Source organism: Adiantum capillus-veneris, chromosome 11 (genome assembly GCF_014529385.1).
Source record: "Adiantum capillus-veneris isolate H3 chromosome 11, ASM1452938v2, whole genome shotgun sequence".
NCBI classification, from domain to species: Eukaryota; Viridiplantae; Streptophyta; class Polypodiopsida; order Polypodiales; family Pteridaceae; genus Adiantum; species Adiantum capillus-veneris.
In genome coordinates, this window is record NC_140941.1 from 119,292,502 (window position 1) to 119,436,680 (window position 144,179).

At 43.9% G+C, this 144,179-nt stretch overlaps 1 protein-coding gene across 4 annotated transcripts; it reads right to left on the reverse strand.

Moving 5' to 3' along the window:
* Positions 1 to 2,112: 2,112 nt before the first annotated feature.
* Positions 2,113 to 106,320, reverse strand: LOC147447913 (uncharacterized). 4 transcript variants are annotated; one of them, XM_086523816.1, is made up of 18 exons: positions 106,183 to 106,320; positions 59,058 to 59,199; positions 58,844 to 58,961; positions 58,535 to 58,636; positions 58,338 to 58,459; positions 58,185 to 58,259; positions 57,879 to 58,070; positions 57,734 to 57,803; positions 57,481 to 57,656; positions 5,604 to 5,768; positions 5,428 to 5,499; positions 4,608 to 5,331; positions 4,438 to 4,517; positions 4,119 to 4,361; positions 3,207 to 4,037; positions 2,916 to 3,017; positions 2,558 to 2,725; positions 2,113 to 2,474 (listed from the first exon to the last, which is right to left on the reverse strand). In XM_086523816.1, the coding sequence occupies exons 2-18, from the start codon at positions 59,181 to 59,183 to the stop codon at positions 2,418 to 2,420; spliced, it is 3,423 nt and encodes a 1,140-aa protein (XP_086379942.1). In that variant the 5' UTR covers positions 59,184 to 59,199; positions 106,183 to 106,320; the 3' UTR covers positions 2,113 to 2,417. The 4 variants fall into 4 exon arrangements, with proteins under 4 accessions (XP_086379942.1, XP_086379939.1, XP_086379940.1 ...); XM_086523813.1 differs by having other exon boundaries at positions 106,074 to 106,189; XM_086523814.1 differs by having other exon boundaries at positions 57,481 to 57,644; positions 106,074 to 106,188.
* Between the last annotated feature and the right edge of the window lie 37,859 nt (positions 106,321 to 144,179).

A 144,179-nucleotide genomic window follows, 5' to 3' on the forward strand; every position in this document is an offset into this window, starting at 1 on the left:
TTGTTCAATTAGACTTCTCAAGGCTTAGTTAAGCACTTTTTTCTAACATTGATGCACACACACACACACAGTTTAAGTACCTACTCCCTGTGTTTGAGAAAAATCATTTTTCCACACATACAAAATTCATTTCCTTGATTTTGTCAAGAGGAAATTTTCGAAAATTATGCTTTTTTTTTTTTGGAGTTTCACACTTTTCTCTTTATTTTGGGCCGGAATTTCTCCTTTCCCCTTTATCCTCAGCCAGCTATGTTCCCTGCAGCCCCAACGACCTAGGTGAATAGTGCGTAGAGAGAGAGAGAGAGAGAGAGAGAGAGAGAGAGAGAGAGAGAGAGATATGAAAGAGGAATTCAGGCGGCCACGTGGTTGAAAATGGTTGTTGCAGTGTCAATCTTGCCCGAGTGAGGTGATACCAATAGAACCGGCGAGTGTGCTCTGAGTCGGCCCGACCAAACAACGAGCGCGACACACACACGCACAAAGTGAGCACAATTGAACGCGACGTGACACGTCGTCTTGCTCTGCAATGTTAATTGAAGAGAATACATAAGCGCATGAGTGATTTAACATTGGAGAGAGAGAGAGAGAGAGAGAGAGAGAGAGAGAGAGACTCTAACAATGAGAGAAATCGGAGAGCTAGACAGATATGCTCCGACAACATCTGATCTAGAGAGAGAGAGAGAGAGAGGACCACCCATGAAAACTGGATACAAGACTGTGTGTGTGTGTGTGCGCGCGCGCACATGTGTGACAACACCCATCCAAAGAGAGAGCCGCTCCAAAGAGAGAGCCGCTCAAAGTTCTGGCATGTGTGGCCTAAAACCCATAGGATTTCTAGTCATCACAAAGAGCACCCTATGGGCCACAGGGTGCTCTTTGTGATGGTTAGAAACCCTATGGACCTAAAGATACATTGTGCTCTTTGTGATGGCTAGAAATCCTATAGCCCTAAGGCCATAGAGTTCTCTTTGTGATGGCTAGTAACGCTATAGCCCTAAAGCCACAGGGAGATTTTTGTATAAATTAGAAACCCTATGGCCCTAAGTTTACGTGGTACTCTTTTTTGCTAGCTACAAACCCAATGAGACTACGGCCACATGGTTGTCTTTTTATTTTCTAGAAGACCTATGGCACTAAGGCCACATTGTTCTCTTTTTGTTAGCTACAAACCCTTTGACCTTAATGCCACAGGGTGTCCTAAGGCGATAGGGTTCTCTTTGTGGTGGTTAAAAACCCTATGGCCATAGGGTGCTCTTTGATGGCTAATAACCCTATGACCCTAAGTCCATGGGACAATCTTTGTGTAAGCTAGAAACCCTATGGCCCTAAAGGCCATAGGGTCATCATTTTGTTAGCTAGAAACCCTATGGCCCTAAGGCCACAGGGAGCTCTTTGAGTAAGAAACCCTATGGCCCCAAGACCACATGGTGCGCTTTGTGTAAGAAACCATATGGCCCTAAGGCCACGTAGTGCTCTTTTTGTTAGCTAAAAAGAATATCGCTCTAAAACCACAAAGTGCTCTCTGTAAGGTAGAAACCTTACAGCTCTAAGCCCACAGGGTTCTCTTTGTGATGGCTAAAGAGCCCACAGGGTTCTCTTTGTGATGGCTAGAGACCCTAGCCATCCCAAAGAGCATAGTGTGGACTTAGAGCCATAGGATTTCTAGCCATCACAAAGAGCCCATTATGACCCTAAGGTCATAGGGTGCTCCTTGTGATGGCTAAAAACCCTGTGGCCCTAATGACACAATGTGCTCTTTGTGATTACAAGAACACAGGGTGCTCTTTGTGATGGCTAGTAACATTATGGCCCTAAAACCACACGGAATTTTTTGTGTAAGCTAAAAACTCTATGGCCCTAATTCCACATGGTGCTCTTGGTGTAAGCTAGAAACCATATCGCCCTAAGGCCACAGGGTGCTCTTTTGTTAGCTACAAACACTTTGGCCTTAAGGATACCTTCCATTGTAGTAATGTATCAGTTATCTACAGAGCAACCGCTCAATGTCAAATCAGTAGTTGCTGCCACTCAAAAATTTTAAATAAACAAAAAAAACTCTTGCTCAGAATCTCTCCACAGACGAAGAGAAAATACCACGTAAACAACCACACATCCAAGAAGTATGCTTTAATATAAGGAGTCCCCCTCATACATACTGAAAACAAAAGAATGTTGACTACGTTGTATAAGCTATGTGCAAGTATTGGGACTACGCATTGCCAAGACCGGCTGATGTTACAAAAAATTATGGAGTTCAAATGTGAAGTCGATATCAAAAAATATACAAACATAACTCCCAAGCAATTCAGCATCGTCTTAAAATTGACGAGAATGTCCTTTGATACTTTCTCCGATAGCTTGCTGATGTCTGTGTAAAAACCTTCAATGTAAAAAACTACTGGTAAATGTGAAAGAAATCAAGCATCCTCCTCCTTACAAGACGTCAGATCACTCAGTAACAAAGCCATGTAATCCTGCAATAGCACAGAGAATATCAGACATTCAACATTAAGTAAGACATCAAGAAACACCAGACCATCCAACATTTTATGCTTACATCAGCAAGATCTTCATCTTCGCAGAGAACCTGTGCTAATAGGGATGCATCCACCTCTTGATTGTTAACAGGTGTCATCAGCATGCTTGCCGTCTCTGCTAAGACTCTAAGGATCTCACCGGGTGAGCTGCCCTGCTCAAGCTTTTCAAGAGCCTTCTCCACATCAATCTGATCCAAACGACCAGGACAATTTCAGCATCCAGCATCTAGCATATCTTTGAATGTGATGCCCACCATTATCATTGTTTCTGGCCAGGCCAAAACAATAGATTTACAACTAGGAAAGAAAACAGAGGATCATAATATGAACTTGCCGTCCGGCTTCTGCACTGCTATGCTAAAAGTAAGGGCATCATACCTTCTGACGCTTTGCGACAGGTGCACTTTCTGGTGCCTCAGAAGAGGTTGGTTCTGGCTGCCCGAGTCCCAAATGGGCTGCTTCTCTTTGCAAAATTTGTTCCTGAAAAGAATATGAAGTACTGAGTGCCTCTTGTACCCTAACCCCCATTTTCTTTTAACTATGTAAAGAAAACTTTCTTTAGAAAATCAGCTCTAAGTAAGAACTTAAGAACAAAATACTCAGAAAAACTGTCTCAAAAAACCCATAGTACGCTAAAGTTAATACAGCAGCTACTGATCTACAGTGTACCTGTTGGGCGGAAGGGTCCCTAGCTTCTGCATTCCTCGAAGCCAAATTGGTTGGCATTCTTGAAGCCTGTTCTGGCCTCCCAGTAAAAGCTCCACCAAATGCTTGAGCAACAACAGGCATCATCTGTTGGAATATGGCAGAAAGGTTGGGCCCATTTGGTACATTTGAACCATTGGACCACATGTCTGGTAAATTTATTGATCCTTGTCTCACACCACTCTCCCCTCCATTTCTTGCAATGCTGCCTTCTGTAGCAGTGGTGCTACCCGCTCTATTTATCGCTTGACTAACTACAGGCATCATGTCTTGTAAAAGTCTTGAGAAGTCGATCCCACCTTGAGGATTTGCACCCTGAACACTTTCACCTTGTGCTGTCAAGTCTTCATGATCAAATGTTCCCTCTCCCACCTGTTCCACCACTTGCTGCACAACATTTCTCATAAAAGGATTTTGCATGACTTGACCCATAAGGTTGCCCAGTGCCCCTGCAGGGAGGCCCATACCTTGGTCCTGATCTCTCGCACTTATCGAAGCTGCAGTCCCGCCAGGATTGGCTGCAAACTGAGCCACCAAACTTCCAAGGTCAAAATTGCCTCCACTAACTCTTCGTGAAGGGGCATTATTGACCGGCTGAAAAGGTGGTGATGTTTGACTTGGAGCATTCCTATTGGAATCTGGAAATAATGAAGGGCCTTGTGCAATGCGCTCAGCTTCAGCCCTGGATACAGGGCCCCCTTGCTCATGGGCGGGAGTAGCATGGTTCTGCACACCCTGCTCCGACAAGCCTGCAACCTGTGAAATTTGCTGCTGTCGAGCTGGTCGTTTGGGAGTCTGCAAGGAAAATTTTTTTTTATAAAATAGATAAATCAATGTACCTTGATAATGGCTATCAGCACACCAACATTAACTTACACGAGATGGCAGAGGTCGCAAGCCTCCCAGGCCAAGGCCAGCAGGTATGCTTGTTTTATTCGTATCCTTGGGTTTTTTTTCCATATCTGCATTTTCATGACTTGAACCGGCTCTTGTATTCTCCGTGTTGTTTTCATCACTGCCTAAACGACTGTTATTCATGTCTACCTCTGCTTGGCCCTGCATCTCTCTCACAACCTCTGCAATTGCCCTTCTTGGTTCCTCACGAACATCGCTCGACACCTATCGATGTCATTATGGGCAGAGCATATCAAAACATTTGTCCACAAAACCAGAAAACTAATAAGAGTATGTTAACCTGCTGAGAATCTGCAGGCTGATTGTCATTTACATCCCTTGTTATGTTGGAAGTCCCGTCTGTCAAGTTTGTCTGGGATGCTGTAGATTAAACATTAGGTTTTGAAATTTTGACTGAAAAGAGGCAAAGAAAAATCCTCACATACTTTGAAAAAGGAACCAATCACTGACCTGTTGTATCATTTGGTGGTGGCTGTTGCTGCGGAGTTGATAAAGAGGCTGCTTGAGTTGTATTTAGCAGGGTACGAAGGGCTTCCTCGTTTGTCACCAACCTTGACCCACCTTGCCCATCAGGAACCCAAGCTTGCACCTGCAATTGTGCACGTATTGTTGGTGCAGCTGGATTAGGAGCTTGCTGTGCTACACTAAAAGGTGGTGGCACTATAGATGAGCCTGGAGGAGTTCCTGTTGGCAAGTTACTTCCTTGCTGTGAATTTAGCTGTTGAAACCTCGCAAGAAGAGGATGGAGGATGTTGGGATGAACTCCAGTGTTATCAAGCATAGGCCTGCCGTGTAGATTTGCTGGCACAGCTGCAACTACAGTTCTCATTGGCACAACCCTTATCCCAGGCTGCTCATTCAAGGCAGATGGACCGCTGACGTGCACTGGCACTGCTATGGCATGTACTGAAGGGGTGATATTGCTAGGTCCAGTGGTGGTGGCTGCTCCAGTGCCTGAACCAACTGGAGGCGTGGCACCAGGCACCTGAGTTGCAACATTGCCTGGTGCAAGACCCTGAACTGGTGCTGGAAATCCAGGGATTGCACCTGCATCATTTGCATGAATGTGAATGCTCACATTGCGAGGAATCTCAGAGAGTCCCATCATTCCAGTATTATGATGTGGCCCAGCATGGGGGGCACCAAATCCAGCACCTGGCTGGAATGGAAGTGGCTGAAAAGGTGGATTAGCATGAATCAATTTTTGTACAAAGGAAAAGAAGCCTTCAAATTCAAAGTGTATAAAAACAAGGTAAGATTGTTCTAATACCTGCACCATCATAGGATTAGGTCCTGCTGGAGAGATGAACACTGCTGGACCAGCATTAACAGCCGACTCCACCTGCAAGCAAGATTATTTTTCCAATGTTCCACAGTTAAAAACTACTGGTAATTCGCCATCCATAAGCTTCGCATTTTACAATATACACAGGGACCAATACATACAGGGGACATTCCCACTCTTAATGTTAATGTTGCTCGACCGAGCTCTAGGAGTAAAGCTCCCAAGTGTTGCAGGAGGACCCCATCTCGCAATGCTGCAGATTGAAGCTCCCCACGACCACCAGCATCAACTAAACTTGGTTCATTCTCTAATTGAGAAGACAACCTCTGTCAAAACATAGTTAATAACAGAAAGTTAAGGGCATCTCTAAGTTTGATGAAAAAATCAAAAATTTACACCAGCTAACAAAAGAATAAATTAGTGAAGAGTGTAAGGGATCTAAAAATGTTAAAGTTTATAGCATCTCAAGTGAATAGCCCAATGTGATCCCAGTATTTATTTTGGCTTTAGGTCTTTATTTTACTTATTTATCGAATCTTGGGTAGGGCAATTTGCTAACACACACACCCCCCCCCCAGCCCCCATTGTAAGATTTACTAATTCATTGCCAAGGTTGGTTGGTTCAGAAGTCTCTCCCTTAAAACGCTCCCAGCGGCAGTGCTTGGCGGCAACATCCAAGGTGTACTCTCCCCCTGCTCCTCGCTGCATTTTGAAACGCTGTTTCCAGCAATCCTTGACAGCGACGACCCCCTCGACATCAACACCAACGACACACACACACACACACACACACACACCCTCTTGATGACCTAGCGTTTTAAAACGCTATGAGCAGAGAGTGGTGGGCGGTTTAGAGCAGTGATTGGTGGGCATCGACATAATCTTGGTGGATCAGAAGGAAGGAATTTTGGAGCCAATTTTTTAAAGACTCTGCTAAATTTTGTGGTACGGCTTAAGAATCGTACGGCCCTTTTGAAGTGCGATAAGGAAGATGAGTTTTCTCCAAAGCTTGTACTTGCAACACGGTCCCCCCCTTGCACGAGCGCGAGTAACAAACTGAACGTTTGTCACAGGCTTGGACACCCCAAGCGAGAAATTAATAGTGACACACGAACAGAAACTGCAAAATCACTGAACTTAACTAGAGAGAGAGAGAGAGAGAGAGAGAGAGAGAGAGAGAGAGTGAAGGAGACTCGACACAGCACGGCGGAGTTCCAAGCATAGCGCACTGGCCCCAAAGACTGGACCCCTTCCCCTCTTCCGGTGTTTCTTTATTATTATGCTCACAAAGTCCGACTCCCAAGGGTCCAACGCTCTTCGAGACGCTTGAGTCCAGATGCTCTCTGAGAAGTGACCCTCTGGGCACTTATAAACTTACAAGGGATGCCGAAAATCAGAGCCCCAAAAGCACTGCACCCAAAAGCCCTTGCAAAACTGCCAAAAAGCAGCCAGCATAAAATTATTGAAACCTGCACAGCCTACTACATCAGCATTGTCAATGTAAATTACGGAATTTCGTACAACCAGCCACGTCAGCATGTCAATGCAATTTACAAAAATTTGCTTTCGTTTTCGAGCTCTAACATCTTAGGGTTTTAGGCCCCTCGGCCAATGCTTTAAGTTGGCAGGCTAGGTGTTTAAAATTCTAACACCTTTGGCTACACTTTCTAATTTCTGTTCCTCGGGTTTCAGTTTCTCTTGTCCACAAATTCATTTCTCTTCCAATTGGGCATGCCACATCATCACTTTGTGACATTCCCCCGTCTTCAAAGAATTGTAATCGCCCTCAATTACACTTGCAAACCAGCCAAAAAATAGAAATTTTCTTCAGTAGACATTGACTCTATGTACCCATGCACGAGACTCCAACAATCTAATACTTCTACAAAGACATTAGTTATTGATCAATCGACATTTCTGTCAAGGGTCTCATATACAAATCATGATCATTGTAACCATTTAGCAAGCACATCCAGACCGCGCTCATCTTTTCACGGATGTCCTCTATGTGCCCATGTACGAGACTCCAACAATCTCGTACTTCTACAAGGACATTAGTTACTTATCAATCGACATTTTTGTCGAGGGTCTCAGATACAAATCATGATCATTGTAACCATTTAGCAATCACAAGGATGTCTTGATCTACTAAATCTTGTTACTATCAGATTTTCTTTTCGCATTTCAATCAAGCAAACCATGCCCATGACCATCCTCACAAGACAATACATCCACATAGCATGCAGTTCACAAAATCACACACTTAGTTCACACTAGACACCGTGTTTCAATCATTCAATCTAGCCATCTCATTCCATCCAGAACTCCTGATGCACCTAGATCATTGTGCGATCATCTCATCCATTCAATATCCAATCACCTCATCCCAATAGACATCTTGATGAACTAGAATCTCATTGTGGGAGTTAACAACTGTCAACAGTACCATGCTTGTCTCTCAAGAAAGAAACGAAATCCTTCATTTCTTCTTCAAAAGGTCAAACATCTTCTTGCCTAGTCTATCAATTTCACCACGTCAAAACTCCCTAGTGGAAGCAAGGGCACTACTAGCTTGAAGAAGCTCTTCTTGCCTGAGTGATTCCCTTAGCTCAAGGAGCTTTGTGGGAGGAGGATCAAAATTGGAGAGGGATGCCTCTAGTTGGAGGATCTCCCCACTTATCATCATCCTTCTCTTAGCTCTTAATTCCCTAGCTAGTCTCTTATAATGGGTGAAGGTTTTCTGTATTTGATTCACAACACTTTCCCAAGCTTTAGCAGGAGAGACATACTGAACAAATCAATCTTTTAGAATATTTTGTACTTATTTCTTATGAATTTTAATTCAAAGAGGGACTGATCCAAATGAGGCCATCCAACCTTGTTGTCATTTTCAGACCTCAGTAGACGCAACAAGGCTGGTTTATGATCTGAGAGTAGGACAGAAGTGTCTACCTTACATTCTTGTAGCTCTATAGCAGTCTCCTTGTTGCTTATTGCTCCAAGTAAAACCAGTATCCTTTAAGACATCAAGAAGTGCACACTTTGGAGATTATTCCATTGGTTGCTTTTTGAACCTAACACAACCTGACCTTTTAAGAGATACCTATCATTAAGACTTTCAAACATAGTTGAGTCTCCAAACATCATCAACTCATGAGGAAACTGTGCTATTTTTGTCCAGCATTGAGTTCCTACAAAAATGGAATTAGGAGCATACAAACTTACCAAAGTGTAGTTCAGAGAATCCCCAAAAGATACAACAATCCAGTACCCTTTATCAGACTTCTCTACATGAGTGGCTAGGTTGATAGCAAAGCTCAATCAAGTTAGTCCAAGACCCGAAGGTCACTAGAGTGTCCTAGCATCATGCTGATAACATTCAAATGTAGAAATCACATAGAGAGAACTGATCACAGCACATAGAATTCCCGCTTTGACCAAGCGATTGGCATGGACCACCGTCCTAGGGAGAGTGGTCTGAGGCACACCAAACCAACGCATTGGCCCGATGCGTCTATCCCCTCGGCACAAAAACCCTAACTCTAAAACCCGTCACACTCCAGTTCTCTCCGAGACTCTACGTCCAGCCTGCCCCGCGGGTGTACACGGAAGATGATCTTGATGATGTGATAGAACAACGAGTCAACCAAATATTGAGGACCACGAAGCATTCAAAGAGACGCAGTCGAGGAGCAGACTACCCTAGTTACTTGGGTCGTCAGTCTTCTTTTGCAAATGCATGAAAGCCAAAGAAGCGCGTACGTTTTGAGGGTGTTTCCACTTCATCCTCTCACAGTTCAGATAGCTCCTTTGACTCGAGTGATGAGGACCAAAAGAGCAGGAAACTAAGAAAGACGCAAAGACACAGTAAGAACAAGAAGAAGGCCAAAAAGAGTAGATCCCACCAAAGATCTCGGAAATTTTTTGACATTTCTGAGGAGCATTTATCCTCTTCTGAGAGTTTGGACTCTTACGACCAGATGTTTTATTCTAAGAGGAAGCACTTCTATCGAGCTAAAAAATACAATTTGACATAGCTGTTCAGAGCACTCCAAGATCAAGAGGGCAACATCCTATTTGAAAGGAAATGCACGGACATGGTGGCCGACTCTTCTATTACAAAAAGAAGAACCGACAAAGTGGCTAAAGTTCAAGCGACTTTTTATTTCCTCTTGGCTCACTCCGGAGTACAAACGTGATGTGATTACCGCTTGGAATCATCTTTGGATGACCAAGGGAGATACTTTGGATATCTATTGCGAGAGATTTTGGGATACTTTTCTACTACCTCTTCTTTTAATAAGATCACCTTTAAGAAGCAAATCGAGAGATTTTCTTGTGGACTTTCCAAAAAGATATGACATTCTTGCTTACTACAGAAGTTCGAGTCCATGTAACAACTAATGGGACATGCTAAGCAATGGTTTGCTATGCATTCAGGTAATCTGACTTATCCAACTAATCAACTTTTAACACCAAGGACCGGACAAAATTCGACAAATGATAACAGAAGAAAAGGGAAGTTTTAGAAAAAGAAAGATACGCGTCCCCGCCTGACAGAAGAACAGAGTACCTCAAATTACGGAAGTACTTTGACCCTAGGAAACAAGGACATATATCCGCACGATGCCCCAAAAAGGCACCCGGAGGAAAATCAGAAGATAGGCCAGAGAGTTCCACATTTACCAAAGAACGTGGAAAAAAAGGAAACACAAAAGTAGGAATGGGACCAGTTTGTTTGGGGACCAATCAAGATAGGATGGATGCAAGCACTGAACTTTATTGTGCATGGGAAAAGTACGAGATCAACAAGCCCTCATCTTCTTTGACCCAGGAGCAAAAGCAAACATTATTTCACCCGAATTGGCGGCTCGACTTGGAATAACACCAGAGCAAATGAGACCACAAGCAGAGACTGTTCTAGCGGCACACGGACGGGATGTTGCCAATATACATGTATAACAAACTTGGACACTCCAAGTCAGGATTCTACCGCGACACAGTAGAATTCACTTCAACTGCACAATTCACACTTGATTCGACATGGCCTGACGTAGTTCCATGCCTAGAGATATTGGCCCCATAGATTGGCGCCCCTTTCAGTTTTTCTTTTTGTATTAATCTATGTACAAAGTACAAGAGAGTGGGTAGGTGTTCACTCTCAGACTCTGCGTCCAGATGCTTTGAGAAGTGAGGCCCTGCCCACTTATTTATTGGTTACAAGGGATGCCCAAAAGCAGAGCCCCAAAACCTGTCAACCTTTAGAAGGTTCTTAAAAAAAGCAACTGGCCCAAAAGCTATTCAACGCAAATCCAGGAATTATGTACACTATCAACGTAAAAAGCAGAAATCCGTACGGCAGGCCACGTCAGCACTGTCAGCGCAAAACACGGTAGAAAAGCTGGCATTGCCACGTCAGCCTGTTTCCGCATTTTGTAGGCTTGTACATTGCTGTGAGTGTGTCCGTGCATGCCACGTCACCAATTTGTGACATACCCCCCTCTTGAAAGCATTGTAATCGCCCTAGATTATGCCTGCAAAACAAACATAGGCCATAAATTGTCTTACCAGACACTGACTGTTAGTACCGACACACTAGGAACAACACATCTAGCACATTTACCAATCGACAATCACATCACAGGACATCATTTGACATCATAGAACATCACATGACAAATTTAAGGAGTATCTGCTAGGTCCTCCTCTATCCACTTCGCATCCAATGCGGGATAGCTCTTAAATTTAACCGAGAACCACCTTATCACTTTACCTTTTATCTTTCTATCTTTCTGTGCCAGTATCTGTTCTGGAACGAGTATCTCCTAGCTTTCCTCCACTTCAGGTTGCTCATCTGGCTCCCCATCATCGAGCACATCGCCTTTAAAAGGCTTCAAGAGACTCACATGAAAAGCATTGTGAATTCTCCAAGTATCGGGCAGCTTCAGTCTAAAGGAGACATCATTTATCTTTTCTTTTACCTGGAAAGGTCCATAGTATCTCATGCTAAGATTTGGAAAAAGCCGTTCCTTTCCCTTTTTCTTTCTCAGGCGAGCCTTCTCGAAACGTAAGAGCACCCAATCGTTCTCCTTTAATTTCAAATCGCGACGGTGTGGATCTACTGCCTTCTTGTGTCTTTCCTGAGATTTCTGCAAAGCCTCCCGGACCTTGGCAAAAGCAGTGTCCAAGTCCCTCACGTAATGGTCGCCTTGAAAATCTTATCTTTCGTGCTTAGGAAGGGTGGAACCTTCGGAGCACCTTCAATAATCTCAAATGGCACCTTCCCCGTCGAAGAGTGAATCGTGTTATTGTAGGCTAATTCCACCAAAGGTAAAAACCTTCCCCATTGATTCTTCTAATCTGAAATGTAAGACTTCAATAAATCCAATACGACTGAATTTGAAATCTCAGATTGCCAATCTGTCTATGGGTGGAGAGATGACGAGAACTGCAACCGTGTGCCAATGTTCTCCCAAATAGCCTTACAAAACAAGCTCGTGAATCAGGGATCTCTGTCAAAGACAATTGTCTCAAGCATGCCATGTAATCTGAATTTCTGGGCAATGAACAATCTCGCTAAGTGATCCGGCTTGACTATTTTCTTCATTGGAATGAAATGAGCTTGCTTGGTAAATCTGTCAATAACAGTCAAGATACCATCGTGCCAACTGTCTTCGAGAGATCAAAAATGAAACCAATAGCAATACTTTCCCAGGGGCGGGTGGGAATGGGTAAAGGCTGTAACAATCCCTGTGCTTTATGCCTATCAAACTTGATCTTCTGGCATACCAAGCAACTGCGTACAAAATCGTCCGCGTCCTTCTTGAGTCTCGGCCAAAACAAGTATTGCTCCACACCTTTCAGGGTGGTATCAATGCCGCGGTGACAAGTAAATGGTCGACAGTGCCATTTAGTTAGAACCTTTTCCCTCAACGTCTGTGTAACGCACATCGTTTTCTTCGTCAAGTAGCCATCCGAATAGAATATCCCGCCACTACCTCCCCATTCTGTGATCGACCGAATACATCTGCAAAATCTGGATCTGCGGCATACTGATCGACCATATCGTGGAAGCTTCTATGATGTATCGCCGAAATAGCGAAGACCAAAGGCTTGCGAGACAAAGCATCTGCCACCAAGTTCTTCTGTCCCTGCACATGGACAATCTGGAAGTGAAACTGTGACAAGATGTTAGCCCACCATATCTGCGTTTCCGATAGCTGCTTCTGTGACAAGAAGTAGCGTAAACTCTGATGATCAGTGAAGGCCGTGAAATCGGCTCCGAGTAGGTAATGTCGCCATTGAGGAAGAGCATGGATAACCGCAAAAAGCTCTTTCTCATATATCTATGTTGTCAATTCTGACCTTGAAAACAATCGGCTCTTATAGGCAATGACATGGCCTTCTTGCATTGAGACCGCACCAAAACTACAACCACAAGCATCACAATATACTTCGAATGACTTCTGCAAATTTGGCAAAGTCAAAACTGGTCCCGTAGTCAATTTCTCTTTCGAAGTCTGAAAGGCAGTCACCTCTATGAGTCCCACGAGAAAGAGACTCCTTTCTGTGTCAAGATATGCAAAGGAAAGGTAACCTCTGCAATCTTTCTAATGAACTGCCGGTAGTAAGAACATAAGCCCAAGAAGCTTCTAACTTCATGGGCATTCTTCAAATCGGGCCAATCACGTATATTCTCAATCTTGGCCGGGTCCATCTGCACTCCTGCTCTACTGAGACGATGTGTCCTAAAAAGTGTATCTCTGATAAGAAAAATTCACTTTTCTTTGCATTGATCACCAACTTGTGATCTCTCAATGCCTGAAAGACCTGTAGCAGATGTTTTCTTTCTACTTCATCCTTGGAGAAGACAATAATGTCATCAAAGAAAGTGCCAACAAAAGATCTGTACTCTCTGAAAATCCTATCCATCATTCGGTTAAAGGTCACTCGAGCATTGGTAAGGCCAAAAGGCATCACCAAAAATTCAAATAAACCGAAGGTCATCCGTAAAGCTGTCTTGTAGACATCTCTCGGCGCGATTCGAATCTGATGATATGAGCTCTTCAAATCGATCCTGCTGAAACAAGAGGATCCCTGTAGTCAGTCAAGAATATCATCAATCCTCGTTCTTGATGGTGATTTTGTTGAGAGCTCTATAATCAGTGCACATTCTGCAAGATCCGTCTTTCTTCAAAACCAACAACATCGGAGATCTGTAAGGTGAAGTACTCGGCTGGATAAGACCCTTTTCCAAGAGGTCTTTCACTTGGTACATAATCTCTTCATTCTGGGCTCGATTCACACGATAAGATGGCCGGTTCGTTGGTGTGCTTCCAAGTATCAGATCAATGGTATGATCCTATAGACGAGCTGGTGGCAACTCGCCTGGCAGGCTCTCAGAAAAGCAATCAGCATGAATGTGAAGAAAATCCTTGCGTTCTTTATCAAGTTCAAACATATTTGTCCTTTGTTCATCATTCAACTCTTTCAAAAAGATCTAGTAAACAAACAAACTAGATTTCATTAATTTCGAAACGGCCAAAGCCGATACAAGAGACAGACTCGCCCTTCATTTCACATCAAGTACAATGTTTCGGCCCTTTTCAGTAGTAAATGTCGCTTTCTTCGCCCGATAATCGACCATGGCGTTGTTCTTATGATACCAAGGGACTCCCAGTAGGACATCACAACCTTCCAAGGTCATTATATAGAAGTCCTCTTGCCCCAAATACCCCTGACAATGCAACAGAAGTTTGCCAATGACAAGTGTAATGGCCACGTCCCTGTTGGGTGCCACTAGAACTACCTCTGCTTGTGGTCCCATCCGATCAGGTGTAATCTCGAGCCACGCAACCAATTCAGGTGAAATGAAGTTGGCCTTGGCTCCTCCATCAAAGAGAATCAAGGCTTCTTGATCTTTCACTTTGCCCCAAGCTCGACAAAGTTCTGTACTTTCATCAATCGTACTTGGGTCAATACCCATGCAATCTGGAACCCGTCCTGCTTTCATCTTGCCTTTTCGTCCAAGTTCCTCAGCTGCTTTCGAACTCACTGGCCTGTCTTCATTCTATTCTGGCTGTGCATTTTTAGGGTACTTCGTGGAGACATGCCCATGTTCCCCGCATCCAAAACACTTCCCCTCTTTGATGTAGTTGGCCCTCTCTCGAAGAGTGAGCCAAGGTCGTGAATCCTTATCTTTCTTCTCTTGGAGGCTCTTTTTCTTTCTACTTTCATTATTAGAAGTCTGTTCGGTTTTTTGAGTCAAGATCTCATCTGTGGGGTAAGTCAGATTGCCTAAATGTATGGCAAAACCCCATTTCGCATGACCCATTAATTCTCGAATAGAATCTGACTTTTGTTCTAAACAGTGATCTCGAATCTTTGTAGGAAGTCCGCAGCAAAACCGCTCAATTTGTTCTTTCAACGAGATCTTCTTAAATGAAGAAGCTGGTAGAAAAGAGCTCCAAAATCTCTCGCAATACGCGTCCAAAGAAATCTCTTGGTCATCCGAAGATGATTCCAAGCAGTTCGTATATCTCGTTCATACTCCCGAGTCAGCCAAGAAGAAATAAAAAGCCTTTTGAATTTCAACCATTCAACTGGAGCTTCCTTATTCAATAGAAGGGTGGACCACCATGTTCAAGCATTTCCCTTAGAGAAAGAGGTAGCCCTCCGAGAGTGCTCTGAGTAATGCCCTCCAGACAAATCTATGTCAAACTGTTGTACGAAGGCCAAAGCCCTCGAAGCATCTCGGAATCCAGAAAAAGTGTCAAACCTAATTGACTGTCCACCTTCTTTAAATTCTCTACCTTTCTTGCTTTTATCTTCAGGAAGTCATATTGGTTGGCTTTATAGAAATACTTCTTCTTTGCGTAAAATCTGTGATCGTCGGAGTCCGGACTATCTGAGGACAAGTCCTCTGTAGAACTATCAAAAATTGGGTGAAACATAGACTTCTTTGCCTTTTTCTTGCCCTTTCCGAAGCTTTGCTTTTTGCTTCGCTTTTCCCCTTTTCTGTCTTCTTCACTCGAGTCAGAAGAGCTAGAAGAACTGTCAGAAGAAGAAGAAGAAGAAGAAGAAGAACTCGGTAGTCCTTCAAATCGTACACGCTTCTTCTGCTTTCTTGCCGAGGCAAAAGTAGATGGACGACCCAAATAACCTGAGAAGTCGGTTCCTTTCTTCTGCTTTTTGTCGTACTTTTGGGCTTTGTTGTTCGCATCAAAAAGCTGACTATTCCGTGCATCAACCACCTCTTCCAATTCTTGTTTTGTAAACATCCTCGGGGCAGGAGGTTTCTTGAGTGCGGGTTTGATGGGTGACTCTGTGGTCTTTTGCCACTGCGTGTACACTTCTTCGAGGGATGTTTTGAGAAAAAAAATTTGCAAATTTCGGATCCTTCGTGTCACGGGGACGTGGCAGCTGTTAACTATGTCACGAGGACGTGGCAACTGCTAACTTTAGTTGTTGGTTTCTTTCCAATGGGTTTTGTTCTATTTTTGAGACCCTCTTTTTGAGGTAGCAAACGGTCGGACATTGTATGGCCAATGTGAACGGTAGTTTCACCCGCAGACGGGAAGTGGCCGGCACTAGAATCCGTATAGTAAGAGGATGTGTCTAGGCTCAGAGCAAGATCATATAGGTCCCCCCAATCACACTTAGCAAGTTGGTGGATACTAGGAAGTGAACTCAGTAAAGGCACAGTCAAGGGACTACCAACAGAAAGTATCCGACAGTTGGGCCACATTACACTTTTGGATGCGGTCCCAATGAGGATAGATGGTCAGATGACCAATGGGAGCCCAACGGAATCATTTCCTAAAATTTAGGGAACTGCTATTTTGGGCCGTGAAATGTGTTCGCGTCATTGCCTCCGGTATGACTAAGGAAACATTTTACAACTCTGCCGTGAAGTCAACTGAGCAACCAGTCGGGAGATTTTTAAGCGGCAAACCCGAACCGGGAAAATACTTGTAAATGCGCCAAGTGGCACATTTCTTTGCACTTGCCTAATGCAAAGAAGAGGTAGCGCAGAATTTATAGCTGGGAGGCTCATTTTGAGTTTTCCTGCCACTAGTTAAGAGCTATGGAGTGCTTCCTTTTCCTCTATGTACAGTGTGGTGCCAGAAGTGATGCCCTGCACGCTACACACTGCTCTCTCTCTCTCTCCCTTGCGTGCAATTATGTGATGCCCCACAAGAGGGCTTTTCATTTGACTAATGTACAGTTGTGTGGGTTCATACGCGATTGCCGAGGCAAGAGCCTCTTGCACAGGTACTGGGTTAGCTAGTGGCTAATCCCCCGCAGGTACAGGTGAATTCGAAGAGGTTTCACATGAGAAATCTCGTCCAATTCAAAGCGCAAGTAGCCCTACAAGTGCGGGAGCTCGAGAACTTCCTACAGATGAGACCGGCACGCGAAACGGAGCCCAAAACAGGGAATTACAGCCTGCTGTGTATTTTTGCAGGTTTAGGGTTTCGACCCTAAACGGTCTCTAATACCCCCAAGAGATTCGGGGATGCGAGGGGACCGCTGTAGAGGTGATCTGGCGCATTTTCGGGGCAGAAAACAGAGAATTCAGCATGCTGCAGATTCTCACCAGGTTTTGCAAAGTGTCTGTATGCGTCGGGAAAGTCATCTATTGCGTGGGGATACTGACTGTGAAGCGTCCTAGTACATTTATGCTATCGACTCGGGCCAGAACAGATGTTTCTCAGCCTGGATTATGCGGGGCAGCTCGTAGGAGACCACAGGTTTTATTCCCTCTGTTAAAGAATAAAGAAATACCGAAAGGGGCGCCAATTTTGGGGCCTACAGGTTGTCGGCGTCTGCTCGGGGCATTCTAGCTTCCGGGCCGTGTGTGTATTCAAGTGTTAATTCCCGTCGCAAGTTCTTTTTGCAAAGTGCTCTGTGTGTGTGTCTAAAGTAAAGAATTTCGGGTGAAAGCCAAAGCCTACCGCCCCACGGGTTCCATTGCCGGGATATCAATCACTTCTTCCTCAAAGAGTGAGCCTCGGTTGTTTCGGGTAAAGACACAGAGTACAGGAACCCGGGATTACACTATGGCCGACAAAGGGAAGGGCATTATGGAAGAGGGTTCCTCTTCAAAGGACAGACAAGAAATCCCTATGGTTTTCGAGATTGGCGAGAGCTCACGGCCACGTCAGTTTGTACCTCTTGTCAATGTGAATGTCCCTCCAGTAGTACAAGGCTTTATAATTGGGCAACTTGAGGACTCAATTAGTTGCCGCGGTGAATGTCTTTTCGCAACTAGTGTTGAATCTAAGGATTATGGAGTTCTTGCAAGCGCCACCAGTGCAACAGCAAAATAGGCAACCTACACCGCGTACGGAGCTTGTTGAGGCTCAAGCTCAAGTACTTAATAAATGCGACTCAAAATGAAAGGGAACACTCGCATGTTGCGGAGTCGGGGGCTCCAAAACAGGTTCGTCCCGTGCTTAAATAGGTGGCTGTTCCACAAGTTATGCCAGTTCAGCCCGCCACCTTTCAGAGCCAACATGCTGTCTTGAATGGACAGGGAACTGGATACCAGGCTATGCACCCAGTTTTTCCACCACCCACGGTACATCCTAGGTATTTCAGGGGTGGATCAGTGTTCCAAAGTATGGATGGTTATGCGCCTGGAAGTCAACCGTACATGCCAGGAACAGTGTTTGGGGGTATGCAAAGGATAATGCCAAACCCCATGCATGGTAGTATCGGCATGCAGTAGGGTTTCAGTGCAACCAGGGCCAGTTTGGGGTGCCACAAGGCATTTTGGCATGGCTGGTTTTTCTGGACAGCAGCCAGATATCGCACCTCTGACGCAAAATGTGAATGGCCAAGATGTGCCAATCATTCCTACTACAGTGCCCATGTTGCAGACCATTCCTTATGACAACTTGGGGGCACTGGAGAAGCCAAAATCTTACAAAGAAGGTGGTGAAGCTGTGAAGTTTAGCACTTTCAGCGGCTTCGAGGATAAGACAAAGGCTCTCACTTTCCTCCAGCAATTTGATACAGCTTATGCAAGAGGGAATTTTACAAAGGCCTCGAAAGTCAAGAAACCTACCACTTTCTTAAAGGAAATGCGCTTACATGCTGGACGACATTGTTAATGCAAGGACAGGCATCCACCACTTGGGATTACTTCAAGCAAATGTTTGCGTCTGCTTGGCTGTCAAATAAATTTGAAGCCGACGTCATGACAGATTGGCACCAACTTACTTCAGCTTCGTGCAAGAGCTTGCTGGAGTACAATAGGAGGTTTTGTAAAGCGTTACTCTCAATGACCTCCTACAGATTTGTGCCATTGACTGGACAGATAGAGAAGTACTGTTGTGGGCTGCCTAAAGGGCTTCGCGATTACTGTACCAAGAACAGAGTGGCTACCCTCACTCAGCTTATGGAAGTTGCGAACACTGGTCTTGCCTTGTTGAAAGGAGAGGATAGTGGGTTTCCGAGCAACGACAAAGGAGGGCAGCAAAAGAAAAATTCAACGAAGAAGCCCTTTGTGAAAATGGCTCCTCATGCGTCACAGGGGTCGGAAAAGGCCACCAAAGACAAGGATTCAGCTAGGACTTCTAAAGCGCAGGCAAAGAAACAGAAAAAGAAGCCTTTTGTGCGCAAGTCGCTCGAAGAAAAGAAGGTCCTAATGGCTGAAAACAAATGCTTTATATGCGAGCAGCCTGGTCACTTTGCTACCAATTGTCCACAAAGGAAAAGACCAACTGACTCAGATGATAAAGAAGACTAGAAAGGCAAGAAGCCGAAACCCACGGCGGGTTTGGTGCCAGACATGACAAGCCCAGTACAGATGCTAGTGAGTTATGTAGGACATCGGGTAACGTTAGGGATCAGACGGCACTCATCTTCTTTGATCCACGTGCCAAAACCAACTTTATCTCACCAGAGTTAGCTATGAAGCTGGGCATCAGAGCTGAAGAGATGGGATACACAACAGAGGCAGGGTTGGCATGTCCTTACTACTCATAGTGTGTTACTCCCATTATTGGAAAGTTGTGTCTGCATATTCAGTCATATGTGGACACAGAAGAGTTCTACATCATGTCGCTGGAAGGATGTGAGGCCTTGTTGGGGATCCCGTGGATGTTCCGAGTGCATAGAGCCTTGATGCCTACAACAAAAAGATCATTGTACAGCATAGGGGCAAAACTCACAGCTTGGATGTAAAGCTAATAGGAGAGTCAGTCCCTACTGTATCTGCTTCTGCTATCACTTCTGTAATAAAGAATCATCTTTCTGTGTACTTGATTTTTGCACGTGATGTCTCAGATAGCGATCAGTCAAATTTATCTGTGTTAGATAAAGAAAGGTCAGCATTTTTGCAAAAGTTTAGTGACTGTTTTTCTGATTCATTACCGTCGCAAAATTGCCACCAGATAGACCTGAGGACCATTGGAAAGATTTGGTGCCAGGGTGTAGCCCACCAAATACACCTCCCTACAGCGTTAGTGAGGCGCAGTAGAAAGAGATTATGGGCCAGGTTGAGGAGTTATTAGAGAAGGGGCTGATTCAACCTAGTTCTTCACCCTTTTGCTCCCCAATGCTCCTAGTGCAGAAGAAGGATGGCTCATGGCGCATGTGTATTGATTACCGTGCGTTGAATAAGAATACCATCAAGAATAGGTTTCCTATTCCTAGAATTGATGATATTCTCGATCGTTTAGAGGGTGCTGCAATTTTCAGCAAGATAGACCTTAAGAGTGGGTACCATCAGATTCGTATAAGGCCAAAGGATGTGCACAAGACTGCGTTTAGAACGACATTTGGTCTTTATGAGTTTCTAGTGATGCTGTTTGGGCTAACAAATGCTCCTGCCACGCTCAACAGAATGATGGACCGGATTTTCTGCTCGCATCAACAGTTTATTGGAACATTCTTTGATGACATGATAGTGTATTCGAAGAATGAAGAGGAGCATAGGCGTCACTTGACCATTGTGTTTGAAGAGCTGCGCAGTCACAAGTTACTTGTCAACCTAAGAAAAGTGAATTCTTCCTGGAAGAGATCCACTTTCTTGGCCACATAGTCTCAAAGGATGGTGTTAGAATGGATCCCGCAAAGGTTGAAGCTATTAAGACATGGCCAGACTTGAAGACTGTGCACGATGTCAGAAGCTTCTTGGGATTGTGTTCCTACTATAGAAGGTTTATCAGAAATTTTACAAAGCTAGCATCGCCTCTTCACGCTCTGCAAAAGAAAGAGGTCACTTTCAGATGGACCCAAAAAGAGATTTCAGCTTTTACTCTCTTAAAGGGAAAGTTGACTTCAGATCCAATAATTGTTTTGCCAGATCTCAGGAAGTCATTTGTGGTCCAGTGTGAGGCGCGTGGCAGTAGCATCAGAGCAGTGCTAATGCAAGACGGACGGGTAGTAGCTTATGAAAGCCAAATTTTACAAGGGCTTGAGAGGACTATGCAAGTCTATGAGAAAGAGCTCTTGGCCGTGATTCATGCGCTTTCTAGTTGGAAGCACTACCTCTTAGGTGCTGATTTTGTTGTCCAAACAGACCATCAGGTCTTGCGATACTTCTTGACACAGTCAAAGTTATCCGAAAAGCATATGCGATGGGCAAACATTCTTTCTATGTGGAAGGCAAGAAGAATATTGTGGCTGATGCGTTATCAACGAAGTCACAAATTTCAGCTTTGCCAATTCCTTATCATCGTGAGCTAGATGACATGAACGAACAGTATACTCTTGATGAAGATTTTGCAAGGATTTTTGAACAGTTACAAGAGGGGCAACATCACGAGCACTACCTCCTCAGAGATGGTTTTATGATGATGCATGGCAGACTTTGTGTCACAAGGCGACTACGACATAAGGTCATGGAAGAGAGTCATGTCCCACCGTATGCAGGGCATCGTGGCATTGATGCGACAGTTAAAGGGTAGAGGCATTCTTCTATTGGCCTACCTTGAGGAGAGATGTGGATGCCTTTGTGCGAGCATGCATAATTTGCCAAAAGGTCAAGTTTGACAGGCAAAAGGCACCAGGGTTGTTACAACCACTGCCGATTCCGGATAAGCCATGGGAAAGCATTGCTATGGACTATATCTTTGATCTTCCAAGAACGCCAACAATGAATGATGGTATATGGACCATTATCTGCAGGTTCAGCAAGCAGGCCCATTTTATCCCTGTCAAGAAGAAAATAAAATCTGATGAGATGGCACGCTTCTTCATGTACAATGTGTTTAAGTACCATGGTATGCCACAATCGATTATCAGTGATCGTGATCCTCGCATGATGAGTTTGTTCTGGAAAGGATTGTTTGAGAACATGGGCACTACGCTTAAGTTCTCGTCTTCGTTTCATCCACAAACTGATGGACAGTCAGAAGAGGCTAATTCTACTATCTTAGATCTGTTGAAATACTATGTGTCAAATAATAAAGGCAAGTGGGAACAGTATTTGCCTATGCTTGAGTATGCGTACAATAATACGGTGCATTCATCTACTGGCAAAGCCCCTTTTGAGATTGTTGAAGGCGGCAAGAAGGTTCCTCCCATTTTGCATACAAAGGACAGGCAGATCGATATGTTGAGAACATGGATGAAGTGTACAAGAAACTTAAAATTGCCTTGGAGAAGACTCGGGCAAAACAGAAAAAGGCTGCTGATCGTCACCGTCGTGAATTGTTGTTATCACCTGGCGATTGGGTTCTGTTAAGGTTCGAAAAGGCAAGGTTAAAGAAAATGAAGGGCAAGTAACGGCTATTTCCTAAGCTCAGTATGCGTTACTATGGGCCTTTTCAAATGCTTGACAAGATCAGTGATGTGGCTTACAGTCTGAAATTGCCTGATGCGTGGAAGATTCATAATGCGTTTCACGTGGGTCTTCTAAAACCCTTCATGGGTGATGTGCCAGAAGATATGCCAGATGAGGATCAGCCAGAAGTTGAGGAACTTGATGAGATCCTAGTACCTGAGCAAGTTTTGGCACATAAGGACAGAAAAGTTAAAGGACAGGTTGCAAGACATTATTTGGTGAAGTTCAAGAACTATCAGCCTATGGATGCAAAGTGGATGGAAGAGCATGAACTGTCAGAGTCACCAAATGTATTGCAGCTTTACCTTGAAGCCTTTGGGTTACAACCTACCTATGCCCCAACCCAACGTGTGCAAAGGAGGGGTAATGATAGAGCTAGTACATCAAATGTATATATGAATTCAGTGTAATAGATGGGAATGACAAAAGTGTGAAGGTCTCATTAAGTCATTTGTATCTATGTGTTACGACCTTTCTTGCGGATACATGCGATGATAAAAGAGTGTTAATAGCACAAGATCATCAGTGGCGTGTATTTATAGCATGCAATCGAGGACATTTGCGATTTCAAGAGGGGGGTATGTCACGGGGATGTGGCAGCTGTTAACTATATCATGAGGACGGGGCAACTGGTAACTTTAGTTGTTGGTTTCTTTCCAATGGGTTTTGTTTTATTTTTGAGACCCTCTTTTTGAAGTAGCAAACGGTAGCACATTGTATCGCAGGTTCTTTTTGCAAAGTCTGTGTGTGTGTCTAAAGTAAAGAATTTCGGGTGAAAGCCAAAGCCTACCGCCCCACGGGCCGGTTTCACTTTGCAATGTTGGTCATCATCTTTGTCGCGTCGTCAACCAATTGTCGTCGTTCCATCTCTTCAATCTCTGCCTGAGTAGGCCAAGGTGGGCCGTACTCTTCGTGAGAATCTTCTTCGTGATCTCTTCTTGCATCCCCAGATGTAGAAGAAGTCCATTGTTCTTTGTTGGAATCCATAAGCGTCGCGAGAAGGATCGGATTTCCCAATAGAAGAGAAATCAGCCGCGCTTTGATACCACTGTAACAAACTTGGACACTCCAAGTCGAGATTCTACCGCGACACAGCAGAGATTCACTTCAAAACAGTTCACAATTCACACTTGATTCGACATGGCCCGGCGAGAGATATTGGCCCCGGTATTTCTTTTTGTATTAATGTGTTCAAAGTGCAAGAGAGTGGGTAGGTGCTCACTCTCAGACTCTACGTCAAGATGCTTTGAGAAGTGAGGCCCTGCGCACTTATTTATTGGTTACAAGGGATGCCCAAAAGCTGTCCACTTTTAAAAGCTTCTTAAATAAAGCAACTGGCCCAAAAGCTATTCAGCGCAAATCCAGGAATTCCGTACACTGTCAGCGTAAAAAGCGGAAATCCTTACAGCAGGCCAAGTAACACTGTCAGGGCAAAACGCGGCGGAAGATCCGGAAGTGCCACGTCATCCTGTCTCCGCGTTTTGCGGGCCTGTACGCTGCTGTGAGTGTGTCCGAGCATGCCACGTCACCAGTTTCTGACACATGTCATTGGCAAACTGCATTTGCATTGTCAGGGATATTTAGGGCACAAGAACTTTTACATCACGCCTTTGGAAGGGTGTGACGTCCTCCTAGGAATCCCTTGGTTCCACAAGAACAATACCGTGGTTGATTATAGGGCTAGGAAAGCTACTTTGAAGAATGAGAAGGGCGGAGAAATAGTACTTGATGTAAAGTTGAAGGGCGAGTCCGTCCCACTTGTATCAACCATTTCCAAATAAATAAAGTCCAGTCTTTTTGTTTACTCGATCTTCTTGAAGGAACTAAATAATGAACAAAGGTCAAATATGTCTAATTTAGCAAAGGAACGACAAGAATTTCTACACGCACAAGCTAACTGCTTCTCTGAAGGCCTACCAGGCAAGTTACCTCCTCCTCGTCCTGAGGATCACACAATTGATTTAATTCTCGGTAGTACACTTGAAACAAACTTGGACACCCCAAGTCGAGATTCTACTACGACACAGAGATTCGCTTTAAAACGGTTTACAAAAGACAATACGGCCCGGCGTAGTTCCATGCCAAGAGGTATTGGCCCCTGTCACTGCGCCCAGATGCCCAAAGAAGAGAGCCCCTGAGGCTTATTTATTCTTACGAGGGATGCCCAAAAGCAGAGCCCCAAAACCACTTAGAAATAAAAGCAATTGATCTCCAAAAGCTTCTCAACTCAAAAGCATTAATCCCCAAAAGCTGGCAGCGCGATTTCTTATTGTCGACGTAAATCACTGAATTCCGTATGCTGCAACGTCAGCATGTCAGTGCATTTTGCGGCTATCAAACAATGCCACGTCACAATTCTCGGGCTGCTGCCACGTCAGCATGGTGTGTGTGTGTGTGTGTGTTCATTCGGGGGCCTGCCACGTCACCAGTTTATGATATACCCCCTTCTTGAAAGAATTGTAATCGCCCTCGATTACGCCAACAAAACAGACAGAGGCCATAAACTGTCTTAGTAGACACTGACTGTTAGTACCCACGCACTAGACACGACACATCTAGCACTTGTACAAGACGACAGTCACACCACCGGACATCACAAGACATCACATGACAAATCACATACAAATTCATTCCAAATCTTATACCATGATTAATCGGCAACGTATTTAGTAATCGCATCTAGATCCATTCCGAACCTCACAGATGCCCGATTAACTAATCCTTATTGCAATCATTTCTATAGAGATTTATGAGACCGAAATGCTGCACTCATTTCGTCTTTCACTTCCTGCACTCAAACTAGTCAAGTACAAATCAATCAGTGTCATTTTCGAGAATTCCAGTTATAAAGTCATTCAGCAGAATACTGTCAGCCCAACAGTATCCCTAAAACCCAAAGGGACATCAATGACTCTATTCAAAATCGGGGTAATCCATTGACAAAGGAGTGGAGTGACTCCCCTCTTGTGCAAACCGGCTGCACTAGATTCACCCTCACTGAAGTCGGGGCTCTATCGGAGTAGACTATGCTAAACCGAATGCTTCAAGGTAAAGTTCCAAAATTTGAGGAGTATCGGCTAGGTCCTCCTGCTCCATCCACTTCGCATCCAATGCAAGATAGTTCTTGAACTTAACAAAGAACCGCCTAATCACTTTTTCTTTTATCTTTTTGTCTTTGTGTGTCAATATCTGTTCTGGAACGAGTATCTCCTCGCTCTCCTCCACTTCGGGTTGCTCATCTGGCTCCCCATCTTCGAGCACGTCGCCTTTGAAAGGCTTCAATAGAGTCACATGAAAAGCATTGTGAATCTTCGAAGTATCGAGCAGCTTCGGTCTAAAGGAGACATCATTTATCTTTTCTTTTGACTAGAAAGGGCTTTGGAAAAAGCCGCTCCTTTCTCTTTTTGTTTCTTAGGCGTGCCTTCTCAAAACGTAAGAGCACCCAATCGTCTTCCTTTGATTTCAAATCGCGACGGTGTCGATTTGCTACCTTCTTGTGTCGATTTGTTGCTAAAACCTCCTAGATCTTGGCAAATGCAGTGTCCAAGTCCCTCGTGTACCAGTCGGCTTCAAAAAATTTATGTTTCATGCTAAGGAAGGGTGGAACCTTCGGAGCACCTTCAATGGCGCCTTCTCTGTCAAAGAGTGGATCGTGTTATTGCAAGCAAATTCCACCAAGGTCAAAAAAAAATCCCATTGAGTCTTCTGATCAGAAAGGTAAGACTTCAATAAATCCAACACGACTGAATTTGCAATCTCAGATTGCCCATCTGTCTGCGAGTGGAAAGATGACGAGAACTGCAACCGTGTCAATGTTCTCCCAAATAGCCCTCCAAGACAAACTTGTAAATCGGGGATCTCTGTCGGAGACTATTGTCTCAGGCCTGCCATGTAGTCTAAAAATCTGTGCAATGAACAGTCTCACTAAATGATCGGGCTTGACTGTTTTCTTCACTAGAATCAAGTGAGGTTGCTTGCTAAATCTGTCCATGATAGTCCAAATGCCATCATGCCCACTCTGTGTCTTTAGGAGATTAAAATGAAATCCATAGCAATACTTCCCCAAGGGCGGGTGGGAATGGGTAAAGGCTGTAACAATGCCTATGCCTTATCCCTGTCAAACTTGACCTTCTGGCATACTAAACATCTGCGTGCAAAGTCATCCACATCTTTCTTGAGTCTCGACTAAAAGAAGTAACGCTCAACACCTTTCAAGGTGGCATCGATGTCGCGGTGACCCGTAAAAGGTGGTCAATGGCACTCAGTCAAAACCTTTTCCCTCAACTGCTGTGCAAAACATCGTTTTCTTTATCTAGTAGCCATCACGTATGGAATATCCTGCTACTACCTCCCCATTCTGTATTCAAGTAATTACATCTGAAAAATCAAGATTTGTGGCGTACTAATCAACCATGTCCTCGAAGCTTCTATGATGAATCGCGGAAATAGCCAAGACTAACGGCTTCCGAGACAAAGCATCTGCCACCAAGTTTTTTTGTCCTTGAACATGGACAATCTGGAAGTGAACCTGTGACAAGATGTTAGCCCACCGCATCTACTTTTTGGAAAGCTGCTTCTGTGACAAGAAGTAGAGAAACTCTGATCATGAATGAAGACCGTGAAGTCGGCTCCAAGTAGATAATATTGCCACTGACAATACGAGAGGAGGAATCCAAAGAACGGGAAAGTAATGAATTCCTAAGTTCCTAGAGCCTGGATCACTGCGAAAAGCTCTTTCTTATAGATCTGTGCTGTCAATTTTGACCTTGAAAACAATCGGCTTTCATAGGCAATCACATGGCCTTCTTGCATCAAGACCGCTCCCAGCCTACGACCACAAGCATCACAATATACTTCGAATGACTTTTGCAAATCCATCAAAGTCAATACTGGTCCAGTAGTCAATTTCTCTTTCAATGTCTGAAAGGCAGTCACCTCTGTGGGTCCCCACAAAGGGACTCCTTTCTGTGTCAGAATGTGAAAAGGGGAAGCTACCTTTGCAAACTTTCGAATGAACCGCCAGTAGTAAGAACACAAACCCAAGAAGCTTCTAACTTCATGAACATTCTTCAAATCGGGCCATTCACGTATAATCTCAATCTTGGCCGGGTCCATTTGTACTCATGCTGGTGAGACGATGTGTCCCAAACAGTGTATCTCCGGCAAGAAAGAAAAATTCACTCTTTTTGGCATTGATAACTAACTTGTGATCTTGCAATGCCTGAAAGACCTGTAGGAGATGGTGTCTATGTTTTGCTTCATCCTTGGAGAAGATTATAATGTCGTCAAAGAAAGTGCCGACAAATGCTCTATACTCTCTGAAAATCCTATCCATCATTCGGTTGAAAGTCGTTGGAGCATTGGTAAGGCCGAAAGGCATCACCAAAAATTCACACGAACCGAAGCTCGTCCGCAAGGCTGTCTTGTAGACATCTCCCGGCGCGATTTGGATCTGATGATATCCGCTTTTTAAATCAATCCTCATGAAACAAGAGGATCCCTAAAGTCGGTCAAGAATATCATCGATCCTTGGAATTGGAAATCTGTTCTTAATGGTGATTTTATTGAGAGCTCTGTAATCAATGCACATTCTCCAAGATCCGTCTTTCTTTAAAACCAACAACACCGGAGAGCAATAGGGTGAAGTACTCGGCTGGATAAGACACTTTTCAAGAAGGTCTTTTACTTGGTTCATAATCTCTTCATTCTGGGCTCAGCTAGCTCGGTAAGGTGTCCGATTCAGTGGTGTGCTTCCAGGAATCAGATCAATTGTGTGATTCTCAGGACTAGATGGGGGTAACTCTCCTAGCAGGCCCTTAGAGAAGCAATCGTCATGAGTGTGGAGAAAATCTTGGCGTTCTCTATCAAGTCCAAACATGTTCGTTCTTTGTTCATCATTTAGCTCTTTCAAGTAGATCGCGTAAACAAAAAGACTGGATTTCATTAATTTGGAAATGGCCGAGGCCGAACAATAGGGACGGACTCTCCCTACGGTTTTTACATCAAGTGCAATTTTTCGGCCTTTTCATTCGTCAAAGTTGCTTTCTTTGCCGGATAATAAACCACGGCGTTGTTCTAATGGTACCAAGGGACTCCTAGGAGGACGTCACAACCTTCCAAGGGCATTATGTAAAAGTCCTCGTGCCCTAAATACCCCTGACAATGCAACCGAAGTTAGCCAATGACAGGTGTAATGGCTTTGTCCTGTCCGGGTGCCGCTAGAACTGCCTCTACTGGTGGTCCCATCCTGTCGGGTGTAATCTTGAGCCACTCCGCCAATTCAAGTGAAATGAAGTTGGCCTTGGATCCTGCATCGAAGAAAATCAAGGCTTCTTAGTCTTTCACTTTTCCCCAAGCTCGGCAAAGTTCTATACTTTCATCAATCAGGCTTGAGTCAGTACCCATGCAATGTGGTACCAGTCCTGCTTTCATCTTGCCTTTTCTGCCACGTTCCTCTGCTGCTCTCAAACTCTCTGGTCTGTCTTCAGTTTGTTCTTATTGTGCTTTTTTGGGGCACTTTGCGGAGATGTGCCCATGTTCCCCGCAACCAAAACACTCCCCTTCTTTGATGTAATTGGCCCTCTCTCGAAGAGTGAGCCGGGGTCGTGTATCCTTATCCTTCTTTTCTTGGGAACTCTTTCTCTTTCTACTTTCATTGTTGGAGGTCTATCAGGTTCTTTGAGTCAAGATCTCATCGGTGGGGTAAGTCAAAATTTCCCAAATGTATCGAGAAGCCCCGTTTTGCATGACCCATTAATTCTTGAATAGAATTTGACTTTTGTTCAAGGCAGTAGTCTTAGATCTCTGTAGAGAGTTCGCAGCAAAACAGCTCAATTTGTTCCTTAAAAGAGACCTTCTTAAATGAAGAGGTTGGTAGAAAAGAGTCCCAAAATCTTCGCAATAAGCGTCCAAAGAATCTCCCTTGGTCATCTGAAGATGGTTCCAAGCGGTTCATATATCTTGTTCGTACTCCCGAGTCAGTCAAGAAGATATAAAGAGCCTTTTGAATTTCAACCACTTGACTGGAGCTTCTTTTCTCAAAAGAAGGGACCGCCATGTTCAAGCATTTCCTTTAAGAAAAGATGCAGCCCTCCTAATCTTGGAGTGCTCGGACTAATGCCCACCAGAGAAGGCTATGTCAAACTGCTGGATGAAGGCTAAAGCCCTCGGAGCATTTCGGAACCCAGGAAAGGATTCAAATTTATTCGATTGTCCACCTTCTTTGAATTCTTTTGCTTTCTTGCTTTTGTTTTCGAGGAAGTCATATTGGTTGGCTTTGTAGAAGTGCTTCTTGTTTGCATAAAACACATGGTCATCAGAGTCCGAAGTGTCAGAGGATGACTCCTCTGTAGAACTGTCAGAAACTGGGCGAAATCTGGGTTTCTTTGCCTTTTTCTTTCCCTTTCGGAAGCTTTGCTTTTTGCTTCGCTTTTTGCCTTTTCTGTCCTCCTCGCTAGAGTCAGAAGAGCTAGAAGAACTGTCAAAAGAAGAAGAAGAAGAACTAGGTAGTCAGTCCCCTTCTTCTGCTTTCTTGCATATGCAAAAGAAGATTGATGGCCCTAATAACCAGGGTAGTCAGTCCCCTTCTTGCGCTTTTTCACTTGCTTTTTGGATTTATTGTTCGCGTCCGTAAGCTGATTGATCTGCGTCTAAACCACCTCCTGTAATTCTTGTTCTGTAAACATCCTCGAAGAAGGAGGTTTCTTGATTACCGGTTTGATGCCTTCTCAAAACGTAAGAGCACCCAATCGTCTTCATTTAATTTCAAATCGCGACGGTGACACTGCTGTCTTTTTGTGTCTTTCCTAAGATTTCCCTAAAGCCTCCCGGACCTTGGCAAAAGCAATGTCCCAAGTCCCTCGAGTACTGGTCGGCTTCAAAAATCTTATCTTTCGTGCTTAAGAAGGGTGGAACCTTTGGAGCACCTTCAATAATCTCAAATGGCGCCTTCCTCGTCGAAGAGTGCATCGTGTTGTAGGCAAATTCCACCAAAGGTAAAAACCTTTTCCATTGAGTCTTCTAATCCGAAATGTAAGACTTCAATAAATCAAGCACGACTCAATTTGCAATCTCAGATTGCCCATCTGTCTGCGAGTGGAAAGATGACGAGAGCTGCAGTCGTGTGCCAATGTTCTCCCAAATAGCGTTCCAAAACAAACTCGTGAATCAAGGATCTCTATCAGAGACAATTGTCTCAGGCAATGAACAATCTCGCTAAATGATCCGCCTTGACTGTTTTCTTAACTCGAATGAAATGAGCTTGCTTGTTAAATCTCTCAATAAGAGTCCAGATACCATCGTGCCCACTCTATGTCTTCGGGAGTCAAAAATGAAATCCAAAGCAATACTTTCCCAAGGGCCAGTGGGAATGGATAAAGGCTGCAACAATCCCTGTGCTTTATGCCTGTCAAACTTGACCTTTTGGGATACCAAGCAACTGCGTACAAAATCGTCCACGTCCTTCTTGAGTCTCGGCCAGAAGAAGTATCGCTCCACACCTTTCAAGGTGGTATCAATGCCGTTGTGACCCGTAAATGGTGGACAGTGGCATTCGGTTAGAACCTTTTCCCTTAACGGCTGGGTATGCACAACATCGTTTTCTTCATCAAGTAGCCATCCCGAATAGAATATCCCGCTACTAGGCTCCCCATTCTATATATACCTAGATGAATCCAGGATAAGCCCAGATTCACCCTTGAAGGAAAGTGCAAGGTATAGACCCATGGTAGTCACCCACAAGACAATATAACCATCAGCTCCATCATGCATAGTATTGACTAAATACCACGACATCCCCACTAACGTCGTCGGTGCCCAATAGTGGGTGTAGAACTAGGTACTAACATATGCTCCCCAACACAACACACACCACACACAAGCACACGCACACACATGAGCATACATCAACACAAAGTTCAGCGTGCTGAGTTTCTGTCATGACTCCGGAGATCAAGGGCAGACTCAGCCATAATGAAGCCTAGCACTAAAAGAAGCATTAAATCGGAAAAATTAGCACAAAAATGAGGTAGTTGATAGGGCTGCTCACAGATGAAGCATTTGTTCTCTGACCTCAGGACCTTCTTTTGCTCTTTCGACTTGCGAGGAAAACGTCTTTTCCATTTCTTCGCTGGTCCCTTTTCTTACAGACATGTGATTCCTTAACTTATTATTTAACTTGTGCACATTTCTTATTAAAGTCCTAATTCTAGAAAAAAGAAATTAGAAACAAAATAGTCAAATTAGTTTCACCCCGCACAAGCTAGGCTGAATTTCAACTGTTCTGGCCCGATTTCGGCAGCATAACTGTACTAGGACCCTTCACAGTCAGTGTTCCCACGGATTGAACGACTTTCCCGACACATATGGGCACTTTGCAAAACCTGGCGAGAATCTGCAGCACGCTGAATTCTCTGTTTTCAGCCCCGAAAATGCGCCAGATCACCTGTATAGCGGTCCCCTCGCGTCCCCGAACCGCCAGGGGGTATTAGGGACCGTTTAGGGCCAAAACCCTAAACCTGCAAAAATACACAGCAGGCTGTAATTTACTGTTTCGGGCTCCGTTTCGCGTGCCGGTCGCATCCATAGCAAGTCCTCGAGCTCCCGCACCTATAGGGCTACTTGCCCTTTGAATCGGACGAGATTTCTGGCATGAAACCTCTCCGAATTCACTTGTACCTACGGGGGATTAGCCGCTAGCTAATCCAGTACCTGTGCAAGAGGCTCTTGCCTCGGCAATCGCGCATGAACCCACACAACTATACATTGGTCAAATGAAAAGCCCACTACAGGGGCATAACATACAGCCATAGGGGAGAGAGAGGGCAGTGCGTAGCGTGCAGGGCATCACTCATGGCACCGCACTGTACATAGGAGGGAAAGCAAGCACTCCATAGCTCTTAACCTGTGACAAAACTGAAAATGAGCCTCTCCCAGCTTAAAAATCAGCGCCACTTCTTGTTGCATGAGGAAAGTGCACCAGAATGTGCCACTTGGCACATTTACAAGCATTTTCCCGTTTCGGGGTTGCCGCCTAAAAGTCTCCCAACCGGTTGCCCAGTTGACTTCACGGCAGAGTAAGAAAATGTTCCCCTTGTCATTCCGGAGGTAATGACACAAACACATTTTCAAGTCCCAAAATAGCAGTTCCTTAAATTTTAGGAGATGCTGCCATTGTATCTTTCTAGGTCATCTGACCCCCTTTGTACACTGCAGCCACACCCAGAACTGAAATGTAGCCTCTGTAGCAAAGGATTCCACTTTGGCTAACCATAGTCCTTGTCCAACCTTAGTGCTCTCTTGCCCTCTGGCCTGGACTCCCTCTGGACAGTTCCACACTAGCTATGCAATGCAGGGCAGTTAGATTTCTCGAGGGGTGTTTCCAAAAAGTGAAAGTAAATAGATAATAAAAAAGAAATCAACAAAAAGGATAGATAGTAGTCACACGCTGGTGACATACCCCCCTCTTGAAATCTCAAGCGTCCTCGTTTACATCTATGTCGTACATGCTCACGGTCAACACTGATGTATTCAACACCTGTCGACACATGTACGACACATACATGCTCATGGTCAACCCTGGTGTATTTAACACCTCGTCGACTCATGTATTGCTTGCGTGTGAACCCTGTCCCAATGACATAGTGGTAGCTTCGCACTCTGCCATTGCTTTGAGTCACTAACTTTCCAATGACAAAATGGTAGCCATACATTTTGCCACTGTCTTATAGTACACGTTGAATCCCGTAACATTTTTGAGCATGCCCAATCCGACAGTTTAAGAATGCAGTTACACATGTACCCTTTAATAGAAGCAATTACTGTATCCTTGACAAACTGACAAGAAATACTCACTTCTATAGCACTAACCAAACTTTTGGACATTCCATAAGAGCAATTGCCAAACTGACAATCTGTACAGCTCTAACATTCATGTAACAGGTATTTCATTTGAGCTCACTTTAAATACCATGTACGTCATTTGTTTCAAAAGCCAATGTCACACTGACAATCCATGTAGCTCTGAAACTCAAGGGGTCAAGGTAGGTTGCAAATCGAAGGCTTCAAGGTAAAGTGATAACACAGTTGGTGACTCTGCAAGTTCACCTTCTTCCATCCACTTAGCATCCATTGGTGGATAGTTTCTGAACTTTACCAAGTAACGCCTAGCAACCTTGCCTTTCACTTTCCTTTCTTTGTGTGCCAAAATCTATTCGGGGACCAAGATCTCGTAAAGTTGCTCGACTTCCGGCTGATCTTCAGCTGGCATATCCTCTGGCACATCACCCACATAGGGTCTGAGAAGACTCACATGAAACGCATTGTGAATCTTCCAACTGTCAGGCAATTTCAGCCTATATGCAACATCACTGATTATGTCGCACACTTGAAAAGGCCCATAGTAACGCATGCTGAGCTTTGGAAACAGTCTTTCCTTGCCCTTCATCTTCTTTAACCTTGCCTTTTCAAAGCGTAAAAGCACCCAATCACCAAGTGAATATACCACTTCACGACGGTGACGATCAGCTGCTTTCTTTTGCTTTGCCTGAGTCTTTTCTAAGGCCACTTTGACCTTCTTGTACATTTCATCCATGTCCTGAATATACTTATCTGCTTCAAATATCTTGTCCTTTGTATGCAGTATGGGAGGAACTTTCTTGCCACCTTCAACTATCTCAAAAGGTGCCTTGCCAATTGATGAATGCACTGTATTATTGTATGCATACTCCACCAATGGCAAATACTGCTCCCACTTTCCTTTATGCTCTGACACATAGCACTTCAGCAGATGTAGGACAGTAGAATTTGCCTCTTCTGACTGCCCATCTGTTTGAGGATGAAATGACGAAGAGAATTGGAGCGTTGTGCCCATATTCTCAAACAAGCCTCTCCAGAACAAACTTTTCATGCGTGGATCACGGTCGCTAACAATCGACTGTGGCATGCCATGATACTTGAAAATATTACTCATAAACAAGCGTGCCATCTGATCTGGCTTTATCTTCTTCCTGACAGGAATAAAATGAGCCTGTTTGCTGAATCTGCAAATAATGGTCCAAATACCATCGTTTCCTATCTGCGTTCTCGGAAGATCAAAGATAAAATCCATAGCAATACTTTCCGATGGTTTATCTGGAATAGGTAGTGGTTGCAATAACCTTGGTGCCTTTTGCCTGTCAAACTTGACCTTCTGGCAAATTAGGCATTCTCGCACAAAGGCATCCACATCTCTTCTCAATGTAGGCCAATAGAAGAATGTCTCAACCGCTTTAACTGTAGCATCGATACCACGATGCCCTGCATACGGTGGGACATGACTCTCTTCCATAACTTTGCGTCGCAATGGCTTTGTGAAACACAATCTGCCATGCATCATCATGAACCCGTCTTTAAGAAGATAGTGTTCATGACGTTGTCCATTCATTAGCTGCTCGAAGACCCTTGCAGAATCTTCATCATTTGCATATTGTTCTCTCATATCATCAAGTTAATGATGATAAGGAATTGACACAGCTGAAATTTGTGGCTTCCTTGACAAGGCATCAGCCACAACGTTCTTCTTGCCTTCCACATGCACAATCTGAAAATGGAACATGGACAAGATATTTGCCCATCGCATATGCTTCTCATATAACTTTGTCTGTGTCAAGAAGTATCGCAATGTCTGATCGTCCGTTTGGACAACGAAATCTACACCTAGCAGGTAGTGTTTCCAACTTAAGAGCGCATGAATCACAGCCAGTAACTCTTTCTCACAGACCTGCATGGTCATCTCTGGTCCTTGCAAAATTCTACTCTCATAGGCTACTACCTTGCCATCTTGCATTAGCACTGCACCAATGCTACTACCACAGGCGTCACACTGGACCACAAATGACTTCCTAAGATCAGGCAACACAATGACTGAATCTGAAGCCATCTTTTCCTTTAAGAGATTAAAAGCTGAAATCTCTTTCTGTGTCCATCTAAAGGTGACTGCCTTCTTATGAAGAGCATGCAAAGGTGAAGCAATCTCAACGAAATTTCGAATAAACCTTCTGTAATAGAAGCATAGTCCCAAGAAACTTCAGACATCGTGCACCGTCTTCAAATCTGGCCATGACTTGATCGCTTCAACTTTTGCACGATCCATTCTGACACCATCCTTTGAGACAATGTGTCCCAGAAAGTGAATCTCTTCCAGAAAAAACTCACTTTTCTTTGCATTGATAAGCAACCTATGACTACGTAGCTCTTTGAACACAATGGCCAAGTGATGCCTATGCTCCTCTTCATTCTTTGAGTAGACTATCATGTCATCAAAGAATGTACCAACAAACTGCTGGTGTGGACGGAAAATTCTGTCCATCATCCTATTGAACGTAGCAGGAGCATTTGTGAGACCAAACGGCATCACTAAAAATTCGTAAAGGCCAAACGTCGTTCTAAGCAGTCTTGTGCACATCCTCTGATCTAATGCGGATCTGATGGTACCCACTCTTTAGATCTATCCTGCTAAACATAGCTGCTGCTTCTAATTTGTCCAGAATATCATCAATTCTAGGTATAGGGAACCTATTCTTGATGGTATTCTTGTTCAGTGCACGGTAGTCGATGCACATACGCCATGAGCCATCCTTTTTCTGCACCAACAACACTGGAGAACAGAATGGAGATGAACTGGGCTGAATCAGCCCCTTTTCTAACAGCTCCTGTACTTGGCCCATTATCTCTTTCTGCTGAGCCGCACTAACCCTGTACGGAGGCTTATTTGGTGGGCTACTGCCTGGCACCAAATCTATCGCATGGTCCTCGGGTTTCTCAAGCGGTAATTGAGACGGTAATGAATCGGAAAAACAGTCACTATACTGTTGTAAAAACATTGACCTTTCTTTATCTAGCACAGATAAATTTGATTCATCACAATTTGACACTTCACGTGCAGAAACCAAGTAAGCAGAAAGATGCTTTTTCATTACAGAAGTAATAGCAAAAGCTGATACGGTGGGAATAGACTCCCCTTTAAGCTTTACATCCGGAATGTGAGTCTTTCCCCTGCTCTGTACAGTGATCTTTTTGTTGTAGGCATGCATGATTCCCTGTACACGAAACAACCAAGGAATACCTAACAACACATCACATCCGTCCAGTGGCATGATGTAAAATTCTTCAGCATCTACATAGGACTCGATATGTAGGCGCAACTTTCCGATGATGGGTGTCACAGCCTCTGTATGGCCAGGACATGCCAAACCTGCCTCTTCTGTATACCCCATCTCTTCAGGTCCGATTCCCAACTTTGAAGCCAATTCTGGGGAAATGAAGTTGGCTTTGGCACCTGGATCAAAGAAGATAAGCAATGTTCGATCTCTGACCTTTCCCCATGCTCTGCAAAGCTCACTTGCATCTGAATTTGGCTTGTCGCCCACCATATCTGGCACTAGACCAACCATGGGCTTCTTTCCTTTCTTGTCCTCCTTGTCTTCAGAATCAGCTGGCCTTTTCTTTGTAGGTCAATTGTAAGCAATGTGGCTAGGCTGCTCATAGATGAAGCATTTGTTCTCTGACCTCAGGACCTTCTTTTGCTCTTTTGACTTGCGAGGAAAACGTCTTTTCCATTTCTTCGCTGGTCCCTTTCCTGATTCAGCCGTAGCTTTGTCTTTCCCTGCGTTGGCCGGCTCCTGAGTCACTTTCGGAGCCTCCTTGGGAACATACTTCTTTGCTGAATTTTTCTTGGCTGATCCGTCCTTGACGCCAGTATTGAATTCACAATCTTCTCCCTTGAGCAAACCATTGTCAGTGTTTGCTACCTCGATGAGCTACGTCAAAGTAGTGACTTTGGTCTTCGTGCAGTATTTTCTCAATCCTTTGGGTAGGCCACAATAGCATTTTTCAATCTGTTCTGTCAATGGCACAAACCTATAGGAAGTTACTGGAAGTAGAGCTTTCCAAAACTTCCGATTATAGTCATCCAGATTCTTGCAAGTAGCAGCATTAAGCTAGTGCCATTTTGTTATGACATCTGCTTCAAAGTCATCAGATAACCATGCTGCTGCAAAAATCTGCTTGAAGTAAATCCATGTGGACGGAGCTTGCCCTTGAAGCAATAAAGTTGTCCACCATTGTCCCGCATTCCCTGTCAAGAAAGTGGCTGCCTTGCGGACCTTTGAAGCCTCTATAAAGTTTCCCCCTGCATAGGCCTTGTCAAACTGTTGGAGGAATGAGAGAGCCTTCTTCCTATCATCAAACCCTGTAAAGGTCGTGAAAGTCACACCTTTGACACCTTCTTTGTACGGAGTTGGCCTCTCCAACGGCGTTAAGTTGTCATATGGAAGTGACTGAAACATGGGAACACTGTTAGGGTTCATTTGTGTTCCCTGACCGCAATTAAGTTGACCTGTTAATGCAATATTTGGCTGATGATTTGTAATTCCAGCCATACCAAAATTTGTCTATGGCATCCCAAATTGGCCCCGAGTGCTTTGAAACCCTGGTAGCATGCCCGTTACACCATACATGGGGTTAGGCATCATCGTTTGAGCACCCCCGAACACTGTTCCTGGCGTGTAAAACTGATTTCCAGGTGCATGACCAACCATGCTCTGGGATACCGATCCACCTCCAAAATAGCCAAGGTGTACTGAAGGTGGTGGGAAGACTTGTTGCATAGCCTGTAGGTTGCTTCCCTGCCCATTAGAACCAGCTATAGGCTATTGAAAGGTGGCGGGCTGAACTGGTACAGCTTGAAAGACTAGCATCTCAACCACCTGTTCTTGCACCTTAGGCACAGGTTGTGGAGACTACATGTTCTCCGTCAAGTGTACAAGTGTTTCCATTGACTGTGCAGTATGAATCACATGTGCTCGAGCCTTAACAGGCTTTTGAATATGATCCAGTGACCCAACTTGTTGAGACGGAACACGAGGTTGCAGAAAGGATAAAAACCTCGGGTTCTGCATTACTTGTGTGAACATAGCCACAGTAGTAGCCAACTGGGTCCTGAATATATCATCATCCGTCTGTGGTGGTCTTGAGGACTCACCCACTTCATGTGTCTGTTGACCCTGTGAAGAGGAAACCTCTTCAGTCACATCATCTGGTCTGTCAGCCATAATTGCAATTCCCTGTGTCTGGTCTATGATCCCCTGTGTCTTCAAGCCCAACCTGACCAAGGCTCACTTCTATGGGAAAAAGTGATTTAATCCCGTCGATGGAACCATGTAACCGGCCTGTTCAATCCAAAAAGGGCGGTAGACTTTACTTCAAACCTTGATTTAGCTTTCACCCATTATTAGTCGTCTATTCCTGTACTTTCAAGACACAACAAAGGGGAAAGGGATACAGGCTGCTGCTAGATTGCACCTGTATGAGAAGACCGACACCAGATTGGCCCCTAACTTAGGCGCCCCTTTCGGTATTTCTTTATTGCTTAAAAGAGGGAAAAAACGATGTGGTTCCCTACAAGCTGCCCCGCACAAGCAGGGCTGAATTTCAACTGTTCCGGCCCGATTTCGGCAACATAACGGTACTAGGACCCTTCACAGTCAGTATTCCCACGCATTGAACGACTTTCCCGACGCATACGAGCACTTTGCAAAACCTGGCGAGAATCTGCAGCACGCTGAATTTTCTGTTTTCAGCCCCGAAAATGCGCCAGATCACCTGTACAGCAGTCCCCTCACGTCCCCGAACCTCCTGGGGGTATTAGGGAGCATTTAGGGCCAAAACCCTAAACCTGCAAAAATACACAGCAGGCTGTAATTTACTGTTTCGGGCTGTTCTACCCGAAATAGGGAGAGAGAATTCGCTGGCTGGTTTGTTGCTTTATCTTCTAAGTGGCTGCCCACTTATTAAGTGGGCGACCGGCATATTTTTAAAATTGGTCTGAACCTGCCCAAAAACTCAATAAAACCTTATAAATTAAAACCAATGCATTTAATAACACTTCCCAGGCGTCCCTGGATGCAACCACATGCACGAATGCAATGCAAACATAGATTCCTCGCGGGAAAGCGTCTGCCTTCCCACGATTGTTCCTGCTTTTCGTAAAAGCTTCATTGAACCCATCTTTATTCTTGTGCTTGCGTTCTTACGCGTATTTTCTTACTCAGTTCGGATTTCCTCCTTAGACCCTTAGTGTGTCCCCTTACCGATGAACCTGTCACCCATCTTGTGACTCATCAGGGACCACCATTACCTGGTCTTCTCCCACCGAACTGACAGGCCAACTCCTTCACCATGCTTCTTGTCACCCATCATATGACACACCAAAGTTGTTTGTTTCCTGATGGCTTTCTTACAGACCTGTGATTCCTTAACTTATTAGTTAACTTGTGCACATTTCTTATTAAAGTCCTAATTCTAGAAAAAAGAAATTAGAAACAAAATAGTCAAATTAGTTTCATCCCTCTCACTTATAAACAGTTGTCCTCAACTGTAGAGGTCCAACTGAACTGCCGGGGAGAAACCGGAAAGATTCCAAATCTTACTCAATGGTGAATTGAGCTAGTCCTTTCTCAAAAGAGAGCTTAAAAATTAATTTAAATAAGATTCAAGAATTCAATACTTACCTTACCGGTTCATGTCCTTCCTCTAGTACCTCGAGGATATCCTTCACCATTCATCAAACTTACGAGCCATGTAAGAACTCGTCATTCGCGTCTTTCCAACAGATTGGAAGTTTCCTTATCCGAGAATCTGTTAACTCAATTCCACCTTCTCAATCCCGAGAAGAATAATCCTCCTAGAAATCAATCTAGGCATCTGTCCTTGCGCATAATCATGCGCTGTTAGTTCAGAGGGTATTAAACCTCTTGTGTCCTCCCACATAGGGAATGCACAAATCATAAGAGTATTAATTTCGATATCTTTCTTCACAAACAAGGTCTTCGATCACCTTAAAGAAGGTTCATGTTTCGGGCCATCGCTCAACGTAGGCAAGCGGTTCCAATCCGAGATTCCTTTTGTACGGCGGCACTTCCTTCCAATCTTTTCCTCCTGTAAGTTATTACCACTAGCAATGTTCTCGTGACGCCTATTAGCGTCTCTTCCTTGCAGAGGCCATCCTTGCAAGCATCTAGGATTCCTCGCAAAATCTTATGCAGATAAAATTCTAGCCATACCATTCTGTGAACATAAGTTCAAACTTGGCCCACTTAAGGGTGAGCCCGCTTTGGATCTCAAGGATGTTCTCCCATATGTGGTTAAGGTAATTCTGACCATTTTAAAATGGTTGGCAAATTTTACTCTTACGAACATAATAGTTCGAATTTATTCCAGCAGCGTGTAAATGCTACTTGACCTGCTCATGGAGAAACATATACCGCAACCAAAAGTTGCTACTGTAATAATAAAAGCACATAACGTACTCAATAATCAACGACCTCAGAAAACCTCTTCTCTGTAGAGAATCCTTCTACCGAACACATCTCAAATAGAGATTCTCGTGTCGGAATATCCTTGCGCATAAAAAGGCGCTCAAGAGAGTATAACAAACTCTCGTCCAGTTCCTTGGCATAAGTCTGCATCTTCGTGTGTTATCCATGTACTCAAAAGTGTACATAATTCTTAAGCTGTGTTAGAGTTTTGGTGAACGTGGGAAATTACCTTCCCTTCGTAAGATCCTTAGAGCGAAGACGCTCAACTTGACAATCCCTTGGCTCGATCTTAGAGCAAAACCCGCTCATTAAATAACTAGGATTTTAATCCTTGGATTCCTCGAGCACAAGCCGTAGTCGTCGCTTGTTCCTTCTCTCATAAAGAGAATGTTCATTCATTTGTGCGAAAAGCACTATCATATCCTCCCTGACCGGGTAGGGGGTGTGCGCTTAAAGAGTATTCAAGCTTAATGAAAGCTTTTCTTTGCTTGGAAACTCGGAATGGTTCCTTCCTTTCTGCCGTCCTACTCAGGGCATATGGCATCCCTGCAACGCTTTTCCGACTCTGTTTCCAGAGTCCAGTTCCTGCAGAGTAACTCCGCTTTCTTGGACACGAAGTCCTTTCCTTGTGAATTTCAACTTTCGGATCACATCTTGAGAGTCTACCTCTCTTCAATCCGTGGATCTGCTTCCCGAACTTGGGTACGAAACCCTTGGGCTGATCTGGCTCTAGTTCCTCAGAGCACTTTTATCCTGCAGAGGCTCATGCCTTCCTCTGCTCCTACTCCCTCACGAAGAGGAAGTACACCTGCAATCAAATACTTAAGAGATCATAACATAAAAATCGTACCTTCAAAGTCACGACGCTCGTAACGCAACTCGGTTCTCGAAAAAGAAATTCCCCGGAAGAGATCTCTGCATAGAAAATCCTCTCTTCCAATCCTACACACAAAAGAGGTGTGTTCTCAGGTTCCTTCTCGTAAATCAGCCCCGTCTACGACGTTTATGGGCTGAAAACAGAGAAAAACAGCAGCTTGTTGCGATGAAAACACACTCCGTAGGCACTTCTTCGCGAGGGAACTCGCGCACTGGGTCTTGACGACATCTAGTACACTTGGGGCAGCCATGGGCATCACCGGCAACGTCTTCTTTACAGCTGAAATCTGCAGTAGCATCTCTTCCTTGCAAAGATTGGTCTTCCCTTACCGCGTAGGGAGTGTTGGTTTGTAAGGTACTTAAGCTTGATAAAAGTTGTTCTTTGCTTGAAAGCTCAGAATGGTTCCTTCATAATTTCCTACCCGCACTAGCAGGCAAATTGTTGGAGAACTACCGGATACCAGATCAATCATGGGTCTTCCGGATGGTTAAGCAAAGCAGTTCATCGTATAAAACAATGTTCTGACTCAACCCTACTCTCATAAACACTCGAGAGTGATTGTCCTGGTTACACACGTGCATATGTCGTGCATAAAAGCAATACGCATTTTATGAGTTCCTCAAAGATTTAACTTTGATCAAAGGTCTGCCCTCTCACTTAAAGTTTGAGGGTCAAAAATTCAGGAGTTAGATTGAGTTCTGTTACTCCAAACTTTCTCCGGATAGCAATGTATCCTTCGAGGAGAGGTAACAAAAATTCGTTGTTTCTGTGTTCAATGGTTCTCGTCCCACTGCGGGGATTGTATTTTATGTACATCAAGGTGTACACTTTCAGCTTTTATTGCTGACTCCACCATCTGCTGCAAAGTATCTTGCAGATGGGTTTACAAAATTCAGGCAAAAGTCCTTCGTTAAATTTGTTCATCTTTCCTTCCTCAGAGAGGATCAAGAATGGACCTACCTTGGCAAGAGTGAACCACTACTTGCTTTGGCTCGCTCGTGTTCCTATTGGGCAAACCAATCCCAATCTTCTTGAATGCCCTCCTCAAAGCGTAGAGGAAAAAAACTTGTCGGAGAATTGAGCCTTGAATTGTTGTTGTAAGTTCCTTGCAAAGCTGTGGTATACCACCAAGTACTTGCAATCCCCTGGAGGTGTTTGGTCACATGCCTCACCTTCGACACTTCTCAGAAATTGTCGTTTGCAAAGGCAACTTCAAACTGTCGAATAAAAGCAGTAGCTTTCAGGACATCTTCCCTTCCGTCAACAGTATCAAGCTTGACTGGAGTGTTCCTAGGTCTAGAGACCTTCTTCATATCCTTCCCGAAATGACGGGATTTCTTGGCTATGGTACTCGATTGATGTTCATGGATATCTTTTGGGTTCTGAAGTATCTTGAGCATTCCGTTTCTCAGATTCTCTAGTTTCTTGAGCATCATACTCTTGTCGCCTTCTAAGAGAATCCCAAGTCTTGTGTCACCTTCTTGCAGAGAAAAAAAAAAATTCCAACTCTGCGAGTTTTTCCTGCAGGACTTAGATTTCCGCCTGCTTACTTCTCTCTTGGCTTGTCATGGCTTCTTCCCGTATCTTCCCAGAGTCGTCCTCCTTTACAGAGAAAGAGAGGAGACCATGCTATGATACCACTGTCACAAAACGGGAGTGTACACGAGCACTTAGAAAATCTGAAAATTATAATACTTTGCAAACATGAGAGAAGGGAGAAGATCGACACAGTATTGGGGACCAGAAGATGGGTTGGTACCCCCCCGTTAAGAGTATTCTTTTATTCAAGGAGAATTCGTATACAAGCACGAGAACCCGAGGAAACCCCTCCGTTCTGTAATCTTAGACCCGAAGGTCGTGCTTTCCCGTAAAGGGCTTGGGCACAAGGCCGTTCCTTCCCGTAAGGGACTTAGGCACAAAGCCGTACTTTCCCGTAAGGGACTTAGGCGTGAAGCCGTACTTTCCCGTAAGGGACTTAGGCATGAAGCCGTACTTCCAGTGAAGGGCCTTCCCGTAAGACGGGAGATTCCTGCAAAACCACACAAACACGCGACAACAATTCGTATGGCGAATCCACAATAGATACCTGTCACTCTTCCGCGGGAAAAGCGACTTCCGTGCTTCGTAGTCTCGCGATCTCTTGCGGCACACTCTTCTCTTGCTGATGTTGTACCTCCCGTGAGTGAGGACATGTGGTGCTTTTATAGCTCCCTGGCCACGGCACGAATAACTGCTAGCGTAGAGATCGCGGCCGGGTTTTTTTTTTTTTTTTTTTTTTTTGCGCGCTGTTCTACTCAAAATAGGGAGAGAGAATTCGTTGGTTGGTTTTGTTGCTTTATCTTCTAAGTGGCTGCCCACTTATTAAGTGGGCGGCCGGCATATTTTAAAATTGGTCTGAACCTGCCCAAAAACTCAATAAAACCTTATAAGTTAAAACCAATGCATTTAACAACACTTCCCAGGCGTCCCTGGATGCAACCACATGCACGAATGCAATGCAAACATAGATTCCTCGCGGGAAAGCGTCTGCCTTCCCGCGATTGTTCCTTCTTTTCGTAAAAAGCTTCATTGAACCCATCTTTATTCTTGTGCTTGCGTTCTTACGCGTATTTTCTTACTCAGTTCGGATTTCCTCCTTAGACCCTTAGTGTGTCCCCTTACGGATGACCCTGTCACCCATCTTGTGACTCATCAGGGACCACCATTACCTGGTCTTCTCCCACCGAACTAACAGGCCAACTCCTTCACGGTGCTTCTTGTCACCCATCATATGACACACCAGAGTTGTCTGTTTCCTGATGGCTTTTCTTACAGACCTGTGATTCCTTAACTTATTAGTTAACTTGTGCACATTTCTTATTAAAGTCCTAATTCTAGAAAAAAGAAATTAGAAACAAAATAGTCAAATTAGTTTCACCCCGCACAAGCTGGGCTGAATTTCAACTGTTCCGGCCCAATTTCGGCAACATAACTATACTAGGACCCTTCACAATCAGTATTCCCACGCATTGAACGACTTTCCCTACGCATATGGGCACTTTGCAAAACCTGGCGAGAATCTGCAGCATGCTGAATTCTCTGTTTTCAGCCCCGAAAATGCGCCAGATCACCTGTACAACGGTCCCCTCGCGTCCCCGAACCTCCTGGGGGTATTAGGGACCGTTTAGGGCCAAAACCCTAAACCTGTAAAAATACACAGCAGGCCGTAATTTACTGTTTCGGGCTCCGTTTCGCGTGCCGGTCGCATCCGTAGCAAGTCCTCGAGCTCCCGCACTTGTAGGGCTACTTGCCCTTTGAATCGGACAAGATTTCTGGTGTGAAACCTCTCCGAATTCACCTATACGTGTGGGGGATTAGCCGCTAGCTAATCCAGTACCTGTGCAAGAGGCTCTTGCCTCGGCAATCGCGCATGAACCCACACAACTATACATTGGTCAAATGAAAAGCTCACTACAGGGGCATAACATACTGCCATAGGGGAGAGAGAGGGCAGTGCGTAGCGTGCACGGCATCACTCCTGGCACCGCACTGTACATAGGAGGGAAAGCAAGCACTCCATAGCTCTTAACCTGTGACAAAACTGAAAATGAGCCTCTCCCAGCTTAAAAATCAGCGCCACTTCTTGTTGCATGAGGAAAGTGCACCAGAATGTGCCACTTGGTGCATTTACAAGCATTTTCCCGTTTCGGGGTTGCCGCCTAAAAATCTCCCAACCGGTTGCCCAGTTGACTTCACGGCAGAGTAAGAAAATGTTCCCCTTGTCATTCCGGAGGTAATGACGCAAACACATTTTCAAGTCCCAAAATAGCAGTTCCCTAAATTTTAGGAGATGCTGCCATTGTATCTTTCTAGGTCATCTGACCCCCTTTGTACACTGCAGCCACACCCAGAACTGAAATGTAGCCTCTGTAGCAAAGGATTCCACTTTGGCTAACCATAGTCCTTGTCCAACCTTAGTGCTCTCTTGCCCTCTGGCCTGGACTCCCTCTGGACAGTTCCACACTAGCTATGCAATGCAGGGCAGTTAGATTTCTCGAGGGGTGTTTCCAAAAAGTGAAAGTAAATAGATAATAAAAAAGAAATCAACAAAAAGGATAGATAGTAGTCACACGCTGGTGACAGGACGTCACAATCTCCCAAGGGAATTATGTAGAAGTTCTCGTGCCCTAAACACCCCTGACAGTGCAAACGAAGTTTTCCAATGATCGGTGTAATGGCAACATCCCGTTCGGGTGCCGCTAGAACTACACCGCCTGTGGCCTTAGCCTATCGGACGTAATTTCAAATCGAGCCGCAAAAAGAAGTTGGCCTTGGCTCCTCCATCAAAGAAAAATGAGGGCTTCTTGATCTTTCACTTTGCCCTAGGAGCGGCAAAGTTTTGTACATCCGTTCATCTGATTCGGTTCGGGCCCCACGCAATGTGATACTAGTTTTGTTTTCATCTGCCTTTTTTGCTACATTCTCTGTTGCTGTGGAACTCTCTGGCCTGTCTTCAGTCTGTTCTTGCTATGCCTTTTTGAGGCACTTTGCAGAGATGTGTCCAAATTCCCAACACTTCCCCTCTCTAACATAGATCGCCGTTTCTCTAAGAGTGTGTCGGGGACGTGTATCTTTCTTTTCTTTGTCCTGGGAAATCTTTCACTTTATACTTTCATTGTGAGAGGTCTGTATCGCAAAACCCCGTTTCGCATGACCCATCAATTCTTGAATAGAATTGAAATTTTGTTCCAAGCAGTAGTCTCGGATTTCTGTAGGAAGCCGCAGCAAAACCGCTCAATCTATTCGGTAAAGAGACCTTCATAAATGAAGAGGTTGGTAGAAAAGAGTTCCAAAATCTCTCGCAATAAGCATCCAAAGAATCTCGCTTGGTCATCCGAAGATGATTCCAAGTGATTGATATATCTCGTTCGTACTCCCAAGTCAGTCAAAGAGCCTTTTGAATTTCAACCATGTAACTGGAGCTTCCTTTCTCAGAAGAAGAGTGGACCACCATGTTCGAGCATTTCCCTTTAGAGAAGGCTATGTCAAACTACTGAGTGAAGGCCAAAGTCCTCGGAGCATCTCGGAACCCAGAAAAGGATTCAAATTGAATCGACTGTCCACCTTCTTTAAATTCTTTTGTTTTCTTGCTCTTGGCTTAAAGAAAGTCATATTGGTTGGCTCTATAGAAGTGCTTCTTTTCAAGAGTGCTTGTCCATGTCTTTCTGCAAGTACAAGTTCCACTTTTCTGCACTCATCTGCCTTTTCGGCTTTTCTCCCTTCTTGAGAGGAGAAGCAATGGCCACACGCCATCTCGAGTAAATCTTATCAATTGGATAATTCTTCAGGTGTTTCGCCAATCTTGGGTACCTGGAGTACTTAATCAATCTGTCCACACATATGCCAATCTGCAATTGACTTTTGTACTCCTTTTCTGACAAACTTGTCCGAAAAAAAAATTTGCCCAAATCTTCATTCTTTTCTTCAATTCTGGTGCTAGATTTCCAACTTTTCTTTGCCTTCTCACTAAGAGGTGTCATCTCTGTCAGATTCTTCACGAGAACCCATGTGTAATCTGGGATTCTTTATGGCTCTATGCCCTGTAAGACGGCGCGATGAAGACGGGAGCGCGCCCGATGCGCGATGTTTGAAGGGTGGGAGTGGCTAATAAGTCTGGGGCTGGGACACGAAGATTCTTTCCCAAAAGCTACATGCGTTGCAAAAAGGATCGGATCTTCCGTAGAAGAAGAATCTTTCTGTGCTCTGATGTCACTGTAACAACCTTGGATACCCCACGTCAAGATTCTACCACAACACAGCAGAGATTCAATTCAAAACAGTCCACACTTCACACTTGAGTCGACACAGCAGAGATTCAATTCAAAACAGTCCACAATTCACAATTCACACTTGTCTGCAGTTGACATTTGTACTCCATTCTGGCAAACTTGTCCCCACTGAAAAAAAAAAATTGCCCAAATCTTCATTCTTCTCTTTAGTTCTCGCGTCGAAATTTCAACTTTTCTTTGCCTTCCCACTGAGAGGTGTCATCTGTCAGATTCTTCACGAGAACCCATGTGTAATCTTGGATTCTTTATGGCTTTATGCCCTGTAAGACAGAGAGATGCAAACGGGGGCGCGCCCGATGCGCGATGTATGAAGGGTGGAAGTGGCTAATAAGTCCGGGGTCGGGACACGAAGATTCATTCCCAAAAACTGTGCACGCTCTGCAAAAAGGATCGGATCCTCCGTAGAAGAAAAATCTTTTTGTGCTCTAATACCACTATAACAAACTTGGACACCCCAAATCAAGATTCTACCGCGACACAGTAGAGATTCACTTCAAAACGGTTCACAAAAGACGACACGGCTCGACGTAGTTCCGTGCCAAGAGGTATTGGCCCCAAAGACTGGCGACCGTTTTGGTATTTCTTTTTATATTAATCTGTGTGCAAAGTACAAGAGAGTCCGCCCAAACCAACACTTAGACTCTGCATCCAAATGCTCTGAGTAATGAGGCCCAAAAGACTTATTTATTGTTACAAGGGATGCACAAAAAGCAGAGCCCCAAAATCTCAAACTCAAAAGCTAACTGTTCCAAAAGCTTTCACTCAAAATCTACCAACCAAAAGCACCCTGCACAAATTACGGAATTCGTAACATACTGCCACGTCAACAGTCAACGAAAATTGCGACGTCTGTACAGTTTGTCACGTGTCAACCTGTGGGCACGTTTTCCGAGGCTGTGCCAGCAGGGTGTGTGTGTCCAAGGGCCAGCCACGTCACCAGTTTGTGACAAGTGCAATTGTGGGAAAGGACTCCTCTCCACAAGGAGTCTAAGCATAGCAAGAAGGAGAATCATAAAACGAAGCATCACAAGCTAAAAACATTCAAGTCAAGTGACAAAGATGTGAAATTTGACCTACAACAGACGGCGGGATAGTGACAAATCGTTGGCTTTCATCCGTCAATTTGAAGTTGCATTTGTATAAGGGAACTTTAAGGAAAGTCCAAGCTTCGTTATGTCAGTATGTACCGGAAAGGCACCACCAGCAATTGGTGGTTGTCCCTGATCCTAGAAAAACGCAAGCCCCAAGATTCAAGAAGAAGTTCTATGCACAATTCCTTCTTCCAGACGATGAGGAAGAAGTAAAGAAAGAATGGGATCGGCTCTCACAGTCAGAGAACGAGACTGTTCCACGCTATATGGATAGGTTTTGGGACGTTCTCTTGAAAGTCACCCCATTCAAGAAGATTGAAGATTCGGAGAAGATGCGCAAGTTTGAAGGAGGATTGCATGAAGCCTTGCAAAAGGCTATGAAGCTTTACCCTCGAGGTAACTTGCAGATACTTATGGAATGAGCTCGCATAGCCGATGGTATATATGACAACGGTACTTCCAGGAAGATGGAGCAAAGCACCTATCATGACAACGGTACTTCCAGGAAGATACATGACAACGGTACTTCCAGGAAGATGGAGCAAAGCACCTATCATGCCAAGCAGAAGACTCTCCATGGACAACCTACTTCTACTTCTACTTCTACTTCTCAAAAGAAGAAAAGAACCGCCTCCGATGCAAAAGCAAAGCAAAAACAACCCAAGAAAGGGAAATACCTCTCTCCTGCTAAATTAAGAACCTACATCAACGAAGAAAGATGCTTCAAGTGTGGACAAATTGGACATATGAAGGGCGATTGCCCTACCAAAACCCCGCAACCACCTTCTTCCAATGCAATCCCAAATGTACGAGGGAATACAACCAAGGATGGGAAAGAAAAATCTCTTCTCAAAGCATGGAGTAGCATCAACAATCAGCGGGCCCTTATCCTGTTTGATCCAGGCAGTACGGATAACTTCATCTCTACGAAGTTAGCCAAAGATCTTAATCTGCAGCCTAACCGCTTTGGAGTTTCCATTCAAGCATCCTCTCGTTTCAAAGGGCAAAACTCCAGTTCTACTCCAATCATAGGGAAGTGAATTTAAAGGTAGATTACTACAAAGATCAAGACTTACTAGCTTCACTTGAAGAATGTGATGTCTTTTTGGGGATGCCTTGGCACTACTAGATGCATCCAATTCCCGATTATGTTCAAAAAACCCTGTCCTTTGATCACAAAGGAGAGCAATATGTTGTAATGGCGGATACAGGTGATTGGCGAATTCCCATCGCCAACCACATTGCACTTAAGAAAATAATGAAAAAGTGTGTTTCAACGTACTTGATTTTTGCAAGAGAGAGAGATGTGTCTTCTTCACAACTTTCCTCCACTTCACACCAAAAAAAAAAAAAAGTTGTTAGAAAGTTTTGAAGACTGTTTTACAGATGAACTTCCGAATGAACTTCCACCCTCTCGACTTGAGGATCAGATTTGATCCCAGGGAGCTCTCCTCCAAATCAGCCCCCTTATCGATTCAGTCTAGTGCAGCAAGAAGAGATCCTCAAGCAAGTCAATGCACTTTTGGAGAAGGGTCTAATAATGCCTAGTACTTCTCATATTGTTCACCTATCTTGCTAGTACAGAGAAAGGATGGCACATTCCACATGTGCATAGATGATAGATCTCTAAACAAGATCACACTTTCTCTCTCTTTTCTCATCATAGAATATATGTGACATCAAAGGGCCATCACGGCCCCATGAGCTCTAGTGATTTTGTGCACATTACCATGTCGCGTATACGAGCAAGAAGTGGCTCTGATACCAATGTTATTCCCCTGCCGAATCCATCCTGCACACATGACATGACACAAGCCAAACTCACACCTAGACACACATAGTGAGCGGACATTAGGCTCATCTGCCAACCATAGAGAAAATACAGGCTCACCTCCAAGCCTGGGAGCCTGCGGGCTAGCCTTTGTCACAAGGGCCGATGTCCCATACCACCAAGCACAGGGCATAGTGTCCCATACCACCCTATACGAGAGTTGGGAGAGCCTGTCAAGCTGGGCCATCACGGCCCCATGAGATCTAGTGGTTTGTGCACGTTACCATGTCGTGCATACGAGCAAGAAGTGGCTCTGATACCAATGTTATTCCCCCGCCGGATCCATCCTGCACACATGACATGACACAAGCCAAACTCACATAGTGAGCGGACATTAGGCTCATCTCCCAACCATAGAGAAAATACAGGCTCACCCCCAAGCCTGGGAGCCTACGGGCTAGCCTCTACCACAAGGGCCGATGTCCCATACAAGCCCAGGGCAAAGCTACCAAGGGCCAAGAGTCCAAGTGTGGTGATCACACAAGTTGTCCCACAAATAAGGCTCAAGTCCTTTTTATAGGACTTCATAACCAAAGGGACAGGTTCACACTCGTCAGACATAATTGCAGGCGCCCATCCTGACGTTTGGGGACGTAACACAGGGCAAGTGTTGAAAGTTTACTGAGTTTGGAAGCATCCAAACAACTGCCCTCTTGTTGAAGTGTTTACCTTTCCTTTTGAGTGAGTCAAGGATGTTGTCATGCTTGACTCCATCAGTCTCTAGGAATATTACGGTTCTGTTGGTTTTGATCAGTAGAAGGTTCTTTAGTTTTTTCGGGCTCAAAAACTACATAACCTTTCATTAACTTACAGCCAACACGGCATGCTCGATAAGTTTCTCGCACAGTGATAACCTATTTTGAAAGGCAATACTCCAGTTGTGCGGAAGGCAACCCAGTTGTGTATTTCTCACACTGATCTTCCAGAGTTAAATTTTTCGAGGAGGAGACCCGCAAATATGTGAAACAGAAGACATTCGGGAAAGCAAGGAGAATAGAGGCAAAAGAGGAGACAGAGATGGCTGAGGCTGATAAAGGCACCTCAAATGGCAGTGATTTACAGATAAGGGTTTCACAGCTAGAATTCCTCCTCTGCACATATTCCCTGTACTTCTGCAGTCGTACCTCCACTTTCTCCCCCTTATCATATCCAGTCTTGCAGCAGTGATAGAGATGAGATTCCTCTAGCTCTGTTGGTGACACGATATGAGATGAATTTCCCACCTCCAGATGTCTCAAAAGCTGACAAGATTGTGCATGTTAGAAGAACTGAGAGGTTTAAACCCTCTTTGTGATAGTTCTGTACGTTTTCAGGAATTAAACCTTTGTTGTATTCAGCTACTCTTGAACATTTTTATATTTAGGTTTGTGCCTAAAGATCCTTAATTGATAGAAGATCTTTTTAATTGAGAGAGAGAGAGAGAGAGAGAGAGAAATGAAATGAAATGTTATATTAACGTCTTCAAAAGGCCATAATGACCTATGAGACCCGAAAGTTACAAAGTGGTGGATCTGATACAAAGTCAGAGTAACAAAATAACCTAACAACAGTACAAAACAAAGATATATACTATGGGGTCCTAGGTTGATCGATGTGAACTAAGCAAAAGACTAAGCAAGAGATCTAGCATCGGTCCTTGGCGAATCACAAGCTGAATCACAAGAGATCTAGCATCAGTCGTTGGCGAATCTCATCAATTTCTTCCATGGTTAGTAGTCTGACCGGGCGTCGTGCATGCCTGGCCAGCGTGCTCCGAATTTTCTGTCGTAGCCTCCGTCGATGCTGTGTAGTTCTTCGTAGTCGCGGGCGCCTGGATTTCCCCAATTCAATCGCTCGGTCAATTAGTGTGCCTCTAGCGTGAGACGAGAGGGGGCTCTGCTGTGGGAGTGGCTCATGCGGCTGTCCCGTGTCTGCTCTGAAGAAGTCTATGATCCGTCTTTGAGACTGGCTAGCCTCGCCATTCATCAGGCTATCTCTCTGTCTGCACAGCTCGAGCAAGAACAAACCCAGACATCTCTTATCTTCGTATCTCATGATTCTTGAGAGTGGTCCAAAACCTTCTCTGAACAAGCAATGGAAGCGGCCTCGTATCTCGTAGTAGACGGGGCAGCGACATGTATAGTGTAGCTCTGTCTCAGGTTCCATGTTACACAAGGGGCATGTCTTGTCCTCTGCTGGTACTCCGCTGTATCTCCCAGTCTCAATCCGCAACTGGTGAGAAGATGTGCGTAACTGGCCAATAGCACATCGTATCCAATGAGACAAGTGGGTATCCATGTATCTTGGTCTTGCCACAAAACCATCTTCCGTAAGCTGGAGAAGGTGGTCTTTGTAGAAAGCCATCTTCGTGCCCAATTCCTATGCTGGTTGTATCCATGTCCTTATGGTGTCTAGCTGGGTCAAGTCTTGGCGTATGAGCTTGGTGATCTCTGACTGTGTAAGAGTGAGAGATGGTGCATCCAATGAGTAATGGAATGGTGGCAGCCGGTCTATGCTGAACCCATGTGCCTGAAACCATGATGTCATCTCCCCATACCAGCATGTTGTATCTCCTTGTATGGCTAACTGTCGAGAGGATTCAAGTGCTATGCGAGCATATCTGTCTCTAGGAAGTTCCCATGTGCGGTTTATGAAGGAGACTGATCTGGTGAGCGCCTCCACCACAAGTGGGGGGGCCGCTAGCTCTGCTCGGATAATGGCCCGTGGTACTGATGCCTTGGCTCTAATGAGCCGCGAGATCATAGAGACGAGAGGTTTCTCCATGTTCCCCCATCCGTCTGAGCGACCCGTCCTCCCGTGGTGATCCAGTGAAGGTCCCCATATCTCGGTTCCATAGAGCAATGTTGAAGCCACCAAGGTGTCAAAGAGCCAGAGCTTCGTCCGGGGTTCCTGAAACTGAACCTGCGAACACATCCTCTCCAATCTACCCAATGTTGCGTGGGCTCTAGTAAGTCTGGTTTCTGCTGCTCTTCTGAGTGAGAATGTAGGTCCGCTAAAAACCACTCCAAGGTAAGTGTAAGCGTCTGTGTACTCCACAGTCTCCTGGCCGTATGTGAGTGTAGGTGCTGACCTCCTGATCCACTATGGGGTGGTATTAAACACCATAACCTTGGTTTTACCCAGGTTGACAGACAAACCACTTTTGTGGGCAAACGTATGCAGAGCATCCAATTGACGTTGCATTCCCTCTGGGGATTCGGAGATCAACACTATGTCATCAGCATATAACAAAAGTGGAATCCATGTCCCTGCCAACTGAGCACCTTTATCCCCATCGCTGTCAATGTAGTCAGAAATCTCATCCACATACATACCGAAAAGAGTGGGAGAGAGAGGCAGCCCTGCTTCACCCCAATAGTGGAGTGAACCGGTGTAGAAAGTCCCTCCGAGGTGCGTACATGCCCTACTACTGATCTGTACAATGCCATGATCCCCCAAATGAGTTCTGTGGGTACTCCCATTTCCTGTAATCTGCGCATCAGTCTAGCTTTGGGTACCGTGTCGAAAGCTTTGCGGAAGTCCACAAAGCTACAATAGATCCGTCTCCCATGAGATCTGCCTTCCTCGATGATGGCCCTGAGTGTTAGGATATGGTCAAGAGTAGAGAAGCCTCTCCTGAATCCTGCCTGCCCAGTTGCACGTATTCCTTCCCTCTCTGCCTATCTACTCAGCTGTTGCTCAAGAATGGATGCATACAACCGTGCCAGTGTGTGTCCAATCATAATAGTGCGATAGTTCCCAGGCTCCATGGGGTCTCCTGATTTGAAGATAGGTACGATTGTAGATAGGCTCCAAGTGTCCGGTAGGCCCTCACACATGGCACGGTTAAACATAACTGCTAGAAGCTCTGCTAGTAGGTCTTTGGCATGCATGAAATGCTCAGCTACTAGGCCCTCATGATCATATGCTCTCCCAGTCTTCATCCTGTCAATGGCTTTCTTCACCATCTCAGCAGTGAAAAAGACACATGTATATGGCATGGGTCGGGGCGGTTGGGGAGGGGCAGCTGTCCAGGTACTGTGTACAAAGATGAAGCGTATTGACCCCAGGTCTCTGTGGAGGAAATAGCAGGGGGGGGGGAGGGGGGGACTGCTCATGAAAGAGCCGCTACGCCTCACGCGAGTCATGACTCAAGAATAGTTGATATAGATCCTGCTTGAGTCTAGCCAAAAAAGCCCTCTTCTTCCGCCGCACCAGGCGTCGGAAGTCCATCTGTGACTACCTGTGAGTGACGTCCCCCTACAGCACCTCCCTCTGAAGTCTGGCTCTAGTCTAGCGGCACTCCTCATCGTACCGGCTGTTCTTAGGCATGCTCCCAAATCGGCGGCTCTGCTCAGGTTGGGTGTGTGGGTATGCTTCAACTGCTGCCTCATGTAATGTCTGTGTCAGTATAGTAGTTAGCTCCTCCAGAGGTCGCCCCGGGTCCTCAGTGCATAGGCGTCTCTAGATTCCGTCCATGTATACAGAGTCCGTCTCCCTTGTGAATGTGTAGCGAGTAGGGGCTGCTACTCGTTGCCTGTGTGCTACACTGAAATGGAAGGAGATGGTCATTGACACCAGAGCATGATCCACCGCCACCCCGACCGGTCTGGGCCCAACTGTGAGATCCTGGATACTAGAGATGAGATTCGGTTGTGCCATGACATAGTCCACCGTGCTGGCTCAATGTCTGTGTGGGAAGCATGTAAAACCTCCCGCAGCAAGAAATCTTTGTAGGCCGTTCAAGATGGCCAATCCATGTGCAGTGCCCATGTCTATCGGGTGTCGCCCATACTCAGTATATTCCATATCGTGTGATAGTCTGGAAAGGCCCATCTCTGCCACATCTATCTCTCTTAGCATCTCCTCTGAAGTATCATAAAACACTGCCTGGTGATGGGCAGTCCTAGCATTGAAGTCCCCGAGGATGATAATGTCACCGTCCCTAGAGAACTCCCATATGTCATCATCCAAAATAGAGAAAGGGGACTGTCCTCTGGGTGGTGCATAAACTGATGTACTCGGGGGAAAGTAACAAATAGCTAGATAGAGGTATCTGTCTGTCTCTGCTTTCAGTCTCACCCACATGTACCTAGCCTGCTCGTCCCTGCGGGCTATATGTATCAGTGGCTGCAGATCCTCTCTAAATAACACTGCCACTCCTCCCGAGCCCCGCCCTCTGTGCTCTAAGCGTGTCTCCTGTCTGTAGGCTGTCTCCCACCTATATCCACTGATGTGAGGCATGGATTGCCCAGGGGCCTGGTGTGTCTCAGAGTAGAAGATGATGTCTCTTCCAGTAAAGCTATCCTCAAAAGCACCCACATCAAGACGCATAGATCCATTGCAGTTCCAGGCAGCTACTTTGAGTGTGGTCCCATAAGTCTCGCACCGTCATGTGGAGCGTCGCTCAAGTATTACCACTTTTCCGTCTCGGTAAAAAGCGATCTTGCCTTTTCTCCTTGCTGCTCTAATCTCCGGCATTACTTCCTGCATATGAGCAATCTGCGAGAGGGTGAGATCGTCCCCGAGAAAGATGCCAGTCTCTTTAAGAGTTGGTCTTTTCTTCAAGAATGACATCTTTGCTTCCATGGAGGGAAAACGGAGGATGAGTGCTCTTTCTTTTGAGGTTTCTCCACTGCCTCCATTTTTCTTTATGTTGCCCACTCTCCATGCCCTTGTGTGTGTCGGCTCATGAATCCCCATCAAGGCTGTGAGTTCTTTTGCTTCTTCGTCCACATTGCCTTTGTCTTTAAGGCCGCAAATTCTCACATGTAAAGCGCGCACCCTTCTCCTCTGCTCCTCCTCTAGTGTTTGGTTAATGATGTTGTTGGGTGTGGACGTGGGCGTTATCTCCTTGTCTTTTCCTTTCTTGGCCACCTTGACCCATTTTCGTCCGCCTTCTGTTGGGTTTTGGTAAGAACATCCACCCAAGAAGTCGTCATTTCTTTGTGTTGTTCTTCTCCCTCTTTGATGGCCAGTAATTGTTCCTTGATCGTGTTGATTTCTTCAATTACTGAGGGTTGCAGTTCGCCCTCTTCCAGTGTGTTTCTTGATCGGGCTTCGGCGAGTTCTTTCTTGAGTGTGATCTCTTCCTCTTGGGTCGTCACTCGGTCTTCCAGCGTGCTTATCTTGCTCTCTTGGATCGGCACACGTCCTTCGAGAATGTTTATTGTGCCCCAGAGCTTGCGGTTCATCTTGGTGATGGTCTCCGTCATTTCCTCTTTGCATTTTTGAATGGCATCCTCTAGGGGGTTAGCTTTATCGTTCGTCTTCCTCATGCTTGATAGCCGTCCGCAAGGGGGTTAGATGCGCGTGTGCACCCACCCTAGCAGCGGGAGTCGCTAGATGCACGTGTGCACCCCCACTAGCGATGGTCTCGGCGAGTGGTGGAGCGCGAGGCGGTACGGCCCGGGGGGGGAAGCGGTAGTTATAGGTTGGAGAGAGAGAGAGAGAGGAGGGGAGGCGAGGGGGGGGGGGGGAGTATGGTAGATAGAGTGGGGGGAAGGGGGCCGGGAAATATCAAGAAGAAATAAACGAAATAGAAATAAAATAATATACTAGCGTTTTCAAAAGGCCAAATTGACCAATGAGACCGAGTTGATACACCATAGCGAGTGTGATGCCAAAAAAAAAAAAAAGACTACCTACGCGTAAGAGAGGGGGGGGGATAACCTACGCGTAGGGAAAGGTGGGGAGGGACATCCTACGCGTAGAAGAGGTTCGGGGACATCTTACGCGGGGAGCAGTAGGGCGAGGGGGGGGCGGGCATGTCAACGCAGAGAGGGGGGGACAGCGTGGCGGGGCGAGGGAGGGCAGGGGCAGCGAGCAGCGAGCAGGGATATGTAGCGGGAACGCGCGCAGGGCAGCAGGCAGGGGGGCAGCGTGGCGGGGCGAGGGAGGGCAGGGGCAGCAAGCAGCGAAGAGAGAGAGAGAGAGAGAGAGAGAGAGAGAGAGAGAGAGAGAGAGAGAGAGTGTGTACAAAAACCAAACAACTGTAACCAAAACCTCCTCAACACCCCCCACCTCCCCACAAAACAAGTTAAAAAAGTGAAACACAACAAAAAGAAGGTGGGAAATCCCCATATAACCTGAACAAAACCATGGCATTATGCCAAACGGGAGATCTATTTGGAAAGTACAAAAAGAGGTATATGGAGAACCATACAAATATGCCCAACAAACCCATATTCACCTTCTATCTACGGTCTAGTGACATCGGGTCTATAATTGGCACAATAAACCAATCTGCCAATGGCAAAGAGAACAGATGTGTATTCTTACATTCAATTCCAGACCCGCCTGACCGTTTATTAGACCCATTGTGCGCCGAATGACTGCACCTAAGTTTGCTGGTGTGGGAGGACCTCTGATCACAATGGGAGGCCCAGTAGGTTGAGTTGGGGCACTGCTCGAGGGTGCAGGATCTGATGAGGAAGTATGCTGGCCTGCAAGAGAACCTAGTCACCCAAGTTAAAGTATGAAAAATCGATTAGACCATCCATATTTGCACAAGAAATAGTACGAACCATCATACCATTCGCTGCAAGCGCCTGTTCCAAACCATCAAGGTACTGATTAATTGTTGTCAGGGCATCAGGTACAACCTGCATGAACATCTTGACTAAAATATCTTTCTTGATTTTCCTACACCATAGTGTTTGGCCTCACATAACACTAACCATAGCCTGTTGCAAAAGCCGAATTTGTTGTCCAATCGTGGGTAGAATGCCAGGACCTGCAGTGGGCCAAGTGGCCTGCGTCACCCCTTGGCCTGAAGCTGGTGGCTGATTCACAATGTTGGTTGGTCGAGCAACCCCAGCTCCTGTATCCTGTCCAGCAGGAGCTACTGCCGATATGGCTGGATTTACAGCCTGTTTTGCAAAGCAAGAGTATCCTCTTTCAACCACACAACTTAGGTTATGCAGACAACAAAGATACATGCCATGAATATTCTAGTCCACTTTTCTTTCATGCATAACACTCACAGGGCCAGCCATATTCGCTCCAGCATTTGGGGGAATGTTTCCTATTCCCAGAGATTGTAATACTGATGTGATAATCTGCATGTAGTTTATGTCTTTGCTTAAATAAGTATCACGAGATTATCATAGCTACGAAAATAATGTTTTAAGTGTTACCCTATTGACATCAGGTAGTCCCCCATCTCCATTATCAGGCACATTGAAGGTTCCCATGACAACACTGTGTGAAATCTGAGTAGGCCTACTGCGAGATACACCAGTAGATGGATCATCTCCCCCTGCAGATTGCAACATCAGAAGCGTGCCACATTTTAAGGTTGGCCGGAAAATTCTATACAGGACTACTCATGTACCTTGCTCTTCTTCACCAGCATTGGCTCCAGCTGATGAAGGAGCAGCACCAGACTGAGGCACCGGCCTAGTGACCAAATGAAGAGTGTGGCCATCTTCAACATCTGGTGCTCTTGGTCAAGAAACCAAACTACACACAGGGAAATGCAGGAAAAACTTTTAATTTGCTGTTAATGTTTCCTTAGGTATGTCTGCTCTGTTACTTCCCATACTAGGTGCCCAGAGAAGAAAATAAAAAAACCTGTACGATATGCTATCAATCTGGGTTTAACTAAACCATAAATGTTACATGACTGCCTGCGAAAGGATACTGTACTCCCTCAAAGTGTGATCATCTTTCAAGACTTTTCCTCGGCATATTAAACGCTGGTTCACAACAGGGACGCCTGTCAATGTTGCTACATGATCTTTCAGCTCAGGCACACTTATCTGTAATCACAAATTTCCAAAAGTCACGTAGGTTAGCAAGTAGGCAAAATGTTTTGAAAGGTGAAAGGAAAACGCTTGAGCTAAAATTATGCATACATTTTGGTCAACACTGCAGCTGTACACTTGTGAGTCCAAGGTCTTTATCTTTATCTCTACCAATCTGGCTGCACTGTTACTAGCTTCAGCATGAGATTGGTCACCGCTGCTAGGACCCTCCATCATATAAAACCTTGAATAACTGAAAATAGTAAACCAACCTCTCTTTCTCTTAACATTTCATTTCATATCTCTCTCTCTCTCTCTCTCTCTCTCTCTCTCTCTCTCTCTCTCTCTCTCTCTCTCTCTCTCTCTCTCTCTCTCTCTCTTCCAGTACTCACTGGATGCGCCCTCTCTGACTCTTACACAGTCCGAGATCACCAGGCTCATTCGCCAGGACTTGACTCAGCTAGACACCAAGAAGACATGGATACAGCCAGTACAGGAGCTAGGCACGAAGATGGCTTTCTACAGAGAGCATCTCCTCCAGCTTACGGAGGATGGCCTTGTGACGAGGCCCAGATACATGGACACTCACCTGTCTCATGGGATACGATGTGCTATTGGCCAGATACGCACATCTTTACATCAGCTGCGGATCGAGACTGGGAGATACAGCGGAGTACCGACAGAGGCCAGGACATGCCCCTGTGTGACATCGAGCCTGAGACAGAGTTGCACTACACATGCCACTGCCCCGTCTACTACGAGATACGAGGCCGCTTCCATTGCTTGTTCAGAGAGGGCTTTGGACCATTCTCTAGAGTCACGCGGTACGAGGATCAGAGGTGCCTGGGTTTGTTTTTGCTCGAGCTACGCAGACACACAGAGAGCTTGATGAGAGGAAAGACTAGCCAGTCTCAAAGACAGATCACAGACTTCTTTAGAGCTGCCACTGGACACCCGGAGGAGTTACTACCACAGCAGAGCTCGTCGCTGTACACAAGAGGCATACTGATTGACCGAGCGACTAAGCTGGGGAGATCCAGACGCCCACGACTGCGGAGGACTACACAACATCGACACAGGCTGCATCAGAGGATCCGGGTCACTTTGGCTCGGTCAAACTACTGACCATGGAGGAGATTTGTCACAAAGTGATGACGTGGTGGACAGCAGAAACCCTAATTTCTGCCAGAAACCCTAAAATTCCTGCAAACCCTAATTTCTGCCAGAAACCCTAATTTCCGGAAATCACGAAGGCTTATTAAAAAAAAAAATGGAAAATGATGAGCGACGCAAATTTTGCTTTTTGACTCTATGTGAGAGAGAGAGCAATTGCTTTTGATTTGAAGCTTTTGGGGCTCTGCTTTTGGGCATCCCTTGTAATCTTTAAATTAGTGGTGATGGCTTCACTTCTCAGGGCATCTGGACGCAGAGTCTGAGAGTGAAACCCAAACCACTCTCTTGAACTTTGATGATTGATTAATATAAAAAGAAATACCGAAAGGGGCGCCAGTCTTTGGGGCCAATATCTCTAAGCACGGAACTCCGCCGAGCAAGTGTACATCTATTGTGATCTGTGACTTGTTTTGAAGTGGTTATTTGGTGTTGTCGTGGTTGATTCTTGACTTGGAGTGTCCAAGTCTGTTACAGTGGTATCAGAGCACGGCCGATTTCTCTTCTACGAAAAATCCGATCCCCGAATTTTTTTTCCACGACACCTATGGCTTCAGGCAATGATCAGTCGACTCCCTCTGTATCTGGAGATGCGGGCAGGGATCACAACGAAGATTCCGAGAGAGAGTATGGCCCACCTTGGCCTACTTAGGCGGAGCGGCGAGAGATGGAGCGTCGTCAATTGATTGGCGATGCAACAAAGATGATGCTCAATTTTGCCAAGGACCCGAAGATGGCAAAATATATGAACCAGACCTCTTTGGAAGAGGTACAGATGGAGTGACAGAGAACCACAACACCACTCCCGAACCCCGCTCTCAAGAAACCTTCTGCCTCCAAGAAATATACGGAGAAGGAACTGGAGAACGTGGTTGATGCACGGATTGCTCAGCTTTTCGACGTGCAAAAGAAAGGCAAAAAGCAAAAGAAAGGCACTGACTTCCCGGGATATTTGGGTCGTCAGTCGACATTTGATAAGGCAAAGAAGTTGAAGAAGCGCGTCAAGTTTGAAGGCTTACCCAGTTTTTCTTCTTCTTTTTCTTCTGATAGTTCTTCTAGCTCCTCGGATTCGAGCGAAGAAGACAGAAAAGGTTAAAAGCGAAGCAAGAAACAAAGCTTCGGAAAGGGCAAGAAAAAGGCAAAGAAGGCTACATCTCACCCAGAGACTGACAGTTCTACTGAGGACTCGTCTACAGACACCTCAGATTCCAATGACGGAAAGTTTTATGCGAACAAGAAGAATTTTTACAAAGCCAACCAGTACGACTTTCTCGAAGATAAAAGCAAGAAAGTCCGAGAGTTTAAGGAAGGTGGCCACTTGATCAAGTTTGATACTTTTCAAGATACTCAGATGCTTCGAAGGCTTTGTCTTTTATACAGCAGTTTGACATCGCTTTCGCGGGAGGACGCTATTCAGAGCACTCCAAGATTCGGAGAGCTACCTCTTACCTTAAGGGGAATGCTCGTACTTGGTGGTCCAATCTTCTTTTAAACAAGACTGCGCCAGTTAAATGGCTGAAATTTAAGAAGCTTTTTATTTCTTCTTGGTTGACGCAAGAATATGAACGAGATGTACGAGCTGCTTGGAACCATCTTCGGATGACCAAGAAAGATACAATCAATGCTTATTGTGAAAGATTCTGGAGCTCTTTTCTACCCGCCTCTTCATTCAAGAAGATCTCTTTCAGAGAACAGATTGAGCGGTTTACCTTGGCTACCTACAGAGATCCGAGATCACTGCTTGGAACAGAAGTCAGCTTCTATTCAGGAGTTGATGAGTCATGCGAAGCGGGGCTTTGCCATTCACTCTGGCAGTCTCACCTACCCCACAGATGAGGCCATGACACAACGAGCCGAACAGACTTCTGGGAATGAAAGTAGAAAGAAAAAGAGCAACCCAGAGAAAAATGATGCACAACCCAACCTTACTCCTGAGGAGAGAGCTCGCTTCATCAGAGAGGGGAAGTGCTTTGGATGCGGGGATCAGGGACATATCTCCGCGAAGTGCCCTAATAATGCACAGAAAGAACAAAATGATAAAGACGACGACAGGTCTGAGAGTTCGAGAGCAACTGAGAAATGTGGCAGAAAAGGCAGATAGAAAAGTAGAACTGGTACCACATGGCGTGGGACCTGCACCGAATCTAATGAATGAAAGTACAAACTTTGCCGCTTTTGGGACAAAGTGAAGGATCAGGAAGCTCTTTTGAAGCAGCCAAGGCCAACTTCTTTTCACTTGGAATTGGTGGCTCGATTTGGAATTATGCCCGACAGACTAACGCCACAGGCAGAGGTAGTTCGACTGGCACCCGGATGGGATGTTGCCATTACACCGAGCATTGGCAAACTTTGTTTGCAATGACAGGGGTGTTCATGGCAGGCAAGTGACGTTCTACTCAGGATCCCTTGGTACCACAAGAACTACACCGTGGTTGACTACCGGGCCGAGAAAGCGACTTTGATAAATGAAGGGCTTAGAGATTGTACTTGATGAACTTCAGTTTCTTACTCATTCTTTTGGGAGAGAACTGAACGCTGGATAAAGGTTTAATATGTTTTGACCTGATCAAAAGAACGCCAAGATTTTTCTCCACACTCATGCCGATTGCTTTTTAGAGGGCCTGAAGATCAAACCATTGATCTGATATCCGAAAGCACGAAACCGAATCGGCCACCTTACCGTGTGAGCCAAGCACAGAATGAAGAGATTATGAACCAAGTGAAAGACCTCTTGGAAAAGGGTCTTGTCCAGCCTAGTAGTTCACCGTATTGCTCTCCAGTGTTGTTGGTTTTGAAGAAAGACGGATCTTGGAGAATGTGCATCGATTATAGCGCTCTCAACAAAATCACCATCAAGAACTGATTTCCGATTCCTAGGATCGATGATATACTTGACAGGTTACAGGGATCCTCGTGCTTTAGCAGGATTGACTTGAAGAGTGGATATCATGAGATCAGGATAGCGCCAGGAGATGTCTACAAGACAGCTTTTCGGACAACTTTTGGATTATTTGAGTTTTTGGTGATGCCTTTTGGCTTAACCAATGCTCCTGCGACATTTAACCGGATGATGGACAGGATTTTTCGAGAGTACAGGGTATTTGTTGGCACTTTCTTTGACGACATCATTGTTTTCTCCAAGAATGAGGCAAAACACAGAGATCATCTGCTTCGAGTCTTTCAAGCATTACGATATCACACGTTAGTGATTAATGCAAAGAAAAGTGAATTTTTCCTACCAGAGATACACTTTTTGGGACACATTGTGTCAGCACAACAGGAGTGCAAATGGACCCGGCCAAGATAGAGACTATCCGTGATTGGCCCGATTTGAGGAATGTCCATGAAGTTAGAAGCTTCTTGGGACTGTGTTCGTACTACAGGCGGTTCACACGAAAGTTTGCAGAGGTTGCTTCCCCTTTGCATACCTTGACACAAAAAGGAGTACCTTTTTCGTGGGGACACACAGAGGTGACTGCCTTTCGGACATTGAAAGAGAAATTGACTACGGGACCTATTTTGACTTTGCCGGACTTGCAGAAGTCATTTGAAGTATATTGTGATGCTTGTGGTCGTAGTCTAGGTGCGGTCTTGATGCAAGAAGACCATGTCATAGCTTACGAGAGCCGTTTGTTCTCTAGGCCGGAGATGACAGCACAGATCTATGAGAAAGAGCTTTTGGTGGTTATCCATGCTCTTACTCAGTGGCGGCATTACCTACTCGGAGCGGATTTTACTGTCTTTACAGACCATCAGAGTTTGCGCTACTTCTTGTCACAGAAGCAGCTTTCGGAAAAGCAGATGCGGTGGGCGAACATCTTGTCACAGTTCCACTTCCAGATTGTCCATGTGCAAGGACAGAAGAATGTGGTGGCAGATGCTTTGTCTCGGAAACCGTTGGTTCTGGCTATTTCCGTGATACATCATAGGAGCTTCGAGGATATGGTCAATCAATATGCCACAGATACAGATTTTGCAGATATGTTCACACGGATACGGGATGGGGAGACAGTAGCTGGATACTCCCTTCGGGAAGGCTACTTGATGAAAAAGAGTATGTTGTGCGTTACACAGCCATTGAGGGAAAAGGTTATGACTGATTGCCACTGTCCACCTTTTACGGGTCACCGCGGCATTGCTACCACGATGAAAGGGGTAGAGAGATATTTCTTTTGGCCGAGACTCAAGAAAGATGTGGAAGAGTTTGTGCGCAGTTGCTTAGTATGCCAGAAGGTCAATTTTGACAGGCATAAGGCACAGGGATTGTTAAAGCCTTTACCCATACCCACCCGCCCCTGGAAAAGTATTGAAATGGATTTCATTTTTTATCTATCGAGAACACAGAATGATCACGATGATTTTTCCGATTACATGGCAGTCTGAGACGATTGTCTCCGACAGAGACCCCAGATTTATGAGTTTGTTTTCGAAGGCAATTTGGGAGAACATTGGCACGCAGTTGCAGTTCTTGTCATCGTTCCACTTGCAGACTCACGGGCAATTTGAGATTGCCAATTCAGTGATTTTAGATTTATTGAAGTCTTGTATCTCGGATCAGAAGACTCAATGGGAAAAGAACTTACCTTTGGTGGAATTTGCCTACAATAACACGATACACTCTTCGACGGGGAAGACGCCATGTGAGATTGTTGAAAGTGCTGCGAAGGTTCCATCCTTCCTCAGCACGAAAGATTGGATATTTGAAGCGGATGAATATTCGCGAGATTTGGATACGGCTTTTGCCAAGGTTCGCGAGACTTTGCAGGAGTCTCAAGAACGACAGAAAAAGGCAGGGGATCCCCATCGTCGCGACTTGAAATTGAAGGAGGATGATTGGATGCTCTTACTTTTTAGAAGGCACACCTAAGAAAGAAAAGGGAAAGGAGAGGCTTTTTCCAAAGCTTAGTATGTGATACTACGGACCTTTCCAGAAAACTGAAAAGATAAATGATGTCTCCTTCCGATTGAAACTGCCAGATACTTGGAGGATTCACAATGCATTGCATGTGAGTCTCTTGAACCCTGTTAAGGGTGATGTGCCTGATGATGGGGAGTCTGATGAGCAACCCGCAATGGAAGAAAACGAGGAGACCCTTGTTCTTGAACAGATTTTGGCACATACGGATACGAAGAAAGGTAAAGTCCGAAGGCGGTTCTTGGTTAAATTCAAGAACTTTCCTGCATTTGATGCGAAGTGGATGGAGGAGGAGGACCTAGCAGATACTCCTCGGATTGTGAAACTTTACCTCGATGTTTTGGTTTAGCATAGTCTACTCCAAACGGAACCCAGAATTCAGCTTGGCCGAAGATCTGGTGCAGTGGGATGCACAAGAGGGAAGTCACTCCGCTCCCTTGTCAACAGATGCCTTGATTTTGATACTAAAGTCACTGATGTCTCTTTGAGCTTCAGTGATACTGAGAGCTGACAGAATTCTGCTGGATGACTTTATGAAATGGAATTCCTGATAATGATACTAATTTGTTCTTGACTTCTTTTGAGTGCAGGAACTGATAGCCGAAATGACTGCAGCATTTTGGTCTGATTGATCTCGAATAGACATGGTTCCAATAGGGGTTAGTCAATCGGACATCGATGAGGTCCCGATTTGGCCCTAGATGTGATTGCTAGCTACATTGCCGATAAATCGTGGTCTAAGATCCGAATGAATGTTGAATGTCATGTGATGTCCTGCGATGTCTGGTGATGTCCTGTGATGTCGTGTGATGTGACTATCGATTTTGTACTTGTGCTAGATGTGTGTTCCTAGTATGTAGGTACTAACAGTCAGTGTCTACTAAGACGGTTTATGGCTTTTGTCAATTTTGCAGGCGTAATCGCGGTCGATTACAATGCTTTCAAGAGGGGGGTATGTCACAAAGTGATGACGTGGCGGACAGCAGAAACCCTAATTTCTGCCAGAAACCCTAAAATTCCTGCAAACCCTAATTTCTGCCAGAAACCCTAATTTCCGGAAATCACGGAGGCTCTTTTTTTTTTTTTTTTTTAATTTTGGAAAATGATGAACGACGCAAATTTTGCTTTTTGACTCTTTGTGAGAGAGAGAGCAATTGCTTTTGATTTGAAGCTTTTGGGGCTCTGCTTTTGGGCATCCCTTGTAATCTTTAAATTAGTGGTGATGGCTTCACTTCTCAAGGCATCTGGACACAGAGTCTGAGAGTGAAACCCTGACCACTCTCTTGTACTTTGATGATTGATTAATATAAAAAGAATATCTCTAGGCACGAAACTCCGTCGGGCCAATGTACATCTATTGTGATCTGTGACTTGTTTTGAAGTGGTTATTTGGTGTTGTCGCGGTTGATTCTTAACTTGGAGTGTCCAAGTCTGTTACAAGATTGATGAGATCCGCCAGCGACCGATGTTGGATCTCTTGTGATCTAGCTATCCCAGCTAGCTGTTTTAGCTGCTTAGTCTACACCCAGCAGTCTAGGATTCCATAGTATTTTATTTTGTCATTTTGTCATCTTGTTACTCTGACTTTGTATCAGATCCACCACATTGTAACTTTCTGGTCTCATAGGTGACTTTAGCCTTTTCAAGACGTTAATATAAAATTTCATTTCATTTCATTTCTCTCTCTCTCAAAAATAAAATAAAAATAAAAATAAAAAAGAGGCTAATTCTATTACTTGAAAGTCCCTCCGAACGCCTAAACAGTGCCTATTATGAGGGCAAGAAAATTGTAAAATCTAGATACAACTAGCCACATGGCCAAACGGGAAAAACTGTATGCCAAGGTAAAAAGTCTCTCCTAAAGAGAGTAAAAAGTGCCCTGTCAAGCTAAGTGGAGAGAGGATGACAGCAATCTCTGAAAGATAGGCACTTCCACCGAAAACCCAATCAGCAACCATAGATCGAGAACCTGAACCACCAAAAGCCACCAGCGATGAAAAGTGACAATGAGCATATGCAAGAGTTCACCAATATGCACTTCCACAACTGAATCGAAGAGTTATGCAAAACCCTATACGGTGGTCTATTTGGCGGACTAGAACCTGGCACAAGATCTATTCTATGATCCTCAGGTCTCTCAAGAGGTAGCTCCCCTGGCAAAGAGTCCAAAAAACCATCATTGAAACCACCCACAAGAAAGTTGTCCCATCTTTATCTAAAGTAGACAAATTAGATACAACTTTAGGTACTTTTACAAAGATCAAGTACACAGAAAGATAATTCTTTATTACATATGAAATAGCAGAAGCAGATACTACTGGAGCACACTCGCCTCTAAGCTTTAAATCAATGATATAAGTCTTTTCTCTATCTACAAGGGTAATCTTTTTGTTGTAAGTATCCACCATAGTATGCAATCTGTAACACCATCAAGGTGGATAGGTATGAAAAATACGGTACAAAAAAAACGATGCAAAACATTGTACCGTATGGGTAAGTTGATCTCTAACAAATGTCTAGATGCATTGAGTTCAGATCATTCATTAGACAACTGGAGACATTTCATCTTTCTCTACATGTCTCTAACAATACACACATAAAAAAGCATATGTTTTCAGTTCAATTGAGGAAATTCTCAATTCGGTGTCATTCCGTAAAATGCCCTCAGCTTGTTAATACCCCTCGAAATCTCAAAGAGAATTTAGTGACTTTATTCAATCTAGGCAATCTATGACAAAGGAGTGGATTGGCTCCCCTCTTGCGCAGTCCACACCACCGCAAATTCAACCTGCTGATTCATCGCTAATTTTTGGCATAGACACTACTAATGACCTAAAAGCTTCGATGTACAACTCTCTCTTAAGAGAATTTGCGATGTTCTCCTCTCCATCCATTTTGCATGGAGGGCCAAAAAGTACCCTTGACCAAATTATCCGGTGGACCTAGCACAAAACCGCTCAATATGATCCCTCAAAGTGAGCTTCCGAAACAAGAACACTAGCAAAAAGGTATTCCAAAACCTTTGGCAGTAGTCATCCAACCTATCTTTCTTAGTCATTCTCAAATGATACCAAGCCGTCATGACATCTTCTTCTGATATTTAAGTTGACGTGCAAATTTCTTGAATTTCACACGAGTCAAAGGTACTTCTCTGCGTAACAACAGAGTAGACCATCATGTCTGTGCATTTCTTTTCAAGTAAGATGCCACCCTTCGTACCTTGGAGCGTTCCGAGAACCAACCTCTTGAAAGGCAAAGTCAAACTCTTGTATGTACTCAAGGGCTCGATGGGTGTCTTGATAGCCTAAATAAGTGTCAAACCTGACCCGGCTCCCCCCCTCTTCTGAGAGTTCGGACTCCGATGAACCAATGTTTTATTTTAAGAGGAAGCATTTTTTCAGAGCCAACCAATATGAATCTCTTGAGGACAAGAGCAAGAAAACCAAAGACTTCAAGGAGGCGGACAAGCACTAAAGTTTGATATTTTTTTAGGCTTCCGAGATACCCACAAAGCCCTCGCTTTTATTCAACAGTTCGACATAGCTTATTCAGGAGGACGCTACTCAGAGCACTCCAAAATTCGGAGGGCAAGGGCAACAATTTGTTTAATGCATGACCTGCCGCATTAAACTTTTGAAGATTGCAGACAAGCACAGCTTGTATTGACTTTGAAAATGGTAAGTATTTGTTGAATGTATGCATCTACTATGGTGTTACTCGCATACATTGTTGGCATAAGAACAATGTCAATTAGCCTCACATATGGCTAGAGTCTTTGCTTTTGGGGCTCTGCTTTTGCGGCATCCTTGTAAGAATAAATAGAACCCTTGGGGCCTCACTCTGCAAAGCATCTGGACACAGAGTCTGAGAGCAAAGTTCCTGCAAGAGTTGTAACTTTGCTAAAACATCAATATAAAAAGAAATATCGAGAGGGGGCCAGATTTTGGGGCTAATACCTTTGGGCACGGAAGTAAACCGGGCCGTGTCGACTTTACTGAACTGTGATTAAGTTTTGTGACGTGTTTTTAAAGGATTCTCTCGTGTATCGTGCCAGATATCCGACTTGGGGGTGCCCAAGTCTGTAAGACAGCATCCTATTTGAAAGGAAACGCGCATACTTGGTGGTCCACTCTTTTGTTACGAAAGGAAGCACCGACAAAGTGGCTGCAATTTAAACTGCTTTTCACTTCCTCTTGGGTCACTCAGGAGTACAAACGTGATGTGGTTACCGCTTGGAATCATCTTCGGATGATCAAGGGAGACTATTCTCGCGACACCCGAACGGGATGTTGCCATTGCACCTGTCATTGACAAACTCCGTTTGCATTGTCAAGGGTATCTAGGGCACAAGGACTTTTATATCATGCCTCTGGCAAGGTGTGATGTCCTCCTAGGAATCCCTTGGTTCCACAAGAACAGTGCAGTGGTCGATTTTGAAGAAGGAGAAGGGCAGAGACATTGTACTTGATGTACTTAATGAAATCCAATCTCTTTGTTTACTCGATCTTCTTGAAGGAACTGAATGATGAACAAAGGTCAAATATGTCTTATTTAGAAAAGGAATGACAAGAATTTCTACACGCACACGCTGACTGCTTCTCTAAAGGCCTACCACGCGAGTTACCTCCTCCTCGTCCTGAGGATCACACAATTAATTTGATTCTTGGTAGCACACCACCGAACCAGCCACCTTATCGAGTTAACCGAGCCCAAAATGAAGAAATCAAGAACCAGGTAAAAGAACTTCTTGAAAAGGTCTCATCCAACCTAGCACTTCACCTTTCTGTTCACCGATATTGTTAGTACTAAAGAAAGATGGATCGTAGAGAATGTGCACTGACTATAGAGCTCTCAATAAAATCACCATCAAGGACAGATTCCCTATTCCAAGGATCGATGATATTCTCGACAGACTTCAAGGGTCCTCTTGCTTGAGCAGAATTGATATGAAGAGTGGATATCATCAGATCCAAATTGCTTTTGGAGACGTATACAAGACAACTTTCAGGACAACTTTTGGTTTGTACAAATATTTGGTTATGCCATTTGGCATTACGAATGCTCCAGCGACATTCAACCGAATGATAATACGATTTTCAAAGAGATATCAATCGTTTGTGGGCACTTTCCTTGACATCATCGTCTTCTCCAAGAATGACACAGAACAAGGACGTGGTACCACCTGTTGCAGGTCTTCCAAGCACTGCGGAAGCATAAATTGGTTATAAATGCGAAAAAGAGCGAAGTTTTCTTGCCTGAGATACCCTTTTTGAGACACATCGTCTCAACAGAAGGGGTAAAGATGGACCCAGTCAAAATTGAGACTATTCATGATTGGCCTAATTTAAGAATGTTCATGAAGTTCGAAGTTTTTTGAGCTTGTGCTCATACTATCGGGGGATCATTCGGGAATTTGCAGAGATAGCTTCTCCCTTGCATGTACTAACTAAGAAAGGGGTTCCTTTTACTTTGGGATCGACAGAAATTGCAGCCTTTCAGACTCTCAAAGAAAAGTTGACTACTAGACCAGTATTGGCCTTGCAAGACTTGCAAAAGCCATTCGAAGTCTACTGTGATGCTTGTGGCCGCAGTCTGGGAGTAGTCTTGATGCAAGAAGGCCATGTCATTGCTTACGAGAGCAGCATGTTTTCATGTCCTGAGTTGGTTGCACAGAAAGAGCTGTTGGCAATTATCCATGCTCTTACACAGTGGCGACATTTTCTACTAGGAGCTGATTTTACTGTTTTCACAGACTATCAAAGTTTATGCCACTTCTTGTGGCAGAAACATCTTTCAAAAAAGCAGATGAGATGGGCTAACATTTCCAAATAGTCCATATTCAAGAGCAGACGGATTTAGTGGCAAATGCGTTGTCTCGCAAGCCCTTGGTTCTGGCTATTTCCATGATACATCATCGAAGCTTCGAAGATATGAGATCAGTACGCCACCAATTCTGATTTTGCAGATATCTTTCACCGAGTAAAGAGTGGGAGCTAGTTGCAGGCTATTCCATACGGGACTGCTATTTGATATGGAAAACAATGTTGAGTGTTACACAGCTTTCGGAAAAGCATATGAGATGGACTAACATTTCCACATAGTCCATGTTCAAGGACAGAAGGATTTAGTGGCAGATGCGCGTTTGCAGTTCTCGTCCTCTTTCCACCCACAAACAGACGGGCAGTCTGAGATAGCCAATTCAATGGTTTTGGATTTATTGAAGCCTTACATTTCATATTAAAAGATTCAATGGGAAAAGTACTTACCCTTGGTGAAATTTGCCTACAACAACACAGTTCATTCATCAACGAAGAAGGCGCCATTTGAAGTAATCGAGGGTGCTAAGAAGCTTCTTCCATTTCTCAGCACCAAAGACAAGATTTTTGAAGCGGATCAATATACGAGAGATCTAGACACTGCTTTTGCCAAGGTGCGCGAGGCTCTTGAAAAGTCTCAAGCATGGCATAAGAAGGTAGTCAATAAACATCGACGAGACTTGCAACTAAAAGAAGATGATTGGGTGCTCTTGCGGTTTGAGAAGGCACACCTAAGGAAATGAAAGGGAAAGGAGCAACTTTTTCCAAAGCTAAGTATGTGATATTACGGCTTTTTCCAAATTCAAGAGAAGATAAATGATGTATCCTCCTATTAAGCCATGGACCTATTTTGATAGTGTCAAACTTATGGAAACTATTCAAGGTTCACTGCGATGCTTCAGGTGATTGTATCGGTGCAGTGCTTAACCAAGAAGCCCATGTGTGGCTTATGAAAGTAGACGACTTAAGGATGCAGAATTGCATGCCTCGAAGAAACTTATGGTTGTAATCCACGCCTTGTCTACCTGGAAGCATTATCTTCTAGGAGCGGATTTTGTGATCAAAATTGATCACCAAAGTTTGCAGTATTTTCTTACACAACGGTATCTGAGAAGCAAATGAGATGGGCCAACTTTTTGTCCATGTTTCACTTCCAGATCCTCCATACGGTTGGGAGTAAGAATGTGGCTGCAGACGCATTGTCTAGAGAGCCTAGGGTGAAGCAGTTACTTCTGTGTATCACCAAGAACTGGGATCACTTCCATAGTTGTATCGAATGACATAGACTTCTCCTCCATTTGGAATAAGTTACAGAACGGAGAGGATGAATATCCCTATTCTATTCGAGATGGTTACCTCTATCACCACCAAGCAATTTGTGTGGCAGAACCATTGAGAAAGAAAATCATGAAAGAAGCACATGCTTCACCTTATGCGAGTCATGGGGAAATTCTCCCTACGACCTTAGCATTGGAAAGATATTTCTTTTGGCTTGGTTTGCCAAAAAGTAAAGTATGATCGGCATAAGACGCCTGGGTTACTCCAACCTTTACCTGTGCCTGATCAACCTTGGGAGAGTATTGTCATGGACTTTATTATGGATCTCCCAAAGACTCAGATTGGAAAAGAAGCGATCTGGACCATTGTGGATAGATTTAGCAAGCAAGCTCGCTTTATTCCAGTAAGAAAACAATCGAAACGGATCATATGGCTAGAATTTTTCTAGCACAGATCTTTAAGCATCATGGGCAGCCCAAGTCTATTGTGAGTGATCGAGATCCTCGAATGACAAACAACTTTTGGCGTGCCTTGTTTGATAACCTTGGCACAAAGTTGAATTTTTCTTCTGCATATCATCCTCAAACGGATGGGCAGAGTGAGATCGCTAATTGCACAGTATCGGATATGTTGAAATCTTATGTGTCAGTAAGACAATCTAATCTTATGTGTCAGTAAGACAATCTGGGAGAAGTATTTGCCCCTTCTTGAGTACGCGTATGACAATACCGTGCATTCGTCTACGAGGAAAGCACCTTCTCAGATTCTCTATGATAAGCCTTTGCTTCCACCAATCCTTGTCACTAAGGATAAGATTTTCGCAGCAGATAAGTTTGTCCGGGATTTGGACAGGACCTACAAGCAAGTTAAGAGAGCAATTTTGCGCTCTCAGGAAAAACATAAGAAAGTTGCAGACAAGCACAGAAGGAATCTGGACTTAACAGTCGGTCAATTAGTCTTACTCAAGTTTAAGAAGGCAAGACTAAAGAAACAAGCGACTCATAAAGGGAAAGTGGTAAAACTTTCCAATCGCTATTATGGGTTGTTTAAGATAATTGACCAAGTGAGCGATGTGACGTTCCAATTAGGCTTACCATCTAATTGGAAGGTCCACAATGCTTTCCATGTTAGTTTACTCCGGCCAACGTGGGACCGCCTCCAAGTCAGCCTATTGTTGAGGAACCTCCTAAGGTTGAGGAATTCGGAGTAGATCATTCATCATCAGGAGCAGCCACTTAAGTTCAGGAAGATTACACGGAAGTATTCGATAAAGTTTAAGAAGTATTCTACTCAATGCTTAGTGAACAACCGAGCAGGAATTAGCATCCTATCCCGAGATTCTGGAAGGATATGTACAAGCACTACAATTGAGGACCACTGTTTAGAAGCCAAAGGGATGTTACTAAATAGACTATTTTCTTATTTTCTTATTTTCTTGAGTAATTTTTATTTATTGAAATTAAGATATTTAAATATGTGCACTTAAACCGTAAGGTTAGGAATTGTAGATCTACGAGAAGGAAACCCTAACTCGAGAAAGGAATACGCTTCAAGACGCAAGCACAAGAATAAAGATGGGTTCACAGAAGCTTTTCTTAAAAAGCGAAATATACGTATTTTCCGAGATGAGCAAACGCCTTCCCGCGAGGAATCTATGTTTGCATTGCATTTGTGCATGTGGTTGCATCCAGGGACGCCTGGGAAGTGTTGTGAAAGCATTGTTTTTAACTTACAGGTTTTATTGAGTTTTTGCGTAGATTCGGACCATTTTTAAAATATGTCGACCATCCACTTAAGAAGTGGACAACCACCTAGAAAATAAAGCAGCAAAAACCAGCCAACGATTTCTCTCCCTCTCTTTTTGGCAAAAGAGCAAAAAAAAACAAAAAGAAACAAAAAAAAAAACGTCGTGATCTCTATGTAGGCAGCCAGCGCTCATGTAACAAACTTGGACACTCCAAGTCAAGATTCTACCGCGACACACCCTTCAAAACAGTTCACACTTCACAATTAAGTCGACATGGCCCGGCGTAGTTCCGTGCCTAGAGATATTGGCCCCAAAGACTGGCGCCCCTTTCAATATTTCTTTTTGTATTAATTTGTGTTCAAAGTACAAGAGACTCGGTACTCTACGTCTAGATGCTCTAAGAAGTGAGGCCCTGTCCACTTATTTATTGGTACAAGGGATGCCCAAAAGCAGAGCCCCAAAAGCATTAAACTTAAAAGCTTCTCTTTCAAAAGCAACTGAGCCAAAAGCTGCCATAAAAACAGCCAGCGTAAATCCAGGAATTCCGTACACTTTGCCACGTCATCAACTCTGTAATTTGCGGAAAATCCGTACAGATGTCACGTCAACCTGTCAGCACGTTTTGCAGTGCTAATTCAGGGAATTTTGTACCAGCCTGCCACGTGTCATTGTGTGTGTCCCAGGGTCTGCTGCCACGTCACCATTTTGTGACATAACCCCCTCTTGAAAGCGCATTGTAATCGCCCTCGATTACGCCTGCAAAACAGACAAAGGCCATAAACTATCTTAGCAGACACTGATTGTTAGTACCGACGCACTAGGAACAACACATCTAGCACATATACCAATCGACAGTCACATCACTTGACATCACATGACAAATCACATTCAAATCATTCCAAATCTCAGACCATGATTAATCGGCAAGTGATGTCTTCTGATGTCAAGTGATGTCCTGTGATGTCATGTGATGTGACTATCGATTGGTACATGTGCTAGATGTGTTGTTCCTAGTCCGTCAGTACTAGCAATCAGTGTCTGCTAAGACAGTTTATGGCCTCTGTCTGTTTTGGAGGCATAATCGAGGGCCACAATGCTTTCAAGAGAGGGGTATTGTCACAAGACGGGCACCACGTGCCAATAGAAAAGAACAGACTGAACAGACTTTTAGCACTTCAAAAACAACTGAACTGAAAGAGAGAGACGATACGCGACACTGAGTGGCGGAATTCCACCCCTAAGAGTATTAACCCCAAACCTTGGCATCCCTTTCGGTATTTCTTTATATTGCATCAACACGGTACAAGCCGGTACTCCAGACTCTGCACCTTCTCCAAGAAGCATGCCAGAGAATGAGCCCTAACCTCATATTTAAAGGCCCTAGGCCCCAAAAGCAGTTTACAGTAAAAAGCCTTTAAACTCAAAAGCATCTGGTCCAAAAGCAAAGCCAAAAAGCTGCCAACGTAAATCACAAAAATCTGTACAGTCCTGCCACGTCAACATTGCCAACGTAAAAAGCGGAAATCCCTACAAATTTGCCACGTCAGCAATCAACGGAATTTTGAAAATCCGTACAATCTGCTACGTCAACAGTCCGGCGGAAATGTGTTGCTTTCTTCTTTTGTTGCTTCTGCTTCTTCTAGGGTTTAGGCCCCTCGGCCGGCATCTGCAAGTTGGCTCCATTCTACAGGGCTTAGTGTTAGGTGCAACGGAATGAATGTCTGAACTTTGCTCAAGATGAGTGCTCCGAACTGTGCTCAAGGTTCCTTTTACTTACGGAAGGAAGAGCCTTCCGTTCTTAATGAGAGAATGCAATGATCACAAACAAGTGAATGGACATTGTGCATGAAAGTGTATGAGATTGAGAGATAGGGAGAGAAGAGATACGACACCAGAGACGTAAAACCCTCCTCCGAAGGCCCCACTCTCTATGGCAAGAGCGGTCTCCTTATGATTACACAAATCTCTACAATGCTTGGACTTGCCGATGATGTCGACGACGATGAGGACGACGACGAGACCGGCTGAAATCTGAAAATGCTAAGGGCTGAAATCTGCAAATCTTCTATCTGCTGAATTCTGACTCTATGTCGATGGCGACGATGCGACGATGACGTGCTGAAAACGTAGATGCTGAAATCTGCGTTTTCCGGGCTGAACTGTAAACCTCGCGGAAACTGACCGTGCGGCGAGGAACTGTTGTCGGAAGGTGAGATCTGCGAGGTTCGGGACTTTATCTACAGGTATTAACTGCTGAAAACTGAAAACACTGATGTTCCTTGATGTTCCGTCACGGTAGAGCTGCAAAACGCCAGGGCTGATCTACAAACCAAAAACGCTAGGGCTGAAATTCTGTTGCTGTCACCGGTTGCTCTGCAATACGCTAAACGCTAGACTGATATGAGGTTCTGCTGTCGCCGGAATCTACAAGTGCAAATCGCTGGCTGATCTGGTGATGAAAACGCTAGGTATTGGCTCTGCTCCAAAAACGCTAGGTCTCTTGGGGGGAGGGGGGTTTGCTGAGAAGTTGTCTGTTGAGCGTATGCTCCTGCTGCCTCTTCTGCCGTTTAGTGCTAGTTTAGGTTTGCTTATATACAAACTTACTCAATTTGCCCTACCTACTTTCCAACAAAAGTCACTTAAAAATAATAAGTGAAAAATGTCAAAAATAGGTAAAATAGGCTAAATGCACTGGAAAATTCCCCTGAAGGATTCTGATGGATTCTGATGGGAATGCTTATGATCATGCTGTGTGCAACCAGAGGATATGCATCTACAATAAGTCACTGGGCATGCAGGGTCTACGAATAGACTCACAAAGTGCCAGATCACTTCTAAATCTAGACTAACTCGACTGACTGAACCCTTGTCGTGCTGTAGCTTGTCCACGGACACATAGGGTTGGATGTGTCACGTGACATCCCCTCCTTTTCAAAGTGACGTACTGGTACCAAACTGTATGGCGTCGAGGGAGATCGCCAATAGCATCTGGAATCTTGGAAGGGACTCTTCGCCGGCCCACTCTGATGTGTGGGTCGTGCGGTACTGAACTTCATAAAGGTCAGCAACGCTTGCTTCTTTGGGCCGCGCCAAAGCGACACAAAGTCTTCTGTGGCTCCTTCGATGCTTCAACTTCGTCTAGAGTCCTGCTTCTTTCTTCTTCAAGAATCTCGAAGGCTGAAAATTCCTGAAACCATTTCCAACACAAAAACATGAACATACCTATTCCGTGTAAAGTAAGTGGAAAAAATCATGTCGTCCTAATAGACTGCATGCAATGTAGATGAACAAAGAGACGGAGTGCCAAACCGTTCACCACACACACGCAAACAATGAGATCAAATCTTTCTTTTATGATCTAGAGCACTTAATTGTGGCAATTCACAACGGAAATGCCGATGATTGGGGCTCATACTTTCATGTGCTCTTTCTACAAATATGTCATGACAAGGAAGAGACATAGAATGTGACTTCCTTACATGCCTACTTTTCAGCTTTTCATGAATAATCCGCATACATTCGTGCTCATTCATGAGTGAAACAACGTGCAATTATGTCATGCCTAGGAAAAGGGATCACATAAAGACGCCGACTAAAATACAGGAAACGATCACGAATGAAACACTCGTACAATGCGTGTTGACCAATCATGAGAACACATAGTACTTCCTGTAAGGGTTCTTTGGACCTAGGCTCGACAGCCAAGATCGTTTCTTCTTGATGGGGTTCTTGGGACCTAAGCTCGAAAGCCAAGATCGATCCTTCGTGATTGATCGAATCTGCAACGAGGGTAGCTTCGCTAGAAAAAGCATCAACTAACACATCATCCTTGTGAACAATCACATCATCTTCATGCGACTCATCATGCTTGTGAGAAATAACATCTTGATCATGCAAATCATCATGCTTGTGAGAAATCACATCTTGATCATGCAAATCATCATGCTCATCATTAACATCCAAATCATCATGCTTATCATTGTCATTCAAATCATCATCATGCTTATCATCATGCAAATCCTGTGTGTCATGCTTTGGAGAAGAAGAGACTGAAAGAGTCTCCTTCTCTTGATCCTTTGCAATCTGTGCCTGCACACTAGAAAAGAGTCGGAACAACTCTTGCATCTGTTGGGCTCTCTGTTAGGCCGCCAAGCGCGCTTGCTCGTGCTCGCGATCCAATTCGGCTCTTCTTTCTTTGTGTTCACGATCCAATTCGGCCATTCTTCTGCTTTTCTTTGCTTCGCGTTCTAACTTCATATCCATCATCATCTTGTCGAAAGCTTCCATAGGAATTAGTGTAATTCTTGACGTAGATGGGGAAGGGGGAGGGTCGAAAAAACCTCCTGGTGGGGAAAATTCTTCTTCGCCTCTCTCATACTCATCACCTCCAAGCGAAGTATCCATTCCGCTTCGAGTGATGACCATTCTGAAGTCGTGGGTTCTTGTGGGTTCTTGTGGTCTTGGGTTCTTAAGTTCACGAGGAACTTAGGTTCTTGGGAGTCTTGGTCTTGGGGTTCTTGAAGGTCTTGAGGGTCTTGAGGTTCTTGAGATTCTTGCAGTTCTTCTTTCGCTTGCAATCTCTGTTAGAGAAGGATCTTCTCTTCACCCGAGTTCTGCTCTTTTTTCCGCGGGCGCACCCCATGGCGGCCTTGCGCTCACACCAAGGTTGCTTTTTCCCACCTCCCGTCGATTGGCCGACCGCAAGTGCACGGTCCGCTCTCAATGAGTGAAAAGAGGCACAAGGGGAGGCTGGACAAGCCCTTCTTTCTTGGGTTTCTTGTCACTCTTCAAAAACATGATTAGGAATCGACACGCCCAAGCGAACTTGGGTTCGTGCGACCTCAACAAGCAAAAAAAATTCTTGTGATTCTTGTGGTTCTTTCCTTGAGTGATACAGAACACTGCCAAAGCTCTGATACCAATGTTAGGTGTAGCGGAATGAATGTTTCACCTTTGCTCAAGATGAGTGCTCCAAACTGTACCCAAGGTTCCTTTTACTTACGGAAGGTAGAGACTTCCGTTCTTAATGAGAGAATGCAATGATCACAAACAAGTGAATGGACATGTGCGTGAAAGTGTATGAGACAGAGAGATAGGGAGAGAAGAGAGATACGACACCAGAGACGTTGTAAAACCCTCCTCCAAAGGCCCCACTCTCTATGGCAAGAGCGGTCTACTTATGATTGCACAAATCTCTACAATGCTTGGACTCGCCGACGATGAGGACAACGACGAGACGGGCTGAAATCTGAAAATGCTAAGGGCTGGAATCTGCAAATCTTCTATCTGCTGAATTCTGACTCTATGTCGATGGCGACGATGCGACGACGACGTGCTGAAAACACAGATGCTGAAATCTGCCTTTTCCGGGCTGAAATTGTAAACCTTGCGGAAACTGACCGTGCAGCAAGGAACTACTACGAGAAGGTGAGATTGCATGCTGTGTGCAACCAGAGGATATGCATCTGCACTAAGTGACTGGGCATGCACGGTCTACGAATAGACTCACAAAAGTGCCAGATCACTTCTAAATCTAGACTGACTGGACTGACTGAACCCTTGTCGTGTTGTAGTTTGTCCACGGACACATAGGGTTGGATGTGTCACGTGACACTTTGACACGTCATCAGTTTGTTACATCTCCCCTTCTTGAAAGAGAGTAATTATCCGCGATTACAGCATATCTGCAAAACAAGTCAAGATAGCTCAAAAATTTCCGAGGGTCATTCCGAGGGACAATCAGTGTTAAGGAGTTAGCTTCTCCTTTCGTCTAGATCGAAACTCTTGATATTCCGACGTTGTAAAATTAGCCATCACACCCAGACCGTACTGATCTTCCACGGATGTCTTGATGCACTAAAATTACATACCCATGCAATCTCATCCAATTAGGAATATTCATTGGTTGGCACATCCAATCTCATACCCAGGCAATCTCATCCAATTAGGAATATTCAATGGTTGGCACATCAGAATGCAATACGAATGCTCACATATGCATGTTACAAGACATAAAAACATAAAGCCGCCGATGAACACCCCCCCTGCAAATAACCATCCAGGTCCGGGCCATGAGCTGTCTAACGACTCCCTCATCACTCCTCTCGCAAATAACCTAAAAAGATCCGGGCCATGAGATATAGAGGCCTTTTACAACCAAACGCACCCCAGACCGCAGCCTGTGTCGTTTGGAGGTACTGAGAGTAACCACTACTCAAAACTTTTTAATACTCCCCCCGTAAATAACCATGTAGGTCCGAGCCATGAGTAACAACACTTTTCAATCATTCAATACTCCCCCCGCAAATAACCACAAGGGTCCGGGCCATGAGTATGAACAAGCATTCCCAAACATCATTTCTCACCCTCCACCCGGGAGTAAAATCACCAATATTAAAACCAGAGTCAAACATTTCAAATCGGCACCAAGACAAGTTCAAAACAGATACCATCCATTTCAAACAAGATCACCAAACAAGTTCTCAAACTTAAAAAGCAATCTCAACATCAGTCGAGCTCGAAAAGTCGATTGACTTTCCATCCTGGAACCTGCACCAAAAATTAGGGTTAGGTTCATTCCATAAGGTCGTAGCCGAGCACAGCAAGGTCCATCAGCTCTTGGACAGACAGTGTTTCTTTGGCAGCGATGGTAGTCCCAAAATAGTAATCGCACCGAACCTCCAAGGTTATGAACTCGAGAAGAGACATCTACTGAGGGATGTCGAGAAATTTCAAGATATAATCTGCTAGAGTTTCCATGGCAAGCATTTCAGGATACCCCACTCTGCCAAAAGTTGCACTCCGAAGGAAGATGTCAGAAACCATACAACTTCGGACAAAATTTTTCTTGAAAGCTTGCCAAGTACTTGGAGTATGCCGCTTGGTAGCTATCAACATTTGCATGGTACTGTCTCTGAGAAAAACAGCAGCTCGAAACAAATCTTGGATTCTTCTCTTGCGAGTGATCTTAATGACTTATGCCCTGTAAGACATGAGCGGTGAAGACAGGAGCACGCCCAATGCGCGATGAAGTAAGGGTGGGAGTGGCTAATAAGTCCGAGGTCAGAGCACGAAGCTAAAATTTCTAATGAACTTTTGAAAGTGCAATATTGCTCTGTCTGCTCCTTGGTAGGATCGGTATGCTTTCAGAAAAGCACACGCTTGATGCTCTGATACCACTGTCACAAGACGAACACCACGTGCCAATAGAAAAGAACAGACTGAACAAACTTTTAGCACTTCAATAACAACTGAATTGAAAGAGAGACGATACGCGACACTGAGTGGCGGAATTGTCACGTGACACATCGAACCCCATGTATCTATGGACAAGCTAGAGCATGACCAAGGTTCAGTTCAATCGAGTGAGTCTAGAATACGAAGTGATATGGCACTTTTGTGAGTCTGTTCGCAAACCGTGCATGTCCAAACACTTAGAGTAGATGCATATCCTCTGGTTGCACACAGCATGACCATCAGATTCCAGTCAAAAACCATCAATAGCATTTTTACAGTGCATAGACCTATTTTCCCTATTTTTGACATTTTTCACTTATTATTTTTTAAGTGACTTTTGTTGGAAAGTAGGTAGGGTAATTTTGCTAAGTTTGTATATAAGCAAACCTAGCGCTAGCACTTTCTGGCAGAAGAGGCAGCAGGAGCACTGCTCATAGGCAACTTCTCAACAGGACCCCAAACACCTCTAGCGTTTTTGCTCCACGGCATAAGAGCTAGCGTTTTTTGGACAGTTACCTAGATCAGCCAACGTTTTGCTTCTGCATCAGGCTGGCGACAGAAACAAAGCAGATCAGCCTAGCGTTTTGCATTGCAAGGCCACCGGCAGCAGCAGAAGACAGAAACCAGCCCTAGCGTTTTTGCATCACCCTGGCAGTCCAGCGTTTTTGTAGATCTTCGTGATTAAATCCCAACAAGCATCAGCGTTTTCAGTTTTCAGCAGTCAGTATCCGCAGTAGAACTCCCGAACCTCGCAGATCTCACCTTCCCGCAGCAGATCCTCGTCGCACGATCAGATCCAACGTAGTTTGCAGTCTCAGCCCAAAAAACGCAGATTTCAGCATCTGTGTTTTCAGCGCGTCGTCATCGCATCGTCGCCATCAATATCGTCACCGACATAAGAGTCAGAATTCAACACACAAAGATTTGCAGATTTCATTCAGCCCGTCTCGTCGTCGTCCTCATCATCATTGACATCGTCGACGAGTCCAAAGCATTGTAGAGATTTGTGCAATCAATAATAGACCTCTCTCGCCATCGAGAGTGGGGCCTTCGGAGGAGGGTTTTACAACGTCTCTGGTGTCGTATCTCTCTAGCTCTCAGTCTCATGCACCTTCACGCACAGTGTCCATTCACTTTGTTTGTGTCCATTGCACTCTCTCACTAAAGGAACAGAAGGTTCTCCCTTTCGTAAGTAAAAGGAACCCTTGAGCACAGTTCGGAGCACTCATCTTGAGCAAAGTTCAACATTCATTCCGCTGCACCTTACATTGGAATCAGAGCTTTGGCAGTGTTCTGTATCACTCAAGGAAAGAACCACAGATTTTTATTTTTTTTGCTTGTTGCAATCGCACGTAACCCAAGTTCTCTTGGGCGTGTCGATTCCTAATCGTGTTTTTGAAGAGTGGCAAGAAACCCAAGAAAGAAGGGCTTGTCCAGCCTCCCCTTGTGCTTCTTTTCACTCATTGAAGCAGACCGTGCACTTAGCGGCCGGCCAATCGACGTGAGGTGGGAAAAAGCAACCTTGGTGTGAGCGCAAGGCCGCCATGGGGTGCGCTCGTCCTTCTTTAACACAGTCTGCAAGCGAAAGAAGAACCTCAAGACCCCCAAGACCCTCAAGAACCAAGACCCACAAGAACCCAAGTTCCTTGTGAACTTAAGAACCCAAGACTTCAATGGATGGTCATCACCTGAAGCGGAATGGATACTTCGCTTGGAGGTGGTGAGCATGGGCGTGGCGAAGAAGAGTTTTCTTCACCAGTAGGTTTTTCCGACCCTTCCCCATCTACGCCAAGGATTGCACCAGATCCTATGGAGGCTTGGTGCAAGACGATGATGGACATGATGACAACGTGGCACGAAGCAAGAATGGCAGCCATGGGGCGTGAGCGCGAGCAATTACGCTTGGAGGCCAAAGAATTTGATCGCAAGTACCAGAAAGAAAAACAGAATTGGATCGCAAGAACGTTGTTCTTTCTTTTTCTCTCATTTCTAATGTGCAGGAGAAGATTAAAAGAATTCGGGAAAAGGAGACTCTCTTAGTCTCTTCTTCTTCCAAGCATGACACAAGATTTGCACGATGATAAGCATGATGAATTGAATGATAATGATATGCGTGATGATTTGGATGATAAGGACAAGCATAATAATTTGCATGATCAAGATGTGATTTCTCACAAGCATGATGATTTGCATGAAGATGATGTGATTGTTCACAAGGATGATGTGTTAGATGATACTTTCTCTAGTGAAGCTAACCTCATTGCAGATTCGATCAATCACGAAGAATCGATCTTGGCTTTCGAGTCGAGGTCCAAAGAAACCCCTGAAGAAGAACCGATCTTGGCTCTCAGGCCTAGATCCACAAAACCCCCACAAGAAGTACTATGTGTTCGAATGATTAGTCAGCACACATTTGTCGAGCGTTTCATTCGTGATCGTTTCCTGTATTTTAGTCAACGTCTTTAGGTGATCCCTTTTCCTAGGCATGACATATTGTACGTTGAGCACGTTGCACTCATGAATGAGCATGGATGTATGCGGATTATTCATGAAAAGCTGAAAAGTATGCATTCAGGGAAGTCACATTCCATGTCTCTTCCTTGGCACGACACAGTCATAGAAAGAACACAAGAAAGATTGAGCATCAAGCATAGGCATTTCCATTGTGTATTGCCACAGTTGATTGATTTAGATCAGAAAGAAAAGATTCAATCTCATTGTTTGCATGTGTTGGATGAATGGGTTGGCACTCCGTCTAATTGTTCATCTACAATTGCATGCACAGTCATTGAGGAAGACGAGATTTTTTCCATTCACTTTACATGGAATGGGTATGTTCATGTTTTTGTGTTGGAAGTGGTTTCAGGAATTTTCAGCCATGGAGATTCTTGAAGAAGGAAGAAGCATGACGAAGTTGAAGCATTGAAGGAGCCACAGAAGCCTTTGAGTCGCTGTCGACGCGGCCCAAAGAAGCAAGCGTTGCAGACCTTTATGAAGTTCAAGTATCGCACGACCCACACCTGAGAGTGGGCCGGCGAAGAGTCCTTTCGACGATTCCGGATGTTGTTGGCGATCTCCCTCGACGCCATACAGTTCGGAACCAGTACCTTGTTGGAATTAGGGTTGCAGAGAAACACACACAGCTTGGAGAAGACGAAGGAAGCTCAAGGCACACAATAGAGAGTGTGTTACTTAGTGTGCAATGGAAAGATATATAGCCCTAGAGTGATGGGCGTATATACAATGCACGGGGGAAAAAACCTCCTAAAGAGGGAAAAAAATGCCCCGGCGGTCCTAGTGTGTTCACACACATCACTACCACATGTATATACTATATGGTAACAAATCCCCCCTGGAGTGATGCGGTGAACGAGCTGGCACATGAGTAAAGGGAAGTGCCATGCCCTGAGGACAGGATCAGTCCACAAAGGGGAGTAAACCCAAAGCTTTGCGGAAAGCTTCAAGCTTCTCACGAGACAATGCCTTTGTGAAAAGATCTGCAAGGTTGCCCTGTGTTGGAACATAAGCCAAGCTGATCTCTCCTGCTGAAAGCCTCTCCTTGACATAGTGGTAATGCACCTCAATGTGCTCTGTGCAAGCATGAAAAACTGGGTTCCTCGCAACTGCCAATGCGCTCTGACTGTCAGTGTAGATAGTGTTGGCAGTGTCCTGTCCAACACCCAAATCAGCCATAAGGCGTCTGAGCCATACACACTCAACCGTAGCTGTGAAGACTGCCCTGTACTCAGCCTCACAACTCGAAGTGGCCACAGTAGGTTGCTTCTTGCTCAACCATGATATACATGAACTGCCAAGCATGAAACAAAAAACCACTTGTGGACACTCACGTGTCAAAACAACCAACCCAATCTGAGTCCGAAAAAGCATGTAAGTCTGGCGGCAATGATCCCCCCTTGGCATAAAACAAGCCAAGATGTAAAGTGCCACTAAGGTAGCGGAAAATCCTCTTGACAGCCTGCCAATGCTTAGACCCTGGGCTATGCATAAATCTGCTGACCTGTGAGACTGCAAACTAAATATCCGGCCTCGTGTTGCATACATAAATGAGGCAGCCAACAGCAGTTTGGTAAAGAGTGACATCAGCAGGATCGCCAGCATCATGTAGACTCAACTTCAAACCTGTTTCCATGGGAGTGGCAATAGGTTTGCAATCCTCAAGTCCAACCTTACATAGCAATGTCTCTATGTAACTTTTCTGACACAAGGCAATACCACCATCACACTGCTTAAACTATATACCCAAGTAATGATGCAACAGCCCCAAATCTTTCATCTTGAAAGTAGCATTCAAATCAGCCTTAAATTCAGCAATATGTCTCTCATTTGGTCCAGTGATCAGCAAATCATCAACATAAAGAACCACGATGAGAAATACATCACCCTCACGCTTTACATACAATGTGCTTTCTGTTGGACTGTTACGAAAGCCTTGTTTGACCAAATGAGTGTCAGCTTTCTCATACCAAGCACGAGGAGATTGCTTCAACCCATACAAAGCCTTGTTACATTTGCACACTTTGTCCTCTTGTCCTTTTATGACAAAACCGCGAGGCTGCGTTACATAAACTTCCTCAAATATGTCACCATTCAAGAAAGCAGTAACAATGTCTGATTGATGTACATCCCAACCAAAATGAGCTGCCAATGCACATAGAAAACGCACAGTAGTCATACGATAAGTGGGAGCAAAAGTCTCTTCATAATCTATGCCTTTTTGTTGTGCATAACCCTTTGCAACAAGTCGAGCCTTATGGCGATCAATCTCACCATCCGGCTTGCGTTTCAACTTGTAAACCCACTTCGTACCAATGGCCTTTTTGCCAGGAGGCAAATCACATAAAGTCCATGTGTCATTTTCTATAAGTGCATCATATTCTGATTGCATGGCAGCCATCCAATTTTCTGAATTCTGTGCTTCATCAAAAGACAGAGGCTCCTCAACATCATGTAAACTAGACACAGCCAAAGCATAACAATCTGATGCATAAGATGCATGGCGAGAGCCTGAACGAGTACGACTAGACAAAGGTGCATCCAATTTACTGTCACGCAAAGTGTGCACCAGCCATTTTGGCATACCTCTAGCCTGCTCATTTTCAGCCCTTTCCTCATCAAGTACATCATGTACATCTGCATCAGTAATAGGCTGATCTAAAAAAATTTCAGAAACCCCCATAGGCTGTACATTTGCCTCGTTGGAACTTACATTCGTATTTCCACCACTGAAAAGAGGCAACAAAGTGTCATAAATGTCCTGTGAGCTTACATTACTGTCTCTAGTACATGACAGCAAGGGCTGAACAGAATCTTCCACAAACACTACATCCCGAGAAACAAAAATACGTTTTGTTTGCGCATGATACAACCTGTAACCTTTGCTTTCAGCACTATAACCAACAAAAATACATTTGACACCCTTATCATCCAATTTTCTGCGCTGCACTTGTGGCACCAAAGCATATGCCAAACAGCCAAAAACACGCATGTGCTCAATAGAAGGCTTTCTATCATGCCATGCTTCATATGGAGTAATAGACTGCAAAGCTTTCGTAGGACACCTGTTAAGTACATAAGTGGCACACATGATGGCCTCAAGCCAAAAAGAATGCGGCAAAGCTTGACTTTTGACCATACATCGTGCCATTTCCGTCAGTGACCTGTTTTTCCTCTCAGCAACACCATTTTGCTAAGGTGTATAAGGCACTGTACATTGGTGTTTTATCCCACGACTAGCCAGAAATGCATTAAATTCATGAGACATATACTCCCCCCCTCGATCGGAACGGAGGGTGCCCATAGTACATTTCGAGACATTTTCAGCCATAGCCAGAAAATGTTTGAAGCACATAAAAATTTCGGACTTCGCTTTAAGCGGAAATACCCATGCATGCCTGGAGTAATCATCAATGAAAGTCACGAAGTACAGGTAATTGCCCAAGGACCGAGTTTGCATGGGCCCACAAACATCACTATGCACAAGCTCCAACTTGCATGTGGCCCGAACTGAACCATCCTTTCGAAATTTAGAACGCTGCATCTTACCCAAAATACAGCCTTCACAAACATGTTTGACAGGTGCTTCAAGAGGCGGCAAAGAACCAACCATATCAGATTTCTCCAAACGCAGCAAACTGGCAAAATTCAGATGACCAATACGTGCATGCCAAAGTTTTGCATTTGAAATAGCCCTTGAATCTGCAACAGCACTTGCAAAATTTTGTCCACACTTGTCATACACAGTGAGCTTATACAACCCACGGCACAAAAGGCCAGATGCAACAATTTCATCACCAAAACTGAGATCATGAACTGTACATCTATCATCCACAAATTTGACTACAAGTCCGAGTGTAGCAAGTACGGATACAGACAAGAGATTCTTCTTGATCCCAGGTACATAAAGTGCATCAACAAGTGTGAAGGAACTGCCATTAGCAGGAGTGAGCACAATCTTTCCAACTCCCTAAACTGGATAAGAGGCGTTGTTGGCACAAGTGACTGAATTCCCATGAGGGAAAGACTCAAGAGAGGTAAACAATTCACGATGTGAGGTAATGTGCTTTGTAGCACCACTGTCGAAATACCACACATGTGAATCTGCAGCAACAACTGACAAGCATGCATCATGGACAGCAGGATTGTAAGTGCACTCTACCCTATAAGCCCATTCTGCATCAACATCAGCAACACAGTCTCCTTTCACAGAAGACTCAACAATGGCTGCATTTGTAGTGGAACCGGCATTTGCAGTGGAACCACCCTCTTTCTTCTTAGCCTCTTTGGCCTTCAACTTAGGACACGACTTGATCAAGTGATCATTGGCTTTACAATAATGGCAACGCATCTTCTTTTTGCCCTTATCACCAGAATTTCCAGACGAATTGCTGCCAGCAGAAGCATTAGGAACATAATTTTTGCCACTCGCAGCAGAACCATAAGAAGTGGCTGCATTACTGTTACCACCCTTTCTTTGAGAAGCAATAAAAGCTTGATCAACTGCACGCTGCCTAGTCCTGTTTTTTCTGGAAAGTCACTCTTGCAACAGCAATGTATCAAACTTGACAACTTCAGGATTTCCTTGGGTCATCAATCTCCAAGTACTAGCAAAAGTCTGGTAGGAATCTGGTAAGGCATCAAGAACAGTCTGCACAAGGGAACTGTCTGAAATGACTTCACCTGCAGAAATAAGCTGCTCATTGATATCCTTGACACTAGCAAGGAAAGTGTCCATATTATCTTCCTCATGCATAATCTTCGACTCCAGCTCTTTACGCAGCAAAGCAATTTTAGCCTCATTGCGGCTTGCATAAAGACCTGTTGAAATATCCCAAGCCTGTTTTGCTGATGTTACTGAACAGATGTGAGGAACAATGGTGCGCTTCACAGACAACGCAATCAATGCATGAGCCTGCGCATCCTTAACATCCCAACGAGCTTGTTCTGCCGTAGGCAAAACAACTCTAACAGCTGCAATCCTTGCAGCAAGACCTGCAACATCCTCAACATCGCCTACATCCTCAGAACCAGGACGTACATCAATGCCCTGCACAATGTTCCAGACACCTTTTGACACAAGAACATGTTGCATCATATAAGCCCACATAGGGTAGTTGTCCCCATCCAACCTGTCCTCAGCAGCAAACATCTTGAACACATCTGTGTTGTTGTTGTCAGCCATGGTAAATGCTGCACCTGATGTGAAAACTGCCCGAAAATAGGAGAAATGGAGCGGGAACAGCCTGTGCTATATAGCACAAACCGTAGAAGACTATAAGGCACCTGTTATGCAGAAAACGGCACTGACAAAAGTTCTGCACAAAATGACGAAATAGCCTGTGCAGTACTGCCTGTAGTGGAAACGGAGGCCGAAAAAGCCCAAATCAAAATGCGAACGCTCGCCAAAGCTCACTGAAATCGAAGAAAGTGAGCAGGCATGTGCTGGAGCAGTTGGCGACTAAGCCCGGGAGGACGTGACCTGCTCTGATACCAATTGTTGGAATTAGGGTTGCAGAGAAACACACACAGCTTGGAGAAGACGAAGGAAGCTCAAGGCACACAATAGAGAGTGTGTTACTTAGTGTGCAATGGAAAGATAGATAGCCCTAGAGTGATGGACATATATACAATGCACGGGGGAAAAAACCTCCTAAAGAGGGAAAAAATGCCCCGGCGGTCCTAGTGTGTTCACACACATCACTACCACATGTATATGGTAGCATACCTCACTTTGAAAAGGAGGGGATGTCATGTGACACATCCAACCCTATGTGTCCGTGGACAAGCTACAGCATGACCAGGGTTCAGTTCAGTCAAGTCAGTCTAGAATAGAAAGTGATCTGGCACTTCTGTGAGTCTGTTCGCAGACCGTGCACGTCCAGACACTTAGAGTAGATGCATATCCTCTGGTTGTGACCATCAGATTCCAGTCAGAAACCATCGATAGCATTTTTACAGTGCATAGACCTATTTTCCCTATTTTTGACATTTTTCACTTATTATTTTTAAGTGACTTTTGTTGGAAAGTAGGTAGGGCAATTTTGCTAAGTTTGTATATAAGCGAACCTAGCGCTAGCACTTTCTAGCAGAAGAGGCAGTAGGAGCATTGCTCACATGCAACTTCTCAACAGGACCCCAAAGACCTCTAGCGTTTTTGCTCCACAGCATAAGAGCTAGCGTTTTTTGAACAGTTACCCAGAACAGCCAACGTTTTGCTTTTGCATCAGCCTGGCGACAGAACCACAGCAGATCAGCCTAGCGTTTTGCATTGCAAGGCCACCGGCAGCAGCAGAAGACAAAAACCAGCCCTAGCGTTTTTGTATCACCCTGGCAGTCGAGCGTTTTTGCAGATCTTCGCAACAGAATCCCCACAAGCATCAGCGTTTTCAGTTTCAGCAGTCACAACCCGCAGTAGAACCCCCGAACCTCGCAGATTTCACCTTCTCGCAGTAGATCCTCGCCGCACGGTCAGATTAAGCATAGTTCGCAGAAAACGCAGATTTCAGCATCTGCGTTTTCAGCGCGTCCTCGTCGCCTAGTCGCCATCAACATCGTCACCGACATAGAGTCAGAATTCAGCAGACAAAGATTTGCAGATTTCAGTCCCTTAGCATTCTCAGATTCAGCCCATCTCGTCATCGTCGTCGTCGACATCGTCGGCAAGTCCAAAGCATTGTAGAGATTTGTGCAATCAATAGTAGACCACTCTCGCCATCAAGAGTGGGGCCCTTGGAGGAGGGTTTACAACTCCCTGGTGTCATATTCTCTTCTCTCTCTAGCTCTCAGTCTCATGCACCTTCACGCACAGTGTCCATTCACTTTGTTTGTGTCCATTGCACTCTCTCACTAAAGGAACGGAAGGCTCTCCCTTCCGTAGGTAAAAGGAACCCTTGAGCACAGTTCGGAGCACTCTTCTTGAGTAAAGTTCAACATTCATTCTGCTGCACCTTACATGAATTCCACCCCAGAGAGAACTGGCCCCAAACCTTGGCGCCCCTTTCGGTATTTCTTTATATTGCATCAACACAGTACAAGCCGGTACTCTAGACTCTGCACCTTCTCCAAGAAGCATGCCAGATAATGAGCCCTAACCTCATATTTAAAGGCCCTAGGCCCCAAAAACAATTTCAGTAAAAAGCCTTCAGACTCAAAAGCATCTGGTCCAAAAAGCAAAGCCAAAAAGCTGCCAGTGTAAATCACAGAAATCCGTACAGTCCTACCACGTCAACATTGCCAGCGTAAAAAGCGGAAATCCGTACAGTTCTGCCACGTCAGCAATCAGCGGAAAAGGAAATCCGTACAATCTGCCACGTAAGCAGTCCGGTGAAAATGTGCTGCTTTCTTCTTCTGTTGCTTCTGCTTCTTCTAGCGTTTAGGCCCCTCTGCCGGCGCAAAACGCGGAAGTGCTAACATGGCTTGCCATACGGAAATTTACTTTTACGTAGCAACTGATAACGTGGTAACGCGTACGGAATTCCTAAAATTACGCTCGATAGCTTTTTGGGCCTATTGCTTTATTTTAAGAAGCTTTTAAGTTACAGCTTTTGGGGCTCTGCTTTTGGGACATCCCTTGTACCAATAAATAAGTGGGTCGGGCCCTCACTTCTCAGACAATCTAGACGCAGAGTCTGAAAGTGAGCACCCTCCCACTCTCTTGTACTTTAAACACAGATTAATAAAAAAAGAAATACCGGAAGGGCCGCCTGTCTTTGGGGCCAATATCTCTAGGCACGGAACTCCGCCGGACCGTGTCAAATCAAGTGTAAATTGTGAACTGTTTTGAAGTGAATCTCTGTTGTGTCGATGTAGAATCTTGACTTGGGAAAGTCCAAGTTTGTTACATGAGAAGTGAGGGCCTGACCCACTTATTTATTGGTACAAGGGATGCCCCAAAGGCAGAGCCACAAAAGCTGTAACTTAAAAGCTTCTTAAAATAAAGCAATAGGCCCAAAAAAGTTGTCCAACGTAATTTCACGCTTTGCCACGTCATCAACTGCTACGCAAAAGCAGATTCTCGTACAGCAAGCCACGTCAGCACTTCCGCATTTTGCGCCGCAAAATCCGAAGATCCGTACACAGTCTGTATAGCCTGTCGGCGCATGGTGCGGAGGTCCATACTGCTGCCACGTGTTCAAGTGTGTCTGGGGCCATGCCACGTCACCCATTTGTGACATACCCCGCTCTTGAACGCATTGTAATCGCCCTCGATTACGCCTGCAAAACACACAGGTCATAAATTGTCTTAGCAGACACTGATTGTTAGTACCGACACACTAGGAACAACACATCTACCACATGTACCAATCCACAGTCACATCACAAGACATCACTTGCCATCAAAAGACATCAAATGACAAATCACATTCCAAATCTCAGACCATGATTAATCGGCAACGTATTTAGAAATCGCATCTAGATCCAATCGGGACCTCACAGATGCCCGATTAACTAATCCGTATTGCATTCATGTCTATAGAGATTTATGAGACCGAAACGCTGCAGTCATTTTGTCTATCAGTTCCTGCACTCAAACAAGTCAAGTACAAATCAATCAGTATCATTTTCGGGAATTCCAGTTTATAAAGTTATACAGCAGAATACTGTCAGCCCAGCAATATCCCTAAAACCCAAAGAGACATAAGTGACTCTATATCAAAAATCGAGGCAATCTGTTGACATAGGAGCGGAGTGACACCCCTCTCCCCTCTTGTGCAAACCCGTTGCACTAGATTCGCCTATGCTTAAATCGGGGTTCTATCGGAGTAGACTATGCTAAACCGAATGCTTCAAGGTGAAGTTCCACAATCTGAGGAGTATCTGCTAGGTCCTCCTCCTCCATCCACTTCGCATCCAATGCAGGATAGTTCTTGAATTTAACCAAGAACCGCCTAATCACTTTACCTTTAATCTTTCTGTCTTTATGTGTCAGTATCTGTTTTGGAACGAGTATCTCCTCGCTTTCCTCCACTACAGGTTGCTCATCTGGCTCCCCATTATCGAGCACATCGCCTTTAAAAGGCTTCAAGAGACTCAAATGAAAAGCATTATGAATGCTCCAAGTATCGGGCAGCTTCAGTCTAAAGGAGACATCATTTATCTTTTCTTTTTATCTGGAAAGGTCCATACTATCTCATGCTAAGCTTTGGAAAAAGCCGCTCCTTTCCCTTTTTCTTTCTTAGGCGTGCCTTCTCAAAACGTAAGAGCACCCAATCGTCTTCCTTTAATTTCAAATCATGACGGTGTTGATCTGCTACCTTTTTGTCTCTTTCCTGAGATTTTTCTAAAGCCTCCCGGACCTTGGCAAAAGCAGTGTCCAAGTCCCTCGCGTACTGGTCCGCTTCAAAAATCTTATCTTTCGTGCTTAAGAAGGGTAGAACCTTCGGAGCACCTTCAATAATCTCAAATGGTGCCTTCCCCGTCAAAGAGTGAGTCGTGTTATTGTAGGCAAATTCCACCAAAGGTAAAAACTTTTCTCATTGAGTCTTTTGATCCGAAACCTAAGACTTCAATAAATCAAGTACGACTGAATTTGCAATCTCAGATTGCCCATCTGTCTGCGGGTGGCAAGATGACCAGAACTGCAATCGTGTGCCAATGTTCTCCCAAATAGCCTTCCAAAACAAACTCGTGAATCGGGGATCTCTGTCAGAGACAATTGTCTCAGGCATGCCATGTAATCTGAATATCTGAGCAATGAACGGTCTCGCTAAATGATCCGGCGTCAATAACAGTCCAGATACCATCGTGCCCACTCTGTGTCTTCGGGAGATCAAAAATGAAATCCATAGCAATACTTTCCCAGGGGCGGGTGGGAATGGGTAAAGGCTGTAACAATCCCTGTGATTTATGCCTGTAAAACTTGACCTTTTGGCATACCAAGCAACTGCGTACAAAATCGTCCACGTTCTTCTTGAGTCTCGGCCAAAAGAAGTATCGCTACACACCTTTCAAGGTGGATCAATGCCGCGGTGACCCGTAAATGGTGGACAGTGGCATTCGGTTAGAATCTTTTCCCTCAACGGCTGTGTAATGCACAACAACGTTTTCTTCAGTAAGTAGACATCCCGAATGGAATATCCGGCTGGCAACTCGCCTAGCAAGCCCTCAGAAAAGCAATCGGCATGAGTGTGGAGAAAATCTTGACGTTCTTTATCATGTTCAGACATATTTGTCCTATGTTCATCATTCAACTCTTTCAAAAAGATCGAGTAAACAAACAGACTGGATTTCATTAATTTCGAAAAGGCCAAAGCCTCGCCCTTCAGTTTCACATCAAGTACAATGTTCGGCCCTAAGTCAAGATTCTACCGCGACACAGCAGAGATTCACTTCACAATTGAGTCGACACGGCCCGGCGTAGTTTTGTGCCTAGAGATATTGGCCCCAAAGACTAGCACCCCTATAGGTATTTCTTTTTGTATTAATCTATGATCAAAGTACAAGAGAGTGAGTAGGTGCTCACTCTCAGACTCTGCGTCCAAATGCTCTGAGAAGTGAGGGCCTAACCACTTATTTATTGGTTACAAGGGATGCCCAAAAGCAGAGCTCCAAAAGCATTAAACTTAAAAGCTCCTCTTTCAAAAGCAACTGGGCCCAAAAGCTGCCATAAAAAACCAGCCAACGCAAATCCAGGATCTCCGTACGCTGCCACGTCATCAGCTCCATGATTTGCAAGAAATCAATATGACGCCACGTCAGCCTGTCAGCAAGTTTAACGTTGTAAAATCCGTATTGTGGCCACGTCAGCCTATGTCACAAGACGGGCACCACGTGCCAATAGAAAAGAACAGACTGAACAAACTTTTAGCACTTCATTAACAATTGAACTGAGAGAGAGACAGAGACGACACGCAACACCGAGTGGCGGAATTCCACCCCAGAGAGTATTGGCCCCAAACCTTGGCGCCCCTTTTGCATCAACCCAGTACAAGCCAGTACTCCAGACTCTGCACCTTCGCCAGGAAGCATGCCAGAGAATGAGCCCTAACCTCATATTTAAAGACCCTTGGCCTGAAAAGCAGTTACTGTGAAAAGCCTTCAAACTCAAAAGCTTTTGGTCCAAAAAGCAAAGCCAAAAAGCCGTCAGCGTACTTTACGGAAAGACGTACAACTGCCACGTTATCAGCCACTGCAAAACGCGGAAATCCGTACAGCCTGCCATGTCATCATGCCAATGCAATTTTTGAAAATCTACCACGTCATCAGTTTTTCCTCTGTGTGTGTGTGTGTGTGGATCCTGCTTTATTTTCTTTTTGTCACTTGGAGCCCCATCGAACAGAGTCCCCATAAGTTGGTAGGACTTCTTCTTCTGTTACTTGTTCTTCTTATGGTTTAGGCCCCTCGGCCGACATCTGCAAGTTGGCTCCATTTTATTGGGCTTTGACACGTCATCAGTTTGTTACATCTCCCCTTCTTGAAAGAGAGTAATTGTTCGCGATTATAGCATATCTGCAAAACAAATCAAGTTAGATCAAAAAAAAATTCCGAGGGACAATCAGTTTGCTCTTTTTATTAAGGAGTTAGCTTCTCCTTTCTGCCCTTTTGATCTAAGAAGTTAGCTTCTCTTTTCGGCTGTTTTGATCAAGGACTTAGCTTCTCCTTTCTGCTCTTTTGATCAAGGAGTTAGCTTCTCCTTTTGTTCAGATTGGAACTCTTGATATTCCAGTGTAATAAACTTAGCCATCACACCCAGACCGTATTCATCTTGCACGGGTGTCTTGATGCACTAAAATTACATACCCAAGCAATCTCATCCAATTAGGAATATTCAGTAGTTGGCACATCACAATGCAACACAAATGTTCACATATGCATGTTACAAGACATAGAAACATAAGGTCGCCGATGAACACTCCTCCCGCATAACCTAACAAGGTCCGTGCCGAGAGATATTCAACGACTCTCTCATCACTCCTCCGGCATAATCTAAAAAGGTCCACGCCGGGAGATATAGAGGCCTTTTACAACCAAACGCCCCCTAGACAACAACCTGCATCGTTTGGAGGTGCTGAGAGTAACCACTGCTCACACTTCTTAATACTCCTCCCGCATAACCATCCATGTCCGGGCCGAGAGTCACAACAACAATACTCCTCCCGTAAAATAACCACAAGGGTCCGGGCCGTGAGTAAAAACAACACTTTGCCATCATTCAATACTCCCCCAGAAAATAACCACAAGGGTCCTAGCCATGAGTATGAATAGCACTCTCAAACATCATTTCTCACTACTCCATTAGGGAGTAAAATCACCAATCATTGAAACCAGTTTTAAAACCAGAGTCAAACAATTCAAATCGGCACCAAGACAGGTTTAAAACAGATAGCATCCATTTCAAACGAATTCCAATCAGGATCACCAGACAAGATCAAACAAAACTCAAACTTAAAAAGCAATCTCAACATCAGTAGAGCTCGAAAAAGTCAACTAACTTTCCATCCTGAAACCTACATCAAAAAATTAAGGTTAGGTTCATTCCATAGGGTCGTAGCCGAGCACAGCATGGTCCATCAACTCTTGGACAAACAGTGTTTCTTTGGCGGCGATGGTAATCGCACTGAACCTCCGAGGTTATCAACAAGAGACACCTGTTGAGAGATGTCTAGAAATTTCAAGTTATAATCTACTAAGGTTTCCATGGCAAGCATTTCACGATACCCCACTCTGCCAGAAGTTGCACACCGAAGGAAGATGTTAGAAACCATATAACTTCGGGCAAAATTTTCTTGAGAGCTTGCCAAGTACTTGGAGTATGCTGCTTGGTAGCTATCAACATCTGCATGGTACTGTCTCTGAGAAAAACAGTAGCTCGAAACAAATCTTGGATCCTTCTCTTGCAAGTGATGTTAATGGCTTATGCCCTGTAAGACATGAGCGGTGAAGACGGGAGCGCGCCCAATGCGCGATGAAGTAAGGGTGGGAGTGGCTAATAAGTCCGGGTTGGAAGGCGAACATACCTCAAATAAAAATCCAATAGCTCTGTCTGCCCTTTTGTAGGACCGGTATGCTTTCAGAAATGCACATTGCACACGCCTGATGCTCTTGTACCACTGTCACAAGACGGGCACCACGTGCCAATAGAAAAGAACAGACTGAACAGACTTTTAGCACTTCATTAACAATTGAATTGAGAGAGAGACGACACGCGACACAAAGTGGCGGAATTCCACCCCAGAGAGTATTGGCCCCAAACCTTGGCGCCCCTTTCGGTATTTCTTTATTATGCATCAACCGAGTACAAGCCGATACTCTAGACTCTGCACCTTCGCCAGGAATCATGCCAAAGAATGAGCCCTAACCTCATATTTAAAGGTCCTTGGCCTGAAAAGCAGTTACAGTGAAAAGCCTTCAAACTCAAAAGCTTCTAGTCCAAAAAGCAAAGCCAAAAAGCTGTCAGCGTAATTTACGAAAATCCGTACAACTGCCACGTCATCAAGCCAACGCAAAACGCGGAATCCGTACAACCTGCCACGTCATCATGCCAACGCAATTTTTGGAAATCTACCACGTCATCGGTTTTTCCTCTGTGTGTGTGGATCCTGCTTTATTTTCTTTATGTCACTTGGGGCCCATCGAACGGAGTCTCCATAAGTTGGTAGAACTTCTTCTTCTGTTACTTGTTCTTAGGGTTTAGGCCCCTCGGCCAACATCTGCAAGTTGGCTCCATTCTATAGGACTTTGACACGTCATCAGTATGTTACAGCCTACCACGTGTTATTGCAGGTGTCTCGGGGTCTGCTACCACGTCACGATTTTGTGACATACCCCTCTCTTGAAAGCATTGTAATAGCCCTCGATTATGCCTGCAAAGCAGACAAAGGCCATAAATTGTCTTGGTACACACTGACTATTAGTATCGACGCACTAGGAACAACACATCTAGCACATGTACCAATCGACAATCACATCACATGACAAATCACATTCAAAATCATTCAAAATCTCAGACCATGATTAATCGGCAACGTATTTAGCACTAACATCTAGATCCAGTCGGGACCTCACAGATGCCCGATTAAGTAATCCATATTGCAATAATGTCTATAGAGATTTATGAGACCGAAATTCTGCAGTCATTTCGTCTATCAGTTCCTGCACTCAAACAAGTCAAGTACAAATCAATCAGTATCATTTTCGAAAATTCCAGTTCATAAAGTCAATACCGTAGAATATTGTCAGCCCAGCAGTATCCCTGAAACCCAAAGGGACATCAGTGACTCTCCTCTTGTGCAAACCCGCTGCACTAGATTCGCCCATGCTGAAATCGGGGTTCTATCAAAGTAGACTATGCTAAACCAAATGCTTAAAGGTAAAGTTCCACAATCTGAGGAGTATCTGCTAGGTCCTCCTCCTCCATCCACTTCGCATCCAATGCAGGATAGTTCTTCATTTTAACCAAGAACCACCTAATCACTTTACCTTTAATCTTTCTATCTTTATGTGCGAATATCTGTTCAGGAACAAGTATCTCCTCGCTTTCCTTCACTTCGGGTTGCTCATCTGGCTCCCCATCATCGTGCACATCGCCTTTAAAAGGCTTCAAGAGACTACATGAAAAGCATTGTGAATTATCCAAGTATTGGGCAGCTTCAGTCTAAAGGAGACATCATTTATCTTTTCTTTTATCTGGAAAGGTCGATAGTATCTCATGCCAAGATTTGGAAAGAGCCGCCCCTTTCTCTTTTTCTTTCTCAAGCGTGCCTTCTCAAAACGTAAGAGCGCCCAATCGTCTTCCTTTAATTTCAAATCGCAACGATGTCGATCTGCTGCCTTCTTTTGTCTTTCCTGAGATTTCGTTAAAGCCTCCCGAACCTTGGCAAAAGCAATGTCCAAGTCCCTCGTGTAATGGTCGGCTTCAAAAATCTTATCTTTCGTGCTTAGGAAGGGTGGAACCTTCGTAGCACCTTCAATAATTTCAAATGGTGCCTTCCCCGTCGAAGAGTGGATCGTGTTATTGTAGGCAAATTCCACCAAGGGCAAAACCTTTCCCCATGTAGTCTTCTGATCCAAAGAAGAAGACTTCAATAAATCAAGTATGACTAAATTTGCAATCTCAGATTGCCCACCTGTCTGCGGGTGGAAAGATGACGAGAGCTGCAACCGTGTGCCAATGTTCTTCCAAATAGCCTTCCAAAACAAACTCGTGAATCAGGGATCTCTGTCAAAGACAATTGTCTCAGGCATGACATGTAATTTGAATATCTGGGCAATGAACAGTCTCGCTAAATGATACAGCTTGACTGTTTTCTGCATTGGGATGAAATGAGCTTGCTTGCTAAATCTTTCAATAACAGTCCAGATACCATCGTGCCCACTCTATGTTTTTGAGAGATCAAAAATGAAATCCATAGCAATACTTTCCGAGGGGCGGGTGGGAATGGGTAAAGGCTGTAACAATCCCTGTGCTTTATGCCTGTCAAACTTGACCTTCTGGCATACCAAGCAACTGCGTACAAAATCGTCCACATCCTTCTTGAGTCTCGGCCAAAAGAAGTATCACTTCACACCTTTCAAGGTGGTATCAATGCCGCAGTGACCCATAAATGGTGGACAGTGAATTCAGTTAGAACTATTTCCCTCAACGGTTGTGTAACGCACAACATCGTTTTCTTCATCAAGTAGCCATCCCGAATGGAATATCCCGCTACTACCCATTCTGTATTCGATTGAATACATCTGAAAAATCTGGATCTGTGGCGTACTCATCGACCATGTACTCGAAGCTTCTTTTGATGATCAGTGAAGACCATAAAATCGGCTCTAAGTAGGTAATGTCGCCACTGAGTAAGAGCATGGATAACCACCAAAAGCTCTCTCATATATCTATGCTGTCAATTCATGCCTTGAAAAAAATCGGCTCTCATAGGCAATGACATGGCCTTTTTGCATTAAGACCGCACCTAGACTACGACCACAAGCATCACAATATACTTCAAATGACTTTTGCAAATCTGGCAAAGTCAAAACTGGTCCTGTAGTCAATTTCTCTTTCGAAGTCTAAAAGGCAGTCACCTTTGTGAGTCCCCACGAGAAAGGGACTCCTTTCTGTGTCGAAATATGCAAAGGGGAAGCGACCTCTGTAAACTTTCTAATGAACCGTCAGTAGTAAGAACATAAGCCCATGAAGCTTCTAACCTCATGGACGTTCTTCAAATCGGGCCACTCATGTATAGTCTCAATCTTGGTTGGATCCATCTGCACTCCTGCTGCTGAGACGATGTGTCCCAAAAAGTGCATCTTTGATTAAAAAAAATCACTCTTCTTTGCATTAATCACCAACTTGTGATCTCGCAATGCCTGAAAGACCTGTAGCAGATGATGTCTGTGTTCTGCCTCATCCTTGGAGAAGACTATAATGTCATCAAAGAAAGTGCCAACAAAAGATCTGTACTCTCTGAAAATCCTCTCCATCATTTGTACGAAGGTCGCTGGAGCATTGGTAAGGCCAAAAGGTATCATCAAAATTTCATATAAACCGAAGCTCGTCCGAAAAGCTGTCTTGTAGACATCTCCTCGCGCGATTCTGATCTGATGATAACTGCTTTTCAAATCAATCCTGCTGAAACAAGAGGATCCCTGTGGTCGGTCAAGAATATCATCGCTCCTCCGAATCGGAAATCTGTTCTTGATGGTGATTTTATTGAGAGCTCTATAATCAATGCACATTCTCCAAGATCCGTCTTTTCTTTAAAACCAACAACACCGAAGAGCAGTAAGGTGAAGTACTCGGCTAGACAAGACCCTTTCCAAGAGGTCTTTCACTTGGTTCATAATCTCTTCACTCTAGGCTCGGCTCACACGGTAAGGTGGCCGGTTCGGTGGAGTGCTTCCAGGTATCAGATCAATGGTATGATCCTCCGGACGAGATGGTGGCAACTCGCCTGGCAGGCCCTCAAAGAAACAATCAGCATGTGAGGAGAAAATCTTGGCGTTCTTTTTCGACCTCTAAAACATATTCGACCTTCAATCATCATTCAGTTCTCTCTAGAAAATCGAGTAAAGAAACTAAATTTCATCAAGTACAATCTCTTTGCCCTTCATTTGTCAAAGTCGCTTTCTCAGCCCGATAGTCAACAACGGCGTTGTTCTTGTGGTACCAAGGGATTGCGAGGAGGACGTCACAACCTCCCAAGGGAATTACGTAGAAGTCCTCGTGCCCTAAACACCCTTGACGAAGTTTGCCAATGATCGGTCTAATGGCAACATCCCGTCTGGGTGCCGCTAGAACTACCTCCGCCTGTGGCCTCAACCTGTCAGGCGTAATTTCAAATCGAGCCGCCAAAAGAAGTTGGCCTTGGCTCCTCCATCAAAGAAAATGAGAACTTCCTGATCTTTCACTTTGCCCTAAGAGCGGCAATGTTTTGTACTTTCGTTTGTCTGAATTCGGTTTGGGCCCCACGCAATGTGGTACCGGTTCTGTTTTTATCTGCCTTTTTTTTTTTGCCACATTCCTCTGCTACTCTAGAACTCTCTGGTATGTCCAATCTGTTCTTGCTGTGCCTTTTTGGGGCACTTTGCGGAGATGTGTCCAAATTCCCCGCAACCAAAACACTTCCCCTCTTTGAGATAGATAGCCCTTTCTCTAAGAGTCTACCGGGAACGTGTATCTTTCTTTTCTTTGTGTTGGGAACTCTTTCTCTTTCTACTTTCATTGTGAGAGGTCTGTTGGGTTCTCTGAGTCAAGATCTCATCAGTGGGGTAAGTCAAATTTCCCGAATGTATCGCAAAACCCCGTTTCGCATGACCCATCAATTCTTGAATAGAATTCGACTTCTGTTCCAAGCAATAGTCTCGGATCTCTATAAGAAGTCCACAACAAAACCGCTCAATCTGCTCCTTAAACAAGACCTTCATAAATGAAGAGGTTGGTAGAAAAGAGTTCCAAAATCTCTCGCAATAAGCGTCCAAAGAATCTCCCTTGGTCATCCGAAGATGATTAAAAGCGGTTCATATATCTCGTTCGTACTCCTGAGTCAGCCAAGAGCCTTTTGAATTTCAATCATGGGATTCTTTATGGCTGTATGCCCTGTAAGACAGAGCGATAAAGACGGGAGCACACCCGATTCTTTTCCAAAAGCTGTGCGCACTGCAAAAAGGATCGGATCCTCCGTAGAAGAAGAATCTTTATGTGCTCTGATACCACTATAACAAACTTGGACATTCCAAGTCAAGATTCTACCGCGACACAGCAAAGATTCACTTCAAAACAGTTCACACTTAACAATTAAGTCGACACAGCCCGGCGTAGTTCCGTGCCTAGAGATATTGGCCCCAAAGACTGGCGCCCCTTTCGGTATTTCTTTTTGTATTAATCTGTGATCAAAGTACGAGAGTGGGTAGGTGCTCACTCTCAAACTCTGTATCCAGATGCTCTGAGAAGTGAGACCCTGCCCACTTATTTATTGGTACAAGGGATGCCCAAAAGCAGAGACCCAAAAGCATTAAACTTAAAAGTTTCTCTTTCAAAAGCAACTGAGCCAAAAGCTGCCATAAAAACAACCAGCATAAATCCAAGAATTCCGTACGCTTTGCCACGTCATCAGCTCCGTAATTTGCGAAAAATCAGTACGGATGCCACATCAGCCTGTCAACGCGTTTTATGACGCAAATTCAGGGAATTCCGTACCAACCTGCCACGTGTCATTGTGTGTATCCTAGGGTCTGCTGCCACGGCACTATTTTGTGACAGCTCAACTATTCCTGCCGTTGTCAGGAAGCTATAAAAGTATCACACACCCTCTCTCAGAGGAGGAGTTGCCAGCGCCAGCAAGAGGAGACTCGGCCACCAGAAGACGCAAGAGATCGCGAGACTACGAAGCACGGAGGTCGCTTTTTTCGCGCAAAGAGCGACATGTATCTCTTGTGGATTCGCCATACGAATTGTTGTCCCATGTTTGTGTGTATTTGCAGGTACTTCATCGCGAAGCCAAGTACACGCAGAAAGTCGGATTTCCCTCACAGGAAGGAACGACCATTGAGTCTGAGAATTAGAACGAAGGGGTTTTCTCCGGTTCTTGTGCTTGTAAAAAGATTCTCCCTAATAAAGGATGGGGGGCGGACCAACCCATCTTCAAGTCCCAAATACTGTGTCGAACTTCTCCCTCGACTCTGTTTAGTTGAAAGATTATTTATTTTCATCTTGTTCATTATTCGCGTGCGCTCCCATTTGTGACAATACATGGTTTTAGTGCATCAAGACATCCGTCAAAGATCAGTGAGATGTAAGGTGCAGCGGAAGTGAACGTTGAACTTTGCTCAAGATGAGTGCTCCGAACTGTGCTCAAGGGTTCCTTCTACTTACGAAAGGGAGAGCCTTCCGTTCCTTTAGTGAGAGAGTACAACGGACACAAACAAAGTGGAGAACCACTATGAATGAAGGTGCATGAGACTGAGGATAGAGAGAGAAGAATACGACACCAGAATGTTGTCAAACCCTCCTCCGAAGGCCCCGCTCTCTATGGCGAGAGCGGTCTACTTATGATTACACAAGTCTCTACAATGCTTTGGACTTGCCGACGATGTCGATGATGATGAGGACGACGACAAGACGGGCTGAAATCTAAAAATGCTAAGGACTGAAATCTACAAATCTTTATCTGCTGAATTCTCACTCTATGCCGATGACGACAATGAAACGACGACACGCTGAAAACGCAGATGCTGAAATCTGTGTTTTCCGGGCTGAAATTGCAAACTACGCTAGATCTGACCGTGCGGCGAGGATTTGCTACGGGAAGGTGAGATCTACGAACTTCGCTTGTGTTGCTGGTACTACGAGGTAGTGTGGGAACTGGTCCCTCTGCTTCCTTTGCCCTTCTCTAGTGCCCAAAGGGCTGCCTTTATAGGCAATTCTCAACTAGGTCGAGCAAGCTCAAGGATCAGCCCACGATTTGTATTAAGTGCCAAAAGTCACTTATAATAAAATGCAATGCTAAGAGATGGTTCACATGCGGTAAAATGCCTATATGCCAAAATGTTGTACTGTTCAAGAGAGGGTATGCAACTATGACCGGTCTGGGCATGCACGTCCTGCTAGAGGCTCATAACGTGCCAGGTGCTTACTATGACCAGCCTAGGCATGCACGTTTTGCTAGAAGCTCACAAAGTGCAAGACTAGGTCCTAAGCTAAGACTGACGCTAAACTTTAGCAAAAGCTTGTTGATGTGGCCCAAGTGCAATGCGCATGTAACAAAATCCTAACCCAATTTGTAATTAGGCGTCTTGGCCATCTTCAATAAGTTGGTAAATTCTTTTGTTTCTCCTTCTTTTGCTAGGTTTTAGGGCCCTCGGCCGGGATCTGCAAAACTCAATCAAGTTAGTTCAAAACCTCCACGAGTCATTCCTAGAGTTCAGTGTTTCACATTTCATAAGAGTTGCAAGTACAGGACATAAATAGAAGAGAAAAGTTGTGCATGGCATAGAGGATTTTGACTCTGACATAGAGATTGTCATGGACCACTTTCTAGAGAGAGAGAGAGAGAGTGATTGGCCAAATAAACACAGTGATCAGATGCGTCTATGATCTCGACGCAAAAACCCTAACCCTAAAACCTGTCACAAGAGAGCTTGTTGTCGATAGAATCTCCCTCGGTCTTGTCTATATCCCGATGAAGTTGGGATTCTCTTCTCTCTCTCGCAAGACAGTAGTAGGTGGAATATGTTCCTCTCTATCGGATTCACTGCTAGAACCCATGTGTGCTCCGAAAAGTTGGAACGGATCCTCCATAAGATAAGAATCGATTGTGCTTTGATAGCAAGTAACCGGCTTGGACACCCAAGACGGGAATCTTCAACAGCACACAAACAAAACCAGAGACAACCTTTAACACTTTAACCGCAAGAAGAGCCAGAAGACGACACGAAGCGGTAGAGTTCCACTTCAAGATGCACTCACCCCATAGTCTGGCGCCCCTTTTGGTACTTCTTTTGGTATTGATAATCATAGAGTACAACTGCCGAAGGAGCTTGCTCTGCAATGTGTAACCATACACTAATCTCCAGAAAGCTCCTCTTATATAAAGCCTGAAAAGCAAGGCTTGCCAAAAACAGGGCGCCCCCAAAAATCTGTCTCAGCTAACAACAACAGGCCCCAAAAGCACTGCTAAACGCTGCCCGTACCAGCCTGCCAGCCAGCACTGTATAAAGGAAAACCTGGCCTCTTCTGTATAGATCTTCAGAATTCAAGTGTCAAGCTATATTTTCAGTTCTGCTTAATCAGTTGTTTGAGTCTATATCAGGTCTTCGCTTGGCACATGGTGCAAGCCCGTTACACAATACCAGAATATGACAATTCCTGGCAAATAATGGGATAGATAATCAAAGCATCAGCAAGGAAATATCTCAGGGTTTGAATAATATAATTGATCATTCCATTGGAAAAATACTTGCAGAAAATGTGATAGTTTCACACGCAAATTCGTGATTTATTGAGCCGATCAGCATGTGATTAGAGACATGCATCTGACAACCTCTAATCTACATAATGACAGTGGCAAGTGCCCGCAAATTTGTGGCAACACCCATCCATGGCCAGTTGAGTTCTTGTCTCTAGGCATGATAGGTGATTGATGAATAGAATCATCTATTCCTGCGGTCATCCAGTCGAAGAATTTAATAAAGAACTGCTGTTAGGTGCACCTGTGCAGGGGCCAGCACTCTCTCTGAAGAAAAAAAACGCCTCTTTCGTACCAATTTTCAGAATTCAGGTGTCAGCCTATTTACAGTTCTGTTTTATAAGTTGTGTTGAGCCTATATCAGCATCTTCACACGTGGCATGTGGTGCTGGCCGGTTACATAATACCAGAATATGACAATTTCTGGTGAATAATGGGATAGATGACAAAAGCATCGACACGGAAATATATCACGGTTTGACCACTATAAGTGATTATTTGTACAATTGGATCTAAAGTATTCCTTACAAAAGGGTAAACTCCTAGAGCTCACAATGATCACAATGCTTGCTAGCATAAACGATGTCACAATCTTGTGCTATCAAATAAATCAAAACTAAGAAATCACAAAACCACATTATTCAAATTCATCATACTTCTCTAATTCGGTAGGCCATAGGTGCCCGGTGGAACTCGAATCTTACGATATGAGAGCTCCTATTGTGCAGCAAAGCTATGTCCTTTTGAACGTGGGTGTTTAGTCACTCACCTACTCAACTGATCACTCTACAGCTTCCACCCATACAAGTACAGGATATCATGAATAGTGAGGCTTAAGGTCACTCTACACTCAATGAAATGTTTCAGTCTTCTAGGTGGCCACAAAGCCCCCAAAATAATCGAACATTGAACGAACGCATCGTCCTGATTACTGCAGGCCTCAATAAAGATAAAACCATCATCTTGTACTTGATCTAATGATGTTTTTTGTATAAAAAATATATCCATGCAATCTAAGCTAACGGAAGCAATCACGAGCCCGCATATTAAGCATACCAGGAAACCCTAAATCGATCTGTTCTGAAGCAACGCCACACAGCAGCTCCCACAGACCGAGAACAGATTGTAGCAAGTGAATACAAGGCGAAGGAGAAAGATTGCTTACACTGAAAGAGTTGAATCGACACCGTGCAGTAGCTACGCAGATGCTTTGCGCGTAATCGAGAGTAACATTTAACATATACCTGCATACCCCCACCGTTAGTGCACCGTCATAAATAACGTGCCGCCTTTGTCTCTTTCTCTCCCTGCCCAAAGGTAAGAGTCGTGTTCAATTCGGAGGACAACTAGAAAAACCCATGCTATGTGATGATTAAAATGGATAGGTGAAGTAGATGTACCTGCACGTCTAGGTAGAACTAGTACGGCCGGCCGCTCTCTCTCTCCCCCTCTCTCCCTCTTATCTCGTGCAAAGGGGCTTTTTTTTGTTTTGGACTTTAGCCTTCAGGTCGCAGATTGTGACACGTGTAAAGAGCTCCCCCTTCCGCCATATTATGTTAGTAGATAGGTCCGAGGCATCATTCTGAGACATCATTCTTAGTCTCTTCTAGTGAAAGTAGGCTATACTTTCTTTGTGCGGTCTGCTATTCCTTTTCTTGCTATGTTGCTATCTGCCGCCTTGAGAAGAGTCTCTGGGTGTTGCAGGCATGGTGAGTTTTTTATTAAGGCCTCATTGCTTGAGAGGTTTTGTGAAGGGTAGGTGTAGCCATCTAAGTGTTTTTATATTTGCTAACTATGGAGCGGCGATAAGGTTTGAAGGGGGTGATTTGCTTGACAACCTACTTGTCTATGCTTATGGTTTTCTCTATAAGCCTTCGTTCTGTTGGATGAGTTCTTTCTTTCCGCTAATGTATGTTGGGCTTGGTTTTCATTAACACCTTGGGTGTTTTGGCTACGCGATTACAGTCTAGTAACAAGCAGCTGCTTGAGAAAGCTACATCGAGTGGCTGCTAGAGGAAGCTACACTGCATTTACAACGTTTTGCTTATGTAATACCAAGTTGTTGGGTATTCACTATTTTGTTGTTGTATTGTGCACATTGTTTTGTGGCTTTGCTCACAAACTTCCATAGACTCGAGCTCGAGGTTCGTGACCGATGAAAGATTCCTAACCATGGTTTCTTTGGTCAATGCCCACAAGTGACTAGCCTTGCAAGCAGCTTGAAGGTCACGAATGTACTTGGCCCGATGGCTAGATATTGCATGTCAAAAAATATAATATATAACCAACCCAAATGATTTTCTCGTATTAAATTGATCATTTAATGTGGGAGAATAAAAGGGAACAAGGGCTAGAATATAGACATGTGCTTACAGATCTATCTCAACACAGGGCCAATGGTAAAGGGGTCCAAATGAGAGATGGTCTCTCAAAGAGCAAGGCTAGCCAATGGAGCTTAAAGACCTTAGGGTTAGCTTCATTGAAGACCTCCAAAGGGGTTAGTGTTAAAAGTCCTTTGACCTTAGGTAAGCTAGGGCTGTGCTTGAGGTGGGAACCCGGCCCAATCTAGAGGTGCTTGTCATGCTTGATGACTGAGATGCTTGAGATGCTTGATGACCGAGATGCTTGAGGTGCTTGTCATGCTTTGAGATGCTAGGGTTGTACTTGAGGTGGGAACCTGGCCCAAGCTTGAGGGGCTTAAGGGCCACGCTTGTGGTGGAAACTGGGCCCAAGGTTGAGGGGTTTGAGGTGTCAAAAATTCAACAAGTATCCCTACAAGGAGGGGGCGAGCCCTACAAGTTGGGAGCATGAGAGAAAACACACACACCCTCACTCAAGGCAAACCTAGAGCAAGGAGGCAACGAGGACACATGTCAACCTCCTCTTCATGTTGCCCTCATGGTGTGCCTAAAGCCTATCGATTGGCCTCCCAAGGGGTCCAATGATAATTTAGCGGATTTAATTAATTGTTTTCGCATTTATCAAGTCCTCTCTCTCAAAGGGGAAAGGGGGACACTTGTCCCAAGGCTACCCTTGTTGCTTGATATGCATTCTACAAGTGATTGGCCAGGCTTGCAGGGGTCCAATAAGCTTGAAGCTTGAGCTACAAGGAGGGGTCGACCAAAGCAAGAAGGGGGACTGCTTGGGGGGTATACTCTCCCACACACACTCACACACACTCTCATTTTGTGAAGTGCAAAGTGCAAGAGCTCCATCCCTTCTCCAAGCTAGTAGAGAAGTTGAGAGCCTACACCAACATTCTTGGCTATGGAATACAAATCCAACCAAAAGCCATGTGTCAATGCTTAAGCTTGTCATCTTCATTACTATGCTAATATGTATGCTAGCAAGAAGAATGATAATAAGTGAGGAACTATTTCTTTCTCCTATGGATTGTTTCTTCTTCCTCTTCCGTACCCTCATTCCCCGCTAGCTCTCTCCACCTTTGAAGGTGTTTGAGGCCTTGGGACTGAGGCTTGGGATAGTTAATGCTTTTTGCAAAGTTTATGTTATGCTAATGATGCATGAAGCTTTCCATCTTCATTGCATGACTTAGGTCACAAGGAACACAAAGATTGTATTGTACCAAGTCTGTCTTGATCGGAGAATCTATAATACAAATGCTTAATTGGAGGGGGGACTGGCACTACATAAATCTGGTCCTCAACTGTTGTCACGTTCTCTAAACTCTCTCTCTTGAAAAAGTATTTTTCATGCCAAGTTAACTAAGTACTATGTTTATGTTGCTACCATCAATTAATTTCTCCCTCTATGCTCTCAAAGTAATCTCACAAAAGTGCTTTCTCTAATTTTTCTAATTCCGTTACTCTCAAAGTTCATAGGCCATTTCCATTACATTGGTATTAGAGCATTTGGTTTCTCTTTTCTTGCTTGAGAATAGAGGTCCTTAAGTAGCCTATTAATGGTTGATTTTGTTAATTATATTAGGGTAAGTGGGACAGGGATCTATTATCGATTTTGTTGAGCCCACTATGTGGGATATGGTGCACACCTCGGGAGCTTTGGTCTGACTAATGGGGTCTTTTTAGACTTGCCTACGGCTTTACCGTTAGTGAGCCATAAGAAGTTCGAAAGGAGCTAGCCCTTCGCAATTTTGCAATATTAGACCCACTCCGCTACTCTCTATAATTAACCAATTCGATCCGTGGGTGTAGATACTTAAGCTGATTTTCAAAGGCTAAGAAGAGTAGCAACTAAGGTTTTGAATTGCCAAAGAATACACTAAGAAAATACTTAACTTCTATTAACATGGCTGACAATAACCAAGAGAGTAGAATGAACATTAATAACTTTGATTTTGCACATAAAGGTGCTAATGATGATGCCCCCATGTTTGTTAATTATCTTGTTACTAGGTTGCAGCAAGCTATGGGCAACCTTGCTTTGCAAGCAAAAGTTATTCAATAACTTCGCACTCATGGGACGTTCCTCTCCAAGAGGAGAGAGATCTTAGGAGGCCTCTTGAAGAGACCCCCAAAAGAAGACTCTCTCCCATACGAGAGGAGGAATCCAAAGAGCAAGAAAGTAATGAATCTTTAAGTTCCTCTAAAGATGTGGCTCCATGAAGATGGCGGTCTAGACAATTGCCAACTTCTCCCAAGAGGAAATGATCAACCCATAGTCCTTCTCCTCATCACTCCAAAAGGGAAGAGAGGAAACAAAGGAAGAAAAGGGTAAGAAAGAGGTCACCCTCTTCTCCTTCTTCTTCACCTTCCTTCTCTTTCGATGAAAGCTATGGCTATTCTCCTAGCGAATACAAGAGGGGAGGACATCTCAAATCTTACTTTGCATGGCAAAGGTCACAAAAGCTCAAGAAGTTCAAAGACCCTAAACCTATGATGGCACCTTTGGTGCTACCGACAAAGTATTGGCCGTCATCCAGCAATTTGATGCGGCCTTTGGAGACAAGGGCTTCAAAGAGTCCTCCAAGCTACACCATGTAGCTATCCACTTCCAGAAATCGGCTCGTCAATGGTGGGCTAGCCTTGTGGCAACGGCGAAGTCCCAAAGACATGGAAAACTCTACGAGTTTCCATCATGAAGCAATTCCTTGCAAGCGATGCAAAGGACAAAGTGCTTATTGAATGGTGCATTTTGAAGCTTCTCTCTCATGAGTCTATCCACAAATATGTAGACAAGTTTTGGGATTTACATCTCAAGGCTATTGTCTTCCAAAAGATAGACTTCGTCGAGCAAAAGCAACAATTTTGTGCGAGATTACTTGAAGAGATGGCCGAGTACGTCAACTCTCAATGGCCTAGTTCTATCACCGAAGTAATCCACCACACCATGGTTGCTTCACGCATCAATTTCCAACAAGGGGCTAGACGAAATGTCAAGCCCATGGAAAACAAAGACAAAAGTGATGCAAAGGGGAAAACCAATGCCCAAAATTAGTCCCAAGACAATTCCAACAACAACAACAACAAAAATTGATCCTAGGAGAAGGGAGTTTACAAAGGTAAAAACAAACTCTCTCCTGAAGAGCTTGAAGCTTTTCCCAAGGACCATAAATGTTTTAAGTGTGGGGAGCAAGGACATCGCTATCGTTCTTGGCCCAAGAGAGATACTCGCAATGAGACTCCTAGAGCTTCCACCATCGAAGCTCCAAAAGAGGATGCTTATTGCAAAGGATCACCTCTCTCCTATGCTTGGGGAAAGGTAAGGGAGCATGATGCCTTCATCTTGTTTGACCCTGGCTCTACTCACAACTTCGTATCAATGGAGTTGGCCACCAAGTTGGGCATTCAAGCTTTCGAGACGGGAGATGCTGTAACTGCTAATATGCTTTCAATGGACAACAAGCCTCCGTTACTCCCTTGATTGGGAAGTTGAGGATTCATGTCCAAAGCTATGTCGACAAAGAAGACTTTTTCATATCTCCTCTCCAACATGAGGATGCTATCCTAGGGGCACCATGGTTCAACCGCATGGCTGCCAACATGAAGTTTCCTAAAAAGAGAATCTACTTCACCTACAGGGGAAAGAACATGTATATAGATGCTAGTGAGTCTAGTCATACTATACCACTTGTAAATTCACCTGATTTTAATAAATCAATGAAGAGCTCAGTTTTTGCATACATGATTTTTTTCAAAGAGTCCCTGAAAGATCCTAATGTTTCATCAAATGTAAATGGTAGGAATCAAGAAGAGATAGGCTTGTCTAATTTTCTAAAAGGAGTCCAAGATGTGTTCATCAATGATATCCCTATGGACTTACCTCCAAAACGAGGGGATGATGACCATCGAATTGAGCTCCTACCGGGAAGCTCACTGCCTAACAATCCTCCTTATTGAGTTTTTTAATCTCAACAAGAGGAGATCCTGAGGCAATTACAATAATTGGTAGACAAAGGGATGGTGAGGCCTAGCTCCTCTCCCTTTTGTTCTCCAGTCCTTTTAGTGCAAAAGAAAGATGGTACATACTTTATGTGTGTGGACTATTGAGCATTAAACCATATCACTATCAAAAACAGATTTCCCGTGCCTCGGGTAGAAGATTTGTTTGATAAGCTACAAGGCTCTACCTTCAGTAGGATTGATCTTAAAAGTGGCTATCATCAAATAAGGATAGTGGTGGATGAGATATCCTAAAGACAGCATTTCGTACAACGTTTGGTCTTTATGAATATCTAGTCATGCCTTTTGGCTTGACTAATACACTAGCCACTTCAATCGTCTACTGGAGAAAATCTTAGACCCTACCGCAAATTCACTGGAGTGTTCTTTGATGATATTACTCCAAGTCCTCGGAGGAACACAAGCAACATCTCTAAGTGATTTTTCAAGCATTGAGGGAGAACAAGCTTTTTCTCAACCAAAAGAAAAGCGAATTTTTCCTTCAAGAGATTCAATACTTAGGTTATATTATCGCTCGAGATGGTATCCGTATAGATCCATCGAAGTTAGAGGTAATAAAAGCAAGGCCTAATCCAAGGAATCTACATGAGCTAAGAAGCTTTATTAGTATGTGTGCATACTATAGACGCTTCATAGCAAAATTCTCTCAAATAGAAGGACCATTACATGACTTAACAAAGAAGAACGTTAAGTATTCATGGACTACTAAGGAGAAAAATGCTTTTGACAAGCTCAAAGAAAAGCTTACTTCCCAACCAGTCCTCATGCTTTGTGTTAGCAGGTCGCCGCAACGGACGTCTGCAGCATAGCTCTTTTGCACTAACATAATGTCAATATGCAAGGAAGCGACTCGAGATGGGGCACGGAGACTTAATGAGAGTGTCAATCTCACCGAAGTGAACTCAAGGGCTACTCGTTCTACGACAAAAGCAAATCAACCAATTCCTAGTCAGACAATCAGTATGTGTCCAATCTCAACACTCAACGTCATCACGCTTTTTTGGTATTCAAACAAATCCAGAATGTCACGAAACTTAAGGAGAGGTATCACAACACTTATTGGCTCAATCCTACCAAGTTCTGTCACCATATGGGAAGGTACATAAATCACGATCCATCACAAAAAATGTGAAGAAAACTAAAACAGAAGTACTTGGAAAGATCTACCTTAAGCATAGAAATACTTATCCATGGTCAGAACATAAAAAAACAACCATTTTAACTCCCAATTCAATGCATTTAGCTCACAAACAATACGTTGCGAACCACAGCAGAATTGTAAATGATTCCACTTAGATTGTAGAGCAAGAGACAAGGAGTGCAATGTACTATTCAGAATAGAATTCTGATTACCAGCTTAGGAGAAAAGTGGATTACAAGTTGTAGTCACAAGAAGCCTCCACAGTGCACGTTTCTTTTCTTTAGTTAATGATACTTTTTTCTTCAAAACTAAGGGTTTTGACTTTAAAAGTTAGGGGGATTTTCCCATGGCCATCCGGCCTCTTACAAGGGTGTAGACTCAGAGAAACAAAAAGGGTATGGTATAATCTTATCATGATTACAACTCATTTTAGGTTGAATTACAATGGTTTTTTCCAAAAAAATAGAGTGTCCACATGGTTTGGTGTGCATATGCCTGTATGCGCCTGTATCCACCAAACATTCTCCCCTTCCTATTCATTGCACGTCCTTATGCAAGCTGTCTCTGAGGGAGTTTACTTTACCATCTTCTTTCGAGCGTTGCAGTGAGATTTCTGAACTTATGAGCTCTTGCTTCAATCTTGACTTTGTGTTGCCAGCTCTCTGAAGGGATTATTGCTGATGGTACTTTGGTAGGCGATGTGGCGGGCTGGCAGATCTTTCGTCATTGGATTGAATATGGAAGAGTCCACTTCGAAGAAACCTGTTATGAAAGATTTTCTGAAGGTCTGTATGTAATGAGAGGACAGAAAAATGACTCTTGCATATAATCCCATGATAACAATTCTGCTGGGTATTTTTGTCTCCATATTCCAGCAAATATCCCGCGTACCCTCGACAAAAACTTGCCATGGATGCTCTGCTGCTTCAATGTCTCTAAAAGCTGTAATGCACGTGATGAGCATTTTGGCAATCTTTACCAGCATTTGACAAGCGAGATCTGGGATCTCTTTCATCATATTGATTACTCCTTTTAGAGTTTGCACCATGTAATGCTCCGATGGGGGGTTGTTATTAAGCGGTTTTGTGATTATCGGGTAGTTCAACACTGTCGGTCTTTTGCTTTTCCAAGTGTAAAAACTGTCCCAGGATCGCCGTCTATTGATGGGACAGTAAGTGGGGTCGATCCTGAGATGCTGGGGGGCGTTCCTGTAATAGGTTTCGTCAGTTGGTCGCTGATCGAACCATTTTTTTCTCCAGAGTGGTTGATTGTCAAGGATGGTTTCAATCTGAAGGGCCATAATCGGAACCTCTCTGTAGTCCCCTCTACTGTTTAGTTCAATTTCTAGAAGCATCTTTTGCTGCCATAATCGAACTTCTTGCCGCATTAATGGTAGTGTTATCATCTCGTGCCCATAATTTTTTGCTACCTCATCTGGAGTGATCATGAGGAGGGCAGCCGATTCCAGCACTTTTAGTTCATATATGCATATACGCCTTGTGTGAAGGGTCCTTTACTTCTAAGATCCAGCGCTGAATTTCATCTTTTGCCGACTCCAAGGTGGATGTCGTGGCTGGATCTGCAGATTCCTGCGTGCCTTTTCCAGTGCTCGTAGTGGGCAGTTCTGTTTGATGAGTTTCGAATGCTGATTGTTCGAATCCTTCTCCCTGCTCAAATTCTCCTAGGTCCTGCTGATACTTTGTTTGATTTGCTTTCAGAGCTTCTACTTCCTTTCTTGACTCAGCTAGTTGTCTCTTTAAGTCATTGATTTCCTCATCCTTGGCGTGTTGTAGGGCCCTATGACCTGCCGTCATGATATGTCTGTCATATTTCTCTTGTTTTAGGGCCTGCTTAAACTCTTTGATTTCCTGGCTCAAGGAAGTAGAGCATGCAGTCATAGTAGAAGAGGAGGGTGTCTCCTGTATGGCTAGGAGCTAAGTGAGAGACCTGCTAACCACTACATACGAGCCTTGTAGCTTCTCATTTTGTTCCTTTTCTCTAGTTAGCTCCTCCTCGAGGCGTTGCTATTCGATCTACAATGCGGAGTTCGCCTCGTTGAATTGTTGCACTTCTTTGTAATACTACGTTGCATTTTCTTGTTCTCTCTGCAACTCCGATTGTGCCTGGAATTGTGCGTTCTTTAGTGCTTTGATTTGTTGCTTTAACTGCAAGGATTCTGCTGCTGCTCTAGATGCCTCCTTTTTGTTATCTTCTAACTCCAGCTCCTTGAGGTTGTAAAGAGCTCGTTGACATTGGAACTGCAGTTCGATCTGCTCTAAGTAATCGTCAATGTCAAATGATCTAACTATCTTTGCTCCTTCTAGATTCTGCCAAATGTGCAGCCTTTTTGTTTAACCGGGTATATCCCATGGTGTATGGGCTATCCTGCTCTTCCTCCAAAGATTGGTACTCAGAAGGAGTATCTCTTGGGTGGGACCCCTCTTCCTTGCTACTCCGAGCATCTGACTCGGTTTTCTCACTGTCAGAATCCCTTAGAGGTGCACTTTGCCTTGTCTGTTTGACTCCAGGATTCGACCTTGTAGAAGGTCCTGCCCCACTGGTCTTACAGCTCTTTTGGACATGTGGATTAGATCTATCTGCGCTTCGGCAGGTGGTAGATCGTCGATCATGCCCAGTGCTTGATAGGCTATCCGTGTGAGCATTGGTCCTCCATTCATGTAAGCTTTACTTCTTTGACAGCCCTTTAGGTTTGCTTCCACAATCGTGTCAAGAAGATAGTTGCCAAAGTCACAACTGACCACCTTGCCTTCATCCAAGCCCATCACCATCACCACTGCCATATGAAACAAGGGTTCAGTATATCTAGGCGGCTTCTGCACCTTGAAATGTTGTGATATAAGGCGCAATGGTAGTTTCGTTTTTGAGTAGATCAGATCTTGATATGTCAGCTTGAGGCCTCGTTGCTTCAAAAAGGCTTTATCATTGTCTATTGCCTTCATTTTCAACAATAGATTGTGCGTCCCCTGCGGTAGGTGGAGGGCTTCATTGATGATTTCAGCTGTAATCTTTACCTTAACAACTGCCCCATCCTTGTCTGTGAGAGTTGCTTCCCCATTGTATTGAATTGAACTTATGAGCTCGTAAGCTCGTCTGAAATCTGTTCCCCAAGGAGGCAGTCGTAAGAAGTTGTCGAGCTGTAGGCACCGGACCCCTGCTTGCACTTCTGGTTTCTGGTGCAAAGTCCACATTTCCTGTAGAATGATGGTGTCTTTACAATTTCTTCGTCTGCGGCTTGGAACCTTCCGATGAAAATGTTTGCTGGAATTGCTTCAAGTACTTGTTCTCGGTTATCTCATAGGGTGCCACATGCCACTCCTTCTATGCTTTCCTTTGAGGCATCCTGTTGCCAATTTGCAAGTGAAATCGGGTTTTAGCCATTGATCAAAATTGTTGGAAAGTGTAAACTTGACCATAAAATGAAAAAGTGAGCTTAACTTTGTCAAAACTACTCCAAATTTGACCAAATTTCACAAGTGCACCTAGGATTACTATAGGCACAAGACTGTAATGTAACAGATGGATTTTGGCAAAAAGGAACATGGATCGCGATCCATGTTGGGAAGCATTTGAAAATTCTAACTTTGGGAAGTTGCTTTTGGGCATAAGGGGATGCTACTGAGCAATTTTCTCTGGATTTAGAGCTGAAGGTACATGGATCGCGATCCATGTTGGGCAATATTTTGGAAATCTTATGATACCATTTGGTAGGGTTCATCTTGATTGTGACTTGGTCCAAATTTTTTGGGATTTGGATCAATGGTTTGACACTTAGGGCTGGATTTTGGAAATCATGTACAGATTTAGAGATTTTGGCTTTTTAAGTGGATTTTGGGATTCAAATGGCTTGAAACTTCATGGCCTGGCTTTCTTGATCATACTGAATTAGATGGCATGGGTTTTACTTATTTTGGCCAAAAAGGTACATGGATCGCATCCATGTTGGGAAGAATTTTGATATAGTTCTTGTGCACATTGGTTCCTATAGCTTTTCCTAGTACATCGGTGGATTTTTTTCAACTTTGGACATGTTTTTCCATAGTTTGCCCCATTTTTTAGTTTATGGCCATATTTTTTCCGTTTTGACCAAATCCTTTTCTAGCAACCACTTTTGGAGCCTGAAATCTCTCCTTGCTTTGATTTCTGATGATTGAGGTCTGTAGTTCATAGCTTTGCTTGGTTCCTTGGCAATTTCCCCCAGACATTGAATTCTTTTGAGAAGGCAAACTGAATCCTGCAAGTTTCACCATTTTGAAAGTAAAATTTTGCTTGGTTTTGATCCCATCACCATTCTTAGGTTACATTTACTTGTTGATAGGCTTGGAGGAGAGTGTGAAGTTTCCCACATTACTTTAGCAGTAATTTTGACCAAAAGACCATTTACAAATTGAAAGTAGCAATCCAGGTGGGTTTGATGATCTATAGAGCACTTTTTGTGATCATTTTGCAACACCAGTACTATTTGTACAGTGTCCAGCTAGTGAGCCACTTTTATCCTGATTTTGGTAAAAAGGTACATGGATCGTGATCCATGTTGGGATGCTTTTTGCAAAACCAGTCATGGGGTTTTTTTCGTGAACCTCTATTGTTGCTCCTGTAGAATTTTCCATGATTTTAGGGCTTTGGGAACATGGATCGCGATCCATGTTCCAGCACCTTTTTCTACTGTTTTTAGCTTGGCTGATTCTGTCAGTTATTTGGGGTCTATTGATGAACCTTTTCTTCTTTTTGATGGGTTTTGGACTTCCTCATTGGCCCTGTTAGTTTGCAATTTTGTGACCTTGTACTGCTTCCTTTTGTTGTTTTGGTACTGATGATGCAGTATGGGTCACACACACATGCTCTTGCAAGGTTAATGATCATACCTGTCAAATCTGGTGTACTGAGATCCACCGAGGTGGTCGCAGCAGGCAGAAGCAACTCCGAAAACTCTATGCTCCTGTGGCTCTCTCTCTCTCTCTCTCTCTCTCTCTCTGAATGCAAATGAGCTTCTGTTGCCCCCTTTTGACTATATGATCCCAGTCTACCCGGAATGCCCCATTCATACTTACCTTCATTGCTCATATCTTGTTGGGCACATCACCTACGATTCGAACCGTTCTTCATTCTGACACTCGGTTTACAAATGGCATTCGATCTGCAGTTTTGATCCTTCAAAAGTTGGCTCAAAATTCATCTTGTGTTGAATTTTTCCATATCTGCCATGTTTGAAGTCCTTGCTTTGAAGTTTCGGTGTTTGCTTTCAAAAGTCGATTCTGACTTTCCTAGCTCGACTTATCAATTTTTTGTTGATTACCTGTCATTTTTTGCTTTTTTGTAAAAGAAAATTATTTACAATAATTATTAGTCGGCCAAAAATTAGCCAAAATTAGTGTCGCCTCCCTTATATACATACTCTTATTCTGGTATTAGATGGTGACGGTATGGCTCATGATTATGCCAACTAAGAGTCTGTCAGGCTCTGAAAAACTTGTGTTTTTTAAAGAAAAGGGAAACAAAGGAAACGGAAAGAAAAGAAAAGAAGTAAGATGATAATAATGGTATATACAAATGATACTCCAGCCGCATTTCCCCCCTTCCTAGAGTGAGTTGTCCGCGACGAACATGTGTCAGAGTGCGTGGGAATAAAGCGCGTGTCTATGCATAGCCGTATAGTGTGGCTATATGATGCCAATGGAGGATATGCATGGGAAAAACAAATTGTTGTGCAAGAGATAGGTGCTGAATAATATGTTCAGTGGCTGTTGGTGGCGAGGTTCCTTGGAAGCTGCGTGGTCCGAACAATGGTAATTGTAGAAGGCGCGCTCTGTGTTTGACTGTGACCTGCAAAAGTTTTGATGTTGCCGATGGGGTCGGTTTTTGGCATTTGATGGGTTGCCATCGAAATTGCTTAGGTATGGATCCACTAGAAGAGGCACCGTGAAGGCGAGGTTGTTTTGGTTGCCATACCCATTTCAGTGTGGTTGGATGTCGAAGAGAGTGGTCCATCAGGTTAGGCCGTTTGACAACAGCAGTGGGCAATTCTTGGTGGTTTAATTTCTATGTAGGCGATGTAGGTTTACGTGTATTGATTTGTCGTTTAGGTATCCACAATTGCCTAGGCTTGGTTTACATGATTGATTTCTTAACCCACCCTCATGTTAGATGCGTAAAGTGTTGTCGTGCCAGTTTGGTGTGGCTTGATAAGTGCGCATCCACGACACTCCCAGAATAACTGCTTTGTTCAGATGATGATCTTCAACCACATGAAATTGATGTGGATAAACCGTCCCATCAATGTTGATTGGCAAATTTATGTGGCCTAGACTGTCCATAGTCTTGGGCATTAGAGGTTCCTGTGTGATTTTTCTAAAAGTGGAGTAGTTAACCACATTAGCTCTGGCCCCTGTGTCCACTAATGCTCTTTCGATGGTGCCGTCGGCAAGTTGTAAGTGAATGCGTAGATCCATTCCTCCTAACCATGTAGCCGCCGTTTGTATGGATGCTATCGGAGCATTCTGAATAGCCACATCATGTTGTTCTTTCCTCTGGAAGTTTTCTTGTTCCCTACGTTTTAATATTCTGAGTTTGGCTTCCTGCTGTGCTTGTTCCCAAATATCCTGTGCTTGACATCTGTGTTGAGCTGCTGCATGGAGTGTTGCGAGTTCTTCTGGTGTCAGCGGAAGAAGATAGTTCTTTAACCTGCAACCACTCGTCTAATTAGGCATCTCCTCTCTCGCCAATGTTGCAAGTTTAATGGCGCCACTTTGCGATATATCATGGATCACAAAAGGCCCCATTCCTCACTTTTTGAGTTTTTTGGAGTGCTGTTTTAGGGTGTACATGAGAACGTAATCCCCTTTTTGGAACTCCTTACCAATCACGTGTTGATCATGAAAAGCTTTCATTTGCTTTTATATCCCAGCTATCACTTTAAGTCTAGTTTCATCTAATTGTTCTAGGGTGTCTAGTCTCTCCGATAGCTCATGGCCCGTCCATCCTAATTGTTGCCACTCTAAGGGATTTGATTAGGAATTCCAATGGTAGTATCGCATTAATCCCGAATACTAGGTTAAAGGGAGTCGTTCCAATGGAAGTTTTAAAAGCTACGCGATAAACCCATAAGGCGGTGTGTAGCTTTTGATCCCAATCATTCCTTGAGTCACTGACTATCTTGGTGAGCATTGTGCATAGGATTTTGTTGGTACTCTCTGCCTGTCCGTTGGCTTGCGGATGATAGGGTGTTGACTTGTGATGGACCGCCATGAATTCATCAAGGAGGCTCTCAATGACGTCGTTCACAAAGTGTGTTCCTCTATCGCTTACTATTTCGATTGGTAGTCCATACCGCATAAAGACATTTTCGAAAAGGAACTGAGTTGTAGTCCTTGCATCATTTTTTGGGTTGCTTTGGCTTCCGCCCATTTCGTCATGTAGTCTGTTGCTACGATGATATATTGTGCGTGTGTCATGTATCCTGGAGGGTTGATGGGACCAATGAAGTCAATGCCCCATTTGGCAAAAGCACGTCACCCATCATTGACCTCAGTGGCATTTCATCTCTCCTCTGGGGTGGTTTTGTGCATTGACATTCATCACATCATTTGACATATGCCGTTGCATCCATGAACAAGGTTGGCCACCATATGCCTGAGTGTAGCACTAGCTTTGCCATTTTATCAATGGAGAAGTGTCCCCCGGGTTGTTCTGAGTGTGCTTGATCTAGGATGACGTAATATTCGCTTTCTGTAGCACACAATCGTAATTGTTTGTCCTTTCCCCGCCTATACAGTTGGTTGGCAATGAGGAGATAGTGTTTGGCCTCTTCCTCGACAAATTTCATTCTTGCTTTGCCCCATTCCACTGGAAAGGTTTTGTTTTTTAAGTACTCAAATATGTGAGCACTCTATTTAGGTGCTTGTGCTACACAAAACATTGTTGCATGTTCCACTGGGGGCTGTATTATACAACTATCACAGGATTTTACATATTTATGGACACTGTATCCCATGTTTGGCCAGTAGACGCCCAGTCTTTGTAACCGTTGGTCTGTCTGTGTTTCACCAGTGTGAAATCCCGTATTTTGTATATGAGCTTGTTTGAGGTAGTAGGTGGTATCTTCAGGCTATACACATAGTCTCAGTATCCCATCCTTACCATGTTTGTACAGCCATCCTGCTAAAAGGATGAGATTTCGTGTTTGATGGATAATTGATGGTTGTCTTTATATCTGCAAAGAGCCGATTGTGAGTAGAGGAATGACCTCTTCGCTCCATCACGGCACTATTTCTATGTTAAACATATATGAATCAGGAAGGTCATCATCAACACCCTCAGGTGCTTCCCCATGAAATAGTCGTGAAAGATGATCTGCTCTTGATGTGTGGTCCCCTTTTTTATGACTACCGTGAAGTCAAGCTCAAGCAACAGTATAAACCAGCGAACAATTCTTCCAGTGTTGTAAGGTTTGTTTACTAGATATAACAGTGCTTGATGATCCACGAAGAAGACAAACTTGTTTGCTAGAAGGTAGTGTCTAAATTTCTTGACAGCATAGATCATTCCCAGACCTTCTCTTTCCGTAGTGGTATAATTTCTCTCTGCGTTGTTTAGTTGCCGACTAGAGTAGCAAATGGGAAAATCCATATTCTTCTCTCTTGGCTGGGCTAATATGCACCCGATGGCATAGGCTGATGCATCCACATGGACATGGAAGATTTTGCTCCAGTCAGGGGCTTGAAAAATTAGAGCTAAAATTAAATGTTGCTTCAATTTTTGGAAAGCCTGCTCACATTCCTCCGTCCATTAGAACTTAGTTATGAGGGCGTACAATGGCTTAGCTATTACAACATACATATATATGAAACGTTGTAGTATCCGCAATGCCCCATAAATGCTTGCACTTCTTTTATCTTTGTTGGTCTTGGTAGTGCAACAATTGTCTGCACCTTTTCTTGATCAGTTGAAATGCCGTTTTTGGACACTATGTGGCCCAGAATTCTACCCTGTCTTACCATGAAGACGCATTTTTCCGGGTTTAAGCAAATACGATACGTTCTGCATTTTTCAAAGACTTTTCCCAGATTCTTAGATGAGTGATGTGGTCACTTCATCGATGGGAATGAACACAAAGATCATCCATGTAGATCTCCAGAAATTGTCTGAGACATTCTTTGAATGCGTGGGTCATTAGTCTTTGAAATGTGGCCGGGGCATTGGTTAAGCCGAAAGGCATTACCTTGTATGCAAATATACCCCACTCTGTCGCAAAAGTTGTCTTATGCTGATCTTCTACTTTAACCATCAACTGGTTGTAGCTTGAGAACCCATCTAAGAAACTATAGGTCTCTTTCCCTGCTACCCTCTCAGTAACATGATCGGTTATTGGCAGTGGGTAGTTATCTCTGATGGTGGCTGCATTTACTTGTTTGAGGTTTACACAAACGTGCAGTTTGCCATTCTTTTTGGGTACCATCACAATCGGGGACACCCACTCGGTGTGCTCAATCTCGTAGATAAACTCAATGTCCTTTGGTTTGTCTATTTCCTCCTTGATTTTCTTTGCAAAAGTTTCATTGTACGTGTAAGGACGTTGTCTACGTGGTCTGGCATCACTCTTAAGGGGAATTGTGTGCTGACATATCTCAAGATCTATCCCCTTTAGATCTTTGTATGACCATGCAAAGACATCTTTATATTGTCTGAGCGTATCGCTAGAAGTTGCTCTTCCTCTTTAGTAAGGTCCGTGGCAATATATGCCGGTTTAGGCTCCTCACCTGGTTCTTCTAAGTTGATGCTTTTCGTGTTTTCAGGCCCGTCATATGAAGTTCCTGGTTCTTTGGGATCTCGTTTGGGTTTTTGCACCACTATCTTCCTATCCTGAATGATATACTTCTTATAGTGGGATGGTGCATCAAATTTATCATCATTTGATTCCTCATCAGTTTCCATTTCTGTCGTCCAAACTTTCTTCAAAGCTCATTTCAACTCATAGTATTGACTTTGCGCTCCATCTTGGACGACTTAAACGGTTTTTTTGGTACTTTTCTCTCTCTTTTTTTTTGATGTTGTTTTGGTTAAGTCAGGTTGCATATATCGCTTTGATATCTTGTCCTTGATACAATCAGTCGCTTTGACTAATCTCAAGTACTGCGTTTTGTCAGTTAATTGAGGTATTGAGTCCTCGTTGTGCTTGTTGTGGTTATTTCTCCGTTTATCTCGATACCTGCGTTGTCTTCGAGGGTTTTGGCTTGGAAAATCATAGTAGATCACTCGTCGATCCTTCTGTTTGATGCTCTGACTCGAGCTACTAGACAACTCATCGTACGCGTTATCCTCTAGCGTCTTATCAGTCGAGTCTTGAAAATCTTCTTCTTCATTCGTTTGAACAAGGTCCCTTACAGAGATTTTGTCCACTATGCGTCGGCACTCGGCCACCCCTTCCTTGTCAGGTACGTCTTCCTCTGTCTTTGGAGTTAGGCGGACATTCATCATCTGGAATGGAATGATATCATACCCTTCGTCATCACAGAATTTGGTGAGGGTCACTTCGTTGACACAAACATCAAGTGTAGCTAGTATTTGTTGCCATCCAAACGGTTCGAACATCTCTTCTGGAAAAGGCTCTGGTATGTATGCTTCATCTTGTGCAGTCCTATCAAGAATACAATCTTCCTTTTTTAGACTTCCACAATCCGAAGCTTCTCCTGTCCATTGGTGAACTTTATTCTGGAGCCAAGCCGATATTCCTCCTTCCTGGTCAGTTGTGGGATGCAAGTCTTCTCCTGGGGCTCTTTCTACGTCTTTATAGCTATGATCTGTGCCACTAATTTTCGTAGTGACATCCTTGTTCCTGAGATAGATATAGTCGTAGCCCTAATCTTGCACCATTTTTAGCTGATGCATGAATGATTTGTCCAGTATGATGTCGAAATTGCTGCTCTCATCGAAATTCATAATAGCGAAGGTGTGTTCATATGCAATTCCACAAGAGGTTACCACAATCTGCTCCAAGATGCCAATAGGTCTCTCCAGGTACCCATCCGCTAGGTCAAGTTTCATTCTAGTTTTTCTTAGAGCAGATTTTCCCATTTTCTTAGAGCAGGTTTTCCCATTTTTTAAACATTGCTTTGGTCGCTATGGTAATTCCGGCTCCACTATCCAATATAGCTACCAATTTTACGTCCTTGTACTCTACCGGTAGGGTAGTACTTCCTTCTTTACCTTCATAATAGTCCCCTACCTTCTTTACTGGCACTGGCTCATGTTTAGTTTGCTTCAAGGGTTGTTTCTTTAGCGTGTTTCGAGAAGCCTCGGGTGAAGGAATTACAAGCCCTATTTTTTCCAAATTTTTCATGACCTCGTCTCAAAGATGCGGTCTAATATTCAGCAACTCTAACAAAGTCAGTGTACAACGGATAGGTGATGACATAAGCTCGTGAAGAGTTTTAGTGTCCATCATCTTAGGATTGGCTTTCCATTGAGATGGAACTTTCCTTACCTTAGATCGAGTTTCAGGGTACCAATAAATGAAGGTAAAGTCTTCAACGACTGTGGTTTACTATCTTCCGATATCAATGTGCCTGCATCGCCATACAATGATTGGATGTCATTTGGGTAGAGCTTATGATCCAGATGGATTTCTGGGATAGGAGCTAACACAAGTGTGGCACTTCCATCTTTTCTATTCCTAATCTGTTCCCATAGCTCTTGAGGTCATTGTTCTTTTACCTCCGGAATTGGCAGTGGTACTTAAGAATACGTTCCATCTGTTGTATTGGCTACCACCCTCATATCCAAAGGTGTTACATCTACAAGATTGGGTAGGTTATTCTCTTCATTCCCCTCTCCTCTAACTATTGAATCTTTTCTCGTATGAGTACCTCGGTCTTTGGAGTCGTAGGAACTGATGGTTTCATAAGCGCTTGAGCGGCTTGAATGAGCTCTTTGCACATCTTTAGCCTCTCTTTCTCATAGCGTGGATGAGGGTACATTAACTACCTATCCTCTTGGGTTTGGTTAAGCTTTAGCCTTGCCTCGTAAGCTTTCAGAATTGCATCCAAAGGTTTGAACACCTTGTCTACTACGACTGACCCTATTGATGGCAGTTCCGACGGTTTCTTTGTCTCGTTGTTGCCCTTAAAGTCTCTTTCCCTCTAAAGTTTTTCCTCTGTTTTCCACAATTTGGTTTCCAATGCTGTTTTTTCCTTTTCTCTTTTGGCTTTGATCTTGTTTTGTTTCGCCTTCCAGGATTTTCTAGGGGTTCGGACAAACAAGTTGTCTATCTCTGTTTGGCTGGCCGGGACATTCTTTGCTACTTCATGTGCTTGAGCTGTAGTGACCGCGTTTATCGGAATGTTCGATTCTGTTTCTGATCCATTTGAGCTTAGCACAATCCGTATTTTGTTCATGGTTGCTTTTCCTTTATTTTCGGGGTTTTTTGGGCAGTGTGGAATAAGATGGTCGGTCGTGTATCCGTCACAGAATCCAAAAAATTTCACCCGCTCTCCTTTGTTTGGACAAACTCTAGCCTAGTGATCACCACCACATTCATAGCATGGTCCTACAGGTGGTGGAGAAGCTTGTGGAGCTCCCATCAATTGTCCTGTTCTAGGAGGGTAGCCTCTAGGTTTGTAGCCCTGATTTGCCATAAACACGAGCATATTCTCATCGACCAAGTAATGATTTTTGGTTGGTTGTGCTATGTATGAGGGCTCGCGCATTTCTTCCGTGATTATCCATGGATTATGTCCCTCTGGAGCATATGCATTCCTATCAATTTCTCTTTCATAAGTATGTATGAATCTTCTCGGTATGAGACTACCTGGATCATACTCTGGTCAGAAGGTGGTTCTATGGGTTGAGAAATCCTTACCATAGCCCTATTTTCTTGGGGTAAAGGAGGTTGATGCCCAACACCGGTTGAGCTTTTTCCTGACCCAAGATTGCGTTATTTGGCCCCACTTGGTACCTTGGAGGGGGTGGAAGTTATTGTCCCCCATGTAGTCCGTATTGTCGTTCTCTAACGTGGTTCCGATTATAGAAACATTCGTGAGTTTCGTGGTTTGTCCATTTTTGTTCTGTAGCACACCATTTCAATATTCGTTGTGCGTTCACTCTTGGCCTTTGTTGAAGGTTGCACCACTGGGTTGGATTGTCACCTCCACAAGTATCGCATTTTTGGGTGGGCGGTTGTCGTGTGTTTGGGTTCGTCCTGTTTCCTTGGTTTATCCTCCTGATCACTTCCGATCAACATCCGGCACAGTTGGGTTTTGCCCTCCCAATTTTTTTGTGGACTCACTCGTGGTTGAAGAGGTGCTACTAGTCCCCTGATCCGTGTCTTCAGTCACCTCCCCATATGCTTTGTAGTTATCTACAAGATACGCCTCTTTCGTGACTTGCTCAAAGGTTACACATGCTTTCAGGTGCAAGTCCTTTTTGAGCGTGTCATTTCGCAATCCCTCTATGAAGAGGACTAATAGTCTTTCATCCTGAGGTAGTTCTCGAGCAGGACATCTTTCTATGTACTGCTTGAAACGAAGCGATGCTTCCTTCACTTTTTCTTTTTCCTTTTGCCTAAAGGCATAGATCTGGGAGAGAGTGTTATGCTTGATCCCTCTTTTCGAGAATTCCTCAGCGAATTCTCGGAGAAGTTGCTCAAGACTTGGGAATTCCAAGCTGTTTATTGGTTGAAACCAAGTCAGGGTAGTACCTTCCAATGTCAACCCAAATCCTTCATATTGAGTGTGGAAATCAGTTACCTGTTCCGCTCTCAATACTTGTTTGAAGATTGAAACATGGGCATACGGATCGCCAGATCCATTATACTTTTTGGGTAAGCATTTTGCCACCTGAGATGGTCGCATACGCCTGGCCTCTGCAACCATTCTAACAACTCCTGGTCCCCCTGGGGGGTGGCTTCTCTTGGTTCGTAATCTCCTCTTGTACTAACAGTGGTATCCTATCCGCCACACATTCATCAAGTCAATCTTGTGTAATAGTCGGAGGGATTCCAGTGGTGTAAGTGAATTCAGGAACATTACTGCCCCTATGTGTGTTCATGGAAGCCCTAGTCGCCGTTGACCCTAAAGGTTCTGTTCTTGGAACACGTTCATGTCCATAAGATCCTCCACTCAGGTTCTCAAGGGGCTCTCAAGTATAGTTTCAGTTCTGATGTGAGTAGTCGTGGTTTTTACCTCTTTCGGATTTACATAGTATTGGTAGAGTGGTCCTCCAAAATATGTATATCTCTCTAACTCCTTCTGATCCATTGGAGAGTACTTTCGGCCATACTTGTCCATTATGACCACCTGAATACTTCTGCCCTCCGTGTACGTGTAAACATACAAGTTTTTCTGGTCTGTTAATTCTTTGATGCGGGGTTCGTCATCGTCACATCTGTAATAGAGTGTTTGTTCTCCATTATTGAACTTACAAAGCCCCACATATGTGTTGTCTGTGTTAAGGCGCTCTGTCTCATTTGTGCATCTGAGTACCGCGTTTTGTTTCTCCATTTTGGGTGGTGCATCGGTCGGTTCATTATCTACCTTGTCCTTGGTGCCGGTCATTCCCCATTTATCCACAATATAAGGGTTATGAACCACTAGGTACATCATTCCCTCTAGGTTGAATTATCTATCCCCGTCATAATCAACATCTACAAGGTCTCTGAACTCGCTCGGCTTATTTTCCAACTTAACACAGTAGCGGTCCATTCCATCCTCATAGATTTTGGCTTTAAGCACATTTTCAAATTGAAACTTCAAATACAACAATTTCACATCATATGTAGGCTAAGAAGGACCTACACCCATTGAAGTTGTTCCCTTAGGGTTTGACTTGTTAGAATCTTCAGTCATGAGGCCATATGATCTCTCTGACAAAGTGTCAGAGAAACTCTCCTCTAAAATGGGTTCCAAGGGCGGCAGTGGTCTCTGATTCACACTTTCTTCCGTTGAGTGATTACTCCCTTGATCAAAGATGTTATGGTTCCTATTCTGGTACAATTTTCCTGATCGCAGATTCATGAAGAATTGGTAACAAGAAAAGTCCAAACCGAGTTACCTTATTAAATAGTTTGAATCTCCCGTTTGTTCTTGCTTGCTGGGTAGTATCTTCTAGTACCTCCAACCTGTCAAGAATGTGCTTGATAGTTGTAAGCTTACAGCTGTTCTTGTTAGTTCTTGCTTTTGTTCGACAAAACTTAGCACACAATTCCCTACACAACCTCAACAATTTTGATCCAATTTCAATTTTGAAAGAAGCACCAGGTTGCTATGGCCTAGCTCCTTGTATGGTAAGTTTCTGTCTCTAATCTGGCTCACAGGTACATGGATCGCGATCCATGTTGAGAAGCCAATTGAACTTTTGTTGCTATCATCAGTTTTAACATGATTAAGAGGTCTTCCAGTACCAATTTTTTTTTAAAATGAATCTCAGGATTGAAGGCTAAGTTGATTTTGTCACTTGCGTGAGCGTCTATCAGTTCTGAGCTATTGGAATGGTTTCTTGCATCCAATTTCAACTCTGGAAGGACCACTAGACTCTCTATGATACCCTCTGGCTATGGCACTAGTTTGGTGTTTATTTGTGCCAGGGGAACATGGATCGCAATCCATGTTCCTTTGTGTCAAAATACACTAAATTTTTGTCCCACAGCTAGTCCTAGGCCTAGTGATACTGACTATATGGTTTTTGAATGCCTTAAAGCTTGTTTGGACATACAAAAGTCAGCTTTAGGGTTTATGTCAGTGCTTTCTCCCTTGATCTGATTTTTTCCACCTTTTTGCCCTCTTTTTGAAATTTTCTGATAAGGATCCTTTAGGATAAAGTGCTCCAATTGTTATCAATTCTCTGCTTGTCTTTTATCAGCTCAAATTTCCAAAAAGGTACATGGATCGCGATCCATGTTTGGAAAGATTTTGTTCTGACACTTTGTGAGCTGATCACACAAGGTATGATGATGCTATTCCCCAAGTCTTTTTGGATTTGGTCAGTTTTTTCCAAGTGAGAAGCAAAGATTTGTGTCTGTTTAGCGGTTTTTCGCAAACCACTTCTTTTCTGGTATTTTGACCAGCTTTTTTCACTTTTTGTCTATGGCTCCTTTTGGGAGAGTTGTTCAACTAGTATTCAAGAGTACACTGGTCAAATCTTAATGTCAAATGTCTACCTGGAACATGGATCACGATCCATGTTGGGAAGCACCTTGGCATGAAATTTGGTTTTGTGGATTCCTTGCTTCTAGTTGGTCCCAATTCTCATCCCTTTTTGGATTTGAGCAAAGAAAACTTCAGTTTTTCCTTCTTTTCCCTTTTTTTCCAAGGTTTTGGTATGCTCACCCCAATCTCTTGATTTTTATGACCTTCTAGCCCTCTTTTTCTCACCAAACGCAAGGTTCTGATGCCTGAGAGCCTGTTCTAAGCAAAGGAAATAATTTTAGCACATTTTGCCAAAAAGGTACATGGATCGCGATCCATGTTTGGCAAGATTTTTGACAGTTTTTTGCACAATCTTTTCCAACAAGTGTTTTTATCGCCTTCTTGAAAGTTTTACTGGGTTTGGTCCAGTTTTGAAGCTCTGACCATCACTTCTTCAATTTTTTCCGAGTTATGGTCTTCAACACCAAAATAAGGTTTTTGACAGTTTTTCCCTCGATCCTTTTGGCCACAAATGATGGTGTAATTTGTTTCCTAACCTACTCCTATAACTGAAATGAATATGCAAACATAACCAAACTTAACAATACAGAAATAACAATAATGTATGTGGTGGAACAGCCCTTTCCAAGCATGTGAAAAATCAAAGAACGAAATACTATCTTGTACTTCACTCACATCTTTCTTTGCTCTTAAGGAATAGCACTGGCTAGTCTCGGACTCTAGTCTCTATTAAGCACTAAACCTATGTATAGCTGCTTCACTGTCTATGGGTAAGCGGAACGGTTATCAAAATCTTGAAGGGAGATTTTTTGTTTTTTTGTACACTGAGTCACTCACCACCTAAGGATTGGTTTCCCCGGTAGCGGCACCAATGTTAGCGGGTCGCCCCGATGGACGTCTGCAGCATAGCTCTTTTGCACGAACATAATGTCAATATGCAAGGAAGTGACTTGGGATGGGGCACGGAGACTTAATGAGAGTGTCAATATCACCAAAGTGAACTCAAGGGCTACTCGTTCTACGACAAAAGCAAATCAACCACTTCCTAGTCAGACAATCAGTATGCATCCAATCTCAACACTCAACGTCATCACGCCTTTTCGGTATCCAAATGAATTCGGAATGTCACGAAACTTAAGGAGAGGTATCACAACACTTATGGGCTCAATCCTACCAAGTTCTGTCACCATCTGGGAAGGTACATAAATCACGATCCATCACAAAAAATGTGCAAAAAACTGAAACAGAAGCACTTGGAAAGATCTACCTTAAGCATAGAAACACTTATCCATGGTCAGAACATCAAAAAACAACCATTTTAACTCCCAAATCAATGCATTTAGCTCACAAACAATACGTCGCAAACCACAACAGAATTGAAAATGATTACACTTAGATTGTAGAGCAAGAGACAAGGAACGCAATGTGCTATTCGAAATAGAATTCTGATTATCAGCTCAGGACAAAAGTGGATTACAAGTTGTAGTCACAAGAAGCCTCCACAGTGCACGTTTCTTTTCTTTAACTGACTTTAAAAGTTAGGGGGTTTTCCCATGGCCATCCGGCCTCTTACAAGGATTTAGACTCAGAGAAATAAAAAGGGTATGGTCTAATCTCATCATGATTACAACTCATCTTAGGCTGAATTATAGGGTTTTTTCCAAAACAATAGAGTGTCCACAGGGTTTGGTGTGCATACGCCTGTATCCACCAAACACTTTGGGATCATTTCAGGTCCAATGTGATGCTTGTGGTGATTGCCTTGGAGCAGTCTTGCTTCAAGAAGGGCATGCCATAGCATATGAGAGTCGAAGGCTCAATACAGATGAACGGGTCTTAGGCATTTATGAGAAAGAGCTTTTAGCTGTTCTACATGCCCTAGACACATGGAAGCACTATCTATTGGGGACTCCATTTATTCTACAAACCGACCACCAAAGTCGCAAGTACTTCATGACGCAAACCAAGCTTTCCAACAAACAAATGAGATGGGCAAATTTTCTTTCGAAATTTTATTTTCTATTGCTCACATTGTTGGTAAGCACAATAAAGTGTCCGATGCACTTTCATGATGACCAAAAGTTAATGCGGTGTCTATAGCCACTCACAATGATCTGTCTTCTATGATAGATGAGTATGCAATTGACCCTGACTTTAGAGACATAATGTCAGCCCTTGCTTTGGGGAAGAAAGAGGAACATTCACCTTGCAGGATGGTTATCTTCTCCATGGAAATTGGCTATGTGTTACCCCTCCCTTCGTGAGAAAGTCATGTATGAATCCCATGCTCCTCCCTATGTGGGGCATAGAGGTATTCAACCTACTCTTCGAGGAGTAGAGATGTACTTCTATTGACCTACCATGAAAGTGGACATACAAGAGAATGTTTCAAAATGTGTAGTATGCCAAAACTCCAAGTGTGATAGAGGGAAGCAACCTGGATTACTCCAGCCATTGCCTATCCCAAATTCATCATGGGAGAGTATATCCATGGATTTCATCTTTGGATTACCCAAGTCTATCCATGGGAATACGGGAACATGGACAATAGTCGACAGGTTTAGCAAGCAAGCACACTTTATTCCTGTCTCAAAAAGACTATTAAGGCACACCAAACCGTCTTAATCTCTCAGAATTTCAAACACCATGGATTGCCAACATCCATCGTGTCGGATAGAGATCCTAGAATGACCAGTTTTGGAAAGGTCTCTTTGAAAATCCAGGTATAAGATTGAATTTCTCTTCGGCCTATCACCCGCACAAACGGACGGCCAAAGTGAGATAGCCAATCTTACGATACTCGATCTACTAAAGACTTATGTTACAAAAATAGATCAATGCTCACAATGGGAAAAGTACTTACCTCTTGTCGAGTATGCGTACAATAACACTGTCCATACTTCCACGGGAAAAGCACCTTTTGAAATCATTGAGGGAAGACCTAAAAGTCCCTTGCTACTTAAAGTACATGGGAAGATCTTCGTTGCTGATGAGTATAGCCATGACCTATAAGAATCTTTTTAAAAGATTAAGGAGACTATATCCATCTCTCAATAAAGGCAAAAAGTTGTTGGTGACAAGCACAGAAGGGCCTTAACATTCAACGAAAACGATTGGGTCTTACTTAAGTTTCCCAAGGCTCGATTGAGGCAAATGACGGGAAAAAATCCTACAGGCCATCAGAAGTATTATACTAAACTAGCAAAAAGACACTATGGTCCTTTTCAAATCTTGAAGCCAATGAATGAGATGGCTTATCAACTCAAGTTGCCCAACCATTGGCTCATACACAATGCTTTTCATGTGAGCCTACTTAAGCCCTATAAAGGAGAGCCACCAAGTGAACCAATTATTGAAGACCCTCCCAAAATCGAAGACCAAGAAGAGGTGCTACAACCCAAAGCTATCCTTCGGCATGAAGACAAGGTACTCCGACATGGTAGGATTATCCGACGGTACCTTATTAAGTTCAAAAATTATTTTTTTGAAGATGCTAGATGGATGCAAGGAATATAACTTAAGGATAGTATGAACCTTGTCAATGCTTAAAATGCTACACTAGAGTCACCAAATGTACAAATTTCTTTTGAATGACCAATGTTTTTGTCTTATAAGACTAGTTCTCTTTTTATTGTGCACAAATTGAAATAGTATGCATGCTTAGAATCATGTTTGTGATGATGACATCTCTCAAAAACCAAGTAGAATTTGTCACTCTACTTGGGAGAATGAAATGGACAAAAGAGCAGACATGCTTGTGGCAGCTATATCTCCCAAGCACCAAACGGATTAGTCATCCATCTTGGAAACATATCATAGGGTAAAAAGGTATCCTCTACCCGCTAAGTAAGATTGACTAATGATTTAGTCTTTATCTCTTCTACCTCATAGTCGGGGACGACTATGATTTCAAGAGAGAGAGGTAATGTCATAAAATCTAATATCTAACCAACCCAAATGATTTTCTCATATTAAACTGATTATTTAATGTGGGAGAATAAATGGGAACAAGGGCTAGAATATAGACATGTGCTTACAGATCTATCTCAACACGGGGTCAATGGTAAAGGGGTGCAAATGAGAGATCGTATGTCAAAGCCCAAGGCTAGCCAATTGAGCTTAAAGACCTTAGGGTTAGCTTCATTGAATACCTCCAAACGTTATTGTTAAAAGTCCTTGGACCTTAGGTAAGCTAGGGCTGTGCTTGAGGTGGGAACCTGACCCAAGCTAGAGGTGCTTGTCGTGCTTGATGGCCGAGATGCTTGAGATGCTAGGGTTGTACTTGAGGTGGGAACCCGACCCAAGCTTGAGGGGCTTAAGGGCCAAGCTTGTGGTGGGAATCGGGACAAAGGTTGAGGGGCTTGAGGTGTCAAATATTCAACAAGTATCCCTACAAGGAGGGGGCGAGCCCTACAAGTTGGGAGCATGAGAGAGAACACACACACCCTCACTCGAGGCAAACCTAGACCAAGGAGGCAACGAGGACACATGTCAACCTCCTCTTCATGTTGCCCTCATGGTGTGCCTAAAAGCCTATTGGTTGGAATCCCAAGGGGTCCAACCTCCTCCCACACACACTCACACACTCTCATTGTGTGAAGTGCGAAGTGCAAGAGCTCCATCTCCTTCTCCAAGCTAGTAGAGATGTTGAGAGTCTACACCAATAGTTTTGGCTATGGAATGAAAATCCAACCAAGAGCCATGCTTTAATGCTTAAGCTTGCCATCTTCTCCATCTTCATTACTATTCTATTATGTATGCTAGAAAGAAGAGTGATGATAAGTGAGGAACTATTTCTTTTTGTTATGGATTGTTTCTTCTTCCTCTTCCCTACCCTCATTCCCCGCTAGCTCTCTCCACCTTCGAAGGTGTTTGAGGCCTTGGGACTGAGGCTTGGGATACTTGATTCTTTTTACAAATTTTATGTTATGCTTGTGATGCATGAAGCTTTCCATCTTCATTGCATGAATTAGGTCACAAGGAACACAAAGACTATATTGTATCGAGTCTCTCTTGATGGGAGAATCTGTGATACAAATGCCTATTGGAGGGGGGAACGGCTCCACATAAATTTGGTCCTCAACTGTTGTCATGTTCTCTAAACTCTCTCTCTTGTAAAAGTTTTGCTCATGCCAAGTTAACTAAGTACTATGTTTATGTTGCTACCATCAATTAAGTTCACCCTCTATGCTCTCAAAGTAATCCCACAAAAGGCATTTCTCTAATTTTCCTAATTCTGCTACTCTCAAAGTTCATAGGCCATTTCCATTACATTGCAGAGGGTGAATTTGATTTGGCCAAGGTAAACGAGGGTGGTGGATTTGGACAAGCGATGGAAATCATGTGGAGTTTTCGCATAGAGCAGAGCCTTGTTCAGCCCCCCCACTTTCTCATTAACATCAATGAGGCTGCTTTGTTTTTGTGTGCACATTGTTTTGTTTTGTTTTTTGCTTGTAAGCTTCCACAAACTCGAGCTCGAGGTTTGATGAATAGGTTCCTAACCATAGTTGCTTTTTGCAGGGCTGGTCGTGCTCATGGGCGACCAATTGGCAGGCAACCTGAAGGCAGAATATATGGAGGTTTCGCATAGAGGACCTTGCTCAATCTCCCTCGCTTTGTCACTGCCATCGTTGAGGGGTGGGTTCAAGGATTGTTTGCTCGACAAGGCAAGCAAATCTGCAAGCCCCTTATTTAAGAAATGAATTGTGTTGTTGAGAAATGATTTTGCATTGCTGAGGGTGGGTGAAGAAATGTATTGACTATCATTGATCCTCACAATCTCTTTTCCTTGCTTGTGTTTTGATTATATGCAGGGGTTCTTTTTTGTGAAGGGGATTTTGTTCGGTGGGTAAGGTGCCTATCATGGTTCTCATTTTCTTGGATCTAGGTCAGGGCTCAACAAATGGTTTGCAAAGGATTTATTGAGCACTTATTAGAATGTTGGTTTGATATGTGCATTGTTGAACAAGTGGAGATAGAGAGGTGAGGTGAGGTGTTTCTCTTTGATTTTCTAAATCATTTTAATTGCCAATGTTTTGACTCGAGGTGCTGATTTGAAAATCTCTTTTTGTGAGTTGGAGTGGATAATAAGCTCATGCTTATTCACATGATGATGTTCTGTGGCTTGTTGGCTTGATACAAAGCCTCTTTATGCTTTCGCATAGCATTGGAAAGATTATATAACCATCAAGCTTGAATTCATATATGTTGTTGAGTCTCTTGAATTTTGTTCTGAAGGTGATAAAACATGTTATATTTGCATGTTGCAACAACAAGCTCCGGTTTGCCATCTTGCAGTGATGGTGTTGAGCCTGCTGTGGGCAAATATTGAGCAACACACTAGCCTCTTCATTACTGATTGCAAGCATATCAAAGAAGTCACTGTGACCTCATTGTGACACAACACCACATTCATCTAAAAGAAGTTAGATCATGTTGTCGAAATCAAGACCAAAAGTCCTCGAATCATCTCGAAACTCACAGGGGCTACTCTACTTACATAGAGGTCACTATTCTATAGACTCTGACCCTATATCCCGCCCGTAATCACTTGGTGCAGCAAACGCGTATAAAGATAGATAGTCTATTATAGGTCACCGATTCTCAACTTGTACTATCCTAATGTGTAGATCTTCTCGCTGTGAACCTATTGGTATGAAGAACTCATAAAACAGACATACAGTTTGCAAGATAACTCACTCAAAAGATTGTGAGAGCTCGCCTCGCGACGAAATCGAAACTCGCAAGCTTGGCGTTGAAGTGTAGCCTCGCCGTTTTGCTAACTCGTTGATGATGTCAGCTTCACAATGGCTGATCCATAGCGTGTATAGCAAAGAGATAAGACCTCACTCTCTCTCTCTCTCTCTCGGTCACATAGACACAACACACAATAAACACAAAGATTGATTAATTCCAAAGTCTCCTTAGGGTTACAAAACTTTGGCCTATATACATCTCTCTTGAGGGACACATGCCCATCAAAAATAATCTCTTAAATCTACTAGAATTAAATATTACAAAAAATGGGTGATCCTTCTTAGTGTTCCTCTAGTCAACACTCCCCCCCTCCGTGTCCATGTCGTCCCTAACATGATTGGTCATGTGTTTGGTCTTTAGTTTGTTCCTTTGCTCAATAGAGCCCCATGGCTTAATCATCTTCAAGTAAGATTTATATCTGATGTTGAGATGCTCACCATTGGTCCAAAAATCTTGCTGTCATATGTGAAAAAACCTATGTAGAAAGCCTCTTCAAAGGCTTGCATGTGGAAGCTAGGTAAAAACATCAACTGTTGGTAGAAGTGTTGTAGCACTTGTGGCAAGGGTTGAGTGGAGAGGTCGTAAGTCAATTTGAGGAGTGTCGTCATTGACAGTAGACTTGAGTCCATAGCTTTGTGTGGTGCAAATAGCTCTATGCAGGCTAGTAATGTTTTGCAGATCTTATTGAGCATTACGCACGTCAAATCAGGAGAGCGAGTGAAGAGCTTAATGGTGCCCGCTAGAGTTTTCACCATGTAAGTTCCACTTATTCTCTCTCCTTCTTTGGGTGGTGGGAGTTTAGGGTAATTCAACTAGGTTGGATGCTTCTTTGAAAGCCTTGAGTGGTCCTTCCAAGTTCTCATCCTTGGTACTGGGCAGAAAGAGACATCATCTCGTACCCACTTTGGTGCATCGACCAAACATACTAGGTATGCTGGGTACTTTGTGAGCCAACCTTTTCTCCACTTTGGTTGTGAGTCTACTATTCTCTTGAGGACTGCTTGATGTTTGATGTCTCCCTCAAATAGTGGTGTCATCTCCTCTGCTTGAATTCTTTTCTTTATAGTGAGCACTTCATATTTGAGAAAAGGTTAAGGGAGGGATGGCTACATCCACTCTTCTTTGATTACATTTGTATCTAGCCATAGCACTCCCACAGAGTACAATACCCATTGCCCAATCTATCACTGCTCTGACACCTTCTTCAGTAGCTTTCTCTATCAAAATTTGGAGACAAGCCTCATCCTCCGCTGTCAGCTCCTACCCTTCCTCTTGAATTAGTGGAGGTATCTCCATAAATATAGGTTCCTTCGAGCTGTCTAGAATCTCCATAGGCTCTTGTTGGGCATTGGCTCCTGAGTCACTTGGACCATGATCTTTATCTTGACCTCTGGCTCTCTCCACCTCTTGTCTTAATTTTGTTAGTTGTTGTTGTGTCAGCTTGTCTCTTTTGGTGGCTTCCTCTGCATTTTTAACTAGAATCTCTTGCAATGTTTCTAATTGACGTTTCAGTTGGTTTTTCTCTTCTTGGAGCTTTTGCTTCTCTTTCTTGAGTCTTTATTTAGGTGCCAAGGAGCCTTCTGCTGTGTGAACTCCTTGTCTTTGCTCTAATTTTATCTCCTTTGATGTGTCGTGATATCAGCTTCCCACACCTCTATGGCCTTGTTGTACGCTCATGCACTTGCTCTTGCAGCCCTTGGGGTTCCTCTTAGTCTCTCTATGGTTAACTCTTGGAGTGCTAATTTGTCCTTAAGATCTATTATCTCATCCCTAGCTAACTCCAGCTCATCTTCAGAATTTTCTTTCTCCTCTTGCAGATTGGCAATTTCTTTAGCTACCTTAGTCATTTGGAGGGTAAGGGTATCCCTTTCTACTTTGGCTTCTTTCAAGATCTTGCTTTGTGCTTCTTTCTCTCTCTCTGTACTTTTTGCTCTATGAATTGCTGTTTGCAATTCTTTGGTGAGGTTGTCATGCTCTCCTATCAGACTTTCCTCTGTTGTCCTAAGCATGCTATTTTCCTCCACCATAGTGAGAGATCATGTTTTGATTTGGTCCAGAATTTGGTGGGAAACTCTTGCATGTTCTTCATTTGCTGTTACCACACTCTTTCCTACTGACCTAGGAAGTGGTCCAGCCAGGGGGACTTGGTGGCCCATACTTAGTAGCACTCCCAATGGAGGAGGTCACCATGGGTTTTCTAGAGGTCTCCACCTTGGAATTGGTGGGATTTGTACCAATCCCGCTACTCTAGGTGATGATAAATACACTTTTGGTGCTCTTCTATGAATATCGTGTTGTTGTGGCTTCTCCTCGGTCTTTTCTTCTTTATTTGTAGCCCATGGCAAGATAGAGGTGCCATATACATCCTCAAAAGCATCCTTAGATGTATATCCAATTTTGAGAAGATCATCATAGATGCATCTTTTGGTCTTTCCTTTGTCCTCCGGCGTTGGCTCAGCCTCTGATTTTTTCTTTGGAAAATCCTTTTGAGGGTTTTGGTTGTTGGGTGTATCCGAGGGGAGATGCTGGTGGTGTTATACTACCTCCCTCCTCTTTGGACTCTTTTTCCTCTTTTCCTTGTGCTTGAGGCTATTCTTGGAGCTTCCTCTTAATATCTTGAACTTCCTCATCAATGAAAGGCTCTAGATTTTGCTGTTCTATCACCCTCTCAGACTCTTCATATGCTCGGATATAGTGATCAAATTCATCTTCTAAGGATCAAGAGGAACTGCTGCACATTTTGTTTGGGGCAGGTACCCAAGACTCCTCAAAATCTCCCTTCAATGCTTGTTCGGCATTGAATTTCTCAATCAGTCTTTTGATGTGGGCCACCTTTTGGCTTGTGGTCTCTTTTGGTTTCTCTTCCTTGGGAATTACTGTCTTTCCTTTCTTCTTTGGTGGCTCTTCATATTTTTCTTCTTGCACTGTCTCTAGCTTTCTCCTCAGCCTTGTCAAGACAAGCAGTGCCACTGGTGGTTCATCTTCTGCATCCTCTTTAAGCCTCAACCACTCATTTTGAATTGGTGGGTCTGGCCACTGTCCTCTTGCTCCGATAGCTTCATATGCAATTTTGGTTTTCTCTCCACCAATGTATTTGGGCTTATCAATTCCCAAGCCCACTATCTATTCATGTATATACTGAGCATAATTAACATCTTTTGGCACACTGCTTCTCAGTGCCCAAGTGAAGGTGGTGGCAATGGCATGAGGTGGTCTAGTATATTTTTGTTGCCACTTGTTGCAAATGTGGAAAAACTGGTTGCACAACTTGAAAATTTTGATGGCCCTTGGATCCACCATGTCTTCAAAAATTGGGTTGGGTTTCTTCTAAGAGTACACTTCCACCGCGTCTCTTCTTTCTTTGACTAAACTACCATAATTGTGTAACCCCAAAGCATCCGCATTGAGCTGAAGTGTAATGGTTACTTCTTTATTCTCTCCCTAAAGTGTAGTGATGACTACTTTGCCATCTTTCTTGATTGTAGTAGTTAGTTCATAGATGCTCTAAAAATCAACTCCTACCAGCACAAATGTAAAGAATCCATGTAGATCCACCCTTTCTAGGTGCTTGATGATGCCTTCTTTGCTTGCATATTCAATGTGGTCTCTTGGAATCATTGGCACATCCACATTATTGCTTTGTGGATCTTGGAAGGTTCCTTAGTATAGCTTTATGCCCTCCCGATCTAGAGTTGCTTCGTCCATCCATGCTTTGGTCGGCTTCAATGTCTCATTAGGAATTGTGAAGGGCTCTATCGCTGCAATGATATCTTTCAAGGCGAGCCTTTTTTCCTTTATTGGTGATTTATTAGCTTCCATTGATCCTGCATGCATCCAAGTCCAAAAGTTAGCATCTTTTACCAATTTTGTTAATTGATCAGCTTCTAGATATCCAAATGATTTCAAAATTGAATCACAAGCTAATCAGGGCCTAAGGATGCTATGCAAGTTGACAAAAGTGCATTTTGATGCTCATTTTATGTTGTGAGACATCATATGCGTATGATGTCTATGTGCTCTGATGAGATGAGGTTTGACATATGCATAGCTTATAGCATGTACATCACACCTATATGTCTGGAATGAGATTTGAACATGTAATGAGCAAGATTTTGTCTTATAGGCTCTTTTCAACCTTCGCAATGGTAAAATGGCTATACTTTGTGTATATGAGGCTTGAAGCTTGTGGCATGGACTCATGAGCATATGGTGAGAGCATTTGATAAGTCAGAACCACCTCGGATTGCCAATTTTGACATCATAGGCGTATGATGTCTTTTGTGCCCAAATGACTTGAAACTCATATGATAGGATGTCCACAGAATGTGTATAGTTTCTATAGCATTAGAATTGAAATTGCGCTTGTAATTGGATACCAAAAGCCAAAAATGGGATTTGTACACTTAGATTTTTGTCATAGGGGTGAAGAAAGGTTAGATGATATCTAAATATGATGAAAATTTGTTGGCAAGCTAATAAAGATGTGATAAAGGCACTGGAGATCTCAAAACTCAACATTTCAAATTAAGGGGTCTAGACATCATACGCGTATGATGTCTAGGTTGGCTTTTTTGGCTCAGACTGGATGTATAGCTTGCTCATGATGTGTGCATCACTCTCATGTGTTCAGATTTGAATTTGGATAAGTGCTCATGTGCTCAAGGCCATAAATGGTGTTTTTGGCACTTGAATTTGAAAATTGATATGTATAATGACCAAAACCTGGCCAAACTAGGTGTAAAGGCTATGTGTGACATGATGTTGAATTCTGGATAACAAAAATGCTGACGGAGTCATATTTAGCAAGTCTAGACATCATACGCGTATGTTTTCTATTCTTGAAAAAAGGAAATGTGAGCATGGGGATAGGATGTATATGCTATGTGTATTCCTTGTGCCAAGTTTCCCTGAGTTTGGAGCATTATTTCTATGGATGAGAACATATTTTTCTTGGGGACTCCAACTTCGCAGTTTTTGACCAACTAGTGGCTTTGTGTGGTCCATTTGCATAAAACTTGGTCTGTGAGCTACAATGAGCATGATGAAGAGGTTGGTGTGGAAAATTTACCATTTGCATGTGTAAAATGTCCCACTAGACATCATTCATGTACAATGTTTGGGATGTGGATTCAATGCATGGAAAGATTTGTGCTAGTGCCCTAAGCCCTTTTAGCTTTGATTCAGCTTACTATTCATTAGTTTAGCTTAGAAACTCCATGTTTGATACTTTGGACTTTGAAGTCAATTTCCGCTCTTGGAGATGACTTTCCGGGATGATTTCACTTGAGATTGATCACCTAAGCTTGTAGATGGTTGTGGGGCACCTTTCTATGCCGGTGTAGGCTTCGGCCTTATAGATGTCTTTTATGATGATTTGTCGCTCTAAAAGCGTCTTTTAGTTGGGTGACGGTTTGGCAACAACTTTTCTTAATGTTTGACCAGATGTCTTGATTGTCAAAGATATGTTGATGCTGCTCATGAAGTTTGGTGGCAAAACAGACGCTCCATTTGGCGTGAGAGCCAAATGATGCTTTGCGTGTTCGAAGCCGAGATCAACGTTTTGACTCCCTTTTGATAGTTTGATTTTGGAGGAAGTGACATCCATGGCGTGTAGACAACCTTGAGGGACACCTACCCATGAAGTTTCGTGCCATTTTGGTGACTTGTCTCAGATTGTCTTCTGTAGGCCCCTGGAATGTTAGGGTTCTTATTTCTGACCTAAACTGGTATGGGAGGGCATATGCAAGCTCATTTAGCCTAGGGTCAACCCCCTATCAAGTCTTGTAGCTATCGGGTTAGTGGTCATTGAGTTACGGTCCCATTTCGCTCTCTATCAATCGATGCCACATTGCTTCTTTTGTTAGTTTTTTGCGTTGAAGTTAGCATTGAACATGAAGAACACATGCTAATGAGTCTGCCCCTCAATTTTGGCATCGAACGGTGTGTTTTGGGTGTCGTACAAAGCCGTAGAAGATCCATGTGCTCTAGGTCTCTCAAGATCTCTAGAAGTGTGAATAATGAAAATGAGCTAGTAAGTGGGTCAAAATTTCTTATATTGGGGGTCTTGAAACCACTTGCCACAAAATTTGACATGTGCTTCTATCTTGTTGCAAAACGCACTTTAGGCTTGAAATTTCTCAATTTGGACATTGTTTGTCCCACTTCTGAAAAATTTGTCATTTTTCCCAAAAACTGACCTGATTGGACTTTCTGCAACGTTCTCATAATTGTACCCTGACTTCACCATATGTTGCCCTTGACTTGCTAATCACCCTCGTATTTTTATTTTGTTATTACGTCACCATCTCACTTGCTTTTTTTTTCTTCAAAAAATTGCAAAAATAAAAGAAAAATAGCAAATCAATTTCAAAAAATACCAATAAATCAAAGTAATTAAAAAACAACATGATAAGCCACTCTGTACATTTATTTGTAATATTTTCATAATTTAGCTCAAAAGATTATTATTTATATATATATATACACACACACACACACACCTAGAGGCTCATTTTTGGCATTTGTCCTCATATATATGTAGAATCAAGTTAAATAAGGGCATGCGTACTTGGGTTCACCAAAAATTTTCACAATCAAACACAAAAACCCAAACTCATAGAAAACAATGCCCTTTTTAGCACACAAGGTTCGCATTGGCAATGCCTCCCCCCTTCCTACTTAGAGTCTTCTTGGACGACGGTGTATCGCCCTAGGGTATGTGTTGTGCATGGGTAGCAACATTGTGCTAATGCAAGCCATGTAGTGTTGCCCTATATGCATACTTAGTCAATGCATATATAAAAAATTTGATGTGTGAGAGGAGGGTATAAGCAATATGCTTATTTTGGCATTTGATGCTGAGGTTTCCTGTTTTGGCATAACGTGGTTTGGAGCGGTGAAATAATATACATTCTAATTGTGCCGCTCTTTGTTTAATTGAAATTGGATGCTCTTGTATTTCTGGTCTGTCTTGTGTCATGGGGTTGCACACTTGTTGGAATCCAAAGACCGAATATCGTAAGTTTGGTCTTTTGTTTAGGAATCCACTTATGAGGCTAAGTCTTTTGAGCTTGTTACAAGCTCCTGGGTACCCAAATCTTCTGCTCATTTTGTTTTGGTTATTTGGGATTTGGTTGTGGTTGGATCTTAGGTGTTTGTGATGAAGGGAGTTTCCTGCCCTATCTCTTTGGAATCCAGAGCTATGCTCAATTGCCTTGAATTGTAATCAACCTCTTTGGCACCCATACTTTTGTGATATACACTGGGTTCGGTTTTTTGGTTCTATCATATGGTATGGAAGAGGTGGATTTGAGCATGGTTTGCCGCAACTTTGCAACTTCATCCTTCTTTATCTAGACCTACTTATGTGTTGTTGCAAGCTGTGACAGCTGCCTTTGCTTTGTGGGTTTCCCTGACATATTCCCTGGTATTTTTTCTTTGTTTGTCGTAAATACCTTGGGTGGAACATATGCATAAGTGATCTCTTTTGAAGTTCTTTTTCGTATCCATTGATGAACTGTTGTAAGGAAGGGTTCTTTGCTCGTATCTCTTGACTCCACTATTGATGGTTCGTCAGCTGGTTGGGCAACAAATGGAACCACTCGGATTTCCTTTCCATGTTGAATGCTGACTCTATCAGAGTTCCAATCAATCTGTACGTTGTACTCAAGGAGTACGAGCGGAAGTGCGACGCGAGAGAGAGTGCGAGAAGAAGAGCACGACGATATGGTGAACTCGCTCTACTGTAATGTGTAGGGCATAGTGAGTTCTGATTAGGTTTTTACAAAAGAATATGTGTACATACCTGGCAGCCCGCCCACTTACCTGGGCGACCGGCTTTATACCCTAACAACCTCCCACTTAAAGTCCAATGTGGTACTTTAAGTGTGAGAGAAGCTACTATACAAGCTAATATACAAGAGATGTAGAGAAGTGATGTACTACCCTACACCTAACTGCTTGCGAAAATGCGCAAAGCTCTCTGAGGGAAGTCCTTTTGTAAGTAGATCAGCAAGATTTTCTGTGGTGTGAACTTTGACAAGCTGAAGTTGCTTATCCTCGAGCATTTCCTTGATGAAATGATACTTCACATCCACATGCTTTGTCTTTGAGTGATAAATTGGATTGCGAGCCAATTGTATAGCACTTTGACTATCACAATATAACACAGGCATCTCTTCTTTGATTCCCAAATCTGTTACTAGTCGATTAAGCCAAATTGATTATTTGCATGCCTCTGATGCTGCAACATATTCAGCCTCTGTAGTAGACTGAGTAACACAATCTTGTAATCTAGAACGCCATGATACTGCTCCACCAGCCAATGTAAAGACATACCCTGACGTAGACCTTCGGTTGTCTGAGTCACCTGCATAATCTGAGTCTGTAAAACCCTTTACACTTAGCTCCTGACTCCCATAGCATATACGCATACTCTTTGTAGCTTTCAGGTATCTCAATATTCCTTTCACTGCCTCCCAATGTTTCTTGCCTGGGTTTGACATGTATCGACTTACTACTCCCACTGCAAATGCAATGTCTGGGCGAGTAGCAATCATTGCATACATCAAACTACCCATTGCAGACGCATATGGAATCTTATCCATTTCAGCCTGTTCTTCCTCAGACACAGGACAATCTTGTTTGCTAAGTTTCACATATGGTGGCAATGGAACACTCAGTGCCTTTCCCTTCTCCATATTGAAACGTTGCAAAACCTTGTCAATAT

What these genes read in the sequence shown, in the direction of transcription:
- LOC147447913 (XM_086523816.1), bottom strand. Translation starts at nt 59,183, where the DNA reads ATGATGGAGGGTCCTAGCAGCGGTGACCAATCTCATGCTGAAGCTAGT. An exon ending in GAGCGAATATGGCTGGCCCT is followed by an intron (nt 58,071 to 58,184) that starts GTGAGTGTTATG and finishes TTTGCAAAACAG; the next exon opens with GCTGTAAATCCAGCCATATC. An exon ending in GGCTTTTGCAACAGGCTATG is followed by an intron (nt 57,804 to 57,878) that starts GTTAGTGTTATG and finishes ATGTTCATGCAG; the next exon opens with GTTGTACCTGATGCCCTGAC.